The sequence below is a fragment of the Cygnus olor genome, chromosome 16 (genome assembly GCF_009769625.2).
Source record: "Cygnus olor isolate bCygOlo1 chromosome 16, bCygOlo1.pri.v2, whole genome shotgun sequence".
Classification (NCBI taxonomy): Eukaryota; Metazoa; Chordata; class Aves; order Anseriformes; family Anatidae; genus Cygnus; species Cygnus olor.
Window position 1 is genome coordinate 2,801,294 of NC_049184.1, and position 144,179 is coordinate 2,945,472.

At 42.5% G+C, this 144,179-nt stretch overlaps 1 protein-coding gene and 1 long non-coding RNA gene across 4 annotated transcripts; both read right to left on the minus strand.

The window, feature by feature from the left end:
* Positions 1-2,616: 2,616 nt before the first annotated feature.
* On the minus strand, positions 2,617-94,874 carry LOC121079101. 3 transcript variants are annotated; one of them, XM_040575974.1, is made up of 9 exons: positions 93,991-94,871; positions 14,537-14,653; positions 7,107-7,251; positions 6,352-6,515; positions 5,400-5,531; positions 4,834-4,941; positions 4,446-4,524; positions 3,697-3,809; positions 2,617-3,357 (listed from the first exon to the last, which is right to left on the minus strand). In XM_040575974.1, exons 2-9 carry the CDS (start codon positions 14,564-14,566, stop codon positions 2,830-2,832), a joined length of 1,299 nt encoding a protein of 432 aa, XP_040431908.1. In that variant the 5' UTR covers positions 14,567-14,653; positions 93,991-94,871; the 3' UTR covers positions 2,617-2,829. The 3 variants fall into 3 exon arrangements, with proteins under 3 accessions (XP_040431908.1, XP_040431909.1, XP_040431910.1); XM_040575975.1 differs by lacking the exon at positions 93,991-94,871 and adding an exon at positions 25,347-26,183; XM_040575976.1 differs by lacking the exon at positions 5,400-5,531 and having other exon boundaries at positions 93,991-94,874.
* A 456-nt stretch (positions 94,875-95,330) lies between these two features.
* On the minus strand, positions 95,331-120,342 carry LOC121079102. Its single transcript, XR_005824878.1, has 3 exons — positions 120,222-120,342; positions 116,646-116,737; positions 95,331-95,943 (listed from the first exon to the last, which is right to left on the minus strand). It is a non-coding gene; the product is annotated as an uncharacterized LOC121079102 (long non-coding RNA).
* Between the last annotated feature and the right edge of the window lie 23,837 nt (positions 120,343-144,179).

Here is a 144,179-nt window from a genome sequence, read left to right on the forward strand (position 1 = left end):
TTAACACCAGCATTATCTTTGTAAGATCTCTTACCAGACTAGAATGATTAAGATCCTTTCACTTAGTAATTAGGTTTCACTTAGTAATTAGGTTTTGAAACACAGAAACAAACTTCTTAGTCTCCCTACATTCATGACACCAGCAGAAATTCGCATCTCATGGGCTGGCCAGTGCTTCAATCAAGATTCCAAGAGAAGTGACCAAGCCTACTGCCTTAAAATCTGTGAGCGCTGACTTGTGGCATTTGATGAAGAAATGCAAATTTGGCTCTAGCTTGGAATACACTGGAGTACGTTTTCTTCAGCAGCAGCATCAATGTGAACCATTGTCTGGAAGGAAAGACAACTCTAGCTTTTATCCACCAGCTCATTGCATGAATCTAAGCTTATGTGCTGACTCCCAAGCAATGCAGCTCAGCACACATTAGCTGTAGCTACAGTCCTGCTGCAGTTTCTCCAACAAAGTAAATGACTGAGGGGAGCTTGCCAAGCCCCGATCTCTCAAGGTTCCGTTTCCCTAGGACTCTCATTCCCTTCTCGCTGGCTGTAATTTCAGAGAGAAAGTTTACTGTTACTGACATAGTATTGTGATTAGGTAAATCATCTGCAACACAGAGAACTGTTAACTGCTTTTCATTAGATTAAGCCCCAAACCGATCAAGATCTCTCATCTTCAGTGCATAACAAGGACATCCCATGGGCTGAAAAACTGATGACCGAATTTTTTAATTCCTCAGTCATTTGTAAGCAAGCTTTGATTTTGTTTCTCCAAATTCTCAGATAAATGCTTCACATGAACACATTTCAGCCAGCAGATTGCTTTCAAACTCTTCATATTGATTATTGACCAAAGTGCCAGTCATGATTCATGATCTGTGCTGTGCAACTGCTCACTGAAGTTGCACAGAGCTTTTTCAGTTCCTGGCTTGCAGAACCGATTGTATAGTGAAAAGGAGGGTTTCAGCAGTGCACAGGCAAATATTAGTTTTCTTTCCCCCAAAAGAAAACTAATGGTATATGAACAAACTGCAAAAAGGAATAAATGTAATTATAGAAGTTTTTATCCTTAACATCGTTAATATTTTCTAGTAGGAACACATTATTTTCACTGACACTCCTCATTAGTTAAAGTACAGTCCAGCATAAAAAAAGACAGCTGAAAGTACATTTCCATTTTTTTCCCAAATGTTTTTATTTATATTGTTTCCCCATTTAAAATTCTATTAAAAATAGAATTAAAATTCTAAATTAAAATTCTCTAAGTTGAATTAAAATTAAATTAAAATTAAATTAAAATTAAATTAAAATTTTCTAAATTAAAATTTTCTAAATTAAAATTCAGCTATTCTCTGACAAAGCTTTTATGCATCCTTACATTTACCTGACTATAAAGTACTGATAATGTCTTTGTCTTACAAATATTGCATTCATGAATGGGGTTGTATTCAGCTATATGAAAGACCTTAGATTTTAGATTTATAAATTGAATGCATTCCTATAACCGAATTTAGCCTGTTTAACAGAATGTTTACCCACATATTTTTCAGACCATTAACTAAACCTCCATGTATTAACCAATTAGTTAATGAGAAATGTTAATAGGAAACAAAGACATTTTTCCAGAAACCTGAGAAATTGTGAACAATGAAATAGCAAATCAAAATAAATCAACCAACTTCAACCCTGCTTTCCCAGTATTTGTTAATACACAGGACTGTAGACATTTTCTCCAGTATTTATCTTTCTCCCTTTGTCTCCAACTCAAAGGGATTTGTAGCTTGGGTGACTGTAATATACTGCACGCTAACACATTTGGCCTGAAATTTCCAGTAAGGCAGGCAGATCTTTTTGGCTTTCTACAGGCATCAACTACCAAGTCTTCTAGGCCTTTCTGTAAATCTCAGTCTTTAACACTGGCAGATATCAAAGCATGTATATAAATTTACTATTGTAGCTTTCTTTAACCAAGCAAAAATAAGCATGACAATACGACGTTGCCACTGCAGAATATGGGCTGCTACAAAGAAGACGTGTACTTGGCCTTGAAATTAATCACTGATTTCTTCCAAATTTTTCAAGTTCATAAGGACTTACCTAGAGAGGAAAAAGCCAAGGGGGATAGAAAGAAGGACGGTTTGTAAATGGAGACAGATCCTACTTCAGATGTCATTCAGGAGATATCTGGTTTCACATTGGTCAGGTACAGTTTGTCTAATCCGACTTCAAAATCGTTGTTTGCCCCTTAAAATAGCTTGGTTGCATGAGACAAGATATGAGTCTTTAGGAGGCTGGCAGAGTGAAGAGAGGAAGAGAAAGAGGAAGAGAGAAAGTCAACAGATCAATAAAAGCACTTTAGGATAATGGCTCTACCTTGAGCAGACCAGGTCTGGATTCCAGGCCAGCCCCGGCACTGCCAGGAAACGTGCATTTGCGTGAATGAAACGTTCAATCTGCTGCATCGCAGCAGAAGGCTGAGATACCGCTTGTGTCACCATCCTGCTCCAGAAGTGTGCTTCCCTTCCAGCTTGTCCTTGGGCACAGCTGGTGTCCTGACCACGGTCACCAACACCAGAAACAGAGGGTGCCTGCAGAGAGTGAAGATTGGGGTCTTCTAAATGTAAAGAAGGACAGTAAAGGAAAGCGTTCGGACAGCTTACAAAAAATGCTTTAAACCTCCACATCAGTATTTGTTAGGCACACATTTGGAGTATCACTTTAGCTACATGCCTTAGCCAAAGAAAGATGGTAGAAGACTGCTGAGACTCCTAGGAGGAGAGACAGGCAGCAAAAATTCAGACAAGTCTGTTAGTTTTAAGTCATTACAGGTTTTTATTGGAAACGTGTTGTGCATTGCTGCACAACACAGCCTGTGAGGGCTGCATCTTTGTTCTTTCCATTGCATTCTGTGGTTTCAAACCACTGCGCGTTGTCAGCCAGTAAAGCAGCTTCTTGCTGGTTTGGACGTCTTCGAGTATTTCTTTGATTCTTGTGGATTTCATTGATGATCTTAACCCTGGAAGCTGCGGAATTGATTTTCCTTTTAGGCTGGCGCAATGGCTCTCCCTTCCGTGGCTCCTGAGGCTTAGGGAGCACCTGGTCCGCAGAGAATTCACTTCTTCGACACTTCTGAATTGGTGCACCAGCTCCAAGGTGATGTGGACATCTTACAGCATGTTGCTGATTCTTGATGATTGCATTAATAGCTTTGATTCTGGAAGCGGCTGAAGGCATTGTATATTTTGGCTGGCATAGCACTTCCATCTTCTGTGCCCCTAGAAATGGCTGCTCCATACAGCCTTCAACTTTTTGACACTTATTTTCACTTCTCCAACGGACAGATTCTGTGCATCTGAGAAACTGATGACAGAAAATACACACATTTAGAGAATGAAAACAAGGAAAGAAGAGATTGTCTTCAGCAGAGAAGGAAAGGAAAAGCAGAAGTGCTTATCGACTTCTTCTTCAGTTGTGTTTGTCACATAGTAGAAGTACTTGCTGAATTACAGACTGTACTAAATACTACTTTATGTGCCCCTGATTGCTAAGCTCCGTTTATTCCCACCACTTTCATGGGTTACATTTTAAATTGCAACTCCATAGTGAAAATAGAAATTCAGACTGTATTAGACAAACCGATGTCTAATCTTACGCATTTCTAATTTACACAGGAAGATACCTCTAACTAAAAGCACAGACCTTTCCATCTTGCACAGATGTTGCAGCCTCCCTGTCATTGTGAAGAGCCTTTTCCATATTACAAATCTGCGTAGAAATCTTTGGGACCTCCCCATTCATAGTTGCATTGACAACTGTAAAGGAAAAAATACAAAAGAATACAAAAAAAAGAAAAGAAAAAGAACAGAATGAACAAAGTGAAGAGAAATCAGTTGTTGAGGGACATGGGACATGGTATTGCTTGCTGTTTTGCCGTACCTGCATTGCCCGGGCTCAGAGTTGACTGAGGTCTTTACCTAACTAACCTTTGCCTAGGTCTTCACCTAATTAACCTAATACGTGAATTCTAATACCAGGACTAAACTGCAGAAGCAGCGCCTCAACACCGTGCTCATGGTCTCCAGGCCTATTCTGCTGGGCTATAAATCGAGCCTTTATCATCCACAACTTTGTCTATACAGGGGCAAGCGTTTGCGTGCGTTTTCAGACAACTCTTAAAATGCCCAGTTCTTTCCAGCAGTTCCACACATATTTGAAGCCACCTTCTTATCCCAAACTCCTCTCTGTGTACCAACATATAAACCTGTTTCTTAAGTCCCATTGAGATCAATAAATGTGCTTAGCTGCAGAAGGAGGCAATGAATAACTTGGAGCAATGTCCCATATCTGTATCCTAAGAGCAGTCCCACATTTGTGGGAGTGAAGACAGTTGCCAAGGACTTGGTCCATCGTGCTCCTTTGTGAGCCTTTACTCTCAAGCCACTTTGTACCTGTTTCATCAGCGTGCTGCACCACTGTAGAAGCCTTGTCTCCGTTTGTCTCCGGAGTAACCTTTTCCTCGTGAGAAACCTGTGCACAAAACCTTCGCTTTACTGGGGGATTTAGTGCAACACGTAAGAATTTTCCATATTTCTGCCACCGTCTTTGAAACATTGCAGAGAAGCATGAATGGGAAACCCCATTCATTACCACATTCAAACAACACTGTATAGGACACCATTCTAAAACCATTGTTATGCACTGCCAAATGAGGACGGCTATCAGCAGAACATCATTATCTTGCTGTACCAAGTAGTGTTGGAGTACGACGCACAGCAGATAAAGATCGACATCTTGGTATACTTGCCAAATAATATAATTATTAATTGGTAAAGTTACCTCTTCTGTTTGAAAGGCTTCCACGGGGCTTTCTTTGGAAGCCATTCCATTGCACTCAGCTTCCCTGGTGCTGGTTGATACCAGGGGCTGAGTGGTAATTGAGGTCTCCTGAAGACAAAGAATTGCATAATTAACAGTAATCTGGATTTTTGTTTCTGCCTGTGAAGGGCTGTCACAAATCCATTCTACTTTAAGTGGTGTAACCCCAAACGGTTCTTTTATGGCAGTGTACCGTGATGATTTAGCAGGTTACAAGCACCACAAGGGGCCCTATGTACCAAGAAGTTTGAACTTGCAAAGTTAGGTGAGGCTCGAGGAGGGCAAGTCAGAGCGTGACGTACACGTGCAAGCTGTGTCTGCGTAACAGCTGAGAGAGCCACACAACACGAGGAGGTACAGAGTTAACACCCTAGCGAGTTGAAAACAGGGTGCAAATTTTTCCACGTCTTCTCTGTTTAATGAGGATATGTGTACTAGTTCTGGAATAAAGCAACTAATGGTATTTTTCCCTCAAGCTCTTTAGCATGGAAGACCTCATTTGTTAGTATTAAAAATGGCATTGTTACCTGTGCAGATTTCTGCTGGTGCTGGGAACGAGCAAAGGTGATCCTTGAAGAGGTGGTCTGCCCGTTCTCAAACTGTCTCCTGACTGCGGCCAGGCCACCAGGCGCAGTGCAGGACTTGATTTCCTCTGAAATCTAGAGTGATTAAATAAGGCCAGGTGTTTTCCATTTGTACTAAGAATGTACTGTCCATTTCAACAAGAAAGGGCAAGGTGTTCTAGAGTGTAAATGAAGCAGTTCATATGTTCTCAACACGGTTCAGTTAGGCCAGGCTTCCTACAGTTCTTCCTTTTGGGGAGAGAGAGCTAACTGCAGCATTGTTTGCAGTGTCAGGAGGAGGGAATTTCAACCTTCTCTGCCCATGGAACCGCAGGAATCTGCTCTGAATACGCAAAAGCAATTAGAAAATACGGAAGCCAGCGGGCAGGAATTGTGTGGTTTGAAAACACCTGGGCTCTTCCTGTACCTTATCTTAAACAGTCCCTATTTTATAATGCAGCAATTTCAAATTCTTCAGTTTGAGCAGCAAGAGCTCTAAACTCACTGTGCTTCTGAATATGATTTTATTATTTGTCGATAAAGAATATTTGTTGTGATAAAGAAATTGCCGTTTTTTGTTATCATGAGCAAATAGGACAACCGCACTGCTGATCTCTCTCACGCCTATGGCCCTCATAAATGAAGTTCAGGCAAAGGTGGACTAAAAAGAGTAATTCCATGAATTAAAGGGGATTGTCCAAAAGACCAAAGGCATATAGCATGAAAAATCTCATCTGGTAGACAGAGACTGAAGGATGACTATGTTCGCTATGTAAGTTTCCTAATTTTGGATTTAAATTTTGATCCACCCCGTGATCCATCTGATAGCTTGCTTGTAGAAATAACGACAGTTAGGATCTGACCCTGTGCAAAGGAAACGTAGAATTAAGAAGATAATGAGACATTGGTATCTTACATTAGCAAAGCAGTTGCTGTTCTCTGCCTTGGATGCTGCAGCCTGATAAAGAGCCAGTTTATCCTTTAAGGAGACATTCTCCTGGAAGACCAGCGGTGTGTTGCCAGTCTTGGGAGGGCTCTCTTCTGGTAGTCCTCCTAGAGGTTTGCGACCACCCACTGAAACTACAAACAGACGTCATGGTTGGGGAGAGGGAGATGGGTGCATGTGTTTCAAATCTTGAAAGAAAAGCAGTAGGCAAAATGAACAGTACTGCCAACTTTTTAGCAACTGTGTCGTACTTTTACTTTAGAACACATCAAGAACAGAGCATTCGATTTGTGGAAACCTGAAAGCCACAATCAAAAGTTAATGTGTTGTTACGGAAACAACACGTCACCAAATCCAAACTATCTTCACCAACTGAGAATAGGAAGTTACTGCTTTTTCATAATTGATGAATGCTGCCCATATTTTTGATATCGTATTTTTAGATTTGGGTTGTCTTCATCAAAGGTTATCTTCTCTAAACGTAGGACACCATTCTGTTGTGTTTTGTTCAAAAAGTATTTAATGGGCTTTGGGTACTCATCCGTAACACAAAGATAAAATGGAGAAAGCTGAAAAGATTGTTTTGCGTTCATAAGAACACCATGTTCTTTTCCTCAGCGGCCTGGGGACTGCCCTGATGACATGAGTGTGGTTGCCCCTCGTCACGACAAAGATCGAGTGCACTGAACTAAAGCGAGAAATCAGATCAAAGTGGTAAGACTAACCTTCAGCATTGCTGTTTTGTCTGTTTTCTGAGAACATCTCGAAGATTGCCCTCCTCCTTTTAACGCTGGACTCCGTTATGTCTGAATTGCTCCCAGGCTGACTAGTCCGAGTCGGTGACAGTGAGCTCACCTCACTTTCTGCTCCCTGTTAGAAGATGTCAAGGGGATGTGAGTTGGAAGCTACTGGTAGGAGACTGATAGGGTTCTCGGGGGTAGAAATGATATGAAGAAGCAGCAGATTGGAAGGGGGTGCTGTTCTGGCACTAGTGTTCTCCACGATGCTGTATGGTGAATTTCTGTGGCACTGCAGGTTGTGAATTGTGGATTCATGTGCTGCTTAGCTGATAGCTCATCGCACCATCATGCTTAGCAGTATCTTGCACTTTCCATTTGCCGTGGTCTCCTTGCAAAACAAGGTTATTTGGCATAGTTGCACATGCTTTCCTCATGTTGACAGAAGTGCTAGAATCACAAGTCCGCAGTGTTAGTGGGGGAATCATTCTCAACTGCAGAACCTTCTTGCACTCACCTTCGTGCCACCCAGGCTCTCAAAGTAGCTCTGAAGCTCCTTCATAGCAATGGGGAAGGTTTCAATCTTGCGAGGGCCGCCCAGGTGCTCCTCCTTGATCATGTCCACGCTCCCGCTGTCTGCCAGGACTTTTTCCGCAATGCTGACATGGCTGCTTTTCTCTCGTGCCAGGGACCGTGGGGCTGGTGGGTGCTGGAGCACCAAGTTGGGTCTTGGAGCACTGGCGGACTCCCATTTCTCCAGGAGAAGCTTGACAGAGCCCCTCTGTGGGGTCAAGTCAGGCGACTCCATCATGCCCTGCCAATGCAACAGGTACATCATGACATAGCTTGTATTTCAGACAGAGCTTCAGCCTGCATTGTTGGACTGATTGGACTTTTGTTTCTTTGCTTGCTTTGTTTTGAGACAAATACTTAAGGATTTGAGTGGTCTGCAGTATTTCACAGGGGAGGAAGAAGCATAGGAGAAGCGCTAGGTTTCTGCAAGCCAAGGGCACTCATGAAAGAAATTCCACTGTGACATCTGCGCTTCTCAGTAATGAATTTGAATTTAGGCCTCAACCTGACTTTAAGCCACTTTCCCCACCTGCTCACGGTCACTTAAATCACTACAGAATGCTGATGGCAATTCATTCTTAAGTAAAATTCTTGATGGCGACTGCACATCTGAAACCATCAGTAAATTGTAGTGTTTCCTCGGCTTTGTAGAGCCTTCTTAGCCTTTATGAAAATGCAGGAAGAAAACTGGCGGAATAAGAAAAACCAAAGAGATTTGGAGTTGGGCTTCAATGGCCTTTAGCATTTCATACCATCTTTGCTGACTGTAATTCCTAACTTTTACTGGCCACTTGTAAAGTTATCTTGTTTAAATGAAGGGGAGAGCAGACAAAGTACGTACGCTATGAGAGAAGGACCAACATGTTGCCCATGGGGGCTGTAACTCATTCAAGCCGATGCATTTTCCAAACCACTGCAGTCCAGCCCCCAGGACCCAGAGGAAGGGACAGAACAAAGAGCAGCCGAGCCCTTAGTTTATGGCCATGCTGGGAAAAGAGGCAGGGGGATGTGAGAGAGAGGAACGGAAGCTGCTTCTCCCTCTATCTGGTGACTAATATTCACTGGCCCTGTTACTAGAGGATCTCGTCTCCACTAAAGACTCCCTGAAAGTGCACGTGAGAGCTAGCTGCACGCTTTGGACACCATCACTTGAAGAGCTTGCAGTTTCTTCTGCAGGTAAGCAGAGCCTCAATTATCTGCAGCATTTCACTTTTTTTTTCTTTTGCCCCCTTTTTTCGCCTATTTATCACATTAACAGTATCAGGCTTTGCACTAGACAACCTATGTCCAAAAAAATGCATGAACTTGTGCATTTTTAAGGAGCTAATCTTACCGCTAGGGTCTTCTCAGTTGAGTTTTCATTCTGTGACATTGCTGCACTCATCTCGTGCCTGTTAAAAGGAAGGCAAATTTAAACATTCTCTTATTCACTGGTCACATTTGGCTAACAAACGTGAAGCTTGATCAACAGTTCACAGTATGCATTGGAGAAAAGCCTTGTCCTACCTTGTTCGTCACAACTGCACTTCCAAGAAGTGATGACTGCAGGAAGAGGCGCTGCCTTTTAACCTGCCTGTCTGCATTATGGGCACATAATCAGTCCACCGTTGCCAGGGTACTGTCTCCATCTATGGGCGTACGGAAACCAAGACAACCAAGCTGGCACCCCGGCTTTCCTTACCCCAAAAGACCGGCCAGAGACTCCCCGGGGCAGAATCATGCCCAGAAAGAACTTGGTGCATAACCATGCCCAGAAAGAACTTGGTGTCCTTAGAGACAAGTTCTTGGGCGGACCATTGTGGTAGATACTAAGAGCCCTCAGAGACAGCATCAGTTTTTCACTTTTATTCTCCACTACTTAGCTAACTTCAAATTCTCTCTTAGAGCTAACCAGCAGAAGTGTTTGACCAGCTCTGGCACGCCGTGCTTGGTTTTCTTTCACTTATGCATGTTGGCAGTTTTGTGTGTGTTTGGTTGGTTTTGATAAGTAAGAGAAATATCAAAATGTCAGGTAATTTACCCTTGGGGATGTTCTCTCTTCCTGTAGTATGATGCAGGCTTCTGACTTTCAGGCTACAGCTCTCTGGCCAACAAAACTATCGAAGGACTCTCTAATAGGCCAACCCATTCTTTCTGAATGGGGAATTAAGGGAGAAATCCGACACGGACATTTTTGGACCTAGAGAGAGAGAATCAGCAAGTGAACTTAGAAGTTTGTAGTTGCAATGCCCTACCTGGAATTCACAAAGCAACTCGGTGCTCAGGGTCGGGCTGAAAGGTGACGCAGAAGAATCTGCTGCCCGTCTGTGTTGGGGTACCCTCTGTTGTGCGTTTGCGTTCAGCTGACAGTTACTAAATGTCCTTGGAAATACACTGCAGGGGGAGAGAACAGAAAGAGCCTCCCAGATTGTTTCAACCAAAGCCCTGTTGCTTGAGTTTAAATAATTATTTCTGAGTTAGGCGCTGGAGTTCTGTAGATGTGCTAAGTTAGACATATTACATTCGTAACTGTTCCTTATTCAGCTGGTGGGTTTCAGAATGGATTTCTGAGCAAGTGAAACAGAGCCACGAGGAGGAGGTTTCATCGCCTTATGAGGAAGAACTTCTTTACAGTTCAGATGACGGAGCACTGCAACAGGCTGCTCAGAGAGGTTGTGGAGTCTCCTGCTTTGGAGATACTCAAAACCCATCTGGATGTGACCCCATGTAACATGCTGAAGGTGACCCTGCTTGAACAGGGGGGTTGGACCAGATGATCTCTGGAGGTCCCTTCCAACCTCTGACGCGTTCTGTGATTCTGTGACAGACTGGAGTGAAAGGAAGTGGGTACAGAGGTACATGTATTGCTTTCCTCGTTTTGTTTTTCTTTTTCATGCTGACCAGTTACACGGAAACAACAAAGTGCCTGAGTCAAGTCAGAGCTGATCTTCAGGAGGCAGCGCCAATATACTGCACCTGGGCGCCATCTCCCAAAGGCTTCCCAACTTCACAGAATTTTATTACAGTAAGGGCCCCATCTACTGCCAAAAATCGGCAGTGAAACAAACCACGTATTTAAATGTCATCTTTTGTTTCATTAAAACGCATTCATTGAGTAACTCCCAACCGTTCCATCCCACTTTCCATCTCTCCTCCTCATACCCACACAGAAGAAAACGCTGCTGAGTGAGAGCCAGCTTCACTAAGCACGCCCACGATGCACAAGTCAGAAAAAGCTTCCCCGCTTTTTATATCACTTCAGAGGGTCCACCATCATGGTGACCCACATTAAAAAGATCTGGTGCCTTCATGAGTTCAACCCATGCTGGAGACCTGCATTTAAAAAGGTCAGAGCCTGCTTCCAGATATCCCAAAGCTTTGGTCTTAACAAACGCTCCCGAGTAATCCACATTTGTAATCTAGACTCTTAGGGCTGTGACACAAAATGAAGCAATGGAGGCAGAACTGGTACCCGAGTACACAAAATAGTTCATTCAAAAGGAGAACCATTTATACTAAAATGAGGTGGTTAATTATGGGGCATGAGTTATTCTTAAGGTTTAACTTAAACATTTGAAGGTACTCTTGGGGGAGGTATTTTTGATGCTATCCATAGCTGTAAGGGGATTTGGTTTTTGCTCCCATTATCACAATAAAAATCGTCATACAAGTGGATGGTCCTACAGCATGATTGCTAGAAGCTCTAAGAGGTGCCAGCTGAGCTCCTCGCAAGGTGTGAGAGCCCTGCGGGAAGCAGTGAGGGATTCCTGCTACACCGCTGCCCCTGCGGCCGCCCCCGCGCTGCCCTCCCAAAAAGAAAGCAGGGGCTTTGTTTTTCAAGACAGAGTAAAGGGAACACAAGAAAATGAGGAGAAACGGTAATAAGACAAACATCAAAGATTGTTTCTCTTTAATTACCCTCTCTCAGGATCTTTGCTCATCAGCTGGAACTCCCTCTTGCTTTTTCAATGTAAACAAAACTGGGAGTTTTTAATACTGTCCCACCTCACTTCTTTGGTCTGACTAATTACTGAAACTGGCCATAAATTGTTCATTTTGTGACACCGTGAATAGCATCATTTATTCTGGACAGCACACATCTGTTTTCGCCCGCACACACGCGCACACGCTTACACAAACATGCCTCAGCTTGCCGCAGGGATGGCCGGTGCCGGACAGCGTACAATTTCAGCCCCATACTGAGTTTTGGCTGGTGCTGATGTCCCTGAGGCTGAGGAGAAATAAAGCTCTCAGAGGGGAAATGGCATGTAAACATGGCTCTTATGTTCTCCTGCGTGGAAAATGTTCCCTTCAGATGAAGCTGGTGAATGAATCATGTGAGAAAGGGTCTGCTGGCATACAGGTTGGAAGCAAGCTAGCTTGCAAGCAGGTAGAGGGAAATTTTGCAAATTGCATCCCTACTTTCTCCTCTCTGAGCAAACAGAGGCAGTGTCCCACCGCCCTAAGCAAGCAGCAAAGCGCAGCCAGCCAGGGAAGCACATGCTGCTGACCCACATGATCGCATCTCAGACCTTTAATCATGTCAACATGAAAGAAATCTCACTTCACACATATGACCTGGACATAAGGCTAAATTAAGGAAAGATCTAACCAGCCTATCTAACTTCTTTTCCTCCTCTCACAACTGGGTAACACGCAAGAAGTACTTGCCTCATGGTCACCATGCTTGCTTTAGGTGTAACATTCAATAAGTAGGCTATTTATCTCATATGTATAGCTCCCAACTGGTTGCTCATTTATATTAAATAAAATAGCATAGGTGTTATTTATTTTTAATCAAACTCTGCTATTTTTCCACCAACGCTTTGATGACATAGAGGGAAGAGGGGGAGTAATTCCACTCTTGCCTGCATAGCATGCACATTTCTGATGAATGCCAGGACGAACAGCACTTGTCTGAAGTGACAGCCTTCTCTCCCTGGCTTGGTCATTGTATTAGGAACCTAAACCCCCTTTCCAGCCAGCTGTGCCCACCCTAAACAAATTCAGAGCCTCTTCCTCACCTCCAGCCACCCACCTTTGCCCTGCCTTGCTCCTGCAGAAGGTGGCTGTGCAGACAAGACGGGCTCTCCCTGGGCAAGGGCAAAAATTCGCCCTGCTCATCTGGGAAGACATTCAGATGTGCAGTTCACACATGGTCATCCATCAACGCTAAACGGAGAATTTCTCAACAGCTCTGATAGCACAAATGTTCTGGGGGTTTATAAGGTTTTGTCTTCTGTTTTTAAGGCATTTTTTTCCTTCATTCCTGGTGGGAAAGCTTATGCCTTTAATTCTATAACTATAAACTAAATAATATATCAGCTTTTTTTCTGTCAGGCATGGCAATGGTACTGAACGTATGCAAAGTTTCCACTAAAGGTTTTTGTAACTTAATTTTCCTCTGGAGATTAGAGGCAGCCAGATATTCTGTTTCTTGCTAGAACTTGGCTGGTAGCCACCCTGCGCTCCTTTTCCCTGTCATCCCCCCTGGCCCCCCAGCCCAGGCACCGTTAATCAGATGGCTGTATCTTCCCTATATTTCTCCTGTCAAGCTATTAAAGGGATACGGAAGAGAGAAAGAAGAGAATCGGCTGAGATATAAACCAGCCCAGCTCCCAGAGTGCCTCTCCCCCTTACCAAGGTTGAGCTCTCTGTATTGCTGCACACCCTCCTGTCAGGGCTAAGCAGAAGCGTGCTTTCCCTTGCAGAGAGCAAACGGCTGACATAAATTTCCCCAAAGAAGAGGGACAGACGGAAATTCATCTGTGGGGAGACATCACCGACCTGTAAAAACAAAAAAACTGCAGCATGGAGAGGGGGAAAATCCCTGCTTGTGGGGGGAACACATGGCTCGGCTGGGGGCTCTGAGCAGGCCGATGGAGGGGGGCTATCATGGCTCCACAGGCTTTGGCAGCCTCGTTCATAGGGAGTTCCTGGCACACGCTCAGTGGTGAGTGGAGGTAGCTGGTTGGAAACAAAGCCATCTGTTTGTGAGGTGCACAAAGAACCCCCAGATCACGGTCAGTCTTGGGGCTGAAGACACCGATCTTATGTCTCCCCTTCCTCCGCTGGAGCACAACAGGAACTCCCAGTCCAGCACACCCAACGTCTACGGAGAGTTTCACCTCTCATGGAAGTATTCCTAGGGGACCCTTTCTTTACAAGGAGAAAAAATGAACTCCCAGCTCTGGATATCTCAGGACTTTGAAAATATTTAGATTCCAACATTTTTGGCTGGGCCTACCTCCCATTCTTGCACAAATACATAAATAAGAAAAAAAAAAAGAAAAAAACAGCCAACATGACTGCAACATCAGAAACAAGTAATGTTGCATGATTTGGGCTTAAACTTTGTAACAAACCAGGTAGCAAATTAATCAAGAACTCTTAAAAACCCTTCATTTTCTAGTAATTTGAGAGTTTCTGACCATACCAGAGACCAGGCCCCGCACTCCAGCACTACTCAGCACAAAGACCCACTTCAGTTCAGACAGATCTCCTTTGCTGTCTGGTGCTCCAGTTTTAAAAAGTACTTAGAGAGGTTTTTAAAAGACACTCAGGAAGCCGTGAGCTTCCAAGCACCTCAGTTGGTTTGGAAAAGGGAATTTAGCTATTAAAAAGACTTAGGTAATCCCCGAGTTCCTTTAAAAACAAAATGTTCACATACTAGGTAAACATCTGTGGATATGCACGATGGGTCACAGCACGGATTTTTTTTTTTTTTTTTTTCCAAATCTATGTTAAACAGAGAGAGCAAAAACAAATTTATTTACCAATACTCGAGTTCCTTATTCAGGCAAAACATTTGCTCACTTCAAAAAGAGCCTCAGATTAAGGCCGGAGTTGATGACTTTTGAATGTACCTCAATGAATGAAGTGTTTGCTCCAGCCATCCCCTCTCCTGGTAAGTTTGAGCTGGCTTCTTCATTTTAGACATAAATAAAACATCAGTCCTTTCTCTTTGGGATTTGCTTTTGTACCTACAAGGGGAAAACAAAGGATTTTTTTCTAAATAATATTGCTAGACAATGTTTAACGTATACAGCTTGTATTTTTAGATGAGATACAAGTTTGACTGCAAGAAGTAAGCGTGAAAGGAGAGAATGCAGGAGCGCGTGTGAGCCTGAACCAGCAAGCACACCTTCAGGCAGGGTGTGCGAGTAGGGGTAGAGCTGAGCTCTCATCCCACCCCCCTGTTCTACAGGGACACGGCTCTCCCGTGTTCAAACCCGCCTCCTTGAGAGCCCTCCCCAGCCAAGCAGCCACCCTGCCCTTGCTGCAACCTTTTCTCTTTCACTCGCCTTTCCTTCCTTTATCTATGTTCTATAACCATTATCTCCATCAGCATAACTCCTTAAGATACACCTAGACATCATTTCGCCAATGAATGCATTTCACACAACATTAGTCATATTGTGCTGTGGATAATTTTTATGATATTGCTCTGCCTCTCCTTGGTACGTTGTTACAGTTTAATTTGTACATATTCTGCTGCTGCTGTAGTGTCACTCAGCTGTAACCGGAGAGAGCATGATGGTTCTGCATTATTGCAACACATTTGCCTTTTATAAAAAGAGAGAGAAAGTGAGAGATACCGAGACTTTTTCTTAAGTCTGTTTGCTTTCTAGGATTAGTTAGCTGTAGACAGTCCTGCCTGCAGGGTAAGGGAAGAGCCAGATCCCAACTTTGCCCCATGGAAATAATTTAGATGCAGGGTTACATCTCCGGCCCATGCCATCCATAAGTACATGCTGCAAATTTGTATTTTTAAGCAACTTTCCATCACGTTCAGAGTAAGGGTTTCATAACTACAACAGTCCTTCAGACCCTTTCTATACTTGACTCCCCCAGACCAACTGATGCCAGCTACCTGCTTCCCTTCTGAACTGTGCTACCCATCCTGGGGTTAGAGCCTAATAGTACGGATCAGTTTTACACGTAGACATGCTGAGCAATGCTGCAAATGCTTGTCAACTGTTTTAGGTACTCAATGACCAACACTAGTATCTACACAAAGAACAGGCCGCACTGTTTTCAGTAATTCTGCTATGTGATCGAGCTTCCCATATGGAAATGTTTTGCAAAAATAAGGGATTACTCGGAAAGACACTGGGCTAACCCTGCTGAGTATCTGCTTTTCTTCTGAGTTCTACAGCCTGGAATATTACCTCTGGTATTTTGGACAGTGACCATAAGGTCATAAGACCGAGAGACTGTTTGAGACTCCCTCAGTTCTTTGTTTACCTCTGGAAGACAAAACAATTGATAATTTCATCTAATAAACAAGAGTTTTGTTTAATGCTTTAAAAATAGTAACTTATTTTTAAAGGATCGAAGGTTGTTACACTTATTTGAACTCTGCCCAACGGAACGTGTTCCCTTGAGTAATGGCATCTCACACAGTCAATCATAGAGGTAAACCCATTTTTTCCCCTATTGATCTTAATCAGAATTATAAAAATATTTCTTGCCCTACAGGGCACCTCCAAGGTGACTACATTAAGCAGACATGACTGGCTTGTTATATTGTAACATAAGTAGAATTATTTGGCTCTGAAGACAAAATAACCTGAATTACTAAAGAAGAGCTAATCTTTTGGGCTGAGATCCCTAAAAGCACTTTTGGTACCTGGAAGCACTTGGATGTTCCCCTCCCCAGGCTGTTATGAAACAGTCATGTTCTAGCAGGGGGTTCCTATACTGAAACACCAATTCAGCATCTTAATCCTCCACCATTTCCTTTAAGGAATTTGCATCAGAGCAATATTCACCTCAGACAGATTTGTCTAGATTTATTTGTATATTTTCTCACACGTAGACTTTGCAAAATACTCCATGCTTATGCTATTTTTATAATTAAAGGACATATTTAATGAACTGTAATATCAGCTGAGACCAGAAACGTTTTGGCATGAAAGAGCAGGTAAGCTAGAGCTAAAAGGCTGTCATACGAACTAACAGAATCTCATATGCTTAAAAATCATAGACACACCAATTCTGCAGACTACGTGGGTTTCAGGACTCAACTTGAAATATTACTGAATATAATGAGTAATTTCAGATTAGAAGTTTGATGCTATAAAGGAAGTGACTTGATTTTATCTAATTCTTACATTGTACCAAGAGAAAACCATATTGCAAGGTTAAAGAATCTCAACATCCATCTATAAGGAGATGATTGAAAGAAATACAATTTATGAAGATGTAAATAATCAATCCACTTCAGACTAGCAAGTAGATTCACGGTCATAATATACTTCTTCCTATCCTTTTAGGACCTGTAATGTTAGTATTTTCACACAACTAGAGTGCATATCCTTCACATGCTGATCCGCACTGCTGGCTTCTCTGTACCCTTGTACAAACTGGGAGACCAAGCCAGTGATCCTCCTGCTGCCTACACAGTCCTAGACGGATGCTCTGTTTCACTTCAGGTGGAACACATGAAAGGAGGCAGATATTAGAAGAGAAGAGGTTTCTCCCCAATCCCCAGGACATTCTTCCATGCAAGAACCAACCCAGGCTGTGCTGAAATGAAGGTGTTAAATTGTCCATAAGCAGTTGGTCCGTGTAGAAAGTTCTTATCATGCTTTGCTCCTGTGAATCAATCCTTTCAATTAAGGTAGCTGGGGGACATAATGATGTTTTTATTTGCAATTACAGCTTTAAATTAGGATCAATAGAGACAGCTACAACCCTACCATACCAACAGTCCTGAGAGGTTGGTAGGTTTTCATCAGAAAACACAGTTTGTAAGTAAGTCCATCCGTTTTCAATCAAAAATATAATAAAATATCATAGGAAAAAGACTTAGATCCTGACACGAGAAAAAAAAAAAAATCAAAAAAATCTTCCTATTTGTTTCTTGTTTTCTTTTTAGACATCAAGCCAGCAAGGCCCTTCTTCATTATGGTTGTGTCCCCTATAGGCTTTCTATGGTCTCACCTGGTATAAACTGGATGGGCACCAGGCCCGGTCAAAGCTGACTTTCTATCAGAAGCAGAAAGGAAAATACAGATCTTTTTAGTTACCATCCTGTATTTCTGACTTCACGTAGAGTGTAAAGTTTTGCTCAATATGAAGCTATAGACTAGGGATTTTTGTTTGTTTGTTTTTAATCTGCTCTTCTAAGAAAGGAAGCTTGTACGAAAATACACAATACTTTCAATTTGCACACATTGTGATTATAAAATTAAACAAAATAGTCATTACTAAATGGAAAGTTTAATATATTTTTCTAGGGAATTGGGACTGTTTATCCTATTTTTAAGCAAACCCTCAAAAAAAAATTCATGACCTCTTGTCAAATTACATATTTTCTGAGGATGAAATTGCAATGAAAGATCTTATTTCAAGAGTTTCACATTTCATAGCATATTTCACAGTTGTTGTATAAGTTGGGGTAATATCAGCTATGATTTATAGAGGAACAGTGCTGTAAGAAGCCTCCCTTCTAATTATAACTGGTTATGAGGTACATCACTCATATCAGACTGAAATTTACTTCAATCTCAAACATATTTTTTTTGCCTGTTTATTATCATAAACTGGCCACAGAAATGCTGATAAAGAGATTACTGAAAATGTTATTAAGTTAATCCCTTCCCAGCTGGAGTTCCTTTTTTTAATACAGACTTATTTTGAGTCTCTGTTTACATGTTGCAATGTGTCAGACAGTAAACACTATTTCTCTTATACAAAGTTGTGCAATGAAAGCCTTTCCTATTTCATGTGCAACGTTATGCAGAAAGGCTAACTTTAAGAGAATGTGCAGAATAACCTATAAATCCAATGATTCTCTCTGCTCTCACAGGCAGCGCGTGCAAGGGCTTCACCAATATACTAGATGTTTCATTTGAATGCAAAACATACTAAAATTTGTCCTGAAAAGCACTTACACTTTTAAAACACACCATAATTCTAAGAAGAAAAATATCTGCCATATATTTTGGCTGATTTCAAATTCATATATATTTTAAATGATCTATATACCTCAAGCTGTGCATTTTATACAACAGAATGATAACCATTACCATTCCACTCCATCTAATCCACCAATGGCCTTGATTTATTGGCTAGTCGAGTCTAGTGCATTGCCTCTTCTGAAATTCATGCTGTAATTTTAAGTTCTGTTGTTGCTGCTACTGCTACCTGCATGCAGCATTTGCCATGAAGATACCATGGTCTTACTCACCCTTTAAACATAATTGATACTATTGAAGATAATGATTTAGGATATCATCCATCTCCAGTACAGCTTACCATTACGTGACTTGTTCTCGCACGTATCTGATTTGTATCATAGACGAGTTGGCTTGATTGCTGTTTCACCATAGAATAATAGTTTCCTGGTTTCCACTGACATACTGAGTCTCCCTTGATCGCTCAGGTGATCAGTCAACACACAAGTTAATTATGGGTGAAGGGGTGTCTGAAGCCCAAAGATCAAAAGATACATGCAAGGTCTTCTCCGAGTCATTATTCACCTTTTTAAGCACCAGGCAGTCAGTTCAGATTCCTGACTCCAGTGCTGTCCCCAAGTGAAGTGATATAACAGTAGGAAGCCTGAATCAGAGCAGCAAAATGCAAAATGAAACTCCTGGTTTCTCCAAAAATAGGAAAAATAAAATAAAACAAAACAAAGAAAGAATCCACGTGAACATGTTTGCCCGCATGGAGGAAAGCAGGTGCACTCTCACTTTTGCTTTTTCTTTAAAATAAATAAGCCAGTAAATAAGAATTCAAGGGTAGCTACTAGGCTACTATTTGGAAGTGGCTTTTTTTTTTTTCTTTTTTTTTTTTTTTGCCAGAAGGCTCTCATATGTGTCCCTGGTAAAAATTTTTGGGTTTTACCTGGCACTAAAACGAAATGCTTTCAAATGGCCAGTTAATGTAATCTTTTTGGATTTCAGTAAAGCTTTTGATATTGTTTCTTACAGTATCCTTCTGGACAAATTGTCCACCACGCAGCTAGATAAATGCATAATATGATCACAGAATCATTCTGTGATCATGATGGGTATACAATTGGCTGATGGGCTCAAGGGTTATAGTAAACAGGGTTACATCAGGCTGGCAGCCAGCCACTAGCAGGGTTCCACAGGGCTCCATTTTAGGGTCCATTCTCTTTAATGTTTTCATAAATGACTTGGATGCAAATCTTGAAGGTATATTAAGTAATTTTATGGATGACACTAAATTGGGAGGTGCTGTTGACTCCGTTGAGGGTACACAGGCCTTAAAGAAAGATCTTGAAACACTAGAGGACTGGGCAATCACCAACAATACAAAGTTTACAAGAGCAAGTGCCAGATCCTGTAACTGGGTAACCCTGGCTGTACATACAGATGGGGACGAGAGGCTGAAGAGCAGCCCTGCAGAAAGGGATCTGGGGTTTCTGGTCAATGCCAAGCTGAATATGAATCAGCAGTGTGCACCAGCAGCCGAAAGGGACAACCCTGTCCAGGGGTGCCTCAGGCACGACATGGCTAGCCTGGCGAGGGAAGGGATTCTCCTGCTCTGCTCTGCGCCAGTGAGGCGTCACCTTGAGCACTGTGTGCAGTTTTGGTTGCCACAAAATACAAAGGACTTAAAATTATTAGAGAGCCTCCAAAGGAGGGCTACAAAGATGGTGAAGGGTCTGGAAGGCAAGTTGTATGAGGAGTGGCTGAGGTCCCTGGGTTTGTTCAGCCCAGAGCAGAGCAGGCTGAGCGGAGGCCTCATGGCGGCCTGCAGCTCCCTCATGAGGGGAGCGGAGGGGCAGGTGCTGAGCTCGGCTCTCTGGGAACAGCGACAGGACCCAAGGGGATGGCATAGAGCTGGGACAGAGGAGGGTCAAGCTGGGTGTTAGGGAAAGCTTCTTCACTGAAAGGGTCAGGCACTGGAACAGGCTCCCCAAGGAAACGGTCACTGCACCAGAGTTCAAGAAGTCTTTGGACAACACCCTCAGACATGTGGCCTTATTTTTGGGGGGTCCTGTGTGGAGCCAGGAGTTGGACTCAATGATCCTTGCGGGTCCCTTTCAACTCAGGATATTCTATACTATTCTATGAAATATTGCTGTGCATATTACCTCCAGGCACGAATAACAGAGTTTATTTACAGAAATTACGAGCTGCTGGACAAAAATATTAGATGCCCTGCCAAAATGAAGAGGAAGATCAGTTCTCCCCAGATCTTCTTTTTCATTTTTCAACTACTCTCACTAAAACGTGTGCATTAATATTACCAACAGTTATTACAATTACTGTTCTGATTCACCTGTACAAGACTCACTCCTTTGGGCCACGTCCCACACTCTGGAGAAGTGGCATCATAGCATTGCAGTCTTCCTCCTGCTCCAACACCCCGTGAGCTAAATACAACTTGTTGGACAGGTCTGTTTAACAGATGGGACCTACAGCAGTTGTGGTGCCGTGCTACAACCACAGTGTTATGCTTTTCATAGGTTGGAAGAATGATCTCTCTGGTGACAATGGGGTGAGCTCACTGGAGGCTTGGGTATCAGCTTGATACCTGCACCACTGAGCTACACCTGTATTCTTCCATCTAAACTGGTTTTTCTGTCTCTGTGGTTTTCATGTTACTAAATTAAAGGAGGCATAACTGGGTAATATGCCTCAAAGGTTTCTTTCCTAAAACATCATTATTACTCTACTCAGAGTCACTCTGCTTTCATTTTTAAGGCAAAAGGAACTGAATCACTGAATTGCAGATTTGAAAAAGGTACTATGTAAGGTCAAATGTCCAAAAGACTTTGCTGCTAGCATAACTCAGTACACACAATTCCACATATGCTTTCTTCCATATGCAGATAAATGCTACAGATGCACAACCCACTTGCACGTATCTGCACATGCCAAAGGGATTTACACATGTTAATACTTGGAAAGCAAAGTGAGAATGTATATAAAACGGCATGCACAAAGTACGTTCATCCATGTGCATATCCCTCTGGAGGCATCTCTACTTGGACTTATTTCTAAGCTAAAAAGCAGTTAAACTGATATGTCACCCTCTCTCCAAAAACTAATGATTACAGTCTGTTAATTACACCGCATCTGTTGGAACCTTTAGCAAATAATTTGTGGACCTGATCTATTATTTATAACATCAATAGAAATTACAAGTAATGTCCTAAAGTCACACTTGCGCAAAGTGGCAGCAGAGGGAATCCATGCTGTAATGTCCCTGTGCAAGCACTGTGTCTTGGGACAAAGCAGCTATACAAAAAAGATTAAATAAATAAAAATAAAAATCTGAATTTTACTTTCTGCAGATGGAGAGCAAGCAGTAAGAGAATATAAAGACTCGCATAGAAGAAGAAAAAGGATGTAAGAAGTGCTTAAAATGTCATTTACAGTCCCAAAGTACCTCTGAAATACTGTAGGCCATATACTGCTGTTGCTTTTAGTCAATTTTTCCACACACCTGGCATTCACAGAAACTTCTGAATGCTCAAAAAAATAGGTGTAAGGCATGGTCTGATAAGGAGAGAGCCATCTTAGCATAGTTATGCCTTGAATTTAGCTCTCTGCCTCTAACTGTGGTATCGCCACTCCTGGGGTGAAATCCATATGGATTTGCCAGATCACCATGCTTTTTAAGGCAGAGTTACTCTTTTAAAGCTAGAGCAAATTCAGTGGGAGTCATCTTCTGACAAAGGGCTGCTGATCTGCTCCCGTGTCACGAAGCAGTTCTCTGTTCTGTCCTGCACAGAGCTCTGACCCACAGCCCTGCTTTTTCCCCACCTGCCATACCCTACAAATACTACCTAGCATTAGCATTGCTTTTATGGTTTCTCCAGTAGGGCAATTCAATTTCCAAGCAAACAAAAACAACAACAGAATTTCCAACTGCTGGCCCAGCAAACAACGTGTGATCTGAAAATCAAATCCTTCTTCCTTGGGTTTCCTCAAACCAGTAACAACAGTTCCTTGGAGCAGATGGCACTGCACTGATGTAAACTGGAGCAGAAATGCCATCCTTCTCATTGTAACAGAAACAGTGCCTTTGCATCTCATTATTATTATTATGGGGCCTGAATATTACTTAGCTGTTCTTTTTGCACCGCTTTAGTGAGCCCACTTATTCACCAGAAAGCAAATAATCACTCAGGCTGAAGTTTATGAAACTTCTGGGATTCACAAACGTGTTTCATGAATTTCTGGCAGTTGTCCGAATGTTCACAAATAACGTGATGCCAGTAATCAGAACAAGTCAAAACTTGACACTTCTATTCATAAATCAGGAGATGTTTTATTTTTACTGCTTGAACAGTTCTGTTCCCAAGCACGACTGGATTTGAACCACCAACCTAGAGGTGAAAGGACCTTTATTTAATGTATTTGTTTAGGTTTATAAGAAATATAAAAAAGTGCCTATCCAGGACTCTAGCCACCTCTGCCATATACTAAAAAAACAGGCCAACTCACAGACAAAAATAAACTCAGCAACTTCCAAAAGCCAGAGAAGGCACAAAAAAGACTCTGGCCAGATACCTCAAATCTTTCTATGTAAACTGAAAACTTTTGCACACACTATTTCACTCTTCTCCAGAGCCTGGAACATGTCCCTCAGGTCAGCAGAACTGGACTCTCCCAGGCTGGAGGGAAAGAGAGCATTCAGTCATACTCCTGCTGAGGAGATCTATCCTGTATTCTCTCCTGCAAACCGAGAGGACTTCAGCCAAGATGCCTCTGTGGCTTGCAGCTGCAGGGGTATCACTAGGGAAACAGAGCACTCTATTAAGCAAAGAGGATCCAAGATCCAAGACCTTATGCCAAGAATCTATTTTAGCCTCCCCCTCAAGCCCACAGACGCAGCACAGGTCCTGGAGCACCAGTGTTAAGTGCTGATGGTGAAAACTTCCACTCATCACTCCACGCACATGGACGAGACTCTGCAAACCATTCCGTATGTCCCACCACTCCCTGATGTTCCCCTCCACACGCAGCACATGCGCCCTGGACGTCCCAAGTCCCAGGGAGTTTTCCCACTCTTGCACGTTACAGAGCATTTGAATCCAACCAGTTCCTCCTGTCACGGTCAGAAAATAGTTGTTTCACAAGTCCAAAAATGGGAGATGAAAGAGAAAAAAGCATTGACTTCAAAGCATAAAATGAAACAAACAAATCCCTATTAGGATTTTCTATCCCAAGCATTTGATAAGGCTCTGCAGACCAACTTCTGTCCTCCTCCTGCTGGTACTGTCCCTTCTGGTGCCAGCCAAGGGCACCATTCACTGTCCCACGCAGCCAGCTGCTGCCCTTTCACTCTGCTCTCGAAGTGTGGATAGATAAATGTGGGGAGACAAGGGCAGAAAACAGAAGCATATCTTTACAAAACTGGCTTTTTTCCTCATACAGAATACACTACACCTGTAATTACAGTTTGGGCTCCCAGAGACAAACCCAAAGCTGCTATAGGAAGATCCCTTCCGAAGTACACACAAAAGTACCAGAAGGATCAGCTCTTTGCTCTTTTGAATGTTGCAGAAATGAAGTGCCCATAAAGGATACAAGGGGTTGTCCACTCTTTGACACACTGTACATTTTATTTTCCAAACCCTCTATGCAAATACTCTTGTGCTCCTATCATGAAACACCATGCTCATTTCTTTCACTCAAGAAAAGGGTCCCAATTAAAAAAAAAAAAAAAAAAAAAAACCATGCTGAGGTTTCTCTCGGGCAAGAATTGCCAGTGGAAGACAGGCTGAGCAAAGCCCAGCAATCCCCACCCCATCCATCTGCCCTGCCTCTCAGCGAGGCACGCGTCGCATCGGCAGCTGCCAGACACGCTGCAATGGGCAGGGAGCCTGCACACAGGAAAATGAACTCTCCTCGAGTTCCTGCTCTAGCCAGAGAGGATCTGGATAAAGAGTGGGACCTCTCGCAACCAGGCAACAGCACACACGTCCTCCCCTTCAAGGGTCTAAAAAGCAACCTGTGCAGGTTATTTTTTCCTGGACAGCTCTGCTTTTAAGGAGGCTGATTAATCAAAAGCACCTCTCAATTGAAATTAAATCCCGGTTGCCTTCTGAAACCTACCACTTCAATAACATCATTTATAGCTCCTTTGTTGCAATATGAAGCCCTAAGGAGAACTGGCTCCTACAACATGTTGCCATTACATTTTAGCAAAGGATGAATGTAGCTGCAAATCTCTGCAAAATACAGCAGAGATCTATTACATGCATAACTTCCCTGGCACCAAAATGTTATTCTTTTAGCAGGTCTGCTTCTTCCCTAGGATTCTGATGAAGTGTGCTCTGCCATGTTATGAAATACACCATGTTTTGGTGTGATACACAGAAAATATCTTTGTTTAACGCAGCTTATTTTTTATCATGTCACTTTTGTATTGGATTTCTTTTCTGTGAACTGGAAGCGTATGATTGTGACAGATACGCTGCCTTACCAGGGGGCTTTGCTATGTGACCTGCAGCATCAGAGTGAGGATAAGGTCCTTCCTGAAACACAGGCTGGAAGACTTGATACAACATCAAGGAATATGGAGCAAATAAAGAACCAGGAAAAGCAATTCAGCCACACTCCCAGCTAAGTGGATTGCAGAGGCATTTTTCCAGCCTGAAACACAGGCCTTCTATAAAAAATTTAAAACTGAAATGTTATTTGTTGTACCATGTTCATTCTTACATTTATACACACTTACCAGACTCAACACAAGAGCTCAAGAACACTAGGGAATACCGCCAGCACATCCATTCTGCCAGGAAGAGGCAATGTGGTCACAGAGCACAAGCGAATCTTGCCAACCTGGAGCGTGTCCTCTCTCATAATGGCCGCTCTTCTCCTTTCTTCCAGATTCTTCAGAAAAAGTAAGCAGGAACATGAGATAAATAAAGCTGCTTGATAAAGAAGGTGCTAGCACAGTGCCCCAGATGCAAGGATTCATTTTTCTGCTTCATTGTGAACTTTGGCAAGCACCTGACAGGATGAAGTCCCGTGAGACGCCTGATCCGATAGCTCACCACCGCTGCAGCCACTGTGAGGAACTGGTTCAGCCAAGAGCTGGGCGGTGAGGAGACACTTCCCTCTGCTTGGCAGGAGCAAACTGTTAGATCAGCTCAGCCACCTTGTGCAACTTGCCCCTCAGGCGCCTGCACTGAAAGAGTTGATGTGCTTAATCCCAACCACTTTTAACATCTTTGTTTCCAGCAGTAGCGCTCCCTACGCACTTCGGCACCTGCACACGTCACCGCTCAAGCTGGGCCGCGCACCAAGGTCACACCTAGCCCTGCTGACATCCACAGACCAGCCTTTCCTCTTCCCAGCTCCCTTGAGGGACCCATGGGTGAGTGCCGAGCACACCTAGGCCAGGCATGCTTCTCCCAGAGCAGTCTGACTAGGCCTCCTCACAGGCCAAACCACCCCACGCAGATGCCACTGCTGCTTCACTGAATTACTCGACAGTTCCTGCACTCTGGCAGCAGCTCCACTGCTCAACCAGAGGGTCTCAAATAAACATCTGTCATATCCCAGAAGGGTACTGTAATTACCTGGCTACCCACTGTTCTTGGGGGTGCTTCCCACTCCTCTTGTCAAAGCCTTGATAATTCACAGAAAGACTTCAAGTTTTATTGAATGAATGGGCAGAGAGGAAATACCTTGACTTTAACTTTCATCTCATGACTACGATGCTCATTCAGGGATTTCTACTACTGTTTTATGAGCTGTTTCTCTGTAGTTTAAAATGAAAAGTATAAGCAATTCCTAAGGAAGACACCATAAGTTATGTACCTGTCTGCTTGAGCAAAGGCGGGTTACCTTGGATTTCTTTGCAACATGGCAAACCTCTGGCAGGAAGGATAGAAAAAAACCTCCATTTAGGATGACCTAGAAAAGTCAGAACATTTTTTTCTGGAAGAGACAAGATTTGAGGTCTAAGTCTCTTGTGCTCTGATCAGGCAACCTGGCTAGTTGACAGAGGCTCCAAACACTGGATGAAGGTAGGAGCTAAAGTGCCAAAGTCATCTCTCATCCACGACACATTTGGTATCTGTTCATGATTTTTGAGTTTACTGGCTTGAACCAATCATGTCCTTTCCCTGTAGGGACACTAAGCTGGGAACCATCACCTGACAAGCACGTTGGCTCATGCCAGGAGCCAAGCTGACACTTAGGAAGAAGTAGATTGGGTTCAAGTCCAGAGTCAGGGACTGACTTCACTCAAGCATGTAGAGCTCCCCTATAAGCCTCACTCCTTCATCTGCAAAGTATGCAGGAGCACTTACTTCCAGGATTACTTTAAGTAAAAGTTGTATTAAAGGTTATTCAGGTGCCTCGAGTGTAAAGACCACCATGCAAGTAGGTGAGGCAGAGAGACAAGTATGCCATGAGCCCCTGCAGCCCTGCTTCCTTCCTCCCCCCTCAGCAGAGGGGATTTGCTGCACACACTTCTGGGTCCTCAGATTCATTACAGCTAGGCAGGAAAAGATGGCTCATAAGCACACAGTGCTTATCCTGCAGATCAATAAACTTCCTTCCTGCCTGATAACCAAACCACTTATAATATTAACAGTGTTATTTAAGATCTGTGGAAGTTTTGTCCATTCCAAGCAAGCCAGAAATATCTTGACCTAGACAGTGAGAACAAAACAATGTTGAGTAAACTTCAGGACTGCCAGTTCATCTATCACTGCACTTGACATTTTATTGAAGAATTGGAGTAAAACTATTTTACCCAAAAGATTCTTAAACCAGCATATTTATTCAGGGAACGAGAGTGAAAATCATTCTGACACTTTTCCCACATCTCGCCTTAGATTGAAAAGGAGCGCATTTTATAGTCCATGAAGAAGGTACATGAGTTGTCCACGAGCTCTGTTCAATAACTGAAGGTAGCAAATGCAATTATATCAGAAAGCATAAGTGAATGGGAAACTCATCTACGCTTCCTCCTGAGGAAGAAAGGAGTGTGGTGAAAGAACAAAAAGAACACGAAGAGCATTTCTACTATGTCACAAGTGGGCAAGCTTGAGACAGTGACCTGCTCTGTAAAGGGCGATGACTGATGCAAAATGCCTCAGTAAATATTATCAAAAGTACTATCAAGCTGTTGCTCTCTTTGGCTTTAAGAAATGCTGGGAGTATGCAGCACCTTTGAAAAGTAAGGCCTAATTTCATTCCAGGTCTGTACCAAAATTTATAATTGCTTCTACAAAATGGTGTGCCTGCAAAATTTGTCTAACATATCCAGTTGCAAAGCTAAGAGAAAATTTGAGCCTCTTGCCCTCTGTCTGGGAACTGGAGCCCCACTGAATGTCACCGTCTAATCTATCAGATTTCTGGTTATTCCTCTTATCCATGCAATTTTTGGTGCTTACCTGAACATGTTTCAGTAGATGGAGTATTTCAAGTGTTTACCTACCTCGAAGACATACTGCTTAACAAAAGGTAGAAAAGGGAAAGAAGGACTTTCAAAAAAGATCAAATACATCATAAGCTTGGCAGACACTGTAGCCCTGAAACAGCAGTTTGAAACTTGCACCATAACAAATCTTCTCCTATACATTATCTCACAGGAAACAACACATGATAAATTCTTAGCACAATGTGATTCCCCTCCTTCCACCTCCCCACTTCAGAAAGATTTAACATCTAATTCAGCTTTTGACGAGCTGCTTCATCACTGCGGGAACGCTGTTGATCTCTGTCGGAACCCTGCGGCCTTGGACAGAACAAACTGAAAGGGAAAAAAAATTTTTGGCCGTCTGTAATGATAAATAAATACATTACAGGATACAACTCTGGGGAATGGAGGCTGACACTGACTGAGCACCGTGACCTCCACACAACTGCCAAGTCTCAGTCATCTAACAAAAGTCAACTTTTGTTTGCCTTCCCCCCCCCCCAACAATTTCTTAAAGTCCAAACGCAGGATGGAAAAAGGAAAAAAAAAATTCAAAACAATAAAAGATAGAAGAGAACTCCGAAACTCTCCTCATCTGCTGCCCAGAGGCGCTTACAGTTTTGACAGAACAATATTTTATTCCTTTGGTCTCATGGAAAGTGGGTGAAACAAGTCCATAGTACATCAAGAGCAGCAGGCCAGGGAAGCTGTGCCACAGGGATTCTCAGATCCCTTTCTTCAAAACCTCGTTTTAGGATGTGCCTGCCTTCAGGCTGATTCTTGGCACCGATTTGATTTTCTGTCCACTTTGTAAGTCCCACTCACAAAACCAAATACGTACGGCCAATGTTGGGTCTTTGCACTGAAGGCAACAAAAACAAATTAGGGAGGGAGAAATTAGTTACCCCATCAGCTAATCCAATCCCTTATCTCTGGGAGCCTCACACGCTTCTGTCAAATATCTCCTAGCCTCTCCATTTCAACATCTGATTCCCATTTCTCTCCAATCATAACAGAAAGGTGATACCTCCTGCCACTTCTCCTCATTTTACAGATGCACAAAGTGATAAAGAAAGTGTCACAACAAAGTCAGTCAAGTTGAAAGCCAGGTATGGGCTGCAAGTCTTAACTCTTGTGTCTGCATTCTGCTTGCCACGACATTTTGTTCCATTAACTCCACGTGCATCAGAGGAGCAACAGAGGATTCAGCTTGATCAAATAAGTTCATGGCAGCATCTCAGGGCTCATTAACACCTTACAGCAAAGCACAGCACAGAAAGCCTTGCACTAGCATGGATGAAGTTAATTCAAGTGCAGAAAGAACAGCTCGACCAGTGTGGTGCTAATCAGCCGCGCCAGCGCAGTGAGATGTTCGTCTCAGGCACAAAGCTAACGGAGCTACACGGCTCCTGCAGCCCACGTCAGTATTTCTTCCCAACTGCACAGCGCAGATTCGCCAGCTCGCTCGGAGCCATCTCAGGGCTACACAGCACAGCACATCTCATGTGTCTTCTGCTCCCCTTACTCCAACAAGAAATTTGTCCCACTCGCCACCAGTCTTGCTGCCAACACCAACCTCTATCTTTACCCTTCCTGACTTGTCAGTCATTTAACTCACCTATTCACCAAGGCACCTATTTAGTCCACTCTGCTCAAAGTAACTAGAATTATATTATTAGTAACTAGAAAATGCTTTTTATTCTCCAATGACTGGTGACTACTTATACTTCATACTGCCCTTGTTGTTGTCCCTCCCTCTCACCTCTGCTTATACACAGTATGAGAGATGATTCAACTCACCTAGAGATTGAAAAGCTCTCGATTCAATCCCTTTATTTTTTCTCACTTGTTTACATCTTTAATTTCTCAATCTATCTTCCTTTTTTTCTTTTTTTTTTTTTTTGAGGGGGGGGTATTTTGTTTATTTTTCTTCTATTTTGTTTAGGTTTAGAGGGCTTGAATGGTTCCCCCTCAGTTACAAACAGAATCTTTATGATCTGTCTTCTTACACATGAATTCTCAACTAAAGATTTACGATTGCTTCAAAACTACCCTCTGAGGGTAAGTGTAGAAAAACATTTTTCCTCAGCTTGGTCAATTCCCTTAGTCTGTTCTGTCACAAATACTTATTCCACGTTACTTATATCTTTGATTGTCCTGCAGTTGTTTCCTGCAAAATTAAGTCATATTACAGTCTCCATTAGCAAATGGCTGCTTCAAACACCACAAGGGAAGAGTTATAGATAGATTCTCATAAAATCCATCAGAATTTCTAGTGCTATACAAGCATTCCCCAAATCACCATCGAGCTCACATCCAGACCTGCCTATCAGAACAAGATTGAGACGTTCTAGGGGAAGGAGAAAAGAAAAAAATGTCGAGGCTGTAATTCCCAAGCCTTTCACCTGAATCAAATACAATGAAAAACAAAAGGTATGACAAAACAAAAATCAAACAGAGAAGCGCTAACACTGAACCAGCTACAACAGGACCACGGCCCTATATCCCAGTCAACATTTTAGAACACGAATTCCTCTTTTTAGAAACCAACGAGGCTTTCACTGTGCTCCACAACGCATCTAATGCAAGCAACAGCAAAGGGTATCTGCTGTCATCTAGGCTTCCAGCAGAACGGAAAGTTTCTATAGAAGTCAAAGGAAAAAAAATCAGACATGGACATCTGGGTGGACATTATCTACTAGTACCGTGCACTTTGCTGGCATGCCTTGTCTCTTGCTATAGCAGATATCCTACGTGTGCACGCTCTGCATGTATGTTTAAACAAAAAAGCTGATAAGGAGTACTTGTCTGTCAGCAGTATCTGAAGCCTACAGCTCTTTGAGAGCATTTGGGTTTACTTGGCGGGTCATGCTGACTCCTTGTGAACCATTTATCATTGCAAAAAAACTCCAGAGGTTGGCACTGTGCCAGTGTCTTGTCTTTTCTTCCCTCCCCCCAGCCCTCTCTCCCCTCCTGGGTATTGATGCTCCACCAAAACAAAGCCCCAGTTCACATGGCAACAGAACATTTTTATATAACCTCTGCATGGGAACGCTGCACAAACCATCGGACAATCACTTGGAGCACGTTAGGTAATTCCAGGGTATTTTGCTGGTTTCTATCAAAAACACCCCAGATTAAATGAACTATAAAGGGGAAGAGGATCTTTTGCACGTGGGCCAGACTTGGACTACATCTTGGCACCAAGGACATCGGGGGATTAGTGCACCTATTGGTTCCACGTTCTGAAGTTTGCCATTTTCTATCTCACTTGGAATCAGACTGGAGAGTCCAAAGCATTTAAGCCAGTTTGTGCATAATGTAATTGAAAGCAAAATGATGCTGAAGCAATGTGCTGAGTCAGGGCTTTAAGAAGACAAAGACTGAAATTTAGGTTTTGGTGGACACTGTAAACTCCCATCGCTATCTGAAACACAGATATCTGTACAGACTGTGTATTTAGACGGTTATAAAACAGCTAGGTCATCTTAACTTCATTTTCCCCCTTCCTGTCACAGATTGTTAATACTCTGAATAGGGACGTAATGTTATTTCAAACCCTTTCACAGTATGTCCACCTCGTGCTTGTATCGTGCTAATCCCATATTTCAGGACTTCCTCTAATTTGTTGCAAGGATGACAAAGACCTCTCTTCCCCTCTTTCTATGTACAAATAGACTGTGAGGATTTTTATTGCTTTCCCCATTCAAGATGGCTGTAGCTAGAAACAGGACGTGAGGAAGGGCACACCAGGGCCTACAGTGACATTCATCTCAGAATTAGCTGGGAGTTTCAGCAAATCACCTGCTGTTCCCAAACCTTAGGACACCACTGATGACTTTGATTTCTTCTGCTCTCTTCCTCTAGTGCATTATAGCCTTTTGGTCTTTTTCATTAGGTCTTAAATAAGTCATTGGAAGGTGTTTTGTGGCAAGTAGACGGTATGAGAAATGTATTCTTTGGACCTTTCCAGACTAAACATCTACGGTGTGATTGCTTGCAGTTGTGGTGTAATGCACCGCTCCAGTGCTCCTGCACCATTTAGGAAAGATAATAGTTAAGGTGTATCCATCTATCTCGGTTATTATACAGTACACATCTCTAAAGGATAATTTATGCGGCAGCTAGAATACAGTTAATATATGACAAAATTATGGACTAACTTCTGTAGCTCTGGAGAAACTCTTCTATGCACTTTTTTCATGATTGCAATGATGGAACATCTTAATTAAGACATCTTCTTTCCCATTTATCTCTTACTCCCTTTGGCTTGTTCTCTTCTTGTTGTTGACCCCTGAATTCCATGCAGCTAACTGGTACGGACTAAAACCAAACCCTTTCTGCAGGGTTATTTCCAACTCAACTATGTTAACTCATACTCGTCACAGTAATCCAGACATATCACCGAAACTCAAAGGGTCAGCACACTGGGAACCTACTCCCCCTTCCAGCAACAGAAAACACATCAGATCAGCCTCTCTTCACAAACTGCACCCTAAATCAATGACCCTCAAAGGAGAGTCTGTGGGACATTTAGGGGAAATGCAAAAGAGGTGCAGATCCTTTGCAGGATCAAGTCCTGTGAGGACAGGCTGCCATCCCAGCGACTCCAGGAGGCCTGAGCCTGCTGCAGGTGAGTACAAAATACTTAGGTGATAAATCACCGTGCCCATCCTCCCGTCCACACTAGGGGAGATGAGCAGGTCACTTGTGCAGCAGCCCAGAAGCTCTGCCCTCACCTAAACCCCCATATACAACATGCTGGGCACTCTCAGGGAAAACTGTTTAGGCAATATGCAGCTTCCCCCAGCCTCAAACTGGCTCAAAAAAAAATATCCCCTGAAAGCCTCGACTTTTGCTATCCTAGGAACACTCTTGACTTAATATGGGCTTCAGCTTTTCAGTCTTTATTCTAATGCCTTTCAGGTTCAGTGAATCTAAGCCATACAGGATTTTTACGAAGTGTTAATGGGCTGCAGTGACTCTATATAATCCAGCACTGGCTGGTGAGTTATCACACCCCATTGTCACTTCATTAGTTGGCAGCTTGGGAGAACACAGGTGCCTCCTCTGTGCTCAGCAGCACAAGGTCGGTCACACCAGCAGATGGCCCAGAAAAGCACCCACGGTCCAGTGGCTGCCCATCCCTAGGATCAGGACTGACAGTCCTCGATACACCGTGTCATCGCTGGATCTCAACAGGGGAATTCACCTGATTCTTCCCAGCAGCTTGTTCAGTAGTACACCCATCAACTGCTCTGACAAATCTGCCTCCACGTATGTCTTGTCTCAGGCTTTCAACAAACACCTAGACTTTTGGTTTCGGGAACAAACCTGGGAAGAGTTCTGAGAAATAGCCAGTTCCCTGTTTGGGAGAGATAAAGCAGAACACAGCCAGCATATCTGAAAGGTTGGACACATCATCTGTTTTAGGTACCACAAGAGCAATCCAGACAGAGAAACATCTAGAAGGAAATTCAAAGCCCTAAGAAGGGTTCTGAGGATCAGGAGGACTACCTCTTAACGATGTAAAATATAAGGGAAAACAAATGTATGCAGCCAACAAGGTGAAGCTCCATTGGCAACCAATTATGCCACGAGCCTTATTTTCAAAAGCGTGTGCATGTAATGGTGTGTGCAAAAGTGAACAATCAATAGTATCCTTCATTTATATGACTTCCCATGCTTGCATCTTGCAGCCATGGTAACTGTGCGCCCACCTGAAGGAGCGCGGGCAGGTGGCAGCTGGGTGAGTGCCCAGCCCAGCTGCTGAGAACCCCTGGTCCCAGGTAACTTCTAACAACAGCCATGTTCCACGGCACAGCCTCCATAGCAGCAATCGTGTTTCAGTGCTTTACATGTACATAAATACACACACGTATTCATTTGTAAACAAAACAAGATGTCTGATAATCTATTACATCAGTGTTGACAGTAAAGAAGCATTGAGAAAATACCTTGAACATGCTGCTACTGCATACGGGGTCAGAGGAAACACCGCTGTGCGCCCGTTCATCACAGGCGTAAATACAAGCAGATATGCAGCAGCGACAAAAGAGATATTTAAGCTCCAGATACACCAAAGGCAAGAGTAGAAGCAGTGCAGCGTACTTCTGAGTGATGGGCTAATTTCATCCAACGAACATCCATGCAAAGCTAGCATTAACAACAGCAAGGCCAAACGGGCTTGTAAAACACGAGAATTTGTTTGCACCCAGTTCTAGTTACAGGAATTACAGGGAGACTTTTAGAGAGTTAAGAAACCTCTTACTCCATCTTGTGTTAAAATAAATATGAAAACCATTCAGAAAACACATTTGCTTCCCCTGATTCTTGGCTTCAGAGTACCTCCAGTTTGCATTTCCAGTAAGGAGGAAACGGTGGCCGCTCCCAGCCACTGCAGTTTTTGGAATCCCAATTCACTACCAAAAGAAGCCTAAAGGTTTGATGGACAGTTCAGATTTGGCAATCAAAGTGATGTGGGCAAATGAGGAAGTCTGAAGATGGTAACTTCTTTGTTGGACCAACCCAGAACAAAAAGCAGGAAGGAGGAAAAGTATTTACCAAGTTTGCAAATACTCAGTCTCTTTACACAATCAAACCCCTTTATTTTATAATTAGCTATAAGAGTGAGACCTGCAGAGGTATTTCAAACCTTGCTGAAACTGAACATTACTGTTCTGATGCTGACAAGTTTTGAGCAGAAAGCCGCATACTGGAGTGGCAAACCAGGCCAGTCCAAAGAGGGATTCGGAGCACTGGGAGAGCATCAAAAGCATTAGAGACGTCTAAAGAGCATTAAAAAACTGCTGCTGTGTACCTCACAGTACCCCTTTTGCAGTCTGCTCTGCAGCACACAGCTTCTGTCCTGCATGCTGCAAATGCACACACTTGGCTGGCCTTGATGCTGTTGAGGGCAAGGAGTTCCTCCAGGGTTTAGTGTTTACTGCCTGGTATTTTTACCAACAGCGCGTGACATCTCCTGTTAAAGATGTCCTAACACAGAAAAGCAGGGCTCTCTTACCAGTTTAACCATTGCATAAAGCCTAAACACATCAGATACAGTGTTCTACAGCCTCTACATTCATTACCAATTAATTATTGAAAGGGTATGTATTGAGTTTTATTATGCATAAAAGTAAAGACAATTCTAGTTGCCATGCAACTGGCTGAGAATCATGTAAACATAAATGCAGTTGTTTCATTTTCATGAATAATCTTATGTATCTGTAGAGAAGGGCTCAGCAGAGCCACCGTGCATCAGAGCAGAGAAGCAGCATTAAAGGTGCAGGGGGATTAACTATTTAGTGGCTGGGAGCCTACATTTTAGGCGTTAATTTGATTATCAGTCTAGCAAAAAAGGCCAGGGACCTTCTATCTGTGGACTAAGCTATAGCCCTTTGGATCCTTGAGTTACATCCTACAGTTTGACACAGAATATTTATATAAGTTGCAATCAAGAAAGGTCTTACTGACAATCAGGCATAGCTCAGCACGCAGCCTGATAAGCCTTGCAAATTATACAGATGAAAAAAATGACAAAAGATGTATGTGATCATTCCAGCTGATCTCAACTGTTTCATACAGTCAATGCTGGTCTCCCTTCATCTTGCTTTAAAGCACAGATGGTCCTATTAAGCGTCAGAGATTCCAGCACATACCCGGAATAGGATTGCATACTTTCCGCCCCAAGAAATTTGCTAAAAGGTTGAAGTCTAGTAAAACAATATTTGTGAATTTAGACCAAATATGGAAATTGTTGTTGCAAATAAGAAAAGTGTTAAAAGGTTTCAAAACAAATAAACCAAAATCAAATGGAACATTTTGATTTCAGAAGAAATAAATTTGTGATTGACCCAAAAGGTTTTTTTAAAAAAACTTTTTTTTTCCCCAAGTTTTCCCTAGACTAAACGTAGTTTTTGATTCGGTTACAAAAATACAAATAAGAATGTTTGTGAAGCTCAAATATAGAACACTAAACCAGAAGCAACATCTCTATCCCTTTAGAAACAGCAAGTAAACACTTAGTTCCAACATTATTCTACCTCTTTCTCAAAAAAGAAAGCAAAAAGCCTTTCTCTTGTTGCGTAAACAACCTGATTTAGTTGTTAGCAAGGCTAAGTCCTGCCTTAATATCTAATTTACAAACTCCTGAGCTCCTTTACTTTTACTGCTGTACTCTTCCAAAGGCTGCAGTGCACCTTATTTGCTCTGAAGTCCTGCAAACTCCAGGTACAATCATTATTGTCTTCACCTGTTTCAAAGGTTTCTCTCCCACCTGCTTTTCTCCTTTGCTGCTAACAAACTGCCAGGGAGCAGACACTCTTCGGCTGCAATTCAAATCACAGGAGAGAGAACCTGAACCAAATTTGTGATTGATGGTTTCAGCTAATCTACACTTTTTTCTCGGGGTTGTGTTCTCACTGCTTGCGATTTATAAGACCTGCGTGCAATTTATAAGAGTAGGCAGTATGGTTTTAAACACAGCTAATATTATTCCTTAATCCACTCAAATGAAATGTTTGTCATTTAACTTTATAAAAAAAGGTATCAATTAGGAACTGTCAATGTTTTCAGTAGCGATATCTAATTACTGTAACTTGCTATAGGCTATCTTGTTAAATTCTAGTTGAATGACTAAGTATTCCTGACAAGTTTAATGCATTATTAAAGGTGTAATTACTCGGTTATTGCTCATGTAATTCTGAGTTAATTACATGACATCTAAATTCATCATTTTTATGTTTATTGAACTTTGGTAAATTCAGTTTTAGCTACTGCTTGATATTTACACCGTGACTCCCTCTTCTACTTATTTTGAATTTCAACGAGAATGGCACTGCATACGCTCAGCACAGCGGGTGAAGCCAGGAAAAGTAAAGGGAGTATAATCATAAAAAGTCTGATTTTCCTGTCCTATTTTTCCGTTTTCCTATGCTTTCCTTGTCTGCCGCCATTTAAACACATTATGGTTCAGCAGATTTGCTCTATTTTCAACAGGAAAAATGTAGGCAACAAGTTTCTAAAATAGCTGAAGTGAAATTGTGACACTACTGCAAATCAGTGGCAAAGCTCTCATTGCCTTGAAGAGAGCCAGAGCTTTACCTCTGGGAACCCTTGTTCTGGGAGCAGAGCATGAATTACCTGCCTAAGGGACTCCTGGATATCAAATTTTTATCAATGTTGGCATCGGTTGTCAGATGCCAAAGTGACGCCTCCACGAATCAGTCATTGGAATTTCCTCTCACAGCATTCACAACTAATGTATAAATAAACAGTGCATCTGAAATTCCCTTCTGCTACTTTGCTCCCTCCCATATAATGCTTTTTTTCCCCCCACCCTTGACCTGTAAATGTGGCTGGTACGCATCACAGCCCTTTGCTCCCCAGGGTCCAGGCTGTGTTCACCCAGGGCAGGCGGAGGAAGCAAACGTCCTTCGTCCCACAGTGACCAAATGCAAAGCTTGACAACCTCAAGTGCCATCATTATACAGGCAGTGAATCTCAGGTTATAAATCTTGCTTCCTTCCCATTTGGAAGAAGGATCTTCAATTAAGCAAAAATTGATTTTCTAATGATTTTTTTTTTCCGGCTCATGATTGGTAGATTGTTTGAAACTGTTCCAGCCCAACAACATACTGAGAGAACAATTAAACATGCATCGCAGCTGACAACAGGACTGATTTTAAGTCAGTGAATGCCAATACAGCCCTTGCAGTTTTGGCAAGAATTGCATCTTGCAACAATTACGAATGAAGAAAATACTATTCTAGCTAAATGCTGCAACTATCAAGCCAGTGACAAAGCAAGAAGCAAATACAACAGGGTGTTGGGAAGTTGTTTCCCATCTTCTGCAATCCCTCACCACTCTGCATTGCACGGAACACTGAAGTTAATGCACTTCTGACTTCCAGTTTAGTAACTGACTCGAGTAGTTAATAACGGCTGAGACAATGGTAGAGGTTTCAGTAAGTTATTTGGTAGACTAGATATCACATTGTTATTGTTGATAATGATTCTTAGGAAACTGGGGACCCACAATCAAAATTTTCAAAGCATGTTTAAGTTTTAGTGTGATGCAAATGACAAAAACCCAATTGATTGAAAGACCACTAAGCTTAGTTTGAGGATTTCCCCATTACATTCAAAGCCATGTGGACCAGACTTTAAGGCACAGGCCTTCTTTAAAATTATACTTTTTGATGTGCGCAGAGACAATCAGAATAGGATTAAAATCCTATTAGAGGAGAGCTACATTAATAATTCAAACCTTACTCTATAATGATACAGTGATCGGCACTGGTTTACCTTTTCAATTCTCTAGATGTAGTTATGATCCCACTAATTTTGTTAACAAATTATAACTAAAATTGAGGTCCTTACAGCTACAAGGACAATACTGAATACAATCCATGCTGTGTTAATGGTCGCTCACTGCTCAGAGCAGGACACAACTGGGGCAGGTGTGATACAAGCACAGGACGAAAACAAACTCTGCTCCCTGAAAAGGTACAATACTAATGGCCAAGCAACAGACAAAAGTAGATTCTTTGCTCTCTGAATTTTTCTGAAACTCTGAGACACCACTGTTTGTCAAGGAAGGCAGAGACAGTAGCATACCACCAATTTAACCCTTGTTGTAACTTTGTGGACAACATAGCCTCGAACAAGACTGTCAGAGCAGAGTCAGTGCTTCTGAGCCAGACAGTGCTACAGGTTTTTCACAGGTGTTTTTTAGAGCTGGACCATGGTATGGCTCCAGTTTAATCTTTTTCCTCTACAGACAGCATTGGCCAGGATGGTCTAAGCCTTGCTAGAACGAGTCAGTAGAAGTAGGTGCAATGTTTTCTTGAAGCAATCAAAGTAAATGCCATTTTCTATCAGTCTAATAAGGAAAGTTTGGAGATTTTCAGCTTGCATTTCCTAGTATGTTAATTTCATCATTGCCCACATATTATTCTGCTTGATCTGACCTGAATCTGACTTATTGCATTTCCCAAACTACTTTTCACTCAGCGGTTAATTAAAAGATTTGGTCCCTGACACACTGCTTACAGCCCTTATTGGCACCCATTAGCCCAGCCAGACTAATTCTCCTGAAAAGCAAACCTCCTTATATTCCCAGGGTCAGAAGTTCACAGCCAATTCCCTAAATCTTTAACACTCACTATTAGTTCATTATTTGAACCTACTCTGCTGTAAGAAATTGTATTCAAATGTAGGCAGAAAAAGTTGCTCAAGAAAGACAGCTTCTCACAAAAATTCATTGCTCGCCAGTCTCCTCCATCCCTGACTATGCTCTACTGGGACTGTACAGGGCAAGAAATACAAAACTGATTATTTTCCAACTTTTGAGTACTTTGTTTAAGATACATCCACAGGAAAAAAAAATGCTTATACTAATTTATGCTACCCAATTAGCATATGTATCGTGCCTCTAAACTACCTGCACATTTTATTTCTGTGCACACGTCTAGAGCATGGCATTGCCTTTCAGGCCCATATAGGACCATAATCCATACATAGGCACAGCATCTATCATAGTCTCATTTAAATAAATACACAAAAAAATCTGGACCAGAGCTTGGCAGAAGCTGTAAACAAGCCGGCACACTTGTTCAGACGCACACACAACCACATTACACTTACAGGTCCGTTTGGACTCAGCCCATTTTAGAGACTAGAGGTAAACCACAACGTTTAGATTTGCATCCAGGTGGCAGACCCCCCAAACCCCGATCTCCAAGAAATGTAGTTCCCAGGCTTTGGTTCAGCCCGTTTTCACTGCACTAACATGAAACCAGATACTAAGTCCACTTGGGTAGGTGTGTGGGAAGAGAAAAAGGCAAAGTTTAATTATTAAAACTACGTGGCCATGCAAGCGTCCTACTTAAGTTAAGAGGAGTTGTCATTAAACTCAACCTTTCCCCCTTGAACCTGGTGTCTGGAACAGCTCAGACACCAGCGATGACCTTCTGTATCTCTTTTAATTATTCTGAAGCAACCTCCTCCAGCTCACTACAAGCCCTCAGCTACTTCAAGCAAAGACATTCTAATGATTTCGATTAAATCTTGGCCTCTCCCCAGCAGAGCACAAATTAAAAGCATTACTAGGAGGATACAAGCTTCAGCGCTTGGAAGTGTTATATAAAGAAGGGGGAAAGCTGCCAAGAGCTTGTTGTCATTTCATCTGCAGTGGGGGATGATTAACCCCTTGGTGGCTTTACATACCCTGGGAAGACCACACATCAGACTCCGGGAAGGTCTCCTCCTCATGGCCATCCACCCATTGCACTTCAATCTCTTTTTAACTTGGTATTTGCAGAAAATGCCTCTTCCAATGATGCACTGCCATATATACTGGCACCATTTGGAGAGAAGTGGCCTAGTAGACTCTACAAATCCAGTTCCAGAGGGTCTCAGAGGGTCAAACACATGGCTACACTTCTACCCATAATTTTCACTTTCATGTGCGCTTGGCTTCAGTAGAAATCACCTTTGGAAGTTGAATGCCCAAAGTCCGAGCTCAGCTTTGCTGACGTCCATCACTTGGCTGAAGGACCAACTCCACCAGCTGCTGGCAGCAGTAAATTATCTTCTGGTCGCCAAGGCCCGAGCAGGGCTAACTGCACATGGTTCCTAAAGTAATACCCATCACGCTTTATTGGTCTCTGACAAAATTATAAATCTATGTCCCACCTGTAAGCAAATGCTGTTGGGTTTGTTGTTTTTTTTTTTTCATGAAATTGTAGGGATCAAAGTAAAATTGTTCTTTTGAAAAGCACATCTACGCATTATTTTTAAGAGCACATTCAACTGTTACTGATTTCAGAAAAACACAAGCTAGAGTAACCAAGAGGCAAAAACATGCAAAAATCTCATGTAAAACAATTGCCTCGAAGTAGCTGGGCCACCGTGGGCACTGGGCAAACTTGATTTAGATCCTGGTGTCATTACAAGCAACACAGAATTTCATTTTTACCCCCTCTCCAATTTCAGTTTTCTATATCATTAAAATAAAAATAGTGAGTTTAAACCATTTAAAAGTACTTTCAGATCTTTGTATATATATATATTATATATATATATATATATATATATATTATATATATATATATATATATATATATTAAAGGTAGATACAAGGCCAAGCTACCCCTAAAAAGGAACGACTATTGAACTGACAGTCATCAAAAGCTGCTTTACCCAGGCCCCTATCTGCAAAACCAGCATAAGCCCACAAATCCTCTTATCCCACCATCATATACTATCAATAAAAAGGTAAAATCAGTGATAAAAGAATTGCTACATTCAAGTCCCTTACTGGAAAAAAATGTAAAAAAGCCAACAACAGCAAAAACAATTGAGCAAAATCACCTCGACAGAACTTTAGAGGATCATTTTTGAAAACTAGTTTTGACACAACACTCGGACGGTGGTACGTGCAGGTGGCATGGGAGAGCTGATGCATCCTTGTGAAGCCTCGTTCTCCAGATTTATATGAACAAAATCAAGGAAGCACTAAACCAGCAGGGGATTATCATCTCTAGAGATAACTACAGACAGTTTCATTTTAAAAACAATCAGCGCCATCATGGCTATATTTTCTATTTCTCGAAACACAGGAACATGATGAAATACCCAGCTCCTTCCAGAAGTCACAGTAATTTTCTCCCTTAAGCAAAATCTCTGTAAAAATAACCAATTCATTTAATTTGTTGATTTTTTTTAAGATGTCGTTGTGCAGAGTCTATGCTTCCCCTCTGCCTGCATCTCAGCTCATTGATACCAGGATTTCTGCCATACAGAAACATACAGAGGCTGCGCCTTCACTTCAAGGCAAAGGGCGTCATCTCCTGAACATTTCCCCTGATGGCAATGCCAGCTCAAATACCACCAAAGTCTGGAAGCAAGAACACTGCAAGGAAGCAATGTTACAAAGAGCTACTGGTTTTAGCCAAGCTGTTTTTCACCCACCCGTGCATACAAACCAGCATGTTGGAAGGGGTGGCGTCAGGGTGGGCACTGCTGCCAAGAAGAGGCATGTGAATGCACACCATCACAGCCCATCAACCATAAGCCTTCCAGACTGCTTGTAGGCTGCCTGGACTTCTCACAGTTTGTAAGACAAGCTGATCTCAAGGACTGGGTAGATTACACGGAAGAGAATTTAGGCCTCTGGTAATGCTCCTAAATCAGATTTTGCTCAGCTGAGCAGGGTGAAATCTCTCTGCAAAGCATCTTTCCTTAGCTACAAAAGGAGTTCTCTAGTGTCCTTCCCCTCCTTTCCTTCTGTCCCCTATTGTTTACTACCCTATTTTATTTTTAATTTTTCACTGAAACGAGAGGGGAAAATTCAAAACTCTAAACGTTTCAGTTTTGTAGTGAAATACAGAGATGCTCAACTTTTTACATGAATATGCTCCATATATTTCAACCATCTCTTTTTGAAAAATCTTTAAAAAGAAGACACTTTCTTTAAAAATAAGCTCTGAAGCCACTGCATAGATGAGGCATAGGATTGGAAGTAATAAGAAGCAAGAGAAAAATTATTAGCCATGTCTAACGATTGCAGTGCTGAAAAGCATTCTTAACAGTTCTCCTTTTTTGATTCATGTTGACATCTTCATTTCTTATCCTCCTGTTGCAAGGAACCAACGTTGCGCTGCTGAGCAATTCAGGATAAAAATTCCTTAATATAATAAGAAATCCCCAATCAATTAGGATGTCAAATCAGGAACAAATTCCCTACACTACATCAAAAAGACCCTCTCCTATCTTTTGTCAGTCACTGGATTGAAATAAAGAGGGAGCTACACACAAAGAAAGCTGTCATGTCAAACAATACATCTTTCACTCATTTGAGATATAAACACATTAAAACATGGCAGGAGAAAGAGAGTCAATCGAACCTGTTTAATCAAATCAACTAATTGGATAAATTACACTTTGATAATAACAATAATCATTGTGGAGACACCCTGTCCTGTAGTTCTGCGATTCAGTACTCTTCCTAGCTACATACCCTTCTTGCTTGATTCCTTATGCTGGAAAGCACGGCATGGAACATCTAAGGGGCCAAGATCTGCTTGACTGAAGGTCGTAGCCATAAACCTGAACATAACCCAGGTTTCTGGAGTTGGGATATTAAAATCAATAAATAGAGATTTATGGGTACAATAAGCAAAACACAGCTTTTTGAACCAGGTTCCAAAAAACGATGGAAAACTGAAAAATTACTCACTGTGAATATAAAACATTATTCACACACACAAAAATCTTTCTACAAATTCATATTGCTAGAAAACATGTAGGCTGAAATAAATAATATTAACCGGCCTGCCTTTAGCATATGGCAGGCACATCCTTTGAGAAAACTTTAAACACTAAGCAAACATTTAATAATTAGTCTAACTACCCATTTATGGAATTGATGTGTTTGGTTCTAATATATGGTTCTATAATTTTAAAAATTAAAGGAGTTTTACCAAACGACTTCTCTTCCTGATATAAGCTTCGTAAAAGCTTAGCAAATATAAAAGAAAAAATAAATATCTGTTTCATCATTGTGTTAATTCATGTTCATTAACACTTTACAGAAATCAAGGCAGTAGGAATGGTGTTGACATCTGACTGAGAATTTTTTGAGCGTACATGTATGAAGAGAAGAAATATTTGGAGACAGGAAAGCTGCATTTCACACTCCATTCCTTGCAACCAGCCATCTTGTGTAGAACTCATCTCCCCTTCAGTGGTGCACTAGTGACCAGATACGGTCCCAGTCCAAGCTTAAAACAACATATTCGTACTTATTTATTTGCTTTTACTACAAAAGTCCAAGCTGTACAGCCATCAAAGTGAAACTGCAGCTTAGGGGCCAGATAGAAGTGAAAACGCTGACTTCACTGGAAATGGAGAAGTAACGTCAGCTTTCTGCCCATATTCTGCATGCCCCTGACCATCCTAAATGGCTTTCAATCACAGCTCCATTCAAAACCAGACATTTCCAAATTGTACACAGAGTAAAAACAAACAAAAAAAAAGAACAAAGTGAATCTTTTTATGGGTCATCGGGTATTTTGTTTTTGTTATTATTAAGATAAACCCAGAGATACAAAAGCTTAACAGTCCGAAGAAATAAAAATCCTTGTGCAAATTGATTTGAGATTAAAATTGATCAAACAGTTTTTGGAAGAAGGAAAAGAAAAATGGTGTTTTCCGTAAGTAGCAAAAGTTACACGCCTTCATTTCTTACATCCCCTTAAAAGGCTTGAGTAGCAGCCCAGCCAAGATCTCCCTACCACTGGCACCACCCAACAGAAGCAGGCTTCATTTGGGATTTGATTTGTACAACAGAGGGACATAGGTTAAACAAAGTTAGTGATTAGGCAAGTAATATTTTTGGAATCCCTGAGGGTGGATGGAGGAATTACGCAAGGTAGCAACGACAAGAGAAGTGGTTTCAACTCCTACTTACTCTGCTTAAAACCTCCTAAGATCTGACTCCTCTGGCACTCGATTTGCCAGCAATCAGACTGCAGCAACCAGCAGCGACTGAAATCCAGTTCCAACCTCCAGTCACAGACACAGAAGTGTCCACGTTGCATCATCTCTTGCCTGAAACTCTTACAAGAACCTATTTTGTCTTAGAAAAGATCAGCTTCCTTGTGCCATAGGAAGATCTGTTTCCAACTAGGTATGGCATGGGCAAACCATGCTTATCTCGTCTGCATCTCCTGAGCTTTTTGTTTGCTAAAACAGGGAATAGAAAAGCTTTGGATGTAGATCCCAAGTTCTTTCTCAGGTGGCTGGGTCTACACCTACTACACACACAGCCTTTGGGGGGAAATGGGTATCTGCAAGGACTGAAACAGTTTATGCGGGGATTAGTGGAAAGTAGAAGCCACAAAAGAAGCTGTTGGAAGTGCTCTCTGTGATTTTGCTTCTGCCGAAAGGACCATGCCCACAAAGGAGAGAAGATGCACCTCGTCTTCCCAGGACTTGCTACAGGAGCACGGTGGACAAGGAAGATTTCATGGGAAGAAAAATTGCACGACCGATTCCTCAGCCTCTCCCCCAAACCCTCCTGACAGGAGATGCTCGCGGGGTGCTTCAGAGAAAACACAAACACTGATCTAAAAACCAGTTGGGGAGTGGGAGTGGAAAATTCCTAAATTCCTAACAGTGCAGCATGCGGTGTTTCAACAGCTTTTGTGGAAGCTTTTCGAAAACATCAACAAGCCGTGAAGCTCCCAGCACTCTGAAAAATAAATGTACCCAAATATTAAGGCCACAGAGGTGACTTTGTCAACCAGCAGAAAACACGACAGCAGCAACGCAGGGAACGCGGGGGAAGTTGTTTGGAATTTTTATTATTGTCAACTACGGAGATAAAAATGCAGACAGAGCTCAGCATTTACTCCCACAGGAAAATCACATTCGGCCTGGAAGTCTACTTTAAAAGAAAAACAACAAATAACAGAAAGCGAGCAGGAAAAAATAAAGGCTTTTGAGCCAATTTCTCCGTTCCCTATTTGGCACAAGACCTCAAGAAGGAAGGGAAAAGCTAGGTTTAAGGCATCTTTTCACCTCCTATGCTCTAACCACCAGATTAGCTTGGACCAAACCAGAGACTCGAGCTATTTCTACCAGTGCATGGTTTAACTTTGACCCCAAAAAGGGAGGTCCCACTTCCCCCCAGGTTGCGTGACACCCTTTAACACCGTGCAGAACCCTGCAATTAGCAGTCCAGGGAGCAAAAACAATTAAAAAAACAAACAAACAACAAAAAAAAAACGAAAAAGAGAGCTTTCACAAAGTATTTTTCTGCTTGAATTAGCTTAGCTCAGGACTGCAATGGAGGAAGGGAGAGCGTTCAAGGGAGGGAGAGCAGAGCAGTGGAGGAAGGCCATTCCCATTCCTCTTGGTGCCACTACGCCATTAGGTCACCATGGCTGCAATGTCATCTGCACCCTGTTCTCTACCATGACGACACTCTCCCCCTGGATGCCAGGGGTCAGCAGCTTCCTCTCATACCTTGTCTCTCTCACAGCTTCCCCTCGGAAATGTTTACCCTCATACAGGGATACGCACGTTGCGTTCAACCAACGCCAACCCCCTCCTAAAACTCCTTCTCCTCACTGCTTAAACTGCAGGCTGGCACAAGGACAAACACAAGTGGAAATTGTTTGCACTCATACTGTTTTAAAGGGTGTGGTGGAAAACCTAAAAGGAATTTCAGTTCTTTGGGGCCATTAATGTTCAAAGAGCGCTTTTGGTATCAGGCCTTCATCTGGGCTGTACCCAGGATTCCCGTCTCAAAGTCGCTGAACCTTGCCACATCTTATCTTACAGTCCTCAAAGGCAGTAGCACATCAAGTATGATCCATTTTTTAAACACACAAAGCAAATGAATGTATTTTCCATACGTTTGTCATATGTTTAGTTCAAGTCCCATTGCCAACTCTTAGCACAGCTGATATGCAATGTATTTGAAGGGCCTGACCTTGGAAGAGTCTAATCTCGCCTGTGCATTTCTGCCTGCTTAACTTGTGCGTGGCCTCTACCAGCATTTGTACACACTGAGAAATTATGCTTGAAAACATCTATTTCTCAAACACTTACCTGATACCCTATCACAAAAGATATGCTGTACAACACATCTAGAAAGTATTGTAACTCTCCCCCCGCTCTTTTTTTTTTTAAATAAGCACATATACACAGAAAGGACTACAGAAACAATCGACAAATAAGAAATACCAAGACTGAAAAATGGTAGAACTAAAATGCACACACTACTTACGCATACAGTAACATGGATTTTATCACTGTAGTGTTTGAACTTTCTCCAGTCGAACAATTTATTCCTTCCTTTTCCAAGTATAAAAGAAATAAATATATTAGTTTACTTGGATTATAAATAGCATATGGAAACAAAAATTATATTACCGCTTCTGGATTGTTGAGTTTTGTTAAACTGTATTCTGACCACAAGTATCCTTTCTAGACCTAAAGTGTTTTTAGTATTTATTTTTAACAAAAAATACTTAACTGATTAATAGTGGCATGTCCCAGATATAAACAAACAAAAAACAGCTGCACAGTGCTCACCAGAAAATTATTCATTTTTCCCTAGAAATTTTCAAAAAAATATTTTCCTTTCTTCAACAAAAGTTGAAAAGTAAAGTCCAACAGATGTAGAAGAGAAATCAGGGACTCTTTCCAGCTAGTCCTAATGGTTACCTTCCCAATGGGCCACCAGAAGAAACTTCCACATGTATGCCATTTCCAAGTTGTCTATATTGCACAAGCGAAACAAAGCAAAAAACCTCAAACCACCAGAAATCCATGCTAGCTCTTTCCGCAAGAACAGAGCAAAATGAGTAGAAAAATTCAACTATGGTCTTGTAAGGAATACAGCAGGATAATCCACTGCAATGTCCACTGCACCAGACTCCAGAACAGAGATCTGGCTCTGCCACCAGTGCTGCGTGGTCTCAGGCAAGTCACATTACCTCACCTGTTTTTCCAAACCTTTTCCAGTTTGGGTTTGTTTGCATTTTGATTTTCCATTTAGGCTGGAGGCTTTTCAGGTCAGGAGCTGGATGCCATGACTTGCATGCCAGAGTTACTGCTACAAGGTCAGCTTCCACTACAGCCCCATACCTGAAATGATGGTTGGGGTGACACGACACAGGCAGCCCACATTGCTGCTGTCTGACTGCCAAGAGTCTGGGATCACTCCTACCCTTCATCTTCTCTGAACCATCATCATCAACACATGAATGGGTGCTGCCCAAATCACTTAACAGCTCTGAAGAGCTACAAGACCCATGGAGAGCCAAGTGTAAAACCACTGTGAGTTGCCAAAGGAGCAACTGGGCTTCTCTGCCTCTGTGAGTGCTGGGGAGCAGGATGCACGTTTCTGCCCACACACATTGGTACTTCTTCAGAATTAGATACGTTTCTGAGATACTTTGGGGAAAAATAACCTCTCTAAAGCACGAAGTCAATCCAAGAGATAAAACGTTCAGCTCAAGACAGCTCACTCTTACACAGATGAGCTAGTTACCTTGGGTAGCTGTGGTTACAAGTCATGAAGGAAGCTACTGCCTCGAGTGGGCGTTTTCAAACCAGTGTCCCACCACAACAGCCAAGAAGAAGTATCCTCCACAACTCCCTTAAGATTCCTTCCATTATGATCATCTTTCATGTTATTTCCTCTGGGCTCTCAGACTGGATGTTATTTCCCTACGTGCATAGGACAATTTGCAGCTCTTACCTCACTGCAGTTCCCTTACTGATGATGATGGATTGCTTCTGCCATGATACTCCAAGAACTACGGAGAGGAGTTGTTTCAGGTCCTGCTCCCAAAGGGCTAAGAAGTTTTAAAAGCCCTGTAGTCAGCTAAGTCACATCCCCTTTCTTGTGTTGCACTTGCGTCCAACACAGTTGGAGTATATTGTAGTGCCAGTTGTTAATCAGGTATTTTCTCTTGCCTTTCCATATGCTTGAAGCTGCTGTGGATGCCAACCTCAGAACTAGGATTGCATACACAATCTTCCACCACACCTTCGTACATTGCTTTTTGTGACAAACCATCCTTATCCAGCATAAAGCTGGACACACTACCTTGTACTACAAGCTCCCTGCGCAAGTTATTAATGATTAAAAGCCATTTCCTACCTTCATGTTCACATCTCCATTGCCCATGCACTTTGAAAAACAGTATCTAATACAAATGACATGGCTTTCAAAAGTTTCTGCTTTACCCCTGGGCAAAAACAATAAACACCTCGATGGAGCTTTTATCAATCAATTTTCATTTAGTTTCTTTCTATTAAAAAGTCTTAAGATGCTATACTTAACACCGGGAACAACTGCAATGTACTTCAAGGCAAAACAACAGTATTACTCAAAAGAATGTGATTGGTATGGTCTGCAATTTGTGGAGGAAGATCACATTGATCAACTTTATTGCAAATCACAGCGTAGCATGGGATTCATTTGGGTTTGGTTTTGTTTTGTTTTGTTTTCAAATATAAAGCAGAGAACATTACTCTCTGACTTGAAAGGATTTTATTTTGTATTAAATTGGTGAGGTACAAATACTACTTCATATACATTTACCAAATAAGAAAAGCCATATATATGGGACAAAATACAATGCCACATAATTTTGTTTTAATTTCCCTGAAGAGTAGCTATGAAGGCGCAAGTATCCCATTCCTAACCGAACCCTAATTACTATAGTAATAGTTGATGCAAATCTAAATTTTGATCCTGGATTGATTTAACAGTCTGACCCAGTCCAAGCAAGTGGTGTAAATCCAAAGCAGTTCCTACGAAGTCCCTCTGATTTTACACCAATATGTTTGAAATCAGAAAGTTGGCCTAAAATGCTAAAAAGCACGGAACAGCTGCCTATTGATGTGTGCAGATTTTAAAGCTTGATGCAACAGCATTAGCATATTGATTCCTCCCCTCCACCCCCCAGGAATTTGCAAGGAAAGAAATAGAAAATCAGTGTTTGATCCCTAATCTGACCATACTTCAGGGTTTGCTTACAATTCCGTACAGAAACAAAAAAGGTAGCTAAGAACATACAGATTTCAGTTTGAACCGGGCAATTACAAATGGACTGCAAGGACACAAAGAAGAAAAGAAGCTCTTTAAAGTTAAATAAATAACTCAATATGGGTTGGAAATTATTTTTGTAGTGTGAAACATCTTAAACTGAAATTACTCTTAAGAATATCCAATGACTATCACTGTGGGGAAAGGAGCCTCTACAAATTGGCTGTTTAAACACAGAAGCTATCTTATTAAATATTCTTAATCAAACCTAAGGTCTCATTGGAATTACAGATTGCTTAGGTACCAATGAGACAGGCATCTAACGTGGGTCTCGCCCAGCTTCTACACAAGTAAACTGAAGAAGTCCCACTAATGTCAAAAGGCATTGGATAAGGTCTGGGATCACCATGATCCTTCTTGTCAGTTTTGGTTAAATTTGGATTTACAATTAATGGAGATGCCAGTGTTACTAGTTAACTGATTGCACCTCATGCTGAAGTTGGAGTCAGAGCAATTCCAAGGTAAACCAGTTTGCACATTTCTTCTTCCTTTCTCTCTTTTTTTTTTTTTGAGCAAAAGTAGATTCTTTTATATACAAACTCCAGGGATTTTCAAAATGAAAAAGTGCTGAGTTAGCATGTTTAAAAGTTCACCTTGCCACTCAAAATCTTGACCATACTTTGGGCAAAGCATCTACTGCTAAGGGGGTTGAATTCCCAAATCCCAGAACTGTCAGCGGAGTTTCATTTATTATTTAATTATCTGGGGGTGCAAGAACAGTCTGGGATCCTAATATTTCCCTCATAGTACTTCAAGAAACAGAATAATTGTCCCCACCCTAAGTTTGATAGTTACACAGACAAAAGTTCAGGGGCTGAAAATTGCTGCTTTAAAATCCACTTATGAATACCCACTGTGTGTCCTGGTCTTTTCTGGCCTCAAAGCTCCAGCGAAATTTTCTTCAGTCTTGTCCTTTCCCCCTTCAGTCTAAAGTCAGAGGGAAGAACCTTCTCCTGGCTCTCAAGGAGGGCAGGGGCCAGAGAGAGTCAGGGAGTTGAGATGTTGAAGAGAAAGAGGGATTCATGAGTCAGGGGGCTCGAGAGCTGTTCTTACACTTCCCATCCTCACTTTTGGCTCCACGCCCTACCAATTCCTTCTCGGTGCCATTGCCCTCATCACAAAAGCCTCCCACACATTTTTATTTTTCTCCTTAAAAAGAATGCAGGGAAAGGATTGCATTTCAGAAAACTTAGCTTCTGCTTCTATGACCCTAGAGAAATCAATTCCACAAACATACAAGCCAACATCACTTGCCAGCCACTGATACCAACCGTGGAGGGGGACAGCATCCCTCCTGCCTCTCTTCTCCCAGCCCTCGATGGGTCCCACTCATTTATTTTCATCAGTCCCATGCATAACTGGGTGCAACTCCCTAACACAGTGAGAAACCTGTTTTTTGCCAATGCTCAACCACCAGAACAATTCAGCACTCTAGTAACTGCCTCAGCCTCCTTGTTATTCTTGCTCTGTTTTTCCTTCTCGTGGTCATTCATTATTAATAACGCAGTAGCATGTAGAAGCCCCATGTGTTAGGCACTGCAAAATGGACAGAACAAACAGAAAATCTGCTTCCCAAAGAGATCATACCTTCATGGTCCACCTTTGCATTTCAACACACATTGCCCTGTCCAGACAGGACTTTTATTTTTTATTTGCTTTAGCCATTTACTTCTCCATCCCCCCCCCCCTTTTTTTTTTTAATCACCCCTTTAAATTGCTGATAATCCTCTTGTTTGTATAGCAATTAAAAAACATAGAAAACACTTATTATCCCGCCCCTAGAAACAAATTGGCCTGCACTGTACCAGAATAAGTATGAAATTGGTACATAACCACATCATTCGCAAGCTTTCCTCTCATTACACGCCCCAACTCCACACTGGGAAAAGCACTCACACTCAGCCAATGCCCACGGGACACAGAGCAGCAGCTATCTGCTGACATGAACACAGACTGATGAAAACATTTTGCTGCTCAGTATTTAAATCTTGGCTTCTCCCTGAGCCTGCCCAATGCCACGAGGAGCACCAGCCCGGAGCATGACCTGCTCTTTCCAGGCAAAGCTCTGCAGCATCCCTGGAGGGCCGGGGCTCAAGCAGCTTGTTCTAGGAGCCCTTTATGCACAGGTACAGGCTGTGTTAAGGCCTGCTGGGAAGCTCAAGAGCAGGTTAAGCTGCATACATCCCTACACAGCATGATGAAATCCTCACCTTCAGCTGGGGAGGTAAGCATTTCCACAATGATCATAAGAAATAACAGTGATCATGTGCCAGCACCTCATTCCAGCACTGACACAGGTGTGAAACTGTGCTTGCACCTGAGTTTTCTGTGAACGAATTAGCAATTCCACTGCACTATTAATACGAAGAAAAAAAAAGTCAGACAACTCTTGTAGCGTAACTACCCTTTCCAGCATTTTCCACGCTGTACCTTACCTACAGTCTTCCATCTTCAAAAAGACAGAATTCACATTCTAATTAGATTGGTATCGTTTAAGGTACTTATGTACCCTATTTCAGATCCAAGGGGCTGAACTGGTAAAGAATGAGTCTTTTTGCAGAGGTCTTCCTCAGCCAGTTTAAATCCTCTCGTAAATGCCAGTGAGCACGAAAAAAGGCAAAGGAACGTGCAGTTGGAGGTAAACCGGATAACAGGACTGCTTTGTTTGATGGGAGCTGGGCATTAAAGCACCACACTCACATTTTGGGTTATTTCTCTTGTTGCAGTGAAATTCTGGATTAAGTGTTCCAACTTAACACCTGTGATTCACTGCTGTGGGACAAAGCAGCGTTAAGCAATGGATGCTCTGCAGGAAAACCATCCTGGCTTCTCCCAGGGACATCAAGAGATGCTCAGAGCTCCCTGCTGCACCATCGCCAGTTAAGAGACTTGACACCCTGAACTACCCCTGCTGCTCCCTTCCTGCTCCATGCCACAAGCTGCCATTTCTTCCCACCCGCCAGCAGAGCCGCCTGTCTGACTTCAGCGAAGGTAGAAGACGTTAGGTTAACTTTTTCTGCCAACAACCTCTTCTAACCTCCACTGCTGGTTGAAGTGCAGGGAAGGGTCGCACCGGGAAGCCTTATGGCAGCCCCAAGTGCAGCAGCCTTACCGTGGTTATCATTGCTCTCACAACAGCTAGAGCTGGCAGAAAGCACACACACGGCCTTGTGAGCAAAGGAAATGGGAAACTGGCTTCCTGCAAGGTGGAAGTGTTACATTTACTGCTTAACTTAATATTAGATGTAATCAGAAATTAACTTATTTTAGGAATTAAAAGTCCCTTCCTCTATTCTTACAGTATTAAGACTGGGAAAAAAATAGTTAAAACCCAGTTTACTTATCTTTTCTGCTGTTTGTTTACTCCTGTATGCCAGATGGCTTGGAACGTGAAAACAGATCCACAAGATGACACATAGTCCTGCAAATATTCAGTGCCTGGACCTCCAGTGGAGCTTGCTACAAGTCCCATGCACGTGGTGCCTGAACGACTCTTATTTCTGTTTATAATCAGCTTCACTTTCTCATTCTCCCACATGAAAAAAGCACTGCCACAAACAGGCTACAGACAAAGAACGTACATCCCACACATCACTGTTCTATACATCGCTCTTCTTCATAAACAGGATCAGAGAACAGCGTTGTCTACCTCTTCCCCATAACAAACTCTCTGTAAACCCACTGTGCCTGCCAAGCCTCTCGATTTCTTCCCTTTAAACATTCAGTATTTACCAAATTGTTTCTAAAGGTGACTTCCCCTTCCTGGTTCATCTGATCTTCTGCCGTGAGTTAGCAAGTGACATTGAGCCTTCAGCATCACCCTGATTTCCACAGCACCACACTGCAAAGTTACGAGCACAGGAAAGATCAGAGCCATGTGCAGGTGAGCAGCAAGTCCCCTTCATCCCCTTCACTTTCCCCGTGGACCTTTCCACCTTCTCCAGGAAGGATCTCACCAGGCTTTCCTGCAGCTCTTGAGGAAGCCGCACCCAGCTTCTGCCTGAGCTTGCTGCTGCGCTCCCCTCTGCCCCTTCTCCTCTCAGAGCAAGACGTGGGCAGTTTCCCATTCATGCCTGCCCTTGCTAGGGCTGTGAGCACGCCGCCTGCAGCAGAAGACCCACCCTGAGAAGAAGGAGCTGAGCTGGAACAGCATCTCCAGTCAAGCACAAATATGCCCGCGTGCCATATGAGCCACAAATTTTAGGGCAGCCTCGTACACGCATTCACCAGCTTCCTCCCCAGATGGGGCAAGACCCCCCTGACAAGTAGCTGCAGCAGCTCCCCACATTCCTGCTTGCCTGGATGTGTCTGCAGGAATCGACCAGAGTCTGAAGCAACTCCATGAACAAGCTAAACAGTTTGTAAACAAAGTCATGCTCCCTTGAAATGTTAAAATAAAGGGGGATTTTCAAAGGGATAAAGTACAATTATTTACCCAAAGCTCAGGGCTCTCTAATGCCACCGTGACGTTTTATTTCCTGTGGCAAATTAACAAATACCAAAGCCTTTCTAGAAGCTGCCTACCAGGATCTCTGCAGGGGAATCCCTTTCCTTGCCTGCCCACCTGTCACTGAACTAACACCAAGTGTCAAACAGCGTCGGGACTGCAGCGTGTTAGGTGTCAAACAGCCAGGGGGGCAGCATCTCTGCGCTTGGAACCGAGGAAATACGGCCTTACTCCTGTCCTGAACAGCTGAATTATCAGCTGAGGATGTGTGCTGACACCAAAGAGGAGTGCACGGGTATCTGTCATGGTGCAGGGTATGATCAGATTTCCTTGCAACTACTGAAGGTCTACAACTACCAAAAATCAAGAGAAAAAAAACAGGACAAAGGAAAAACAACAACAACAACAAAACAGAAGGCAAAAATAGAGAGTAACTCTATGCTATTTTGTAGGTGTAAATCTGTAAATCATATTTAATGACGTATCAGTTTTAAGCTCTGATGCCAGCTGCATCCATCCAAAGGTACCAAGGCCTAATGAAGTCAAGATGACTAGAGTAAGATACCACTATTTTGTAAGGTAAAACTTTTGCTTTCCATTACTTTATCTGCATTTAACCTCCTAAAGGCTGCAGCCCAGCACAAGCCCCCAGAATTAAATTCATTATTATTCATTATTCAAACACCATCCCTTTGTTTTCTGGAATAGCTTTGTAGCCTGGAGTCAAATGAGCTAAAGTAAAATTATGTGACTTGGCATTGAAAATATATTACCTCAGCTGCCAGAACGGATTTAGCAGAATATGTGCGCAGTTCGTCACTTCTTCCACAACTGCCTGCATGCACACAAAGGGGTATGACAGCCTCTGAGTTATGAGGGGCCATTCTCGGGGCTGTGATGGATTAGATTGTTTTATGCACTGACTTAAGATCTCATTTCCTGCAACATTCACAAGTGCTTTCTCCACGGCTGAATAGAAACCTGTTCTGTCCTATGTACGTTGCCCTCCCTTGTTAGCCAGCAGAACTATAGATGTGGGGAATTCACGCTAGAAAGAGCTCCCACTCGCTCAGGGATTCAGGCAGAGTCTCCAACCAGGCTGAGACATCTCAGAAGTGACAAGCAGGTTCTTCCCAAGCTTTTTATTTAGTCCTCATGTATTTACTCTAAAACGAGGGGAACAGTTGCTCAAGGTGAGAGCAGAGTGGGAAGGAAATTCTAATCACACCCCTGACAGGTCTCACTCTGCAAACCTTAAAACGCAGAGCTCCTGCTATTATCAGAGGGACAGCGGGACGAACGCTTCACCTGGGGCTCCCCGCACATTGCTAAGCTCCCCTCTTACCAGATGCTGCAGCCTTGGGAGGTGCTAAAACCAGCTGTAGGGTGGGTGCTACCAAGTCACAAGTGCCCCAGACACACAATACCAACCCAGCCGTGCTTCTGTTGGCTGCAACGCCAACTTGGGGCATTTTCATCCTGCAGGTTCTCGGCTGCTCTTCTTGCTCCACTGCAAGCTGCTTTCTACTCTGCCTGCTCTACACCAACTGCCTGCAGGGCCACACCGTGAGCTACATCCAGAATTACTAAGAACTATCCATTTTTGAACTAGGGCATGGCAAAACTTTTTTTTTTTTTTTTTAATTTGCCTTTGCCACCAAACCGCACTACCCACAGCACTGATGTGACTGTGCAGGTCCAAATTCAGTCACAGGCCTGGCACTACACAAAGTGCCAGACCAGGTCCAATCTATCCTCCTGGAGCCAGCAGGCTGGCAGAAAAAACAGAGAGCCAGCGTGGCTTCCACACTGCACCCTGGCAAGCACATCCACATCGGATCCAAGTCCAATTTGTACCATGGGCAAGCTGGTTGTGCACAAATCTGCTGCTGGCAATAGCTGAACCGCAGCCCAAATGGCCACACATGAAACAGGAGCAACTTCCCTCGCTCCTTTGCTGTGAAGATTAATTTCATCCATTAAAGCATCAACAATTTTAACTGTAATAACCTGACATAGTGCCACTAATATTTTTAAGTCCTAGAAACTCATCAACTACATTAAAATTAATAGAGATGGGAAAACACAAGCACATAGCAGTTCTTGCATCATGTACTGACAACCAATCAAATACCATAAGCGCATGCTAACACATAATCACAGGCTAATCAGCTAGATTTTCCCCGTTCTCTTTGCTTGAGCTGTATCATAATAGAATCTATGAACTGCAAGTTTCCTGGTAATTAATCTTTGAACTACTTGTTAACTTAAAGTGTGAGTTGAATATAAAGTCAAATGTGTTTGCAATCACTGTCTTCAACAAAGGTATGTGAAAAAAATAATTAACAAACAGAATGAAAAAAAGACCCGAAACAAAACATGTAGCATGATCCTGTCTCAACCTAAATAGGTGGTAAAATAGAAGAAATAAAGTTAGCACTAAAATAATCTCTTGACAAGTTCTGGCCCTAATGTACCCTAGTGCAACTCTAGCTAGAGGCTTCCTTCAGCTATACAAGGCAGCCACCGAAAGAGCTTCACTTTGGAGAAATCACTAGCTTTACACTGTAAACCTGACATGCATGATAAATAAATACAGAAATGTATTTATTTTTCAAGTGTTAGAATTGGGTTTGGGGGGAAATGTTATTTTTTGGCCTGGTCTCTGGCATAGTTGAGGAAAGGGAGAACACAAACACAGGCAGACACATGTTTCTTCTTCATGCATTTTTTAAATGTTAAGTTGGCAACAACAATATTAACAAAAATTAGCACAGGAAGGTATCTGGGAAAATCTAACGCACTTGCAAAGAGCTGCCCAAGGAAACCAGGCTGGTTTATATGTGGCAGCGTGAGCGAAGAGACCCTGATACCAATTTCCATGGAACGTGAAAAGTCTGAAAACTCCCCCCATATTTTTGAGCAATGCTGGAGACCAGAACACTGAGCTAATGTTTACTATCATTAGTATGTCTTTCATATGTTACTAGTCCATCATTTTTCTGTACATGTGCTATAAAACAGATTCTGAAACATGTTTGTAATTTGCATTAACAAGAGCTCCGTTCTATACATATTTAATAGCCCAAAAGATACCAAGGAATCCAAAGTCTAATTTTAACCCACCTGTTTCCCACCCCCTCTTTCTGCCTTTCCACCACACTTCTTAACTGCTTAGCTCAGGCCTCATTGGATTCGATGGAAATTTTTCTACAGTGTCCAATGAATACTAGGTCCAACCATAAGACAAAAGTTAATCAGCTTATTTCTAGTTAGCGTGCACTTAATACTGAACACATGGGCAACAGATTTGTTGAAAATATAGATTTAAGCATAGGCTTAAATGCCTCCTTGAACCAGGGCCTATATGAAAAAAATAATAAAAATCCCAAAAAAATCCTGCATGTCTACCAAAATATTCAATTGTTTCAATAGGCCATTCAACATACACTTGGTCATTCTGGAAAAAACATTATAGATATAAAACCAAGTAACAGATTCAACTGTCCATCAGCATGCACTTATGGAATGAGAACATAACCAAGGGATATAAACCAAATTGTCTGTACACGTCTTAAGAGCATAACAGAGCTCTGGAGGCAGGAGTATCAGACAAAATTGGTGGAACAAACAGATATTCGGTGGGCTGTGCTAATGAAATAGCTCATTTACTGCTGTGGTTACAATGGCAAACAAGAGACTCAGGTGTGGAACTGCCAAAGTAACACATTTACACGCAACTAGAAGCGAAGTGGCAGCATGGATCCACATGGAGTTCGCTGGCTTTTTTTCCGTTTTATTTTTCTTAATTCCCTTTTCTTCTATCGGGTCTGACAAAAATATCCCAACAGTACACACGATCAGAAACTTGCCTTTTTTGGGAAGAAACACAGAGACACTGGTTCTGCACCAGCACCGCTCTGGCCATGACTGGGAGCGGGTGGGTCATGGCGTGTGGCGACAACCTGCAGACACAGCACACACAACACAGGGTGCCCATGCAAATCCTTTCCTCTGTAAGAGGATAACACTTAGGGTTTTCTTCTGTTTTGTTGTTGTTCTCTCCCATCAGAGAAGTGATGAGCTGAGCTAGTCTCCTCATTTCTCACGTGATTTTAAATATATTATGTGCGTTATACAAACATTGGTGTATTGCCACAAATGTTATTTATAATATCCTATATTACTGTAATTATATTACTATAGTATCTTATTAAATGCAAAGAGATATGTCTAGTTGCAGTGTAGTTATTAGATGTTCAATTTCAATTGATTGTCAAGAACATAGTCATTAAGATTAAACATCTGTTTAATAGGTATATCTTATTACATAGTTGTACTTAAGTCCACAGGCAAAATCTGATTTAACATGAGACATAGTTTAAATAAACTAATTATGCAAGCATGATCTAAAACCAAGCTAAACATGGACCTTTGAAAATGACACATGAATTTAATCAAAGCCAGGGCCTCAAAGTGAGCAGAACTTAACCACCGGACTGAGTCATGCACATGTTTTGATTTCACAGCTGAAACCAGTAAAGCCAGCACCCTCTGGGGGCTTCCTGACTCAATGGTGCCTCCCCCACCCACAGATTACAAAGCAGCAAGTTGTCTCTTTGTTTCAAATTACAGGAAACATCGCTGTGCTTTGTTTGGGAAAGTGCAAGCCATCACCTCTCTAACAGTAGTGAAGTCTCTGGGGGCTTGATCTGGGATGCTCAGGCCCAGTTTGCTGGGATGAAGGCAGAAGGGGCTGACCCTACCCAAGCACAGCAGGTGCTTCCACAACGCCACCTCGCTCAGCCAGCCCCCTTCCATGTGTCCCAGCTGCACCTGAGCATGAGATACAAGACCCCTGGCAGACCCCATCCAGTGCAACCCATATACAGTTTTATTATGGGCACAGACCAACTCTAACGAGTGAAAACTTGGCTGTGTAAGAGGTGGGCGTATCTGGCGCCAAGTAAAGGTATGGCAAAAAGATGCACTCCTGCCGCTCAGAGAACTAAGCCATGTTCCTGCAGCCCATGATGGAAGGTACAAAGCAGATCCAGCAGCATCACATACTGAAATTCCTTGCTGGAGTGAGGAAAGCCCGGTCTTCTTTGTCTTCTGCTTTCTTTAGGAATTAAAGGGAATAAATCACATACTTGCATCCAGGAAGACCGAAAGGTGTTTCTACAAACTCAAAGCAGATCTCAGACAAGACTCACTAATATTATTCCCCCTTTTATTAACAGCCACACCATCAGCAGGCTCCGCACTGAGCCTCCAGGGAAATAATCCTACGTGCCTTATTGGCGGTGGGAGATCGGCTGAGCCTTTTGATACACCCGCTCCTTGGTTCCTTCAATACTCGATGATTTTCTCAAGAACTCCAGCTTATTGCTGCATGAGAAATAGAGCTGGTCAGGAAACCAGATATCAGCTCCATTAAATTATTTAAGTTTTGGAATTTTTTCCATCTGGAGTCAGAAATCAGCTCCATGTCACGGAATTGAAATTCAGCTTTAATATTGAAATATGTCATTTTCAGAATGAGTTACAGTCTCTCAGATATCTAAATACCTTCCTAGAGGACTGCAGTGAGCAAAGCAGCCTTGGTCACTACAGCTCAAGCCTGACAAAATTTTCATTGGCTTCAGCGTTGCCCATCACTGCCAAGCTGGGGTGAAATAGCTTCGCAGTAATTTTGCCATTACTAGTCAGTGCTGAAAAGAGCCACGTTCATTTTCGAATCTATCGCAGCCATTTGGCAATTAAAGACTTCAGAGATACAAAAGCTTATGAAACCCAAGGTTGATGGGCAATGTGTCAGGCTGCAGAGGAGCTGTGAGCCCAAAAAAAGCATTTTACCCCCAGTTCCAGCACCCTACCTCAGGGCGATGTTCCCTGACCCGCTCCTCTCACCTACAGCAGGCCAGCGACTTGGCCAACCACAGCAACTGGATGGGACCGACCCTTTGCCTCACCTTCAGAAATAACTGAAATACAAAACGCAATGCCCCCATCAGAAAGCGAGCCAATTCCTAACAAAACTTGTTTGTTTCCCACTGGAAGTTGTCAAAATGGAATAGTTTTTTTATAAAACGTTTAAATGTATCAAGTCAGCGAGTTCTAATGGATGAAAAAAAGTTTCCTGGAGATTTTTTTTTTTCAATTGACTTTAATTTTTCCAAACAGCTTCATCTTTTTAAAGAACATAAGTCTAGTACTACGGCAGTGCAGAAAACCTCAAGAAGAAAAATGCGAGTGTACCCTATTGATACACAGGCCAGAAAAACGTCAAATTTTTGTTCTCATGGTTTTTAATTGCTTAGAGATGGCAGTGCTGGCAATTGATGCTATGGAATGCTACTTCTTTTCCCACATCTCAGTAATTGTTCTAATGACCTCCTTGCAACATGTTGGTGGAAATGTCAGGAGATTTCATGACAGATATAAAATTCATGTGATTGCCAGTAAAACAGTATAAAGACTCCAAAAAATATCCCACAAATATTTCCCCACATTTTTTAATGTAGCCATGTCAGGACTACTTGCAAGCTTTTGTATTTGTTACAGAAATTGGGTGCCCACATCCCATCAGAAGACAGGGGTTTCCAGGGCTTCCAAAAATCAAGATATACTTTCCTATAGCTTTAGAAAACAAATATTAGGCTCAGATTCGCCAAAACTGTGCCTTTTAGACTGCGACATATAATAACCGCTAAAGGCAAACGTATTATCTGAACTATAATGGCTGTGTTTACAAAAAAAAGTTTCCAGTGATCTCTCTCCACCCATGACATTAAGCTCATTAAGGATCCCAATTTTACTGCATTCCAGCCTGCTACGCTAGCACGGTGAAGAGAAATAATGCAATAACATACACAAACTCCATCCTGTCATGAGCAGGTTCCCTCAGCTACACAAGAGGGAGTATCTATGTGTTTCTGAGCTGGAAGTGAAAGAAGCCGTTTACAATAGGTACATTACACAGATCAGTTCCCAAACAGCTGCTTATATGGTTACGTACACTATAAAGCTACCTCGGGCTCAAACTTGCCATTGTGGATTACTTACCATTTTCTAGCTGGTTGAGATTTTTTTCCCCTGTAGATTCTCTTTGTTCAGTACAAGGCCCTCAACCAGACAGCCTATCAGCATCCTCAAACTGGTTCAAGGTGTTTTGTGTGTTGTTTTTTTTTCTTCCCCAAGACCTCACATCAAACCTCCCCACTTCTTTTTAAGCTCTCTCTTCATTAAAAAATAAAAAATCCCTGTCCACATCGCAAAGCCACTGTTTCCTGTGCTCCCAGTACCTTTCCACATCAAGGCCAAGCGTGGCGATAAATCTCTTGCATATCCTTGCTGCAGCTCCAACTCCAAGGAGTTTTAAGCTAGCCGTACAAAACACCAATACTCAGTATGCCTCCTGGCTCATTCCAGGAGCAGTCAGTGAGTTTGGCGACACCTCTGTTAAATAAAGTTGCCCTACCCAAGGGTTTGAAGTCTAATCATTAACCTAAATGGGTACTTTTGCTGATCTCACTGGAAGCATTTGGAGGTGGCAGAGCCATGCGTGCTCTCCATGGGAGTAAACTAACACTAAACTCATGTCCAGGCAGACACTCAGAGGCAACTTTTATAGATTTAAGCCCCAATCCCTCAAAGAGACCCATTCAGGCAGCCACTTCTCCTGGGTATAGTATCACTGAAGTCAACTGCATTTATACAAAGCTGCAGAAACCTAATCTAACTAGAAAAACACTGTGACTGGCCCAACATTTCACAAACTGTTACTACACCTTATTTTTATTATTTTACCTTCTTTCCAGTATAAACAAAGTTATTAGGAAAATCTGTATATGAAAGTTTGAAATCTCATCCTAGTCATGGGTCATTTCAGATGTCTTTGTTTCGTGCTCTGGGCCAATCGCCATCACGTGCCAGCACTTTGTTTCCAAATGTGAAGAGCCTCTGACCTTCAGGAGAGCTTTCTGTACCTGCATCTGGATCTGATCGCTCAGGACCTGGCTCACCTCTGGCAAAGATGGGCTCAGGTCTTGGATTAACAACCGACATTCCTCTGCAGCCCAAAGAGCCTGCCACGATTAATGTGCTCCCAGTGAAAACCATAGGAACTGAAAATGATTTGCAACTGATTCATTAAAACAGCATTCATCATGATAATTGATTGGTTAATTAATTATGGCTATAATGCGGATGTCATCTGTATTTCCATAGGAATTCCTTGGTAGCTTTAGAATTCGCTCATGAAAGCCGGGCTGGCCCCCAATGCCAGCCATACTGCAGCTCCTGACAGCGGAGACTTACACCTCCAGCCGAGAAAGTGCATCTACGGAGCTCTACTCTGCGAGACAGATAATTATTTTCTAGTCCTATGGTAGAATGACTTCAGCAGCAGCACCACCTCAGCCTCCTGCAGTGCCCCTCATGACTAATCTGTTTATGCTACAGCCACGACACAGCCCCGTGCAGCGGGTCAGCACAAGAGCCACAGGTTCCTCTCAGCCCAACCCAGCCCATCCAAACCAAACAGGTTTCACTTGCACAGTAGCTATCTTTTGGGAGATGGACATTCATCAGGGTGCCAGCACCCGCAGCACAGCAAGACGCAGGAAGAAGTGTTACAGAGCAGGAAATACAGGGGAATATCTGATCTTATGAAAAATGCCCAGGGATCTTTCGTGTGATGTACACTGAACATGACGAGGTTTTTAAGGTTCTCATGTTCTGAAAGATGTTTGCATGGGCAAAATACATGACTTTTTGGGTTATGAAAGAAAAGAAACCTTTTGGGTTATGAAGTGCCCGCAGCCCAAATGTTCATTATACTGGCAGACGGCGCTGTCAGCTACTCGAAATCTCCACCATTAGCCCGGTTACACTCTAGTCCAGTAGGGTAGGTTTAGGAAGCTGAACTCAGCACAGAGCAGACACAATGCCCGAACCCACCTGAAAGTCTTACAGCTCCCGCAGCCATGCCTACAGCAGGGATGTTCTTCTAGCTATGATCTGACAGAGCAGTCTGAGTTACGTGGATTCACTTCCTAACTCCGCCACAGGCTTTTATGCATGGCCATGAGCAAAGCCTGCCTTCCTCTGTGCTCCAGTTTTCATCTCTGAGACAGAAACGATGGCAACTCTCTCCAAGGCTACGGAGAAGATGCACTCACAATATTAATAACTAGGAAGCGCTTAGATATTACGGCTTGGGGGGACACAGGCATACCCAGAGCAGCGATCTGCAAAGAGCAGCACAAAGCGAAGAACTTGCTGAGGCTACGTTCTCCTTAGGTCTTCCTGTTAACCACCCCCCCCTTCTACTTTTATTTATTTATTTTATTGCAATCGCCTGGTGCCATAAGCACTACTGGAGTATTCACACACAAGACAGGCGGATACCTTCAGCTGCATTCTGAGCTGCACAAAAGCAATGTCAGCCCACTGACTTCACATACAGCCACGGCAACCCTCGCCCCTTGAAGATCTGGCCCAACGCCTTCTGGTTCTCCCGCAGCCCTGAGGAGAGGCTCCTGCACAAGAGGAGCCTGGGTGGCAGGGTGGGGAAGGAGGGGGCCACAGCACAGACCCTCCCCGGCTCCTGGCAGTGGTCCCAGCACCGCAGCACTCGCTCTCAGCTGAGCAAAACCCTCCGAGGTGCAGCAGGTGTGCAGATCCATCCCACCACACTTTGTCATGAGGGCTTTTGTTCGAATTCAACTTTAAAAGGGGGGAGTAAGTAGAGATGAATAAATGCTGTCCCTTTTTCACCTCCCCCTACATCTCTTTGTGGGATAAAAACCACGCCAGAAGATGGAAAAGCTTTCTGAACTGGTAGCCGAAAAGCACGGGAGGACTATCAGAGCTCTCCGACGCCAGATGAGGGACGGGGAGGGGGGTGTCTCTGATTTACCATTCCCCGTCTCTTCCTTTGTTCTATCCTCACCTCAACTGTCAGCTGTTTTGAGAAGGGGCTGGCAGTCGGGGGGAGAGGAGGAGAGGCTGGTGTGTGCATATCCAGTTCAGGCTGGTTCCTGGCTCAGGGAAACATTTTATTGGATTTGCTCCTCTTTGATGCTGATTAAGCCCATGGGGTAGGAAAAAAGCAAAAGAGAGGGGGAGTTTGGGGGGAGGGGAGAGATGCAGTTTCCCCGTGGCTGTGATGTTTTTAATTTATTATTAACCATCTCTCATGTGTTATCTGACAACTCTGTTGAATTCTGGATGCACAGCCAGGCAGTGCCTGCATTTACAGTTTTCCAGGGTGTGTGTCCCCAGTCTCCCTGAATCAAAGTCCACGTTGTTCAAGGAGTCAACTTTGTAGATACTAATTTAAAACAAATAGTTTACCAGGGAATTAGTTCCCTAGGAGTATAGGCTGAACAGCTCCAAGGCCAGGATTGCACAAGGCAGACCTCGGTGATAGCCTGGGAGCACACGGCGAGACAAATCACGGGGTGGAGAGTGCAGAAGGAATCCTGCAGCGAAGCACACTCAGAATAGTCCAGCCTGTACATCCAGCTTCCTTCTCAGTCTTTTTTTTTTTTTCTACCTGGCCCCCAAAATGGCTGAGCATCCCCAATCTCTGTATTCTTACTTTACGCCTTCTCACCTTAGCAATATGCTTACCCTTCTGGATGACTGTCCAGGAGGAGGGCTGCAGAAGCTACGCATTTCCCCAGCTCAGTCATGTAACAGTCAGAACCAGCTCGGTTTGTTGCACAGAAAACAGAGACCAAGAGATTTGAGTCTTCTTCTCCATTGTCTTACACAGCCACGTACAAACGAAGATGAAAAAGCTCTCTGAGCACCCCAGCAAAGAAGCAGCACGCCGATTAGGTGGCATATCCCACACTTAGACATGACTGTGTAACCTACAGTGCCATAAACCCAGCCTGTAGCTCCACTTCTGCCAGCCACCAGTTGGTGAACCCAGCAGGTAATTTTGAACAATTATTTCTACACAGCCAATGAGCACCTGCAATTTGTTCCCGACGCCTCTTCGAAGAAACTGGGAAAGGCTACAAGTTAATTCGGTGGTTATCGAATGAGCAGATATGGGCACTGATGCTCATTATGTTTTGTGCTACGTTGGTTACCAGCTCTCTAAGACAAAGTCCTCTTAGAAATGAGCTTTCATTTTTTTTTCAGAAAACCTCATTTGAAGTGAAACAAGATGTAGCACGAGAGAATGCCAGTTCGAGCTAGTGCAGCGTACAAAGCTGCAAGGTCAACATCTCTGAACATCTTGTTACATGCTAGCCCCAAACAATAACTAATTCATACCAAAGACCACCACAGCTGATATAAAGAGGTCTGTTGTAATACAGCCCGCTCTCCATCCTTGGGTCAAGCCACATTTCTCCTTGCATTAGCCTGCTATCCTGATATTCGTGAATTACCGATTGTTGAGAACCAGGGTTGGTGCAAGGACATGAGGTTAATGACTTGCAAGACGCTCTGCTAATGCTCTTAAACACTGCCATCTCCTGGGAGAGAGGAGACAGCACAGTCCTTCCTCTTTCCTCAACGAGTTGTGTTACAAGCTAGGACTTGACATCATCTAGGTGGACACGGGCAGCTCCACCACTCAGCAGGGCTCCAGCCAGAAGGAGCCAGTCATTAAGGCAGGCAAAATCCAAAAATGACACTCTTATTGTATCTATCAACAAGATCTAACTACCAACATGTTCAGATAAAGGATATTTTTCAAGGCCATCCAGAACACGGTGCCATACAACGCCACGCAATTTTAGTGAGGTGCGCCTATTTAACGCACTATGTAAATGAGCACGAATGCAGTCTCCTTAAGGTCCACCTCAGGGGAAACCAGAAAAATAAATTTCACTTGACCCCAGGCTCCTCCACGAGTATTACTCCCGAACCGTCAGTATCTCTGTTGGCAAAACCCTTCACACCGTGTTCTATCTTATTGCTAAAAATAAATCACTTGTAAATTGTTTTATAAATTATGTATAAGAGACCTCATAGTCTAAGAAGAGCTACCAGTGTAGTCTACATGATAAAAAAAATTAAAAGGATCTCCAAGGGTGGGAGGGGGAAGGGAATGGAGCACTTTTATAAATAATATATTCAGTGGTCAAAGAAAGTTATCACCTTTTATGAAGTGTTTGGGATTCATTATGCATAAAAAGTGCAGCACCGCTTCTCGTGCACATGATAGCAGGATGTGATTATTAAGCATTACAGCCACCAACTAAGTGATTATTGGTGTCATCATTTGTTTATCTAACCAAAACCTAGTCTGCCACCTCTCATCAGTGGAAACAAACAGCTGATGTGTTTGACTAGTGCCAAAGGAACAGTGTCGGTTATTCACAGGAAGATGATGTCCCCATCATTGTGGGTTTCATTTGGTATTCATTGTAATAGCACTGATCCTAATGAATTCATTTGGTATTCATGTGGATGTCACATGTATTTCCAGAGATGTTCTGCTGTAATTTAGCATGGGTTAATGGACACCTCTATTAAAGTGTTATTGAAAGTTTGACATTCAAATAACCCAGTTTAAAATCAGACAAACCTAGATATTAAAGCTGAAGGGAGAATGGGGGGAGGGAATTTGACTAAGAGGAGACACTGAAATGCCATCTCAAGACAGTAACATTTATCTGCCTGCTAGGAAGGAAAAAACCTGTCCTGTCCATTCCTCCTTCCTTCCTCCCCCAACTCACCAAAGGCAGATCAGTGACTATTCGAAGAGACTTCATGATGGGGCCACTAGTTGCACCTGGCCCAGAACTCCCATCACAGTCCGCTTGCTGTGTTAGCCTGCAAAACAGTGTGCTGGGGGAGGGAAGAGTCTTTGAGAGCACAAAAAAATGCACCCAGTGCTTGACAGCTCTTCTACTGGCTTTGGCAGGGTAGGAAGGGAGGCATCCCACCTCATCTTTGACCTTACAACTCTGAATGCATCACTAGGACCCTGGCACTGAGGCTGAAATGAGCAGAAGCACTTCTACTTTTGAGGTTCTTCAACTCTGAAAGTACTTTTTTCTGGGGTACAAACTCAGTAAACAGATGACAAGGATGGCAGGATTAGTGCGGAAAGAGGTCTAGTATTTTGTGACCTAAATGTGCTACTGGACAGAGCAAATTCCCTGCTCACTTTCAAGAAGGTACAAACAAGTCACATCCGTATGGCCAAAAGATCTGGATACGGCCCAGAAAAACACCAAGCTAGTATTTCTATAGCCCGGTGTTTCTCTCATCAAGAACCTCTGGTTAGTCTTTCTCTATAAAGAAATTATCTTGGTTTTCTCAACAGTTTGTTCCACGGGACTTCTGACAATGCAGAAGTCAGCCCTTCCAGGTAGGATTCCCTGAATGCTTTTAAGGACTCGGCAAACACTAAACCTATAATGCACTACTCACGTGTGCCAGCTGTGGAATATATGACGACAGACTTGTGGCACATAGGTTTTGCTCACATTCATTCGGGATGACCTGCACAGATATTATGATTTTGACCGAAAGGAAAGTCTGAACGGGTGAGTAATGTGACCAGCCCAAACACGATACAAATCTCAGTGCCATACCACACAATCACATTATAACCACACGTGCAGCCCATATACAGCACTTGTTTATATTAGACACAGAGGCAGTACACCACATACTTGGTAACATAATCATCACATAAACTGATATTTCACCAACCATGAAATAAATTGTAAGCCACAGAATAAATTGATTTTTTTTCCCCTGCATTGTAGTAACAACGCTCAGCTCCACCCATGCTAATGCAGCCTCGTTGTTTCCATGATAATTAAAGCATTTGAAATACAAGAAACCTAAGAAAAATATCCATCCCGTAAAATCCGTGAGGCTGTGGTAAACCCAGAGGGTTGAAATGCCACTTGTTGCTCAGCCCGCTGGCTTTCCTGAGTACTTCCATTATACAACACTCGCAGCAGTGCAAACTTCATGCTATCGTGGATCTTATATGTTCGTGCCTGCAGATTAAATTGCTGGCTGTAACACAGCATGTGCTGGTTGTGGCCATTTTCCTAAATGCTACTTTGGGAACAAAATACACAGATGCCTAATGTAAACTAACCTCCTCCCATTTTCGTTGTGAAGGTTGAATTTCAACCCTGTGCAGAGGTTCTCCGCAAGCCTATTTCTTAAATCCCACTGAAATGCCCAAAATAGGAGTTAATTAGGATTTAAGTGGTACATAACTTTATGAAGGCCCATTAAACAGCTTTGACCTTTATTATCTCTGTGTTTTTATTTGCACATTCGTGCTTGTTTTTCTGATAAAATACCTTGTTGTGTTTTCCACCAAATATAATCAATATCTCTCCGAGAACATTAGGGCTGAAATCCAGACTCTGTAACAAGTCAGTGGCAAAATTCCCATTGACTGCAGCAAGAGGAGGCTTTCACCTGCTGGGATTAACTACCTGCCTGAGCTCCTGCACATCGAGGGGACAAGGACTGCCCAACAGAGACACCATGATCTGAACACAGGAGAACTAAAACACCATGCAGCAAAGCTGAAGTTTCCATGAATTGGAGATTACTTGCTCTGCGGCCACGCCCAGGCTGCCCAACACCCTGGGAAAAAAATAAGGACTGTCATAAACTTCATTATCTTGTACTCTTAATTGCAAAATATACATTTCACATTAAGTAAGGCCATAGTACTTGGGAACTAAATGCTGAATGCCTGGCCTTTACCCCATTTCTGCTATATCTTGCTTTATAAGAAGGAATTATACAGCTTGATGTAGCAATAAATAATTTTCATAAATTTTATTGCAGTGCTATGTGCCACTAATAGACAATTCTGTACTATTTTCAAGAGAGGGCGGCAGGCTGAATCCCAAAGCAGCTGTGACAGTTTCATTAAAAGCAAAAGTCCCTTCCTTCCCTACTCCACTTCAAACACCAGTCAGCATTCTCTGATCGTTTCTCATCTCCCACCAAATAATGGAGAGATCCAGCTCTTCCCACCCAATAGTAATGGTCTCGCAGTCTCCAGCCCTTACAAAGGATGGCGTAATTGGGTACTGCTCCGCTGAGGAGTTTTAATACAGCCACGGCTCCTGAACTTCAGCCAGAAGGAGGAAAGAAAAGACCTTTCCCAGACTCATCTGGAGAGGCTGCACACCAACTGAACTTCTCTCATCTGCATTTTTCCTTGAATTAATGAGAAACAGGGAAGGTCCCTAAACTTAAATGAGCCGGAATAGAATTTGGAAATAAGCCTTGCCTATTAGGTGGTGGTGGAAAGAGATATTCAGGGAAGGTTTTTTCTCCAGGAGCTCTCATGAGACCACTGTTTAGTCCCGTGGTTCAGAAACCCAGCTAAGATCCAGTGGAGGCTGGTTCCCCACCCATCTCTGCTTCCTGCCTTGCCTGCTTTGGAGCTGCCCTCCTTCATTCCTGTGCCTCCGTGCTATTGATCCTTAAAGGTATTGACTGCCCTGCAATACTTCAAAATGCAGAAGTCAGAAATCTGAACTTTTATGGAGCCTGAGGTAGCTGCGAAGACTTCAAGATGTTAATAACAACCAAAAAAAAAAGAGCCCATGTTTATTTGCCTTTGGATCATGGAGATCACCTTTTTTCAGTCTAAATCTGAGGTGAAATAATATTTCTGTAGTCACAGGTCTCAATTCAAAATGTCCAACCTACGTTCTCTTAAAGGATTTCTCACTCACGCAAACACTTGAACTGTCTGCTCCTGCTTTAGGATTATATTTTTTCTATGCAAAAAGCTGAAAGATCAACAGAAGAAATACCAGCATATTTTCTAAACAAACTGGATGTAATGCACCATGTTACCATCCAATATGAGATTGCAGAGTTAACTTGCGCTGGGCACCCAGAGAGTGCGCACGGGGAACAAGAGAAGACCTCTTGATACAAACACACCCCTAACACTGTCCTTTGCCCATGCTCTATTTTGCAAAGATGCAAAACCACCATAGGTGGAGAGCAGATGCAAACTGAGATCAGTCAAAGCATAGTGCCCAAGGAGGTGGCAGCCTGCAGTGAAATACAGCGGGTCCCGCTAAGCCACAGCGTGTGCCACCTTCCTGTGCGATTTCCATCTATTTTCATGCACACCGAGGATACCAGTCCGAAAGACCAATTTAAAAGGATGACACAAGATCACATAAATCAGCTCAGCTGGGCAGCCCTTCAGAACACACACACTCACCAGGAGGCAAAATATTTCGTCTAGGGAGAAAAGAAACCTGCCGTGGTCAAGTTTCATTCCCTCTCATCCTCTGCAAGACCACGGCAGCGCTTCTCTCCCTCCTCGCGTGGGGCCAACAGCCCCAGCACAGCCCTGACTTCGCCTCCTTTATGTGCGTCAGAGATTTCACACCTGCTGGAGGCTCTTCTACAGGGCAAAGTTGAAAACACCGTAGCCACCAATATTGATGAAAAACCCTCTCCCTCAACACTGCTCCAAGACAGTAGCATTGTTTTAAGTCCTGGTAAATGCACAGGCCCAGCTTTGCGATATAATAACCAAGCAACAGCACTAGGAACGTGGCCCAGTAACTGCGAAAGGCGCTTACTTATGTTACAGAAATTAAGTTTCCAAGATGCATCGTCGCGTGGGCTACCAGCGCTTTTGATTTGGGGATCTGCAGGGCTCTGTCCCACCGAAGCATTGGCGGAGGTGGCCTGAGAGCAACCACCCCGATCTGCTCCCACTGCCAGGAGGGCTGCAGCAGCTACCGTGGGCTTCGGGAACAGAGGGGCTGGCTTCGTTGGTAACCTGAAGGGATCTGATCTGTGCCTGCTTAAAAACAGATACTTGACCAAACTACTAGTCCACAAACGACATGAGACTTAGAACTACCCAGCTGCCACACTTCTCTATGTAGCTCGTTTATGCATAAATACAAGAAATAAAACATATAAATGAATACTCCAGCTGTTCATAAAGTTTGGAACAGTTTGGCCCTCAGCTTGTTTGATGCATGTCTTTAGCAGCACACCTTTTCCACCCTGTTCTTTGTGAATTTACACTACTGCACGTTCACCTTGTTTGATATCTGGGGAATAACAAAGAAAAAAAAATAGGAATGTCCGTTTTTTTCTGTCTCACATGCAAAAACATTCATTATTTTTGGTTCCCTTTGGGCCAGATCCAGAGGTCTTCAGATCAACAGGAGGTTTTCATTTGCATCCATGGGCTTTGGATCAAGCCTTTAATTATAATCGCATTGCCCCTTTAAGACGTAGGACCCTCTCGTTTCCCCTGCAGGTTTCTGCTAGCAACTCCAGGATCCGACACAAGGCTCTCTTAACACCCGATTAAATATTAATCCAGAGGTGGGGGCCTCACTCTTTTATGATCCTTTCCCTAGAAGCTCCTATTAGTAAATCACAGTCCAGCACAAGAGGAAACGTGGCCATTCCATTACCCTCAGTTCACAAACAGGGCATTAATTCTTAATAAACTGGCCTGATTATTATGATACTCAAAAGATGCAAAATAAGGGATAGACAGGTTTATATCCACATCTAAGATTAAACACACGTATGGTGCAGCGAGAGGAGGTGGGGAGGGAAGTGCAGAGGGAGGAGGGAGGGATGCAAAATGCGGCTCTGACTCTCAGCAAGCAGACTACAGCAACGATGTGGCGTTAAGTTTCTATGCCTCCTTCACGATTGGTTTGGTTCTAAAAGGAAAAATAAAGCTTTCTCTTTTTAACATAGAGCAGGGCGAGCTCTATTCTCAAGAAAAGACTACATCATAAACATTTTAGACTCCAAAGTAAACATTTTTTTAAAGATCTGCCATAAAATCCTGTATTATCACCCCAAAATGCTGGACAACACGTACATAACTGCGTTAACCTATAAGGACCCTCAAGTCCAAGTTCAAACAAAAAGATAGAGACACCACTTCAGTATCCCTACAGCAGTATTTGTGCACTTCTGCAGTTCTGCCTGCGGCGATGCTGAGCCAGTAACACGTTGCAGGCCACACGCTGGTTGACTCTCACTGTCAAGCTGGGCTGCTGGGGTAGCAACCTCTTTTAACTGTAATTTCCCCTGGCTCCAAGCAACACTGGAAGGTCTCTGGGGCAAACCAGATTTGCCAACAAGTTATGACACAGGAATTACTGCAACCTGTTCTGAAATCTTGCAAAAACATACCTAGCACACTAAGCGACGTGCATTTGTTTCAGCCGCACCGCATCCCACACGACCTGTCCCATCCCTGCCAAATTCACCAAAACAACCCGAAGGCTCCACAAGCACCTTTGTAACCTGCTGCTGAAATCCAGTGGCATAAAGCCCTGGTACAGCGCAGCCCTGGGCGCTGGCACAGGCTCCACACACATCCCCGTCCTCATCACTAGAGAGGGGATTAGGGCAGCTCAGCCGCCTGCAGCTGCCTTGCTGCTACCAACACCTCTTTTAAGAAAGGAAACTTGTTAACAAGTCTGCTCTGGTAGTGTGACACCACTGCATAGCACTGTGTAGCTGGTAGAAGGGACAGCTAAAGAAAACAGGCAAAGATACATAAAGAAAATGGCTTTATAACTCTGCCTGTAATACACACAGTGGCATGCTTGCATGCACAGAAATATGTAATGTGAATTCAAGCTTCTCTATCCAACACCAGATTCCTCCTCTCATGGTGGCCTTCCCTCCAAATTATTTCAATATGCAACAAGTTTGGACTTGAGCATGGTCTCATGCTTAGAAAATGATATATAGGCATGGCCATCGATGATAACAGCCTTCAGATGTTATCATATAGGAGGGCCATTCCTCTGACATGAGTGGTGGTGATGCTCCTTGCTGATTAGGGCAGTTAAAACTTTATAGTACCCCACAGAGAACGGCAGTTACAGCCTCCAAGGATGGACATGCAGCTTCTCACATGCAATTTCCACATTTAGCTTCTCTCAAGAGCATTATCATCTTTTTACGGTAGTGACCAAGCCATGCAATTCCTCAAACCCCTTCCAAATGTTAATGAAACAGAATAAACCATCATACACTTCAGGGAATTGTACAGAAATAGCACGCACTTAAGAGGAATCACAAACTGGCAAGGCTCTTTGGAATCAACTACTCAAATCTGCGAAAGGCAGAACCCACTTCTTGCATGGAGAAAACCTCAGGCTGATCCAAATTTTAAAAGAAATGTTGATAGGTATGTGAAAGGGAGCAGTTCTAAAGTAAAGGTAATGGAACCACCTGAGGGAGCTGGGGGTGTTCAGTCTGGAAAAGAGGAGGCTCAGGGGCGACCTTATCGCACTCTCTACAGGTACCTTAAAGGAGACTGTAGCAAGGTGGGGGTTGGTCTATTCTCCCACGTGCCTGGTGATAGGACGAGGGGGAATGGACTAAAGTCGCACCGGGGAGGTTTAGGTTGGATATTAGGAAGAACTTCTTTACTGAAAGGGTTGTTAGGCATTGGAATGGGCTGCCCAGGGAAGTGGTTGAGTCACCATCCCTGGAGGTCTTTAAGAGACATTTAGATGTTGAGCTTAGTGATATGGTTTAGTGGTTGACTTGTTAGTGTTAGGTCAGAGGTTGGACTCAGTGATCTTGGAGGTCTCTTTCAACCTAGACGATTCTGTGATTCCGTAATATATTTATTAATTTCAAGAGGTCTGGCATGCTGAACATGCCTACAACTTAAATAATGGCATTTCAAAATGACAACTTAAAAAGATGTGATTTTCTTTTTTCAATCACTTGTTCTTACAACTGGAATAACTAGTACATACAGTAAATATTGTTCCCTATTCTTGTTGAGTTACCCAGTGGCTATCTTTAGAAAATAAGTCAAAGCTTTAATGAAAGAACTGAAGAAACAGCTGCACTAGGGTATACTCGATATAAATGATGAGCTTCATTTAACAAGCATTTGAGCAGTGAGACTACCTGCGCTTCCACTGCTCAGTTTTTGGGATGTTCAGTTCACAACAGAGTTGAGATGTTTCAGGGCTTTAGTCTACATTTGGGGTAGCAATAACAGCATAACTGTAACACGTCCATTATTTATATGGGGACTGTAACATGTCCAAACCTTTATTTTATCTGTACTAAACTAGCCACCCGTGCTGCAATCACATTTTCTAGTGCTGTGCAAACTTACCCATTTGCTTTCCCAAGCGGAGATACACAAATACAAAGACAAAACGATCCATGAATAGGGAACAATCAGCAAGAAAAAATGTATAACTTTTTTTTTTTTTTTTAACTAATTATTCATAACTTCTCCAGACAGGGGCTTGTCACCATCTGTCAACTCTTCCTGACCGAAAGAAGTAAAATTCTGATGTAGTAAGACCTAGTGTTCTGCAGCACAGAAAAATATACCGTGAACTTCCTGAACAAGGACTGAAACCCAAGTCACCACCATTTACCTCTGAGGACACCTCAGCACTAATTTCAGTGAAGTCTGGTTAAAAAAAAAAAAAAAAAAGAGCCTTTGAAAGCAACAAGGAGGTTTCTGCAACCCCGACACGGCACAAACCCACACGCACTTGGTGCAGGAAAAGCAGCTCGATGACACATAGTGCCTCGGTCTGTGCAGTTGGGAATATCCCAAGTGACCTTTCAAAGGTCACAACGATTACACCACAGCAGCAGCAAGACTACGGCTGTCTTCAGTGCTTCTGGTGGGGAGGATTAAAATAGAGGCTACTGCTTTGCTGCAGCGAGCTTCTCTGCTTGTTATCTCAGAGTCTATTCAAGGTCTCATAAATAGCATTGGAAGGATTCCACTGAAATTGCAAATATGAGTAAACACAGATTTCACTCCACCCCAAAAAGATAATTGTCCCATTATCAGCGCTCCACACTTACAGAGAGGGAAGCTTATGAACATACCAACCCTGGGATCTGTGGACAACGGGTGCCCTCTTTTGTTGCCAGTTTTACCCAGTAGCCAACTGGGAGCTCATTTTATTGCTGTACCTGCAATGCATTCTTACTGCCCTGTGTGTTACACCTTGAATAAAAATAATTCCCATTTTAGTTCCTTTAAAAGACAAGATCTGGAAATCACTAACCATTTTAGAAAAAACACCACTAAAATATTTGTAAATCAGCTTCAGGGACAAAGGTATGGCTCCAAGCTGCAGCTCAAGCAGGTGCACAGCCTTCACAACTGCTGGGCTTCATCCAAAACCCAACAGCACGGGTGAAGTCACACAAGATCTCAAGCTAAGCCTTGACAACTTCCATCCACACTTTGGGTCATGTTTTTAAAAGCACCAAGTAACAGAGCTACACCGGAGCTAACTGCAGGCCTGTTCTTCATCTTCTGCCAGAAAAAAAAAAAAAAAGTAGAGCAGAGGTCCTTCCTGCTTCTGGTGATAACAAATCCCATGAAATTTTCTGGGAGATCAGGGACAACTAAATTTCATCTCCTGGATAAATTCTAATCCAGGTTGTTTTAAACAATTTTGTCTTCTCTCCCTGTCCTGTTTATAAAATGTCACCACGGGATCCTGAGTAACTCTTTCACTCCAAAGACGAGGGCATCCGGCACTACCATTCCCACACCTCAGTAACAAACACGCACTTTCTTGTGAATAAACCAAAGTTATGGAAAGAAACCACGCTTTTTTCAGGTCAGTATTTCAACAGTAATTTTGGCTTAAATTAATGGAATATTAGAGCAAAGATGATTGGAATAAAAGAGATGATTTAAAAAAACACTATGCGTTGCAAGAGGTGATGGTACCAGGACATGCCATTATCTCAGGGTTATTTGTAGCAGACCTAAACATCAGCTCAGAACATTTCTGGAAGCTGATTCATCAAACTACGGAAGTCCCTTCAATGACATGAAGAGTATTTGCAACTCCAAACACATTTTCAAGTGAATTTCTTTCACCATTTACCCTCCTCTCCAGAGATCACCTTCCCTAACATCTGAGCAACCGAGTGTGACTACATGAACACTATGGGATGTGAATGTTAATCTCGTACACTCAAACAGTGATCAAATCACATTCTTACAATTGAGACTCAAAAAAATAACTGCATACCAACACAGAAGAGTGTTGAATATATTTCAAATATGATGGGACATTATTTCACAGGTAAGTGCAGTGGTTTTTGTCGTCTGTAGATGCCACTTCTGGATCGAGAAGTCATTGAGATATAATACCAGAGAAGTCACTGATATACATGTAGAAAACTGTCAAGTAATCCAAAGATGCATGATCGCTTCCAAGAGAGGGAATTGCATTAGAAAGCTGACCTCAAAGCATTTTTTTTTCCACTGAAGAAGAATTCAAATTATTTTGAGATTGAAATTTACACTTTCTTTTGGCTTACTGTCATTTCAGTTTTAAAAGACAATGTTGACCAATACAACATTGGCCAAAATTAAATAAAAATTGCAGATATGAAATTTCAAGTTTTAGGTACATAAACATGACTTATGTAGATACATTGTCCTTCTCTTGGCCTTCTATATGGGAGGGTGCAGTGTATTATACTCAGTAGACTGCAGAATATTTGGTCCACATATCAAGCAAATACCCAATGACCACGTATTTGTTCAGTATTCCTAGTCATTTCTGTAAGCCTTCACAAGCAAACTTTATTCATCAACCTTTCCCTTCCAAAAATAAAACAACTTTAAAAAAAAAAGCATGTGAAGAGTTAAAGTGACAGCATTCTCCATTTTTCTTGATCACGTAGGGAGTGACCAAAAATAGACCGAGCATTAGCATTGCTCGTGTCTTCTTGCTAATTGGCCTGTTTTAGATGCAGATGTTCTTCACTTCCAGACACTGATATTTTTTTGAGGAGTACAAAATGTGCTGCTTTGGCATTTCTGAACCTAGTAAAACTTTGATTTGCTGTACTGAAGGAAGTATCAAATACCAGTAAGGAATAGCCTTTTTGTTTTCCATACCCAATTATCCCTAACTCTCCTAGACAAAAGTGCCTGTGATACCAGGCACTGAAAGAAAAAGCCGTTTTTGAAATTTGTCTGCTAATAACACACCAAATATTGTAATTTATAATACAAATTAATCAAGTCAAGAATAATGTTCTCCATGAAACCTAGTGCTTTAAAAATCAATAGCCAGAAATATCCAACATCCACAATGTTCCTCCATTGTGGCATATGGGACAACTGCAAAAGATCTGAAAAGATGAGGTTTGTTTTCACTGATCACCGCCATATTCATCCAGTTACCTAATCTCTCCGGAACCTTCATCTATGCAGTTGCAATGCTTTTAATTTCCAGCCAGAGCTGTCAGAAGAGTTTATAAAAGCCATTTTTTTTAAGCAAGCTATATACAAACCCCACAAAACAAAGTGGAAATCTACGAACAATAAAAAACTGAGATAAACTGAGAGCCAAATGATCTGTATTTTTGTTCAATTCAGTTTTCACATCACAGTGGATATCACAGACATCATCACTGCAATATAATAATGATGTAATTGAATCACACCCTTTCTTTTATGCTAGATATTTTCTGAACTAACATTTACATTCACAGTTATGTCTCAGTAATATGCTCAAAGGGATTTAAAACAGACCTTTAAAGTGTGGGCACAACTGCTTAAACTTGGAAACAAATGGGATTTGCACATCTAGGTAGGATCTGTACTTGTACGTCTATTAGTCTGACTACACATGTGCAAGGCAGACAAACAACCATTTGCAAATGAAAATGATTGTGAATCATTTTTTAAGTCTGGATCATGTAAAAGACTGAGAAACCAATTTCAGCTGCATCCTGTACACCTAAATTAGCATTTTTCAATTCAAAGAGAAACTTTATTCTCAAGCTGGGACACCCTTACCAAAGCAAAAGTGGAAGGATTTAAAAAAAATTAAAAAAAAAGTAGCACAGCAGAAGTACTACAGATTTGGTTAAGAAAAAAATCAAAGCAATAAGTGGTTAATATTTCTTTACAAAGCTAATACTAACATATACACATGTTGAAGTTAATAAGAGATGTTAAGTATAATTGCTAGTGACACCAAATCATTTGAAAACATGCTTATAGTTTATATAGAATACAAATACAGCTTTTAGTCTTAACACTGACATACTGGAAATACTTTAGTCTTATGGTTTTAAAGTACTCTCAGAATCAACTCATTTCTATGTTTTTACACCAAAAGAGATGGATGGATGCTTCGGTAACCAACTGCCTGCAGCAAATACTCAATATGCTTTTACAGCCACCAAATTAGACATGAAGATTATATCCAAATTACATAAAAAGCTGTAATCCAGATTCAGATCACCCCTTTAAAAATGCCAGCAAGAATTTCACTTTCCAAAGCATCTCGGTTCCCATTCAGTTCAATTGTAATCATTTGTGCTCAGGACTTTGGAAAAAAAAAAACATGATCACCACTGAAAATGCTCTCAAAACTGTGTCCTTTGTAGTACGTTTTTTCTATATGTTGAATTATATGCCATAAAGTGTCTGTGTCAGGCATTCAGAGCACAGCTGTTATGAGCAAGAGCCCATGATTAATTCTGTCCTTGCTCCTCAAACTATTTGCCTTGTCTAATTAGGAGAAAACACAATAGAAGTTACAAACATTTTCACCATTTCCAACTGGCCGTCAAAAACACAAGAGAAGCCAAGTTGCTTTTCACTATCTGCCATGAATAATGTATAGATAGACAAAATCTCAAAAGTTTACCCCATTTTGTATGGCATTGTTCACATTGTTTTTCCCCACTTTTTTTTTTTTTTCCAAAAACTGTCTGAAGCCCACTGCAGCACTGATGTGTGGACCTTTAGAAACTTAGAAATAACACTAAAAATGATTTCTCTAAGTTTTCAAGCTTTTTCCTTTGTTGCAAGCATCAGCTCAACATTCAAAGTCCAGTTGTGAAGAGTGTAGTGAAAAAAACAATATAAGCAAGTCATCTCCGAAACAGCACTCCCTTAATTCAAAAGGAACAATGCGCAAAGGCATCGATGCCTTTAAGAGGTGCAAGCAACCACCAGACCTCCGCACAGGGGTAACTTCATCACTTCTGCAATCACCACTGGTGTAGAGGAGCCAGGAGCAGTTCAGCATGGGGATGCAGCAAACTCTGGCTGGAAGAAAACCCTGTCACAGGGGAACTTCGTGTCTCACACTGTTGAAGGGCATTAGACCACCTCCAGCACACACAGGCTCTACAGCAAACCACTGAACTCCAGTAACTCGCCCCAGTATCCGCTGCCCAAGATAACGCGTCTATCGCCTCTGTGTGTCTTTATCACCAGCCAGAGTGATAAAACTGGAATAAAACAAACATTTCCAAAGATGTTCTGATACACGATTTGACAGATACTACCTAAGTTACAGGGAAAACACTGAATCTAGAAGTCCTAAGACAATATTCAGCTTTCCAAGTATTTCGTAATGTATTCAGAAGCCCAATCAGGCAAAATTTAGGCTACCGGTACAGCTCAGTGACTGTTACCTCCCAGTCAATTCCAAGAACTCAGGACAAGCCCTCAGGTGCTTCGGTTCGCTCCTTTAACAGCCCAGCTGAGACCTGACATCCTCTTAAACGTGAGCAACACACCACAAAACTTTATCACATTGCAGAAAGATTTTCAAAAGCTTGGAAGTAGACGTTATGTTTAATTATCCTTGCTTTAAATAAAGCTAAAACACCTAATCTGGTACAGTCCCTTGCCAACGTGAGATTTAGGGGATTGGATTTTTTTTTTTTTTTTTTACACAGTTAAGTACTGCAGATTATGGTATATATTTATTTAGTTTCGGTACAGAGACCAGCACACCCTGCGTGTTTCCCAGTGTCCCCCAAGAGCAGTGCTCGGTGCCACAGCCGTGTCCTTTTGCGAGGCTTCAGGCTGCAGATTTACAGCCAGGGCTGACAGCAGCTACCTCTGAGCGCAGGGTCCCCAGGGCTGGAAACAGCCCCTCTAACACTGGACTTGCCCCAAATCACTCTCAACAGGAGGGTTTCTCCCCTCCTCTCTCGCACTTCTCAGCACCCAAGCCTAGGAGTCCACAGCCCCCCGAGAAGTCCCCTCAAGCAGCTGCTGAGCCTGCACAGCCCTGACGGTGCTTGGAGGAGCAGGAGGGGCTGCTGCTGTCTTGGGGTGTGGGGGGACATGCTCCTGGTAGCAAAGAAAACACCGCAAAAACAAATTTACCAGGGCTTAATCAAAATCCCTTTCCATTTAGGTGAAGTTTTTTAGGTTTTAAGTATTTTTAGTGTTTTTTTTTCTTTCTTAAAAAAAAAGAAATCAAGATGGGATTCTTTGTTATTAGGCAGTCTGAATAAGGAAATCTTTAAATCTTTGTCTGCTATACAGAGGAGGCCGAAACATTCCCGAAGTTTCAGTAGGTTGTTTGGACCCAGGGCTCCTTGAGGAAGTCAGGACAAGCTGCCAAGTTTGGATCCTGACCTGCACTTTCAAAACAAACAAACAAACCCGCTCAGGATGTCTCAAATAATGTGCATCCTTTGTTAACAGAGAACTTTTTCAAGGCTGATTTCACTTTCACAGCTAAGGCAGCAGCTGGGGCTGGGGAGGCTCAGCCGATGCATTACAGGCACAGCAGCCCAGGTTTCTGCCTCTGAACCCTGAAGAGCTCTTCCAAGAGGACGGTGTCAGTCCTCAGGGCATTCAGATTGGAGGATTACACATTCAGAGGCAGGTCTCTCACGTATTAGGCAAACAGAGCGCTTTGCAGCGCCCTGCGACTTTCTGCGAGGCACGAGATCCACCTTGCAGCGAAGCCACTCGCTTCCACAGGAGAGTGGCAGCCATCTGCTGGCAGGTAGGGGGCAAGGAGAGACATCTCGCAGGGCTTCCCCAAAACTCGGGGTTCATTAGAGAGCCACCCATGCAGAAGAGGCATCCGTGCCCCAAAAGCATCCCGCTCCTCATCTTTACTTTCGATGATATCCTCAAAACAGACATCAAAAGATAAACGCCGCCAGGAAAACGCACGCTTAAAAAGTAGGAAAATATCATAGACCTTATCAAATCGTCCTGAAGAACTGGATGTAAAGTCACAAGTCATTTTCTGGAATTCTCAATCTTATCTACAGAAAGAAAGGTTGCCATTCCTTTAATCTACAGACGAAAAGGAGCCAGCTGTACATCTGAAAATCAGCTGCGTATTGATCCCGCTCCTGTTAATATTCATGAAGCTATATCGTAAGACTGGAGATTTTAACACAGTGCCCCCAGACTCTAAATCAATTCCCATTGATTTCAATTGGCTTCTCCCATCTAAGCATCGACCTCACCCCTCCCTTGGAAACATGCTCTCAAGGTCCTTTGAAACACACTTGCTGTATAATGAACTCGGAAGGATTGCATGTGCTTATTGTTATGTTCTTTTCTTCTCCACCCGTTGAGCTTTTGAGGGGGGTGGATACCATTATCTGATTTGATGTGAACATTTAAAAATTTGAACCTACACCCCACAGGGCTCCCATCAGGTTCTGGAAGCCAGAATAAATTCCTTCTCTTCATTCAGATTTGTCTGAAAAGTTCAAGGCTAAGGCGGTCATCTAACAAAACTGCATTTCTTGACACTGCCTGCTTCCAGGAGAAATATATACCGAAACATTTCTGGGTCCTGTTTGGCAGACTTCTGGGGGCTCCAGCTAAGCAAGTTTACAGGAGTGGCAGGTTCTCGGAGCAGGGGGTTGAAGGGTGAGCTTAATTTGCTCCACTCTTTTAAAGTGCTGGGCTCTTGGGTCTCACTCCACTGAACTTTCCAGCACCTGGCATTCAGGTCTTTTCTTGGTGAGTTACGAGGAGCTAAGGAAACTCAGCAAATAAGCAGATACATGCCAAATCCGATGCCTGAATTAGGAGTTTCTATCTAGATGTTCATGGTTTCACTTAAACACACCAAGCAGGAGATATCTGTGCTTCTATTTGTACCCCAAATGCAAAACGAAGTGCATTTTAAAAGTAGGCCTTTTCCCATTAAAACATTTAGTTTTCTAAGTGTCCGCTTCCCCAGCTGATAAAAAGCTGTACTAATACTGGCAGTACTTACCCAAACAAAAATACTGGGAGAGCTACTTAGCCCAAGTCTGTACAACAGGCCCCTGCATGACCACGGAGCAACAGTTTCATTCATAAGAGTGATTTGTGCTACTACACTGGGCAACATCACAATCAAGTTGACAACTTCCAATACCCAGTTTGTTCACAATTTTGCTGAATATGTGCAAGGCTTTCTCCCTGCATTCAACTATCCTTCCTCCTCTGACACTTTCTTCGCAGATTCAATAGCTGTGCCTACATCCGAGTTGCTTGCACATACACTATTTCAAAGTGCTGCATTTAGCAGCTATGAAAAACTTTAGGTTCAGAATACAATTATGATCAAACGGCTTTAAAAAGTTCTAAATATATGAATTTGGCTATATATGTTAAAGTCCAAATAACTAAACTTCATGTAACACTGGTTTCTAGCTGCCCTCAAAAGGCTTTCACATGTAACTGATTGAATTACACTTTGTCAGTTCCAATCAAACAGCAGGATTTTACTTGCATCTTTGAAAAAACTGAATTAATAATATATAGGTTTGGGGGAGAATCACATCCAAACTTCCCCAAACGTTACAGCTCTAACAGGGCAGCCATCCACACCCCAACCCAGCAAAACACCATCACCGTCATTCCAACCACACTGTACCTACAGCAAGGCTGACTTGCATGGGAATTTAGAATAATCAACATCAATAAGGGTTGTAAAAATAAATACAGAAAGGAAAAAAAACAAGCTTCTTTTTTTGTCCTCTGCATTTCATTTTCCTTTCTAGTCTTGCTACCACATGCTAAAGAAATGCAGAAGCTGGCTCTTTCATGCAGGTTTACTACCAACCTGACTCTCTGTAGCGATGCTCCTTTTATCATTATGCAAAGACTCCGTGTCCCTTGCAATAAGGGACCTCCAGCCGAGCCCTGCTCTCTGTGTAAGATCACAAAGGTGAACAAACAACTGCATGCCATCAGGGTAAGGGAGCAGCACATTTCAAAGCAGCAAGCCCTGTAACAGCAGAGGACTACCTGTGCCTGGGGAACGCGAGCCACAGCCGTTGGCTTTTTGTTTTCAACTCCACAAAGTTTTGGGAGTTTTGGGCTTGGATCACAGAGAATTTGGAGAAAAGGTCTGGATCAGTCCTGAGCGCACCAGCCTGCCCTGTCAGCTCTGATGTAAACCCCAACCCCAACATTTGGCAAAAGCGAGGTGGTAAGAACTTTTAGAGCTGCAACTGCTAGTGGTACAGCCCTGGCAACCTCCACGCAAACTGCAAACCCAGCCCTGCTGTTCCACATATCCCTTTCACAGCTTCCTGAGATCCCCTGCAAGATGCTGCTCGTGCTCCCCACTCCATTTCACTTTTCCTTATTCAAGCGCGCTCCCGCGTGCCTCCCGCCTGCCGTTTTCCCTTTCTGCTGGCTCCTTCCTGCCTCCGAGTGCCCTTCTCCTATCGCTTTCTCAATCAGAGGAGGCCGGACATCGCTTTGCTGAATGGGAGGAAGGCTCTGTAATTAACTGGATCCTTTGCTGTTTACACAAACACTTAAAATATACAGACAGCTGAAAGGTCAGCCTCAGCAGCACAGCACAAATTAAACCGAGGCCGAGGTGATTCCTGCAGAAAGCCATTTAACTAATGAGGTGCTGCTCTCTTCGAAAATATTTCGGGTTTTGTTTGAACACGATTGCTATTTATATTATCCCAAATTTAAAAAAAAACTAAATGAGCTTTAAATGTATTGAGCCAACTAGCATGTAAGCACCACATGAAACGCTAGAGCCCAGCTGATTTCCGAGCAGGACCAAGCTAGGCCAGGAGATGAGAAGTATCTGAACATTTTCAGTGTATTTCCTTCAGTTGTGAACTGTCTTGCTGGTGCCTCCAAACACTTGAAGAAGTGATTTCACTGACAGGATTATTTTCTGAAACAAATTATGCTTATAAAATAAAATTTTGATCTTATATGTCAACTACTAAAAAATGATTAAAAAATGATACATAGCCAACACAAAAAAAAAAAAAAAAAAAAACAACAGGAAAAGGGCACCCAGCACGCTTTGTGATCAAATTACCATAAGGCTCATTTCAACAAAGCCCAAATATTCATGACAGTTTTTCAAAAATCGTTGTTTCAGAATATTTACAAAAACACAAAATTAATTGAGATTTATTCTGAATAAAATAATGATAATTAAACTCTAATTTATTAACTGTAATCTGGAAAAACCACCTGTTCTTATTTATACATCAACCACAGTAAGCCACATTCATGTCATCCATCTTCAGAACACCACCAAGGCATACACTTAGCTTTAAGCACTTTTTTAAGCACCACTCATGACTACGGGATATAAGCACATGCTAAAAACTTTTTTCAAGTCACGTCCTCACCCAGCAACTGCTGCTGCTTCTGACCCAAGGAGCTACACAATATTATCGTGCCCAGCCTGTGCTCCTGTCTACAAAGGTATTCAGACTTGACCAACCTTAACTGAAGAGAGTATCTTGCTGCAACTGGCTGAGCCAGGCTTAACACAAAAAAAGGGGGTTAAAACCACAAATAAGAAAGAATAACAAAAAATGCATTCCTCAGAAATTAGTTCAACATTAATAAAGGAAACAAACTAAACACATCTTGAGTTCCTCTTGTACTGTGTTTTCTATTAATAGTTAAGCAGTCAAGCTTACCAATGGCAAACTTCATAGAAGAGAAAGTAAGTTTATTGAGTTGAATGTCATATAATATTTTAAAAGTTACTTTGAAATACTTCTAACAAGAAAGGCATCAGAAAACCTACACCTCGCTGTATTTGAATTTTGCCTACCTACCCACTTCATATGTTATAATTAGAGATGAGGAGGCAGCGTTAACATCTAAGCTAGGTTTGATGGAGGTTATTAATTTGAGCTCAGGACAAAGCACTACGTATGGAGAGAACTATGACTTACACATCTGAAACTGCCAAATGCAAAGTCTTCACTTATGGGATTTCCCTCAAATCAGACGTTCTGATGTCCCATTTCAGATAACATTTCAAAGAAATAGCTTTTGCAAAGCTGGGCTATACATAAAGTGACAGAAAACTTTCTGGTTTTTATTTGCATCTTCAGTGGACTCAACTGCAAGTCTAAGGACCACAGGCTGTAACTGTAACACCATCGCCCCGTTTTCTTCTGCCGGGAAACAGAAAAAGAGCCTTTCTGTTGGAGAGTTCTCCAGGTTTCTTTATCTGATGCAGGTGGGAAATGTAAAAGTAAGATGCTTGCCTCTGACAGTTGCTCATGGGTTTTGCATCTCTGCTGCTGTGCCATGACGGATTTTAAATTTTGATAACCCCTTTTTAGCCCTTTCAGACTAAGGCCATGAAATGCCACAGCTCAAACAAAACCAGTTCCTGTCGGCCCATGTTCATACAAATAGCCCAAACCAAGATGATTTATTTACAACAGTTAATACAATTGGTAGTAACGACTTTATAGGCAACCTCTAAGTGCAGGCAAGATGAAAAATTTACTAAATTGGAGTATAAAAATTCATAAGAAAATGTACAGAATCAATATTTCATGGGCCTTGCTTTACCTTGCCTTACACAAATCTACTCCAGAGCTCACATTAAAATTTAAACCAGCTTCCTGCGACAAGTTCAAATGCTGGGGCTGTTTCATATTAGTTTAACTTCGGAGGGTATTTTTGTTTGTTTGTTTCATAAACTGGAAAAAAGCACTTAGGGAGTGGCACAGTTTGAGTGCTTGTGTGCCGCTTTTTCTGTTTTCCTCCCTTCTTTTAAGAATAAACTAATTGCTGGCATAAATAAGGAGGACATTGCTTAAAAAAAAAGAGAATCCTAGAATACCTTTGCGTTCTCTTTAATACAGCATAGGAGGCACTGCTTAGAAATAATACCTGAAGAACACTCTCAACAGCCACTAGTCTGGGAACAAAGCTTGAAAAAAAACCCACAACTTTTGGCAATAGCACTCGTATGGGACCAAAAAGATGTAGGGATGCCACTGAGAACAAGTAGTGACTGGCCAACCTCCCATTGCCCCTGACAGCACAACCGAGGGAGTTGACCCAGCGAGGGAAGAGCTGGAGCTACTCTTCAGAAACCTGGTGCCAACTGCAGACACCTCACACTGCTGGAAAACCTGGGGCTGCTCTTTCATGGTAGAAATTGGGCGCCAAATAACTGTAGGAAGGACATCTCTGACTTCAGCGAGCACATGGTGAGGAGTAAACTTGTTCACGTTCGCTCCATCAGAGGGACCAAGTCCTGGGTTGGCCTCTGCAAAATGAAACACCTTTCATTGCAAAGATGCTCACTCACACGAGGTTCAAAATGCAACAGCATGCTGTGATGGAAGCTGGGAACTTGATGGTTTATTCCTTTTTTTTTTCTTTCCACAGGCACGTGCAAAGTCCATCCTTCACATCATCCTTCCTGACCCTGTTTGCACGATCTTGTTGAAGTTTTATGCACCACTTATCTTGACATAAACCAGTTTGTCCAGAACAAGGAAGATTTCTTTCTCTTTGAAGATAACAGAAAGGAATGATTAAAAATCACCTCCTTGATGTTTGCATATGGTTCACAAATAATAGAAGGAAAGGAGAGAGCCCAAATATAGAGATGGAGAAAAAAAAAATCACCTGCAAGTATTTTATTTGTGCCTGCATGCTCATATACATTCAGTTGTGGTTCACTACAAATGAAAAAAATCACAGATGTTTTTGGAGGACACCAAGTACACCTGGAAAAGGGTATCTCTACCACTGCACTCTTAAATTCCACAAGACTGTCTTCATCAGTTTGAACAAACGTGGTGTGCCAGATTTCCAGTTTAGCTGTGCAATTGTGTGTGAAAATAGCGTTAATTATATAAGTGACTAATAGGAAGAAACGGAAGCATTTGCACAATTTAGGAGCAAAAATGAGTTTAAAAACTTATTCAAATGTACGACCCTTAATGGTCGTATCCGGACTTTTACTTCTTGACAGCATCCTATGGCACAAAAAGGCTGTATTCAGCTAGCTATTATGTTACTTAAACATTATCTAATTATTAAAAATAATTATTTTACTGGCACAAACAAGTATGATAGAAAAAATGTTATGTTCACTTTCTTAAGTTAACAGAAGACTTCAGCATGTTAGCAAAAACTGGTGATCATTTATTACTTATTATACTGTAATTCATTAAGGTTGTAAGAAATATTTAAATACTTAATTGGCATTTAACAAGATAGCTATAGAGAGTAAATGAGACATTAAATCCTCTTCTAAAATGCCCATTAGGTTTGCTTTGGAAATTAATTGATCTAATTCACTTGCTGTAAACCAGTCTGGTCTGCACCAGTTTGGAACTTGAAGATATTTAATGACAGACAAAATCAAAGCTGGTGGATGTCCTCACACAGCGTTAGATCAAAGGCTAACATGGCGGTCACCTATATTTATGGTCCTAATGAACAGGCCAATAGGAAGCATTTGTCTTAAATGCTGCTGCTCATCCCCTGGATGTTGGTCAGGGACCTGGAAAGGCTGCAGAGTGCCGGGCTCAGCGGCAGAGCTGCATCCACCCTCCTGTCCCACAGTTCTGCTGAAGCCTGATCTCAGCCTGCAACCCAACTGAAACTTGTAAACTGAGTGCATTTCTACTTTTAGAAGCCCCCACCTGGCCTTCAGATGGCCTCAAATTTTTCTAAATGCAGTTTTTCATAAAGGCTTATTATTTTTGGAGTCCATTTCCTCCTCTTCGTTCTCGTAGATACAACTGGTGTCTCTTAAATGAGAATATAAAGTGGGGGAGAAAATGCGGCAGCCTTTGCAGCTTGCTGCTAACTTCTGCTTCTCACCGGCCTAAAGCACCGTGATACATTCCCAAGGGAGCCCTGACTCTTCCCCTGAAGCCTCCATTAGCATTTCATACCTGTACATGGAGACACTCGTATCAATCACAACAGTACGTGGGAACCACGTTCCTTAATTGTTAATAAAGTGCCTTGAGGTCCATCAGCTTCTAATAGTTGTTTTTTTTTTTAATTAATTTTCAGTGACTATTTCTAGGAAATTTATTGCTCATTTTTAGAAATAATAAAAAACCCTCAGTGTTTATCCACTATTAAGTATCTATTTTGATCCCTTATAAAATTTTGAACATACTGTAATTCCAAGGAAACAAGGAAAAGCATCAGGGCCCGTAATGTCCTTATAATCACTACCAGCAATGTAAAACTTGCACGCAGTTTGCATCTGTGTGCAAAGGGCTATTCTTACAGGGACCTATGAATATCATCAGATGAAACTCAGAATCTTTGCCTCAGTCTACATCTTTATCTGTTCTAAAAACACATTTAAAGGAGAGAAGTTAGCTATTTATGGCCAGAATGTAATTTTAAATTTTTTTTTTGCATGTCTCTAAAAATATTTCCATGCCTTGGGAATAAAAGCTAAATTCTCCAAGGCAGTCAATCTCCTTCCAATGGTGCTGTTACTACGTACCTTGTGTCCACACCACACAGCTTTGCTAAGAACACAGCCACTCGGAGATGCATTGGCCTGCAGCATCTAATCAATATAACCACACCAAAGACAAAGTCACAACAGCAAAATTCACAAAAACTCACAAAGCTGATAGGATGGCTCTTTGGTCTCTCACTGTGATGGAGAGGGTAGGAACAGGAGGCCAGGAAGGACTCAATTTTGCTGGCTTTGCTAGAGGAAGTTTGCCAATACACGTGCCAGTAGACCAACGCTGACAAAACCTTTGAGAGCTGACAAGGCCATAGGTACATATTCCTGTCAAGGACTGTTTACAGTTTATGAAGGTCAGCTCTTCCTCTGGTGTAAATAAACCTCGCTCCAGTGACCGCAGCACAGACCCACCAGTATAAGCCAGTGGAGGAACTGGCTCCTTCCATCCCAAGAGCTACATTACTGCCACCAGGGCAGCAGCAACTCGCACAGATTCAAACACAGCCAACTGCTCCCCCTTCGCTTTCAGGGTGATTGCCTTTCGTATTTATGTTTTCTCCTCCAGGGAAACACCAAGGGCCTGCTGCTGAATTTTTCAGGTGGTACATTAGTATCGAATGGCACCACAGCAGCACCAAGCACCTGCCATGAAGAATTTCTCCAGTTAGGGTGAGGAGCACTGACGCCCAGGCAAGAAGATGCTCAGGACCTCCCAAAATACTGCTGAGAAGTGGCACCACCTTCACCTTCTGTGCCGCGCTCCACAGAGGTTATTGACATAGCAAATACCTTTTAAAAAACATACCCCCACGAAGAAAAAACAAATACTGAAAGCCAACAGAACTAATTGCATCCTCTTTCCCAGTTTTAAAATGACCATTTGTGATAGAAGACTTGCATTTTGCTGAGCCCGGCAGCTTTTTCCCTCTGCCAAGTCATGTGTGTGCCCCTCTTTCCAAATGCCATGCCCTTTGCCTCCCATGCCATTTGAGGGTTAATCTTGTCATCTCCAGATCTTTCTAAGATACCAGCCAAGCTCATCAGCAGTTTGACTCGGATGTCTTTTGGGGAATCTGGGTTACCCTTTCTGGGAGCGCTGTCCATTTGACAGAGAGGAGGCTGTACTGCTGCAGCCCCATCAGAATCCCCGGCTATGTCTGCTCTTGAAATCTCCAAATTAAACATTTAGAGCCGCAATTAAATCCAGAAGAAAAGAAAAAAAAGCTGCAAACATTTTTACAGAACTTCATAGCTAATTTATAATATTTTTTTTTTAATTCAAGCTCCCGTTTTGTTTAACTACTTTAATTTGTAGAAGGAACACATCTCTGTGCAAGGCAATGGATCAGAATTTGCCCAGGGACAGGTAATGAAAAATGCAAAAGGCTGAGCTGACATCACCGGGGTAATTTTTGTCATGTATCTAGTTTTAAACAGCTGCTCAGAAAATTAGGAACATTTATTTTTTAGAAGTTTGTCACTGTGCGTGTCTGTCACAAGTGTGCTCTTCCACAAGTATTTATCATTTCTTGCAAGAAGAAATTCAGACTGAAAAGCAGGAGATGGGTATGTACGTATATTTCCTATTCATGCAGATAAACTGGTACAAACATTCCCCTCTCTGCATCCACGTTTAATTTTTTTCTTTTTTTTTTTTTGTGTGCTGGAATACAAGAAATACTTTTCAATACAGGTGGCCAAATAAATCCTCGCTAGACACCTTTGCAAGCAGATAGGCTCTCAGATGCTAAGAATAAACATCCACATCTACAATAGTTTTACAGCAAATGTTCTACCTCTGCTGGAGTCAGTGAAGTTCAGGGCTGAATAAAATCCAGTGTGAGTTTTGCTGAAAATAAGTGGCTTCAGTTCACTGTGGTTCATGGGAAGTCTGTTTTATTTTATGTGAGCTTGCAACCCTTGAATTTCAAGCCTGAAAAAACCTTAGGCAAAAACTAGCAAACAAATCATGTAGAGCCCGCGCACAGTCTGTGGTTTGCAACATAGGTTGACATAAAATTTTAGTGTGGGTTTTCCACCAAAAACTAAACTGAGGTTTGACTTCATACAAAAAAAAAAAAAAAGAGAAGCACAAGAATTAGCTGTGCTTCGCATGCCTTGGGGTTTCAGAATATAAGCCTCCACGTTTGCTGGCACACATGCACACACACTTTCAAAACAATGTTATTTACAATGCAAACTGCGATTCCAAGAAACATCAGCAGAGTTATCGGGGAATCTGGGATGCACAGTTGTACCACCACCACCAACTGTAACATCAGGAACAGATTTTCAGCAGGACTAGGATGACAGTGAACACAAACCACTAAAACCAACCTAGGAACATCCCTACAGTGCGTTTGTCTCCCTTCTCCTCCCGGCCTTGACCTACACAGCAGCACTCGCATAGCCTTGGCTCTGCATTGTTTCCCCATGCCAACAGCTCCTGACACCAGGAGAGTTTTGCTGCTGAGCATTTCAGCCAGGACCAACGCACCCGGCTCCTCACATGAGCTGCAGCCCACGGCTGGCACCGGCCAGGAACCCCGCAGAGAAAGGAAAGCTTCACCATTCCTTGGCAGGCAGAGCCAGAGAGACGTTGAACTTCTGCCCATATCCATGCCTGCCTGGACTTCAGAAAGCCGCCCCTGGTGCCCGGCCATTTCACAGCTCGCTGCCTGCTCCCCCCAGAGCCCTGCTGTTTAAATTTCTTTTTCAGGACCCTGCGGATTCAGAGCCTCTCCTGGCAACCCCACAAGCTCAGGCTGACGAGAAAACTTAAGTATTTTCCCAGCAGCTCTTATCAGGAAACAATGTGTCAAACAAGACAAAACTAGCTCTCCGCTCTTGGAAGATTTACTACAATTCCCCGTGCGCTCACAGAAGCCATGTTAACACTAACCAGCTACACAGCCACGGAGTGTAAATACGGGCTTCTCTCCCAAGCAAAAAGCCCTATAAACGCTGCCTGCGGTAAGCCTGCGCGGGTTTCTCCATCCTACCACTCGCCCTCTGATAAACATCTCCGCTGGGGTCTATGCACCGTGCTGTTGCAGACGCGGAGCTGCTGCCCGAGGAACAGGCCCACAGCCGGGGCCTACCCTGGGGAGCACCCGCGGTGCCTCCCGACAGCCGCCCCATAGCGCTGCCACTGCCCTCCCCAGGGCCCACGACTCTTCCAGAACAGCCGGGGACCAGAGGGGTGCCAGCTCCACCAGCAGCTGCCACATCTGAGGGGAGGATGGGACGAGTTTCCAGGGGTTCTGAAGGGAGGCAAATGGAAAAGTGATGTAGATGCTCGTCCGGCACCAACTGTTACACTATTTATGACCCTGTGTGAAGCACGGACGTGAGTGATTGTTGTCTCCTTTAAAAATAAAGGCCCTCTGCTAAATAAATAAAATAATTGCAATTTTTTTTTCTGTTCTATGAGATGTCTCCAGCTCCTTTTTTTTCTTTTTTTAAATCACATTTTTAGCTGTAAAGCACAAGGGAAAATGAAGATTAGGGGTTAAATGAAGGCTGATAAAGAAACAAAGCAGAAACTCCTAATCTTGTGTATATCTTAGTTTCAAATCCTTCTGAGATTTGTTTTTTGTTTGAGCACTGGGGTCTTTCTGAATCCAACATCCCTTGTTTACACCAGCCAGAACAACACTAAATCATGGTCACCCTCATTATGCCATTCAATAGGGCCTAGAACACAGAACCAGGACAGTTAGGATCCCGAGTCTCCAGGGCAAATTAACTAATGCTATAAATTAAGAAGAACTCCACTCATGCCAGCAGCTACATCTTCCAAAGCAAGCAGCAAACACAGCCCCTAAATACTTTGTTAAGTGCTTGTCTGTACTCGACCGGGGTTGAAGGAATTATGGGTTGATAACACTGGAATTTATTAGGGACTGGATGGTTTCTGGGCTTGTTAGGAAGCCAGAAACATGGAAGCAGAACACGCATCTGGCTGGGGGCATTGGCCATGGGTGAAGAAGCAGCAACGTGGAACCCACCAAACTGAAACACTCCCATACAGTTCCCCACAGTAAAAAAACATCAAGTTGTCACACGTGGCACCGTCACAGTCCTTAGGGCATGCGAGCAGGGTAAAATGACATCGGTGTCTATGAGAAGATGTCCCAGATTTTTGAGCCTAAGGAAGTGAGGGCAGAATTGGACCCAAGGTGCTGCCTGCAGACTCCTGCCCTCCCCCCAGTAACACTAGCACCTGCCCCGGCAGTGTCAGCTTTCTTCCCAGCACATCTGATGGGTTCTTCCACAGTTTGCAAAACAACACCTGCTGAAACTTACGCTATTAGTGCAGGTAACGAAGCCATCGCATGGAGAGCATTCACATTCTCCACCTTGTCAGAGCAAATTACTTTGCTGTTCAGGATAGGCGTTACCAAGCATCTGCGTGGATGTCAAATACTTCAGTTAGGAAGTACACCTGTAACTGGACTGGGCTTAATTGAATCTTTGTGCTAGCTAGACATTTCCAAGGCTTCAGTTGTGTCATATAAAAATATCTGAGTGGACCTCTATTAGTGTAAGTTTTCTTTAGGAAAAACTCTTCTGTTGTCATTACTTGGGCTATTCTGCTAAATGTAACAGCCACTGATAATGCAGGACTAGCCTCCTGCAGCTAGTGGAACCCGTAAAATACCTGGAGAAGGAGTAACAAGACAAAAAGATGGATAGTGAACAACCCTTTTTGCCCTGCTTATATATGCCTCACCTCTGCTTCAGGCAGTACTGCCCAAAGCACAGTGCAGCACAGCCTGACCCAGCCAGGTCAAGAAGCCAATTCAGTTACTGGAAATGTCACAGCACTCCACAAGAGCTAATTTTATTGACAAAGAGCTAAATTAGTGCAGGTGTGCTGTGCTGCAGAGGCCTCCAGCACTGTATTAAAGCTAGTGTGGGTATGACTGCCAACGGCCCCTGGTTTAGCTTGCTTGGGTCCTGCTGGAAGCAAAACTGAGTATCAAGACCAAATCAACACCAGCAGCTGCCAGCTGCTGGGGGTCCCATGCTTTCTCCTAAATTCCCAGTACAGAACTTCATGCTTTTTTCCTCCTCACTGCCCCTCTTCTGCCCTTTCACCCACCCTTTCTAACTGGACATTTCATCCCACATCCTTCCTTACAGCTCCTTGCATTCTTCCCTGATGCTGGAGCCATTGAGTCTGTATCTACAGACAAACCCGGGACCAGACCGCATCCCACCCCACAAAAGAAGGTCCTGGCAAACTGAAGTTATTTTAGGCACAGACAAGCACAGTCAGAAAAGAGATGGGAGGCAGGGGATGCTACTTCATACAGCAACAAACCGCAGCCCCATGACTGCCTGCAGAGAGTTTCTTACCTTGGAGCAGTCTCTAGATGCCAGTCTTCAAATGTCGTGAGCCACTGCGCTGTCACTGCTAGATGCTTTCCAGAGCACTGACAGCAAAGGTACCCAAGTGTCACAACTTCTCAAAAATGTTTTTAAACAAGATACCTCATAATAAATAGGCAAGGACCTGATATCCTTCCCTGAGATATGGGACAGACAGCATCTAGCTCCTGCTCTGTACCAGGCAGGGAAGAGATGTTAACCCCAGCCCCCATGTAGCAGGTGAATGCACTAAGCAATCTGTTACCAGCTCTATCCTTGCTTGGCCCAACCTGTTTCACACACACAGGTGCAGACCTCACAGACTGGGACTGACAAATGAGCATTCTTCACAGAAATAATCTATTGTTTCATTCCTAAGTGGCATCAATTTTTTGACTTCAACAGAATTTAAGATCATAAAAAATCATTACGACCTTCTAGGCAGATTCCTTGCTGGAGTACTGCTTGGTTGTACTTCCAAAACACAGAGAGCTGTCACAGTAGGTGTCTCAGAGGGGCTCTATTCAATTTCCAGGTTAGCCACAGACTTTTTACATGATCATGGGTGAATCCTATTCCATCTCTTTGCCTCATTTCCGTATTCTTTCCACAGGAGACCCTGTGAGGGTAAATTCACTGCTGCCTGCAAAACCTGGATGGGGTGCGATTGGGGTACTTCAAGAAGATCACTCAAATCATGATCAGAGGCTGCTTAAAAAAAAAAAAGTAAGATGATGGTGACGCAAGTAAAGCCTCAACAAGGCAGCACTGTGTGAGCCCTGTGTGCAATAAAACAACATAACTCTCAGAATGTCTACCCATCTCTGCAGATGACAAATTTTCGGATTTAGAAGAGTCATATATCAAAAATAAGATCCCTCCTCTAAAGTCCAACCTTGCAGGGCTGAGAAAATACAGCTCTGCTGGGGATTTTGCAAGGGCCAAGAAGTTAGAAAATTACTTCATTTTGTGATGGCTTTGTTTGGGACACCTAATCTCTGAAAATTGCATAAAACTGCATTAAACACGCTTTGCACACTGTACCGAATATCCATCAAATGATAACAGCTGTCATCATACTGCCCTGGTCTGAATTTGAACCTCAAAACTCTCAGTGAAATAGTGTTTTATCAGAGATATATCTACACAATACTCCAGACAGAGAAGCTATCAATGTGTAATCATGGTCTGTAAAACAGCTGATGACTTCAGTATGCTTTTGCTACTCTTTAAATAATCCCCAATTCCTCTCAGGAGCATTAAAATCTGTCCTTTGGAAAATAAAGCAAGATACAGTATTAATAAAAAGTTTGAGTGCTGTGCTCAGTTCAGTTGCATTTCTATTGACCGTCACGCTCTCAAAAAATATTAGAGAAGGTTGGTCCTCCAGAGACCTTGCCGCGATGGCAAAAGAAAGCCTGGGCAATTATGTAAAGGCACCGCGCTCCTGTTTTATTTAGCAGAGAGAGGGTTTTTTTTCTTCTTACAGCCCTTTTGTGCTCCCAGATGTTTTAATTACTGAGGAAAGGGAGCGGATGATTCTGGCCATATGTCTCCATTCCGCATAAATAAATATTGTCGCCAGCCCAGCTAAGTTTCGCAGAGCTGTCGATGATCCCGCTGACACTAAAGCTGTCGGGCCCGATAAGCATCTTCAATCCTTCAGTGAGCATGCTAATTCCAGAAACACTGAGACTGATATCCCATGAAAATATTCAATCTAGAAACAATTAGGCTCACATTGCTGCAAAATGGTACCTCTAGGAATTTGGGCGCTCGCTTGATTGGAGCCACGAGTCCAAGCTTTAAGTGAAGCCACCGCCAGGAACGAGCGAGGAGGAGAGAGCAGGTGAAACGGCCTCCTCGGAGCTGCAATCTCTGTGCCACGTGTTGAAGCTGCTGTGGGCCACGTTTTCCATTCTCTTGCCCATCCGCACAATCCTGGGGGACAGCTATGTAAGAAAGGGATTTAGCTCTGTGTTGCAACTTTTTTGATTAATGCATGCAACATCAACTGTTTTTATTGCAGTGCATTTGGAAATAAACAATGGTCAGGCTTTGTTTGTGCTAGACAGCAGGAAAACACAGTTGCAAACCTTCCCTTAGCAGCTTTCAGCCTAAACAAACAGTCTAATATATCCTTTAGAAAAGGATGTGTAACCACAGTGACTGTGGGGGGCTGCAAACAAGTTGTGAAAGCTGTTAAGCAGAAGGGAGCAATTTAAGAGGGAAGAAATTAGCTAAATTAACTGACAGTGAAGAGGAAGGGAGGCAGGACGGGACAGCCAGTGTCAGTGCAAGACTGTGACTTTTCTGCTATGTTCACCCAGCACCAAAACTCCCCGGCAATCCTGAAGCTGCAACCTGGGAGCCAGGAGCGGAGGGGTCTCGAGAAGCTACTTCAAAAAGCTGAAGATACAGGACAACAAATTAAGGTATCAGCAACATGAGACTCCACATACAATCCTAATTTCCACAGTCAAGCAAATAGGTCAAAATCTCAGCTCCCAACAGGCCTCCAGGCCCTCGTAGTTGCCTACTTTATAAACTGCCCAGTTGCAGGCAATGCTTTTTGCTTATTGCCTCCTGGTTTCACTCGGTGTTTGCTGATTCAAAGGGGGCTCCTGATTTTCATTGACAATACAGAACCAAAAAATCTATTTGATGCCACGTGCAAATAAAACCAGAGGACTGAAACATGAATGTAGAAATTAAGAAAAAACGAACAAAGAGAAGGGAAAAAAGATGCAGCTCATCCACTCAACAATCCTGTATTTGTTCTCTAGGTCATGACATTAAAGAAGAACCAGCTTTAAAGAGTACTTACATATGGTACACACTTCAGGAGCTGCACTGTCCAAAAACCAGACTTTATGGACAGAAGATAGGAAACATTCATTTGTTCTTTTATGTGAACCTTTTTCCACCAATTCTTAATTTCATTGCCAAGTCCCTCCGAGATGACACACCAGTAAAACAAGCTGAGATACTAGCACAAACCAGACCGTGCACAATTTCATGGAGCAAGCCAGGCTATCCAGCATCGCCTCTCGTTAGCAGAATACAGGAGGTTGTTCTCATAGCCAATTACATGTCAATGTAAATATCTGAGGATAAACCCAGACGCAAGAGGTCCTTGTTGAAGATGTAAAGTCTGAAAGCGCTTAAAATATTTAAATCCTTGGTGAAGTTTGCTTGCAAAAGCAACATTCTCATAGCTCCCACAAACTGAACCACAGCTGAGAGAGACAGACAAAATCTGAGCGCTGCCCTTACACAGGAGAGGAAGTGTTCTCAACAGCTTAAAGCCTATTCCCACCTATGATTAAAACCATAAAGTAACTAAGAATTCACAGTTAGGGGCAGCAGTTAATCAAATCTGTTTGAAAAGCAATGGTCTTATGAACAATTGGATAAAATGTGAAATCTGTACAAAACCGAACTTTTACCTTCTTGCAGTGTCACTACCAGTGTGTGCATATAAAAATAAAATGAGAAAGGAAAAATGGTTTTACGCATAATGCCCAACGGTGACTGCCAAATGTCTGAGAGTGAACTTAGAAGCAGCATCAGAAATAAATGAATAAAATCCTACTTTTGGCGTTAAGTGGTAAAAAAGAAAACATTAAAATCACTTGTGATCTTGTCTCCAGACTGTGCAGCACTACTCTAAAAATATGAAAGTGTTCAGACAACTGGTAAATGAATCAAATAGAATATTTTGCTTAAGTTTAAAACAACAAGATTTAAATTTTATTTTTCAGTTGGTGATATTGCGAATGGGAGCAAAATGAGCAGCACTGAAACACTGCAAAGGAAGCTGCTCCTGAGACATTTCTAGCACAAGCAGAATAGAAAACTCCAGCTGAGATTTCCAGTTCACTTTTGCCAAAAGAATACACTGAGATAAGCATTTAATTTTTATTTTTTTTAAAGGCTTATCCAAAAAATAGCATATGGAGAGAGAATTATTTTCTGCTGAGCTAAAGCGCAGGATGAAAAGTCTGGAGATCTGAATTTTTAATCTTAGTGACAGTAACATTGTATCAAAAGTAAATCTATTGACATTAATAGCTACAGAAGATTTAAGATTAGTTTAAGCAAGGTCAGAATCAGCATGTAGATTCTGGGCCCAGCATTACTACAGACTCCCATTGTGATCTTGGGCAAAATCCATGTAGTGATGGAGCGATTCCATGGAGTGATTTTAGGAGCCTTGAATTTTAGATGACTACATTAAGCAATCTCAAAGCAAACAACCACAAAAATGTACTTTAAGTGCTCTGAAAATCCCGAGCTTAGCTTTTCTATGATTTAGCTCTCCCACCTTTTAAAAAATTATCATCGTTACGAAGATGGCCATTTTCATAACAGTGGCATTCTTTAATTCTTTACTAAAAGCAAATTACTTCAGGATTCTCGGGAGGCACTGGAGAAGCTTAAAATTATATTTAATTTATCAGTACTTCTTCAGATGTATCAATTATCATTAATGTGGGCCAGAAAGATAGAAGAGAAACACTTCTCTCCAAGAAAAAGCAAGCACAACGTAAGAAAAATAAGTCATGTTCTTTTCCTATCTTGTTGAGTGTTTAGCAAGTCATGGCAAACTCCCCGCACCTCAACCATGACGCTTAGAATGCATTTTTACTCATTCGTAAAGCAAATATATAAGCATATATATGTATATGGTACATTTCTTGCTCTAAATTGCTGATACAGATTTGTCACGCTCAGATTATGTGAGCCACTATATTATTTTATACCTGCACAAGACACATAAATTTACATTTTAAAGCAGGTCATTACTACAACTAATTTCTAAAACTCTTCTTTTCTTTTTTTTTCTGTTTTTTTTTTTTTTCCAAATTGTGATTAAAAAAGAGAAAGTCCAAACTTCAGTTTGTCATTAGCAAAAAACTTGATAGCACTTGACATCTCTTGAAATTGTGAATGCTGAATTCCCAGCCTCAAAAAACAACGTCCTTGCAATTCAGATGTCACAACTCACAAGAGAGTATTCCTAGAAGGCCCCGGCAAGATTGAGTCAAAACAAATTGAGAACAGCAGTTAGGAGCCAGTGAAAGGAACCTCTGGTTGTGAGAACAAGCACACTACAGGTGAAGCATATTGGTGCTTCCAAAAACCCAGACTTAGTGGACCCATGCTGAGTCCATGGGACCAAGAAAGGTAAGGGACAGACATAGTTTTCCCATCTGAAGCTCAGCTCCGAAAGGCTGGAATTTATCTTTGCACAAAAGTGCAATGAGCCATGGGACTGATATAAATACATTTCAAATACCTTCAGTCATTAACACTTGTGTGTGTGTCCTGGAGCGTGTGAGGATGTTGTCATCATGAGGAACAGTACTTACCCCGTCCTACTATAATGCTTCCATAATGCCTCCCAATGCTCTACCTGTAATGTGTACTTCACCTTCACATACTGCCTAGGCTCAGAAATTGTGTATCTTCCAATCTAGAAGGATATGAAACCGTCTAAAAGCTGCCATCAAAAATTATGTCAGTAACTTCCGTCCTATGGGATGCAGGAGTGAATGATTGCTCCCACAGAGGAGTTTCTAATCCAACAACAATGGCAGTCAAAGATCATAACCGAAGAAGTAGCTACTGTCTTATCACCAGACCACTATCTCTGGGCCCAGCTTAACATCTCAAGAGATGTTGCATGCAACCTAACCCCAGAATACTTTAAAAAGTATCAGAGGGGTAACACCGGGGTGGGGAGTGAAGATTTTTCATATGAATTATGGAAACAGTACAAGCAAAATCCGTTAATAGTACGATAAGAAAGATACAATGGACTCTGAGGGCAATATTCTTTCTTTCTCAGCAGTGTACTTTTTACTTTTTTTTTTTAAAACTGCTTTCCTTCAGCAAGATTTTATACCATAAATTGAACTGCATCTCACGGGAGTATCAAGCATAAAACAAACAAAGTAACTGTGCTTTTGATGAGCAAACAACTTCAAAGAGCACTAGCATGTTTATCTTGAACACAGGGTTCCCACCAGAGCACAGATGAACGAAGTTCAGTTTCCAACAGGACATCTCTCTGCCAGAGCTCAGCCACAAGCATTTAAGAGGGGTGGGGGGAAGCTTTATCATCAACCCAATTTTAGAGTCATCATTTTTTCTGTGTTGCAAGTATGTTTCAGGATGCCACTGGGAGCAGAGTGGATATGGCTCTCTCTTAAACAAACAATAGCTGCCTTCAGGAGGAAGTCTCACAGGAAACAGCCCCAAGAGCTTGCAGTGCCTGTGCCCTAACACCTGCCAGTCCACGTGGGCCCCCACTTTGCCTAGACCTACGCAAAGTGCCCAAAACGAAACTTGAGGCATTAGCTTCAAAACCAAAGCTCACTAGTATGTTTGACTAAATGATGTTCTGTATTTCCATAAGCTTAAAATATTTTTATTTTAACAACAGTAACTGAAATCTCAATAGAACGCAGCAAAATATTACTCGAATGTCTCCAGAAAATGGAAATGTGAATTGTGAATTAAGAAAACGCTGTCCATCTAAGCAAAATACTGTCCTAGCCCTGTTCTACAACCTATCTTTTCTGAGGTACCAAAAAGTTTCTGGAAGTTCATACAGAAGAAAGTCATGAAATTATCTTCATATCTGTGAGTCTGCAGTCGAATCACCCTACTCATATTGTCAGCTATTTCTTTGCACAAAGAGGTAGAAGTAAGAGTAGAGACGGTTCTCATCCTGTGATTCCAGAACAAGGACATAGATGTGCAATGTTACTCTACTAGTGCAATGCAGGGAAAGGTAATAAGAGCTTAGCGTATGACATCAAGGACAGGATCTTCTCACAGGGCCACGAAACAACTCTCTAAAGAGGTAGACATAGTTATCTTACAACTCTTGTAGGAAAGAATTCATGAGGAAGCTGAGGTTTTGTAAGAAGCTAATGGCAAGGAGCTGTTTTAATTATTCTCCAACTCGCTGACTCCACCTTCATCAGAATATATTAAATAAAATGTATGGATGCTCGAGACTGGAATGCTGCAGTTCATAACTACAATTAACCACTATTAATTAATAGCTGAAAGATAAATGAGCCATGGGATCCATTTATTCCTGGGTTGGGAGTATTTAAATTCACAGTAGGATGCCAGCCCATTTTTCACAGCAGTGAATTAAAGGAAGTGTGAATCAAAGCTCAGTGCTGTAAGTTACTGGAGACATTTTCAGATCTGTTTGTTTCTTCTCATTTAAATGGTGAAAGAAGAGAAAATGACAGATGCACCGAAATTTCACTGGCAGAACAAAGAGAAAATGGTTGTATTTCCCATTCAGAGAGATGAGGTCTGGATCTCACACCTTCCCCTCTTCTTACCCAGTTCCATCTCTTTAGTGTGGACAAGGAAGATGATTTCCTGAAGCTGTGCGATGCAGGTGTTACTCTGCTCTCAGTTTACCTGGAGCGCCAAAGTACTCCTGGCTGATAAGACAGTTTGCTCAGCATGCAAGCAACATGTTCAAGAAAACACTCATGACCTTGCTTACTTCTCCTCTGTATCAAGGACGTATCCTGCCTGAGATGGATTCTTAAAATTCAGCCAAGACTGGTTTCGCCCTCTATTGTCTACTTGTGCTTGGAAAATCCCATCCAAGTCTTGCAGTAAAACAACACGGGTACTTTCCATTACTTCTCCAGGAGAGTTAAAATGTGAATTTTCTCAGAGTATGTTCCAAGATGATGACGTTCTTTCCAGAACTGCAAGGAAGATTGTCATTTAAGCCTCAGTGGAGCAATGATTAACATCACTACTAGCAACTGATTTGATAACAGCCTCAGGCTTGTACAGGCTAAGAAAGCAGAGCCTACCTGCCCAGGTTGGAAAAGCCAAGTTAGGCTGTCATGTTCCCTGGCTGCTTATGATGGAAAGGGACTGTCCAATGAATTACCTTGTAGCAATCTCAAAGAGCTGGTTTCTATTCTCCACCTGAGAAAAGTGTTACAAGGAATAAATGACAACCTCTGTTGATGTGATAGTGTGAGTTCTGAAGTAGAGACATGACTGAACCTTGGAAGATCTGAAATTCAGGTTCTTTCCTATATTTTCTGTTAAAAGGCTATCTTTCCAAACTAGAGTTCATTAAGCACTGGAATTCATGTGCTATGAAAACTCCAGTATTTTTCATTAGATTTCCCTTTCTAATTCAGACAAAAATATAATACTTGTCAAGGGGAAAGGGTAGAGCAGAAAGTTCCAAATTATTTTTTTTACTGGAGAGCATAGAAATACTTTGCTTTGTTAATAACATTATTTTAATATTCTTATATGATATGCATTTTCTTCCAACCTTGTAACACCTCACAAAAGATGGAGTTCAGTGCTGCATGGCCCCCATTCTCCTATAAGGGACTTTTACACATCCTTCTTAAAAATCTTTGATTTTGAAAAAAAAATATTTTCTACCAAAAGGCCTTCAGCAGGAAGCTCCTGAACAGTTTTCTTTCTAAAGCACCAGTCTGGAAAAGAATCTCCGAATTCTCAGAAAAGCAGGTTCTCCTGCAAGGTTTTTATATCCCGTGCTTCCTTTAAGATCAGAAACACCAGAATCCTTTGTAGTATTTTGACTCTTCCAGTTCTTCAAAAACAACATTCAGAGAAGTATGAAACTGAAAAATATTTATGGATAAATATGGCTAACTTTTTCTTATCTGAAAAACTTCTCAGCACCAGATTTAAATTAAGATTTGAGATGGTTCTTCTTGCAAGAAAGCCCTTGTCTTGTCCCTACTCCTTGACATTATAACATCTTCTCAACGTCTAAGAATTTTGTGGTGGTAAAACACGTCAATGATAAAACCTTTAAGAAGCCAGGACATAGTTTTTACTCTTACAAAGCTGTCATTGATTCCAAATAATCTTAATGTGAGTTACTACACAGTGATAAAGGACTTAAGTATTCCCCACTGATCCCCCAATAATACGCAGATGTTATCAATTCATGCAGGAAATACCCAATCTGCTCATTTGTTATTTGTATGCAATGAAAATTGAGGAATATGCATTTAATTACTGGTGTGAATCCTCAAAAGAGTATGGTTTCATTAACACTAGACCCATCACACGATGCATTCGTCCCACAGAAAGAAAAAAAAAACACCAAAAAAACAATACCCCCTGCCCTAGTATCACAAAACCAAAACAGGAGTTATTTTGTCAGAAGTTATTTTTCTATAAAGATAAAAATGTGGAAATAAAAAAAATCAGATTTCACTATTAATTAGAGTAGCATGTTCACAAGAAAACAAAAAGCATGTGGTTAAAATAATTGGGCCATAAAGCCTTTTGGCTGTGAGAAATGACTTTCTGTTTTCAGCTGTGGCCCTCCAGCAGGCAGCGTGAAACCAGGACTTCTCTCAGGCTGAAGAACCAAGTCCAAAAAGAAGAGCTCCGGTTTTGCATATTATGCTTTCGTTCTTTGCTGAATACTTACAATGCATACAAATACATTGTTTTAATGCTGGATTTTCTGCAGATGGCTATGGGCTGGACATGCCAGAAAGGGGTCTTGCTACTCCAGCTCTCTGCCATAGGGCTGCGTGAGGAACACGAGCAGCATCCCTGCCAGAGTGTGGGAGGAAGGAGCAGACCCTAAGGGAGTTAGGGTGAGGCTGGATCCTGCAGATGGCTGCAGGGGGCCAGGATATCACTGCTGTTGTGCTCCTTGTGGTATGGGCCAGGCCATTCCTCCCTGGCTGCAGTGACCCCTCTGGGCTCGGGCCTGCAGGGCAGAGGCTGGCCCTCAACAGCCCCGTTCGCACCCAGTTTAAGGAGCCACGTCTGTCACCACCACATAGCCTATGTGCCAGGAAGGGTTCAGCTAAAGAGACTGGGAAACACTGCCCTGTTGAAGGTAAAATGCTCCCACATTAGTAGAGAAGATAAACAGAGCGGCTGATAGCAGTTTTTTGTACCTACAGATCGTGGCTATCTTAGGCCACATTCTGCCATGTTGGTTGGAGACAGAGACCAGAGCTGCTTCCTGATTCTGTCTTTTTTCCAGTGAAATAAGAATACACCGATTTGTAGTCTCTAACCCCACAAGAAACAGTGAGCATCGCTTCATGTTTGTAGAACCTTATAGTTGGAGCTTGCCTCTCCTCTGACCTCGAGCCAATGAAACCCCACTTCTGAGCTGCAACACAGAGAAGAAATACAAACTAATAGCCTTAGAGACCATTAACCCAGAACACAATTCTCTTCACGAAACACACAGGACAAGACAATGTTAAAAGGACACAACTGAACACACTGGTGTTCATTTTTAACCTCATTGCCTTACCTCCAGTAGCACAACCAAATGTAATTACAGCCAGCAGCAAAAGGAAAAGCAAGATCAGAGACTCAATCCTGATTAAAATAAATAAATACTGAAAATATAGAAAGCATATGGGCACTGAAGAGCAGCATATGGATCACGTCCTGAAGTACAAGGCCTACCATATGCTTACAGAGCCTGGTTCAAAGGAAAACCTCGCTCCCTCCTCCCGATGTCTTTGGCTAGGTCACGAATCAGCTGCCTCCCAACATCTTGTGCCATTGGGCAAGTTTGCTTTTGAATAATAAAGCAAGTTTCAGCTCAGCATGGGGAGAATCCCAGGTAGAAAATGGACAGATGGCTGGTCCTAGTTAAGCAGGCAGAGACGGAGACGAAGCATTCCCCTTTGCCTTCTCTCAGACCAACCCATTCATTGTGTCTTACACCAGCTGTATGTATCTAACCCTCCTTACCTTCTGTTTCCTTAAGAAAATAGTTCTTAATTTTTTTGACCTCCTGTGTTGACCTGCCAGCCCTGCAGGGAATCCTAATGAGCTGTTAACATTGCTTGGGATATGGCATCCGACCAGTTTGCGGAGTTCTTCAGCCTCTTCCTACCAAAGCTCCCATTTTTTCATGCTTCACTGGCCCCAACCAACCCCATCTGCCTGTAGATGTCTAGCATATGTTACGTGCCTGGCACTGCCCTGCAGGAAACGATGCCTTGCAGCTCTTCCAGTGTCTGGCATATGATAAGGACAATTTAGATAGCAATCAAGGAACAGGATTGCTCAAGTGTGGGGCTAGAAGAGGAAGAAGGAGACAGCGATGACTGGGCCCAGAATAGAGGATTTCCTGCCATACTGCAACTGCGGTGACGAAGGGAAGAGATAGACCATCCTAGGCGAACGCAAAGCTCATTCTGAGAACTTAAAAAGAGTCAGGAAACACTAAGGTCTGCACCACCGTATGAATTCCACAGACATCATACATGAAATGTATTTGTAATTATCAGTTGTGTCAGTATGATCAAGGGGAGCAAAGACAAAAGCTCCCTGCTCAGAGAGGCTGACTGTCTTCAACAGATTGGGCCAGGGAACCACGCAGGGACTTGGCTTTTTCTGCACACAGGAGCAGTGTGTGCTCCAGGCTAGTAGTTGCTGCTGACAGCAGCACTGATGCTAGCCAGCTGCGGGGCTATCGCATCTCCTCACCCGCAGCCAGCAGCCCCCAGGGAGATGGGGGCGAGGGCTGAGGCATAAGCTGACCATATGGCCAAGCAGCTCGGGGGAAAGAAGGATTCCTGTCCCGGTGGCTGCGCAGAGAACACAGGCTGCCCAGGGAAGGTCTCTCTTCCTCTGGCTGTGGCACAGGGCAATATTAACTCCCATTTCACCTACTTAGCCAGCACACACTGCAGCAGAGCCCGGGTGTTGTTGGGTCAGTCTTCCCTACCAGGAACGGCTTTTCACTTCAGCTTACCCCAGGATTGTCAAATCTCAGCATTCAAAAAATCAGGACTCGGGACTTGAAGGATGAAGCTAATCTGAAAAACATTCCATTTTAAACTGACAGTCGTCTTTTTGAGTTCTAAATCATTATTTTTGATCAAGTTTCTAAATTTCTTCCTCCATCTGGAAGGACCAGATATTCACCTAGGTCTAGCATGCCAAGAACTCTGACTTTAGCAAAAATACTGACAAAAACCAGGTAAGACTGACACGTTTAGCCACATCACCAGCTGGTTATTAGGATAATGTTAATGTTGATGTGGGAAAACTTGCTTTTTCTGCAATATCCTGTGGATTCAAATGTCTTTAAGTGTGCATTAACTTGGGGGGAGAGGTATTATTATTTCATATCCTTGTTTATTTTGGAGTTGTTCTTGTAAGAGAAAAAAAGACAGAGATGGGCAAATAAGGACAGCAATGGAAAAGCTAGAAGCCTCAAGCTTAATCACTTCTATTAAAAAAAAAAAAAAAAAACTCTCAAAGCATGGAACAGCCATAGCTGAAACCAGGAAGAAATTCCATATTGGAGACTTTGGACCCTGGAGACATGTTTGGAGAGAACTAGCCTTCAAAACACAGCTCTGCACTCAAGCATCTTTCTACCTCTGAGCTCAGCGCTTCATTCTTTCCGGAGCAGAGTGTTTCCTTACCCTTGCTAAACATTTTGCTGTACAAGGTGCTACTAAGCATGCAGAACAATGCCCGTTCCTCTTTACAGAGGGATTTGCCTTCCTCACATTCTCAGGCACAGCTAACCAGATTGCCTTCACATACCCACGAAAGTTTGCAGAAGGAAAACCTCCAAGAGAGCCAACAAAAACAAAGCATGGTGAGGGGAAGGTAACTTACAGCTTCAGTGCTATGGAAATTAATCCCTTAGGAAAGGTAAAGCGGGAGCACAGTTAAAAATTTTGACACAGAAAGTTCACTACTTTATCACATTCCTCCTTTGGGATTACATTTTCCACACATTTGAGGCTGTTTCACAAAGTGTATTGTTCTCCTTTTTAGGAAACTAGCATAGTATAAAATAGTACAAATCTGACCAATTGCTACTAATTAGAAATAGCAGCTTGGAGAATTCTGCTTTAATACACTGGTATATGGAATATAACAATCTGATCTCCACTTCCTGCCCAGATCAAAACTCTAGACAAATCCTCATTTCCAATCACATACGATCAATTGGAAACAAAGTCAGAAGCTCAGACAATTATGCAGAATATGCAAATTTTAAAGGGCTTATCCTAATTCCATTCTTAATAACTAACAAAATTATACCAAAAGCATAGCTAATGTTGCCACATCTAACCAGTGCTAGGTGTTCAAAACAGACTAACACGCAAGTCTCCCACTGCTGTGCTCACCTTCTGTCAGTAAATAAAAAAAACACCATTTATTAAACCAAGTGCTTCAGTTTAATTTTGCATCAGATGTTAGATCTATACTCAAAAAGTAAATGTTTATTGTGAAAAAAGTGTATAAAACCTTAATTGTAACCAACTAGTTCACATTTTCTTGCCTACTTTTGACTACTATAAATTTTCACAGATTATCTCACCTGTCAAGGATAAAACACATCATTTACTTAAAGTTATTGAGTAACTTAGTCTGAATGTAAAATATGTGATAGGATGATGTAGCTTTATCTGCTTCTAGTCCCCTTTGTCAAATGTAAAGAGAAGAGGTATATAGTACTAGGGAGAGCATTTAACTGTGCATTTGGAGTTCTGGCTATTACTTTCAGTTTTGTTGAAAACTTGTCCTTTAACCTTGTAGGAACAAAACATTAATCTTGTCATCAAATCCAAATCCTAACTAAGCTACCAAACAGGATATTGCAGCAGCCGATTACGTTGACTTTTAGACTGTCAGAAGGAAGAGGGTGCAGAAATGCATTAGTGTTCATGAATTACGGATTATATTTTCACAGATTGACTTCCCGTGTTTAGATCCCCCTGCACTCTGGAGGTGTGAACATCTGCATATACCTAATACAGCAAAGAACAGACGTTCACATTTCAGTTTGAATCCCAAGGGGTAAAGCTACATAAAAATATGTGCTTGTCAAGTAGAGGCATAAGGCATAAGAAAAATAAGCATGTAATTTAGAAGCTGCAGCAACAGAGGTTGGAACATGTCCACATGAAAACTTAGTTCAAGTGGAGGATCACTTCATAACTATACCTATTTATGAAATAAAGTTGTTTTGTCAGTGAATCCACATTTTCCTGTTGCCTAGATAACCAGATAAAACATAGTTACAGCAGTCCTACAGACTGTGCTCTGATGTGAACTTCAAAAATCTGAGGTTTGCATCAAGAACCAGATTCAATCAAGTAACAGCAAAAAAACTGCACAAACAGGAGAACCCAAGCTTTTCTCAAACAAAGAAAAGATCGCATTGATAGAGGAAGAAATATCCATTGTTAACGATTTTCTCTTGGAAAGCTGAAGATTTGCAAAAGATGCCAACTCCCTGAAGTTAATTTGTGGTTCAAGAGGGAGCGCGCGTTCCCGCGTGTGGGGAGCACAGAGCGTCCCGCGTAATTCTGGTTAGGCGTGGCTGGGCAGGAGCCAGGCCTGGATTATCTCAAACTGATAGAGAGAGCACACGTGTTTAGAAAGAAGAACAAGTGCCAAATATGCAGTTCCTCGCTTCCATAAAACATAAGGTGTTTTATTTCTGCATCAGATGTTTCAAACACAATTGCCTTCTATTAAGTTTCAATGTAAACCACTTTGCTTTCCTAATGTAGCATGAACTTTAACTGTGGCCATTTCAGAGACATTACGTGGATACCATATCACCAAACAAAAAGATACACATTTGCTGTCTCTCTGAAAAATATTTGTTCCCTTTGTGCCTCACCCTGTCTGAAACCTGGAGGTTTTTCAGCTTTTTAGCTCTTCTATATCTGTACATATGTTAGAGCAATTTTCCTAAATATTTATCATAAATATTATGTTCTTATTAGTAGATAGCCAAAAAAAAAAAAGAGTGTTGGCATTGTTTTGTTTTATAGGACTCAAATAGGAAAGAGCTGGAATAACGTGCTAACCAGCAGGCAGTTACCAACTCATGGTAAGCGTCGCATGGACTCCGGTTTCCCTTCCTTGCGAAGCTCAGCTCATCGAGCACTGCTGGCAGCAGGCAGGGCACTTGTGTTAAAATACTTGGGGCAGAAGACTCATTGTTCTGCAGTCATGACAATCACTGGAATATGCATCGTATTGCATTACTGATCGAAAAGAGGGACAGTTTAAAGGATTTCTTTTAATCAGGCAATGAGAAAGGCTGCTGATTAGTTGGCTGCTTCTGGCTCACAGACTAAAACCTGATCACAGGTTTCTAACAGCAAATTATAGGTAAAGCCAAGGAAAAGTCAGTAATTTCAGCTGGCAAGGGTTCACGGGACTCCTTTCTTCAGTTTTGATTCATAAGCAACTTTGTGCAGCCCAAGTTCCAGGTTTGCAATTCAAAACCTTACAAGTGAAATCTGAATGCCCTGTTTCTTGTCAAGGAAAAAAAGCACTGCACATTCCTCCTGAGGGCTTTGGTGACAGTCACTTCAGGCTTGGGTCTATAGTTCCCGCTAAACTCTGGCCCACGTTTTGCAGGTTGTGTTTTGCCTGCTCTTTTTCATACAACTAATCCCATTCCTTCCTCAAGGAACCAAAGAGGAACTGATCTATAATAACCTCCTACAAGGGCCCTGTTTCAGGAAAGTAAACAGAAGAAGGGAAAACAAAACAAAACAAAACAAAAACAAAAATAAAAAAAAACCAACCTTATCCTGAAACTGTTCTTCCCCCTTCCACCAAATGTCTCATCCTTCCCACTAGAGCAGAGCTCCTGGGATCACCACCAGCCCGGCTGAGGGTGCCCGTGGGACACTCGGGTTTCCCCAGGCTGAGCCTCTGCATCCTGCCCGCTCCAGGCTCGGTTGCCCAGAGGACATGGGTGCAGATGCAACAAGCCTGCAATGCAAGTATTTCTCGGCCTCAGTGTCCAGAGCCTTTTCAGGGATCTCCAAATCAGCCAGGTGACCCAGAACTGACCAAAAGTGGCCTGAAGGTATTCAGGAGCAAACAAGACCTCTAAAACAGTATTTATAGCCTCTTAAGAGGAAGCAAGACCTGCCGATAGGATATACCTGAAGTGTTCTTGACCTCTGAACTAGGCTCTTCCAACGCAGCCCCTATCAAAGAGCAGAGGGAAACAACGTCCCATCTTCGGTGTCCGCACCAGCTGCAAGAGCACACAACAAGTGAGCCCACTGCGCGCAATGGATGAGGTGTGAAATTAGTTCTGTCATCTCCGCACACACCATGGTGAATCAGTTCTTCCTGAGGGCTTCAGCAGATCAACATTTCCACTTGTTTAATTTGAGATTGAGGCAAGAGCACGCAGGACCCTGCCTCACCCTTCTCCATCGCGCCAAATGGCCAAAATTACCCCAGGGCTGAACAAACCCCCCGGGAGAAGAGATGGAGATGCGGGGAGTGGGAAGAAATGACCACTTCACCTTTTGCTGCTTTTAGTGGATTCTAATTAGGAATCTGGCAGTGCCACCCCCTCAGCGGGAAGCCCACATTATTAACGCTGGCATCAAAAGCAAGCCGACTGCAAGCTGCAGGAGCGGCTGCCGAACTGGCACAGCCTTCCCTCCCGCTCTTGGCCGAAACACCACAGCAGATGTCTGAAGAGTTGGTGTTTCTTTCCCCATCGCCACCCCCCCTCCCCCCGCACGACCTTATGCCAGAGATTACATGTACAAGTGCCAAGGTAAAGGTTCCTAATGGGTCAAAGAAACATCCTTAAGAAGGGCTTGCTTCGAAACGTCTCCGCTTCCAAACGGTACAGCGGGGCTGCAGAGGAGCGCGCAGTCTGGTGGGGGGCACAGAGAAACATATAAGCATTCAGCTGTAATTATAGTAATCTGGTATAGTCAGTGCAAAAAAACAATGGCCTTTCCTCTCTTGTTATTCTGAATCATTTGTAGATGTTCATGTTTTAATCATATTTTTCCACATGAATCAATATGAGAGAGAGAACGACAGAGAGATAATTACGTGCACCGAACAAATATTCCACCTAACGGAGGTTGTGCTGGGAAGGGCTGCTTGTAATTAATGAAGTACTGCCACACACTTGTCAAGTGCAACCAGCTCTTTAAGGGCAAGCCATCATTTCAAATTCTGAGCTCACTGAAATTTAACGAAATTGGAAAGAAAATAATAAAGTTGTGCAGCATCTCTCACAGCACCAGGCTCTGAGGAGCGAGCAAAGGAGCTCTGCACCTGGAATGCAAAGCTGCCTGGTGCCCAGTTGCGCTGGGAATGCAAAGCACAGCCTCAGCTCTCTCAAAGCGTGATCACGGGGGCATAACCTTCCCAAAGAGATGTGGAATTACAGGACAGTGTTAGGATACCATGGCTGAAATGCAAAAGGTTTATTTCAGCTCAATTCTCTCTGTCAGAAAGTCTCTCTTCCCTCATGCCGAGGAAAATAAAGTGAAATCTCCAAAGTGCTGAGTGGGATTTTTGAGGATCCCCATTTTAAAAATACCTGACCAAGACTTTTCTGGATCCAGACCTGAGCAGAAAAACAAAACAACCAACCAAACCAACACTACCAAAACCAGCATTCCTTTTGCATACAGGTCCTACAGCGAAACAGATAAGTGACACCCTGATCTCCCAAAAGTCTGAACCAGCACCCCAAACCCGGGGCTTTCCGATCCCTTCCTGTTGGATTTAACTCCCAGCATTCAAATGAATGTTTTAATCGCAACGGCACAGCAGCAAGCTTCTAGCTTGAATTATAATATTCCACCAGCTCAATGTGCCAAAAACACTTCCCTCCTCTCCCTTTCCATACTAGTTCTCCTGTTTCTCAGCTTTTAAATACCCCCTTGTTCTTTCTAGGCATTCATTGTGCAACACAATTTATTTCTGCAACACATCATTACAGCAATAGAAGTGTGAGAGTAGGTGGGGACAGTAGACAAGCAGAGGTGTGAAAGGGTGGTAACATACTAAGTGCCGCAGTGAGCCACCAGTCAACACTTTAAGGTTTCAAAAGAAGGGGGGAAAGGAGGGAAAGGGAAAGAAATGTATCTTCGTGGGCTTTGCAAAGTTTCAGGAATATTAGGGAGCTCTTGTGCAAGGCGTACACTGCCTTACAAAGCCAGACACACAATGCACTTCAGTTAGCTACAAATAAAAGACAGACCTCTACATACGCCAATATCAGCACTCCATCATCTACCCCTTACAGGGATGTAGCCCTCTATCTCCTTTCTTTTTGCAAAGCTTCTTTCTTGACAAGGAGATATTGTTTACAAGGGGAAAAAAATAGCCATTTCACACATATATCCAAAATAGCATTCCCAGGCGCAAGATAAAGACACTAAAAAGTGTAGGGAAACACTCTTACATTTTACATCCATTGTTTTTCACTGCAAATTTCGTTAGCATTATTTTTCCTTCCAAACCATTCAATAACATCATTAATTTTATTGGGGGGTGGGAGTGAGATTTGAAGGGCCTGAAATCCTCTCTTGCCAAGCAGTTCTAAGCCATTCAGGGAGAAAATGCAGCTTGATACAATGGCTATGGATTCAGTGAAAGATTTGTACAGAAACAGTACACCACCAACCTTAATTTCTGTGGGTGTGATGAAACCCTACTCTTACTAACTTCACCGAGACTACAAATTCGTCCATAAAACCCAAAGAAACAGGAAAGGAAAACCTGTAAGAGATGAGGAAAGTAGAAAGCATGGCAAAATAACAGCTTAAAATTATGCCTTATATCAAACAAATGCCATCCAAGCAGGCGATGAAGCCTAATATTCTGCACCCTCACCTTTCATCGCTCTGCAGACCAGGGGAAATGCTGCCACTGATGAGGCAGAACCTCACTTACAGCACTCACGTTGCTCTGAAGCAAGAGGCGAAATGGGTGGCAGCCCAGGAACAAACTGGGAGAAGAATCCAGAAGCAGAACTGTACTGCAATGGAGCATTGCAGGGAAGAGGCTGAGCCCTTTAAAATATCCTACAACTTTCCATCTCAGCACAAGCACTTGCACCCCATATTCCTTGCCAGGAGCTGCTGTAGCAGGTGCAAAAATGTCATTGTGGTAATCAGCCAGCTAACAATAAAATCTATTGTGCATGAGATACCTTAAGAAATTAGTTGCATTGCACACAACGAGAAGGTGAGGAATAAACCGACTGGCAGCCTTTTTGTAAAGGCTAACATGCTGCTTCTGCTCTCCCACTCTCTAAATGAATGGTCTCATTCTTTACAAGGGGGACTTGGTGAGCCTTAGGGGGTTGTAACTCATCTCTAAGTATTTGAATTAGAAAGAAACTTTGTATTTAGTACAAGGTCATAGCCCCAGAAGCAAATATTTTCCCCACTTCTAAATTAAGGCAGAAAAATCCCATGCCTGTTTTGAAACTAGGAAAGTGCAAAGTAATTGGAGTTAACAGAGTAAAGCAGTCTCTGCACTAACAGCTGGTTTGTGAATCACCCGCTCCTAAGCAATGAATCTATAAGGAGCTTCAGTGACAATCTGAGCCTTAACTTAGCAATGCTGCCATTTTCTTCCTTGGGCCCAGAATTTCACCTTACGTCCTTCTTATGGATACCAGCCAAATTAATACCCTATCAGCTGTGTGTAAACCTGGACAGAGACCAGGGGCCATCATGCAGTAAGCTGTTTCATGCTGACCAGCACATGGAAACCCAATATAAGAACTAAGATCTTTTTTCTTTTTCAATGTGAAAAAATCTAGAAATACTTATATATTGCTTGCCACATAATTCAAGCAAGGCTATCCCTTGCCACCTGATTCTTACAAGGACTTTAAAACCATGGTTTCTGTGCATACAGCCAATCGTTGTATCAGTCACGACTGTCCCGTAAAGTCCAGCCATGAGGAAGGAGATGCCAGAGCTATGAAAGCCTTGAACACAAAGAGCCCAGAGAACAGATTTCATCCCATATCAGGAGAATAAAAGCCGTCTTGGAAAATACAACAGAAACAACTTCTTTACATGTGAAGGATGAGAGAGAAACAAAGGAGAATGGATTAAAAGAAGCATAATTCTTATACTCAATTGACAAAAAAACATCTCCAGTAAGATCAAGAGAAATTGCATCCAGTGTTAACCGAAAACAAAGCCTGGGTTCCATAACTGACTTATTTCCTGGGAGATTCCCTTTATGGAAATGTCTACAGCTGTGTCTACTTAGTTTTAGCCTCACTGAAATCCACTGTCATCATTCAACTGCTTTATAAGTGGGTCACCCTCAAGAGACAGCACGAAATGCATTTTGCATTTCCAGAAACACAGAGGGAACCACTTTCTTCTGTTTTGCACATTAACGGTTTACTGTAATCACTACACAACTTTTTAATTTCTTGTGTACATCTCTCCCTTCCTGCTTTATAGGCCTTCTTCCCAGCCCTGTTACTCAGCTGTTCTGCAGAGCCACATACTTCTTCACTTGCTGCTGTGCCTTCAACAGGTATTTTTTTGCTCAAATGTGGGAATTCTTCCTTTCCAATTGGGCCATCATCCAATCTTTACAGAACATACCTTACAAGAGCAGGTGCTTCATATTGAGCACAGATGCCCAGAAATTCATAAGTTGATACATTTGGGCAAGAAACTTTGCCAGCTCAAGCTTCCTCATTACAATTTACATCCATTCTAACTAATGCCACAGAATGAAGAACACAGATTTTCTGAAAGAGCCTCAGCATTTCTGCAGTGCTGAAAGAGACGCACATGAACAAAAAATAAGCAAATCTAGTACGTAAATAAATGACAGCCATGCCCTGTTTTTGAAGAAGGATCTCCCAACAACAGGTCATGGATGCCTTCCTTAACTAGCATTCAGTGACAGTCTTACAGGAGTAGCATGTGTATTTGATATGTACTTGCAATGTAACACATTTTCAATGCCTTATCATTAGAAATGTATCTGTGCAAAGGACAAAACACATGTATGTTGCCTTTATTTGTACCTGCAAGCTGAGCAACAAATCCATTACAGTTCAGCCATCTATGGCTCGGGTACAAGTGCACATCTCTGAGTGCCAAAGATGGATTAGACAACTCTGGCCAAGTACAACTGGAAGCAGTGTTGAGACTCATGTACGTATCCACTCCAATACGCTGGCATGTTCGTCTCTGAGTGAGCCAATACCACATCACCCATTTTGCAATACAACCATTATTTGTACTTGCAAAGGACACAGTGCTGAATTTGTGTAGCTTCAGGGCTCCAAGGGAACCGTTCCTGCGCTTTATGTGTAATTTCTCTTTGAGCAAGCAATGCTGCAGGAATCGCAGCCCTCAGTGTTGCTATGGATCATAGCAGAAACAGGAAGAGAGACCAGGTGGATTTGTGGATGACTTAGTAACTTTAAAAAAAAAAAATCTTTCCACTGGCCCTGCCTCAGCACTGCTGGAATGTCTTATTTACTCACGTAAAGAGGAGGTTGTGGGGACACAGCTTCTCTCAGTCAGTCTTTTATTCAGCTGGAACGGAGCTGAAGAACTGAATCACATTTAAGTTTGTAGAGTGGCTGTTTGGTCCCCCCCCACACACACACACACATTTTTTCCTTCTTCTCTTCATCCAAGATTCAGACAGGAAAGCAGCACCACTTTTCACTGAAGCCAGGGTGCTTTGGGAAACATCTCAACTGGCTTTTGAAATCTTATTTCCAGGATCTGGGAGAGCTTTCCAAAAAGCGCCACGGCCCACCCACATTCAAACAACACAGATTCTAGAGGAGTCCTCGCCAGCCCCAGCCTACTGCAGGACACGTGGGTGGGCCTTCAACTTCTGGACACTTGCTAAAAATAAATAAATAATGGGACTTCAAAGCGAACTAGCTGAAGCACTTCAGAAAATTAATCATGCCTGGTGGAAAAGATGATTAGTGGCTTCTTGTGCTCCTTTTTAAAGCTATTGATCTTGGACACAGGAAGGAGCTTTCATATTCTCCACAAGCCACAGATGGTCAAAAGGGTCCTGAGAGGAAGAGACAAAAGGCAACCACAAGAGAACTCCAGAGGGTAGCAGAACTCAAGGTGTGTCCCAGGACCCAGTCATACCACTGCGAAGGATGCACTAGAAGAACAGCAGCAGCTTCTTTTGTAATTTTTCCTTTCCTTCAGCTTTCTTAAGTCGTTGTCTATATTTTCTACCTTCAAAGCAGGTATGCTCTGCAAGTCATTTCCCAGCACACCAGACACACTACACACTCCAGAAACACCAAACCAAATGATTTGCCAAGCCTTTGGCACTGTAAGAAGGCAGAGGCAGGAATCACAAGACAAAGACAACAAGGTCTTGCAAGTAAGCCAACTGTTTGATGATTGAAATAGTGGAATCTCTCTCTCTGGATGATTCTGTGGACTTTCTGTAAACTGAATTTTCCACATAACAGATAATTGTTTTAGAAAACACAAACTATAATCCCTAAATTACCTTCAAGCTAGTCTGGTGCAGGGTCAAGCTTTCTTCTGGGAAGCACTGTCCATTTTCATCTCCAATCAAAATACAATTAAACGTAAGAAATAACCACAGTTTCTCTATAGCTAAGATGATACATACGCTATTTTTATTAGAGCAAAACACGTATTTTTAAATGAACTTTCCTAGGAAGCTTAAAATTATATTCAGTCATAAACTTACGACAGCAAGTAAACAGGTCTAAAATTTCTCCCCCAGAATGCGGTGGTGGTTACTCACAGCAAGTCTCTCTACGCTGAAGTAGGACTTACTGAGCTCAGCATGATGGGTAGGTGCCACCTGGCTCTTCAGAAGACCTGCTCTTCCCAATATTTGGAAATCCATGCACTGGCCATTCCTTACCCTGAAATATATGAAGGCTTTTTTTTTTTTTTTGAGTACATATGTAGTAGCATACTGACCAAAATTAAAATTCAAACAATTACATTTGTCTGTTTGCCATTTCCCTTAAATTATCTTGGCTTCGTGCACCTAGTTCCCTTGTGGCAATGAGCAAGAAATGCAATGGCACAATTACAAGTATGGAGCAGCAGAGAAACAAATAGCAGGTGCATGAGAGTGGAGGGAAAAGGGGGGTTGTTTAAGTTGGCAAATGTTCCCCCAACTACGTCTTTAGGAAGGAAGGTACAGGTTCCAAAATGCCTTCACGGAAAATAAAGCACATTTAAACTCCAAGCAAGGAACTGCTCTTGTGATCAGAACTCTCTTTCTGAAAGAGGTTTAAGGCAGCATGGGAGCCCTTGATGACTATATTAACATTTCGACATTTCTTTGCAGAGTCACTACATTATTAGCAAGGATCTCACAGCCTTAAATTCCACTGTGGAATACTGTATTGGAACAGTGGAAAGACAAAAAAATCTCAGTAATTTTTTTCCCATTCTTCTCACAATAGTTGCCTTCCTCCCACAAGAAATAAACTACTGCTTATGCTGTCCCATCAGAGCACGCTCCCTCAGAAGGAACCATTCCCAGGAAAACCAAAGTTCAGGCAGCTGTTGAATTTTATTTTTAATATAAATCACCTAATTTGAAAAAGGCATTTGCATTTCACCCCACTGATTGTTTCAGAAGATCTTGCTATAATTCCAGAAGATGAGCAGAAGAAATCAACAGTCGGAACACATTACCTGCAATAGTTTTTCAGTTTTGTTGGGGACCAGAAAGAAAGGCAAAAGGGAGAAAAGGGAACTAGAAAGCAAGAGTTCCAGTCATCGTGCAGTATAAAATCAGTGCATGAGATTCAGGGTAGCACAATGCAGGACGGCCTAGAACCCCACCTGTGAGGCAGAGTGAAATTTTTCTGCGCTGCATCCTAGCTGGTCAGAGAAACTGGGCTGCAGCAAGCATAAAACAAGTCCCTAATCACAACACACTTGATTGAAAAAGCATCCAGCATCTAATTCTACTACCAAGCAGAGCTGTGAAAAATGTTTCTCATCATAAAATAAAGTGAGTAAGTTTTGGCTACTTTACTGACTCTGTGAAAATATGATAGGATAGGTATTAGGAAAAAAAAAAAAAAAAGCCAAAGGAATTTTTCATGCAGAGCAGTGTTGTCTAGATGTAAGAGCATGGGAGCTGGGAGATCAGCAGTCTACTCCCGGTGCTGTCGTCAGCTTGCAGTGAGGCACTGACCAAGTGGCTTCACAACCGTAAGGCTGAGGTTCCTCGGGTGTCACACGGGTACCACCATCACCCCCAGCCGCGTCACCGGTACACTGCACGACTGCGACTCAAGTAATGAACAGGGTGCTTTGGAGACCTTTTGATAGACGTGCTACAGTGGTTGTAATAAGTGTTATTTATTATCATTCAAGGGCAGATTCTAGATAGACATATAAGCTAAAGACCTTCTCAAGGTATTTATTACCCTTCCCATGGTATTAAACTGTTTGTTTGTTTTCCTTAAGATTGGTAATATCTTAGGGTTAAAAATCCCTTTTTATTAAGAAACTCTTCTACTAACATGAAGATGATGTCTAAATTTTCTTTCAAATAGCAGAAAGACTCCCAATATCAGTGTCCAAAATTTTACACAATACTTTTGATGTCGTAGAATTATCTTGTACCGAGCAATTATTACATTGTGTACTATTTTCTACATGCATTCCCCAATACTCAGGGGGGTGCCTGTTTCTCTGCTTCCCAAAACAATTTATCATCATGGCATCTTTTGTTATTCTATACTTCTACAAGACAGCAAAGAATAGCAAATCATCTCACAGTATTTTCAACACAAAATGAATTGGCCATTCAAGAAAACACCTTCCCCTAACTAGGGGATAAAATGGTAGCATCCCCACCAGATCAAAGACCACACTAGTCCTTACTGGTATACCTGACATTTCTTTTCCCTCCTGTTTGATGCTGTAGCATCTGCCTGGACCAATATTCAGTAATTCCTGTTCAATGCACTCTTTACAGCATCTCAGTTTTACTCTGTGTGCATTTATGTAAATTGCTATTATTTACACATTAGTTACATAGTTGACTTTTTATTATTATTTATAAGCCTGCTGATGCTACCTTCTGCATTTATTCTAGTCCGGAGTTAATGAGAGCCCCAATCCTGCTAACAGACCGCTGGGGTTAATTTGTTATTTCAAGTCAATGTGGTTTCAAAGGAACTCAAGCAGTTCCCATTGCCGGATCAGGAACAAAGTGCTCATACGCTGGTATGGGACCAACTCTCAGGAGAGTAGCAGAACCAAATGAGTACTCCAGCCTCTTAATTTTCCTTCATCATAGCACTTTTAGTAAAGTATCTCTCAGTGAAGGCTTGAGACAATTAATTAGGAAACACCCTGGAGTATGATCAACAGACTATTACTGTCATTTGAAGCCAATATTTATTAATATTCAAAATTTCTGTAAGGAAAGGTTACACAAACAGGGTTATTTTATATTATACACATTTGCTTTAGGTCTTTATTCTGCCTAGGAATAAAACTTAAATGCAGCAGGGATGACCCTTTTGCAATATTTTAAATATAGCTGTTAAACATTGCTTTACTAATAATTTGTCCCACTTTTCCAACTGCATGATCACTTCAAAAAGATGAGATAGACTGTGGTGTAGAAATCAAAGAAGAAACATTGGGTCATTTTCCACAAAATACTCATTTTACTTTGAAGCCTAGTAGGCAGTACCAACCTGAAGGCAACAGACATTATAAAGGAGTTTGATGCTGAAAGCATCTGGGCTGAAAAAGGCAGAATAAGAAAGAGACCTTTAGCCTGGATGTCTCAGCTTTTCATATGGGTGGCTGACAAGCTGGGCTATAGGGTAAACCATAACGTGCCAAGCACCACGGAGACTGGAGCCAAGAAAGGGATAATTTCAGGCAAGACCCAGTCTCTAGAGCCAAAACCACTGGCCTGAAAGCTTTTCTCAGAAGGTTTGCTGTTCCCATCACTGCTGGGATGAATTTTAACTCATTATTGATCAAGGGAATTTTAAAATCAATTTTAATTAAATGAAAGATTTCTATCATGGCTTGTTCTGTGTGGAAGTCACACAGACGACATATAAATATATGGAGGCAAATCAAGCAGAGCAGATTTGTAGCACTTAGGCCCTAAACAGGTGAGAAAGAAGCCAAAGTTACATCTCAAAGCAAATTTGTTCTAATAAATTACCTACAAGACATGCCTCTTCCCCCCCATTTTTGCCTTTGCCACTGGGATTTAGTCAGACTTGCTTTTTCTTGCCGAAGCAACGATTTTTATTAGGTTCTCCGTCATATCTCAAAACAACTGGAAAAGCGCTAAAGGAGACTACTACATGGCAATGCCTGGCAGCGGTGGATTGCTCAGCTTACCACCAACAGCGAGGTTCAGCATGGTGAAGAGGAGCAGCAGTCCCTCAGCTGAGGCTCCATCTGTACAGACAACAGCTCGTTCAAATCTCATGCCTTTCTGGTTTCCAGGGCAGGCAGGTACTGGGATCTGCTGCGCAAGACATAACAGAAAAAATGGAAGTAATAAAAAAAAATTGTCTAATGAAAAGATTAATCGACAACTTCAGGTAGGCACACAAATCCACTTACTCACTGGAAGGAGCTTGGTGAGATGGTTTATGCCTTCATCCCACAAGGAGCGAGGAGCAAGCCTTCGCTCTCTCTCTTCGTTAGCTAGACCAGGGACTGTTCTTGAGATGCCTGAGTTTCCTTTGGTAGCACCAGGCAGGAGAACAAGGGTTTCATCTCATTTCAGGTGCAACTGGCTGTCTGATAGTGCCACTTCCCAGGTCCTGGCCATATATGGGTTTGTAAAGCAGTTTATAGAGAGGCTCCGAGGGAGCTCCACCGAAATCAATGGACACCAGGCACTTATGCCATTGCAGAAAGCTCAGAAAGAGCCCAAGCGTATCCTTCCACACCTGCATACTCCAGTTCACAGCATTCTGCCTCAGGCAAAAGGTCATCCCAGTGCCAGTGCCACGGGTCACAAGTTCAATCCCCAAGATCAAACGTGCATTCAACTGAGGCTCCAAAGCAGATCAATGGAAGATGACTTAGTCATGCACAGACAGTGCTGCACAGACTCATGAGCCTCCTGTATCACTTACCACAAACATAAGGCTGTCTGTGTACAATTTAGGTTTTACAATTATTAGTTCATTAACATTAATTCATTAGTCATCACAGCAAGTTCTCTAAGTAGAGCAGCCTTACGCTGGTTCTTTGGGTAAGAAATCAAAGGGCCAAGGGGTTAAGTGACTTGCCAGAGGTCACAGAAAAAAATCAATGGGAAAACTGGAATTAGAACTAAAAAAATGCCCAATTCCTTGCTTTGCATTTAATCCACTTTGCGTCACTTAATCAAAGGCAACAAATAAAATAAGCACAGTTCCACATGGCTCCTCACAGACAGAAAAGGTTTTTTTCAGCCATAAGGTCCCTACCAAGCCCAGTTAGAATCTACAAGGCTTCCCTGTGTTTTCAGATACAATGCATACTGCAGTAAATAGGTTATTTTACAACCCTGGCCCAGTTTTCAAAGTGGCCTCAATCAGAGTTGTGCAAAACATTCATGTCCAACCACAAAATTACAATCAGTCTTTGTTTGAATTCAGCCTGTGTCCCCGGCCAGCAGTGGTTAGGCCGAACTCTTTGGGCCTGTGCACTGTTAGTCCAAGGTTTTTGCAATGTTTCTGCCCTGCTTGGATTTCTCTGAATATTTATAGGCTGCTGCTCTGCAGTGACTTTCATGTTCAAACAGTGTTGGCTGGTGGGGGTGGAAGGGGATGTAAATAACAGACAGAGTCACATGTTTTCCACTACCCCGCTTGTTTTGTTTCCAGTAAAAAACCGAGCGCTATGAGACACGTGTTGCAAGAAAACAACTGCAAGGCCTGACTGCGGGGCATTTAAATTAGTGTTAACAGCATTTCTACACACTTGAATGTTTTCAAACATCCAGCTATTGTGAAATCAGAGTCAACAGTTCGGAGATTCAAGCAGACCTGTGGAATTAAAATTTGTAGCATTGCTTAACATTTTAGGGGTGGGGATGAAAAATGTCCCTTTCAAAAAGTTTTGACTGTGAAGTACCAAGGGAAGGAATTCACCTGTGAAGTCCATACCATGTTATGCCCAGCGATCAATGCACTCCAAAGAGAGATCCGCAAAGTTTAGTCAACACTGTGCTGAAACTTGCGCCGCGTTGAGGAGATCAATGGAGAACATTAAGCGCATCGTGGTTACTGCTGTTGGCACTTACATCATACCCAACAGCATGAAGAAATCAGAAAAGCACGCAAATTTCCAAATAACCTCGTCTGCTGTGCGGAAGTGTAAACAAGACCTTACATCACATCCATCACCTTGTGCTTCGGCTGGTTTAACTACAGCATACTCAGAGTATAATGGGATGGCTTACTTATTTCCTAAATGGGTATTTGTAGTTCTGAGACACAACGTGGAGGTGTTTCAACTCCAATGAATCCCAGCTCTGCACAAATGCAGATTCGCTGTCTCTATAAATGTGTTCACACCTCCTGGATTGTGCACGCAGCCTTGGCCATCAGGTGGCTTGCTGCTTAAAACACCAGCAGAAAGCCAGTTCCGTATGGGAGAGAAATATGCTGATGGCACAGTCTAGAGTTGTTTGCAGAAATCAGGCCTTTGAGGACTGTGTGTCCAAAAAATTCCCAACAAGGGCTAAACAAAGGAAATATCCATTCTTGTGTTGACGGCAGAGTGTTCCAAAAATCTGAGAAAACAGCAGTCTGTACATGTGGTTGACAAGTCACCCTGACTGGAGATATCTGCAAAGTTCAAGTGAAACCGTAACAAATGACTGTTGAAAAGACACAGCTAAGAAGCAAAACAGAAGAGAGAAAACAAGCTACAAACACCTAAAGCAAACTGCTTGCATTGTCCGTGCACAAACACAGTTAAAGCTGATCCACAGCAGTAACAGAAAGTTTAGGCTGCCCCAAGCCCTTTGTAAAATACCCAAGTCTCTGAGGACTGCAGGGAGCATTGCTTCTTCTGAGCGCAGGTTTCTTCCAAGAGATTTCCAGTCATTCTTCTCTCCCACTAGGACAAAAATACTTGAAGGATTCTCTGTTTCATGGCATTATTGTACTTTTACATAAGTCTCTTCCAAAATCTGGGTCATAAGAGGGCAAAGAGTATGAAAGAGGTAATAGAGCTTGCATTGTTTTACTTTTTCTTTCCCCAAATTCTAGTTACTTGTAATGTAGCTGTTATGCAGAAAGGAGATATATTTCCAAGTCGTCCACTGAATACTCTGCTGCTCATAAAACTAGCTGGATAATTGCATTAGAGGTTCACAGAAATGTTCTATTAATGTAAAATAGATATTTCTCCCCTGGCAATTTTGAACATAGTGTTTGTCCCCACAGATTTTCAGCTTTGACTAAACAATGAAGTACTTTTGCTTTGTAGCTATGATGAAAAGACATTATTTTCTATGATTTTTTTTTTAAGATAGCTGTTTTAGCTAAAAATTAATTTTTCCATGAAACAAATCTCAGTAGATAAAAAGTCTTCCATTGTTTCTAGCTGTTCGCTAATTCACTTGTAGGTATATGAAGGAGGGGAGAGTCTTTCCAGTTTTTATTGTCTTGTTCTGTTTATCCTTCCTATATTTGAACGTAAGAAGATTTCAGCATTCACTAAAGCTGTAATACAGACTGGTTGAAACATGAGCAGTGCAGCACAGAGAGCACTACACAGGCACTACAATGACCTTTCCTGATTATCTTGTATTCTGTCATGAGTTAAATGAGGTCATTACTGATGTTACTTGCATTCCTCTTCCTTGGCCCATGACTTCAAAGACTAATGGGCCCCTTTTGTCACTGAATTCTTGTCAAAATGTTCAGTCCAATCAGGCCCCTAATAACTGCATGTAGGGTAACATTCACAGATGAAAAGAACATGCAGACACATGCCTTATACATAATTAATCTTTCCAATGAACTTCATGAATTTCAAAATTACACAAAATGGAACAAATCCAACAGATAGTCTCCCGTGGGCATATGAGGTCACGTATCCTGCTAGGAGGGCGAGAAAGTGCTATTTAACATGGATACCCAGCAATGACTCACACAGTGTCAGTAACTGATTTATTTGCTCTTCCTGCTGCCATCTCCACAGCTAACCTGAGGTCTGACAACATTATCAAGACTCCAAGAAGCCTGCCTATCATTCCAGGAACCGAGCACCCAAAACTCTCACTGGGGTCCCAAGAAGTCCAAGTCTCGCCATCACTGCTGCTGTCATCGAGGTGGAAAATTCTTTCAAATGCATCTTGCCAGTTCTAGTTATTCACATGATCAAGAAAACATTCAGATTTCTATCCAGAAAGCTCTGCTCCCACCAAATAACACTATTGGGAGTGGGGGTAGGGTGGAGAGAAGGATTTGTTCTTGGAATCATGTAAAAGTAGTGGTTGACAATTTTCTCTCTAACGAAATGTTTGCCTAATTCGGTCCTGGCAAGGCTGTGCACATGTGGCAGCCACATCAAAAAGCCTGGGCACTGGCACGAAGAGCAACATGGCCTGAAGTGGTTTTCTGTGCTGCTACATGCCAACTGCATGCTCAAACCCCAGCTCTCACACTTAGGTCTTCTGTCCGAGACATGATTAGTGTTGCATTGACTAGCGGTTTTGTCGTATTTGTTCAGAATTGGTGACATGAACCCAGACTTCTAAAAAATAACACTTGTATTTTCCTCCTCCCTCTTAATTCCACATTAATCTCTCCCTGTGTTATTACTGATAGGTATCAAAACATGTCAGACATACCAAAATGAATATTTTACAATGACCTTTCCCAAATTTTATGGAATGCGTTTGACACAAATAGTTTTCTTTCTTCGAAGTAGATGTTCTAGTAGTAGAAGAAATGTTCTAGAAATCTTATTATTTTCAATATATGAAAATATCTTTCTCCATCAAGCTTTGTGCATGTGTTAAAGCCTACATGCATCCACAAGCATGAGACAAAAATCAAACAAAACATGTAAACAAAAAAATATGAAAAAGGTCATAAAAACAGCTTTATGCATATGAGAATTTTAAACGTTGAATTTCTTGTAGGTAAAATAGCAGGAATTGATTTTTTGAGACAGATTATCATAGAAAAGGATGACTCAAAAGGTCAGCAAGTTCTTCCCATTGCACAAGTTGGATAAATATTTCAACACAATTCCTGGATGATTTCAATCTAATTTGTTGCTAAAAATGTACAGTGAAAGAAATTCTAAGCCACCTTGGATACATCTTTCAGTGCTTCGTAACTTTCACCATTTATTTTTTCCTAATATATTACATAAATCAACGTGCAATTTTGCAGTAATTGAGTCCAAGTACGTTTTGACTTATTCTATCTGACACGGAGAATAAAATCCATGTTTTCTTTCTATCAACTTCTTACATACAGCAAAGGTAACCACCTCCTATGCTCTGCATATGGTACTCTTAAAAACATGTACCAGAAGGTACATCTTTTTTGTTACCACCCAACATACTTGACTCATTTTCAGTCTCAGAACTTTTACAAATTCCACATCCTTTTCTCCCCTCCCATTGACTTGCCAGGTCTCAGCATGACACTTTGAATTTGGCTTTCCTGAAATTCAGCCTCTTCGTTTTAAATATCTCTTCTACTTATCAGAAAGTTTTGAATTCCAGCATCATGCTAAAGAACATCTGCAGCCCTTCCCAGCTCACTCTTATTTGCAAATCTCGTACTTCATCTTTTTGGTGCGCAGTCCAAGATACTAGTAACAATGTTGACCATATGTGAGCCCAGGACAGTCAGCTACAAAACCATCCCTTTGATATGCCCTCCAAGTCTGACATCACACCTTATTTAACCATTAATAACGTCTGCAACCCCTCCACCGCCCCAAATACTTATCTATTTTTTGGTCTCTTAATCTTGACCACTTTTTCCTACTTTGTTAATAAGATACACTGTCAAAAGCCTCACTAAAATTAGGGCCTATCACATCATTTCTTTTTCTCCTAATCTAATGGACTGGTTATCCAAGAAAGAAAGAAAAGTTGGAGAGTCTTTACTTACTTTCACTCGCACTAGAATGTAGGCATCTAGCTGAAAAAGCAGGCCATGCAACTTACATCTATGCACTTGCATTTTGCTACTTACTCACCTTACACAAATAGTTCAGGACCCACTGCCAGGCACTGCTGGCCCAAAGCACCAGAAGCAGCCCTACACAGTAACTGCTCCTCGAGTGTTCTTAGGTAGCAATAATAACAGGTACCAATAACACTGGGGTTAGCACAAACAATCAACTACAGCTCTGAAAACATGGCATGGGGAGGAGGTGCTCATGACAATAGCATGCTTTTGTGTAACAGTCTATACTCAGAAGGGTTACCCATGAGTTAGGAGACATGGGCTGAAGCCCTTTTTCACTCAGAAGCAATTCAAGCCCACATCACCAAATGGTCATAGACTCAAAGGCCAAGGACAAGCCATTTAAGATCATCACCTGCCAGTGAAAAACAGTGGAATGTGCAGGCAAACTGTCAAAGCAAACAAGGGAAGTTGCATTTCAGAAGTCAGAGAGCTTGGAAGGACAGTCAAAAAAAAAAAAAAAACAGCAACTCTCGGAAAGAAAGAAGCCATGTTACAGAGAGATCGTGTCCCATCCCACTACCAGAATGTCTGAGAAGCTGTAATAAAACTTAAGGACCCTTCCTGCACGAGAGATGCTTGAAGCTCAGCATGGGAAGAGGCTGAGATAAATAAAAGCATTCTGCCAGAAAGCTTATTTGCAGAGAGACTGCATTAGCAGATAACTTTCTCCAAAAAGAATATAGCTTCCACTACTAATAGAAGTCATAGGCATTGGGTTTGGTATTCACAAACCAGTGAAAATAATACATTTTGCCCTCAACAGTTAAAGGGACAGAACTATAATCTGAAGGAACCACACATGCATTTGCCCTGCAGCAATGTTACATCAGCACAAGAGACTGGAAAACAGTAGTTTATAGTAGTCTGCACTTAAACTTGAGGTTTTCAGTTTCACAGTGGCTATATCTGATTCAGACAAATAAATTCAGAAAACAAACAGCACAATACACAACACTGCAGCAGCAGAGAGCTTAATGCGCTCCATAGTTAGCAGATTGGTCACCGTTATAAATTACACAAAAGTCTGCCGGTACGTTTTGAGAAGTAAGGTTCACAAAATTGACTCCAACTGACTATGAAAGTCCTCTAGAAGAGGATGTTTTCAAAACAAAATCCACCCTCCATGAAAAGGAGCTAGAAGGTCATCATCCTCCCCAAGGAGACATAAACTGCACGAGATAAGGACAGGGAATTTGCTGCAAACGTGCGCTCATCCTCAGCCCAGACAGACAGTCCTGCTTGTTGTCCTCACCCGCAGCTGTAACCTTGAAGGACACAGTCATGTGCTGCTGACTCACAGTGATGCTTATGAAAAACAAGAACGGGTTTTTTTTTTTTCCCTTCTTCATCTTGTACTTTATCACTCATCTGCTTTAATTCATACAGAAACTCCCCATCAGTTACTGCAAGCATAGAGAAAAAACAAGGCCAAATCCAGGCTCCCTTGGGATATGCTATGGGTGCCTGACCGCACTTGCTGAAGCGTTTTCCTGAATTTACCGGGAGATACTTGCCCTCTACAACAGGAGATTAGCATTGTCCATGGGCATCTGCTACAATGTCTTAACCAAAGGCCTCAGCTTGGTGGTAATACACAGGCTCCATTCCAGACACGAATCTGAAACGTTAAGATTGCCAACCTGCGGTAAGGAGGGTGGGAGAGCAGACGAGAAGAACAAATCGCTGCAAATCAAAATTCCGAAGTGAATGAGATCAGACAGCCCCTCAACCTTTAGATAACCCAGCTACTCCCAAACTGCTGTCCCCAAGCAAAGCACCCCTCGTGCCTTTGACACCTCAGAGCCTTCACCAGTTCCTACCAGGTTTTAGAGGAGACCTGCTTCTATACCCTTCAGTAACCTGATAAAGCATTTCACTCCAGTATTCCAGAAATGAAGTGCCAGTCTCTCCACAAATTATCACAGAATCATTAAGGTTGGAAAAGAGCTCCAAGATCATCTGGTGCAACCACCCCCCTACCACCACTATCACCCACTAAGCCATGTCTCTAAGTACCACGTCCAAATTATATTTGTTATCGGGGTTCTGTCAATAAACTTGATTTTGCCCTATCTCAGTATCTTCTATCAAGGAATATTAGCCTCAGCACTGGACTGCCAGGTCTGACAACAAGTTAACATTTTCTAGCTATGCTGACATGATTTAGAGAAAAAAAAGCATCTTCTAACAGTTTGATTATAGAGACCCAGGCTTCAGTAGCTGTTATTAAGGCAATAATGATACTCCACGTAAAAATCTTAGCTTTCAGAGATTTAAAAAGGTGAAATAAGGCCAAGACCAAGGACTAAATGATTACGTTCTATTTTAAAAGTGGATTTTGAACAGCAATACCAGCAGGGCATTTTTCTTAGGCGCTGCAAATACACCATAGATCATATTACCTCCAGAGATGGAGTTTTTCCTTTCTACAGTCCCTCTTTTCTTAATCTTTAAATAAAGAAGAGGATCAGCCCCTAGGTTTCTCCAGAGACCCTTACAAGCTGCCTACTGGGGGACCTCAGGAGACTTAAAGTGAATGCTGAGATCCAATTCAGAAATATAGTATTTTCAAAGGACTTTTCATGGGGTCATAGACAAAGCATGCCACTGTGCATGGAGAACTACCAGCACTATTCTTGTGCCCATTTTCCACCCACAGATTCACATGAAAATCTCAGGAGCCTCTATAGGAGACAGTGGCTATTAGGCAACTATTTAGCTTTTTACACTGTGTTTATTTTGGGTGGAAAAGGCCATGTCATATAAGCAGTGACAAAACTGCAGTCTGGAAGTTTTGTCAGTGTAACTACTCTTACAGTAGTGACTCTTGCTGGAATAGCTAAGTTGGCCAAAAATAATGAAAGAGCCCATCTCTGTCCATCGGGACCCTGTTTGCAGATGGCAGGACAGTAACACAGGCTCTGTTTGCTGAACTATAAGCAGAGTTTTTCTGTTACAGAATGCAGCCCTGAAACAAACCTGCAATCAACTCTAGAGGCAGAAACTGTAGAATGAAAAGAAAATTAAGAACAAAAAACAAAGTGACTAGCTCTTTGTTTCTTCTCATTTTTCTAATGGTAGCAGATCAGCTTTGGAACCAACCGCAGGGAAAAAGGTAGAGAACGAAAGCTTCCCAGTTTAAATTGTCAACATCTTGATACCTCCGGCAGGGATAAACATTTGCAGAGCCCAAGAACTGGAGGCCTTTCAGTTGGAAACTTTTGTATGTGAGACTAAATTCCTGACCACTTGTATCTGGGAAAAAAAAATCATGAGAGCATTTATTTATTTATTTAAGAGGTGGGCTTGGTTTTATCTTCCAGGCCAAGTGCCAACGCTTCTCATTAAGCTCTGCCTCTTAAAGTTTCTCCTGCAATTAAAGTTAAATCAAATCCCGTTCCCTCCCCATCCCTCATGCTGAAAGCAACTCTCAGTTGAACAGTTTCAATGCTCTGCTCCAGCGCTCCTTCTATTTCTGCAATGGGAAGACAGGCTGCCTTATCCATCTGTCCGTGAATAAAGAATTCATCTGTTAAGATTCTGACAATTTTCCATAAAGTTGGAGATTCGGTGCAAGGGGGACCAAAAGAAAAAAGAAACACACACAACCAAGCATTAACCAGGTTTAGTAAAATGCAGATAAGTGGTTTAAACATTTGCCACCAGAGAAAAGAGGGTGAGACACCTATCACCTACGTGGATTCATCGAATACAGACTACCTTAATTTAACACAATGCTCTACAAACAAGCATAGCTAGGTGTGTTGTCTTTTATTCCTCGTTCCCTATTTTGAAGACTAAAGTGATTACTGTGCACTGGATCAGAGGAAAAAGCCACAGGCATTACAATATTAAGCATACACGGTATTCTCTTAAGTGTCAGGTAAATCAAAGGGAGCTCTCAGCCAACTTCTCTGTGCTGCCAGTTACTCATCAGCCCTCGCCTTTCCAAGTTTCTGCAGATTTCAAAGAGGAAAACACACACACATATATATATATATATTTGGAAGCCATCTTTTCCAGGACAAGGAGGGCACCAAAAAGGTATGGGAGAGGATAATACACAGAGCTCCACCTCAAGTGCTTGAGGTCCCTTCCAACCCCTACAATTCTGTGAATCTGTGATAAACCAAGATTTCACAGAAGTCACTAAATCTAGCGTACATACAGCTGATCTTGCTACACCTCTTTCTGTGCACGCTAGCCCCAGACCTTAAGAAAGACCTAACTATCAGAAAGCATTAGGATCGGGGCTCTGGGCAGGATTTGGGTTAGCTCAGCACAGCCACAGGACACGGCAGGCAGAGTTTTAAGTGCTCTCAGCAAGACAGAGGAAGTGGGAGAGTCAAAAGAGAAAAATCCCTCTTCCTTGCAAGCAAGCAGAAGTGCCTGTCCTAGTTCACTGCTAAGCAGCAACAGGGCAATCCAGTAACCTCATTTACTGTGACAGAACATTTGCAGGTAGTGCATTTATCCCAAACAGATCAGCATAACTTGAAAGAAAGCTGACCATTCTGTTTAAGGTAAAAGTGATGAAAATTCATTATGCCAGATATCACCAGAACAAAGGACCCTCAGTAGAGAGATCTCAGGGAAACCTATGATCTTAGAGGTCTTCTGATGATGGCTTTTTGCTTTTACTTCCTGTAAAAGGATAACGACAAGGATATAACTAGCCTTCTAATTCAGATGAGTTACTTTGTGCCTAAAGATGAAGTTCTGCAAAAGCTAAAATCCTCCTCCCTCCATGCATTGTGTTTATCACCCTTCCCTCACGCTTCTCAGAATTTGCAGTGAACCACGTCAGGGAGCTACAACAAAAGAAAATGAATTATACAAAAAACCAACAGTTTGCCGCCAGAGCAGCTCCCCGAAGCAACTCACTGAGCATTTGACCCGCCACAAGGGAGGAAGGATGCAGGCACCCACAGCTGCACGTGTGTCTGCAAGGAGGGAGGAGCGGGACAGCAGCAGCACAGGTTCACGTTGATTTACACCACTGGGGAGCCAGAGCCCAAATCAGGTGGGACAAATCCAGGCCATGTGGTTCTTCCAGAGATTAGCTTAACATCCAATCGACTTTACAAAGTAAAGCGAACGCTCTATAGGTACACATAAACACTTCGGCAATTTTGGTTGTGGTTGGTACACAGGGCTTTATATGCTCGTCTGTGTACCACAACATGCATGTAGCTCCCTGGTTTATATATACAACGTATACCATATTTACCAAAGAGTTTTTGGATTGCTGAGTTTAGGTCAAATTTATTCCATGCTTCAGGTTTTCCTAAAAGCAAAACAAAAGCTTTTTTCCTTAAAATAAGCTGGTTTTCTTTGTACAGGCTGTAACCAAAGGAAATTCCTATTCCTATGTTCTTGATAATATTGTGATTTAAGCAGCATTTCCTTTAAAATATTCTTTTCCAGCATTTCAAAAACACCAGTTCTGGATCACTGGATCCCGATAGGATATCTAGGACTGAAAGCTTACAGGAAACTGGCTAATAAAAAAGAAATTAAGCTTACATTGCCAAAATGAGTAAAAAAGTAAGTTAAAGGAGATATAAAAAGAGAGAAAACATCTGTGGAGGGAAGAATATTGAAAACATGAAAGGGTTAAACAAGTATCTTCAGTCACTGAATGCAGGAAGAAATAGGCTTGAACTAAACAAGAACATTTCAAAGATGAAATAGAGAACCATGGAAAACCTTATAAACAAAAGGAAAGCAATGGAACATTTCAGGGGGTAGTTTAGTTCACCTACAGGTAGAAACCTGCTCTAGAGAAGTTCACCTGTCCCTGCTAATGGTACAGAGAGGGTAGATCCCCGCACACCTTAAAAACAAAACAAAACAAGACAAGACACAAAAAAAAAGGTCAGTTACAAGCCATCAGTAGGTGTTTGAATTCAGGCCCTAATTATCACTTCTCTAAAACTTCTTTTAAAGATTCTTATTCCGAGCTGAATTTATAACACTTGTACAGTCGACAAACACCTTTCGTACTTTATTCCAGTACCTCTAAATCAACCCCCCAGCCTGTTGCAAGAAGCAACCTGAAACCCAAAGCAGTAAAACAGCTGAGGAGTTGCAATTTGCAGGGGCAAGCCATGAATAGCTGCCAGCCCAAAAATAACGTTCCAGTTAGGGCCTCTACTGGGCAAACAGGCACAGGGAGAAGTCTGTGGGCTACTGAATTCAAATACAGTGAACTTCAGCTTTCAAATGCTTGCGTAGCTCCTGTATATTTGAAGTATGATATCTGATAATGGCAGCTCTGAAGTGCTCTCAGATACAGATCACCCTCCCTCTCGCAGCCCAAACAGGAAGATGTTTAGTATCCCCTCTCATCTCCCATTCAGCTGGGTTTTTAACACACACAAACCTCGTCCCGTTGCCAGGAAGGCAAAGAAAAGGTCAACAAACTCCTTTGCTGCAAGTTAGTTTGTCAAACTCCATTCTCGGCAGCATGACTTTACATGTTAATGCGAGTGTTTGCCGCTGTGTCAATAGCCCCTATTGTGTGCATTTGTAACACAAGATTTATGGTAAAGCTTGCAACATTTTTCAGGCATAATAAGCATTTATTCAGCATCCCAGGACTATAAGCAGAGGCCTGACAAGTAATTATTGACACATTGTGCAGAAATAAAAGCGGTGGGCGAGCTGCTGTTGCGAATGGCAGCGTGGGTAGGGGGAAGGAGGGGCTGTGTCAAAGGAGTGACAGCCTTGGTGCCCAACATTGTCAAAGCCGACGTTGACTTGCACTGTTCTGTGTGCCTGACTGTATTTGTGCTCCCTGTCACTTGGGTGTGACATGCCAAAACATGAGGAGTGCTCCTTTTCTCATGCTAATGCTTTGTAATGACAGCTTTGTGATCCCCGGGCTGTGTTAGCGCTCAACAAGTCAAGGTGTGACAGGCAGCAGACCCCTCTGTCAGCGAGTGCTGTGCTGCCCTCATCAAACACCATGTTCTCAGACTAAAATGGACCTAATGCCCGAGGGAATAATAGCACCCCATTACCGCTGCTGAGCAAACATCCGAGGGTACTGACTACACCTGCACCTGTACGTGCAGCCCCACGCAATGTGCTCCCCGGCTGCTGCCACGCCGGCCTCACCTCAGCAAGGAGCCCTGGGCCACCATGAGAGGGGAAGAGGAAGAATTGGAAAATCTACTCCCAGGTCATCTTTTGTGAGCTGCTTCTCTCTTTGGGGTTCAAGTCTTCTTTCTCTGTTGCACAGGGAACATCTTGCTAGCTTCAAACCAAGCATCGTGCCACCACGCGGTGGGTTTGTGGTGGTTTCATGTAACTGGTAAACTCTGCGCAGGATTAATTCAGTCTCCGAACAGCCCAAGGTATCACCAGACAGGATTAGGGGGTATTAGCAAAGCCGTGTGAAGGAAGGTTGCATGACGCCTACATGTTATACTTGGCTGTAAGACTCTCAGTCACATTAGCACCAAGTTCATCCAAAAAAACAAAGCAGCCCTAAGACCGTGCTTTATGCGTGAAAGAAAGCGGGGCAGGAAAGGGCAGAGTTCAGGCTGCCTAGACTAAGCAACGAGTTGGCTTCATAGGATTTGGAGATTGCAAATGGATTGGAGAAGCACATGAGCTTGGCTACTTACATGAAGTTTATCCAAATGATCCAAAACTCAATGATCAGCAAAACTGGGCTAGGAAGCTTGCCAGAACAGGCTTTTTCACAAGATTTATGGTGCTTCCTGCTTCTTGTTCCCAGGCAGAACCAGGAAGTGAGCTGAGTATAAATGGAAAATATTTTTTAGAACAGTTATGAATCTCTTTTTCAAAGGTCAAAGAGGTTCATGGTAAAAGTTGTGTGAGAACTTTAAGGTCTTTTTTTTTTTTTTTATCAAAATTTTAGCCAACAGATTATTAATCTGAAATGCTAGGGGTATTGATGAGAAAGACAAAAAACAAGTTAACTGCTATCCAAAATCAAAGCCATTGTCTCAGAAAGCTCTGGTTACTTCCTGTAATTATTTCTGATCCCGAGTGACACCAGTGGGGTCTGAGAACCCACGACGCTAGGCAGTCCATAGACAGAAGGACAAGCTGCTCCATACAGCCTGGTCCAAAATTTCAGCACACTAAGCATGGGTGGGGGGAAGAGAGAGACTTGAAAAGCATCTTATGATCCAAATTCTGGCATCTTGGAGGTTGAGATTTTCAAAGCTGCCTGTCACATCTGGACACCATCGCTGTCTGCAGAGGTACCACCAGCTCATGAATGCACGGAGCTGCATTATGATCTTCTTCCTGATCTATCGCCCCACATGTCAGATGCAGCTGAACTACGATCTGCTGAGCAGCTGAGCCGGGGAGGGAAGCGCCATGGTACCGCACAGCAGGAGTGGTGATGCTCAAAGGACGCTGCTTGAAGGTACTTGCCCAGCTGCAACCCAGAGCTGAAGCCCAAGCCTAGCACAAAGCCCAGGGAAGCAGATAGCCCTTCCTGCTGCGTGATTTAACCCAGCACACAGTCCTGCACGTCCGAACTTGCAGGAAGTTCAGGTGCCTGCACTCACAGCAAGCCTGAGGAACAGCCTTAGAAGCCCCAAATATACGGCCTTGGGCTTTAATTGTGAAGAAAAAGAACAGCTCTGCCGGCACCCTTCAATGTGCACACATGATTACATCAGCAAGGCTACTCAAGAGAACCTGCAGCTTTTCATTCCCAAACTTTGCTTTACCCAACATCTTAAGATTTCTGTACAACTTGTTCAGTTGTGTTCTAGCACCGTATCACTTACCCAGTCTCCTTGAAACGGGCAGGGTATATGTGTTTCAAAGTGTTTTTTTGCTGTCAAAGAGTTGATAAAGTCTGATTTTTTTTTCCTGTGTTACATCAGATGATTCATTAGCTCCTAGGGAATTAACATACCTGTAAAAACTTTGATTTAGTCTGAGACTGGATTCAACCGGTTTGCACAAGAAGAGCTTTATAAAGCTTCAGCCAGATTCACTGTATGAACAGTTCAAATAAAGAAATGATATTTAGAGATCAACACAGGCTATAAACAAGCACTCCATGTACTGGGGAGCCCGATTCCCCTCCTGGTGTCTGAGGGCTGACTTGCATTTTCTTCTGTTCTTTCAGTTCTCAGTCCTGACTAGAACTAGCTTAGGCACAATAGCCTTTCCCCGCAGATCTTATTATTCTTCTGACTTATCGTTTCCACCAATATGCCCTGATCTTTGAAAATAACAACTTGTGCTGAACTATTAACTTTACCTACCATTTCCACTCCAGTACTTCCCTGCACTGAGAAATTCATTTAAGGGCTCCAGAAGGTCTGCACTGGCATTTGCACTTTCTATCTCTAGTTACTCTCTATTTTTAGGCTTAACCTGGTAGCCTTCATCGTCGGGGAACCTGGCTTCACAACCAAAGCCTAAACAGGTAAGTGCCACTTCCCTCTCTCACCACTGCTTGAGTTATTCTTTTCTTTGTCCTTCTTAAGTCTGAATTACCTAGATACCTCTCAAATGCTGGAGATTTCAGGTGGGCCAGGGCTGCAGGCCCCAGACTCTCAATACCTCTAGATTTTCTTGGAGAGGAAATGAGAGTAATAAAGAGAAATTTGTGTAAAACTCAACAGGAGTAATATCATCAAATAGAGCTCATCTGGCCAGAGCCCATCAAGATTCTGCAAGTCTCCAGCAACTAATCAATGCGCTGATATAAATCTGCTTCAGCCATTTGGAATTGCTCTACTAAATTGCCCTGTTATTTGATATTCATTTTACATTTCCAATAAGACTCAACTCCACAGCTAGACCTGCCTCGGCAATGCCTAGGGGAAAGCAGGTGCAGGAGGGGCTGGGGCAGCACAGGACAGTGCTGTCATGGGGAGAGCTCGGTCTGGTTTCAAGAGTTCTAGCACAGCCTCTGGCTGCAGTTGGTTCGTGGGGATTCAGGAGCCAACATTTTCTGTAAGCAGATGGAGGATATTTGCCACACAAACTGTGGTTTAATCAACAAAAGAAGACCTTTGATTTTGCCTGATCTATTTTCATTTAATTAACGCAAAGGTTCCAGGACAGGAGGGTGCTTTTACTGTAAGCGTTGCTTGAAGAAATATTTTTGGCAAGGCTTGCATCGACACTAAAGCAGGCTGGAAACTGAATGACAGGCTTCTGCGCTCGTGCTGTCACAAGCAGTCATTTCACCAAGCTGCCTTGGGGCCAGCAGGAGACTCACAATTGCCAATTTTAATCAAAGGCATGACGTCCCAGAGGCAACTCCTCCTGCCCATCCGCGGGGAGAGGTGCTGCCCAGCATGGGGACTTCCAGTGCGCGGTGCCAAACACAAAGTCTGCCGCTTCCTTCTAGTGTGAAACCATTTGGAACACGTCTCTGCTGCTTTCCCCCCTCCTTAAGTGATGATATTGATGGATGGGTAAGGTCCTGTATGTGGCAGCCACGAGATACACAACCGTACTGCTCGGTGAGGGTAAGCCTGTGATGTCTGTACAGTAGCGCTAACGCTTTAGCCCATTGTTAAGGGAGATTGCCTTTCAACAGGCTGACAGGGCGCAGCTGCTGAGCTATTGGAAGCAGCTCTGCCTCCTCTTGGCTATAGCGCCCGTGGGGAACAGCAGCAGGGTGAGCCGACATGGAAAGCCATGCAGAACCAAGGGCCAGAAACATACACATCCATTAAGAGAGATTTGCACAGAATTATGACAAACGTGTCCATCCATTGTCTGAGGCATCAACAGAGCTGACGCGGTGAGAAGCGGGCAGACAGTTGCCTGCCACTGTTAGGGTGGGTGACGGATAGAGGTGCCTGCAGGGCTGCCCTACGGGACTGGGGTGGAGAGAAGGGGAAGCAGAAGGGTGCGATTCCCAAGGTCTGGGCAGTTTTGGTCAGTAGCGTGTATCACCGTTCGTCTTCAGGAACCAGCATTTTGCAGCCAATGGTTAAACTGCAGAAGAGATGGCCAAATACAAGGCCTAGGGAACACTACACTAGGAGTGTATTTAGTCCTCTCAAGCTTAGATGTCAGTTTAAGCCAATACGGATGTCCTTTTTAACTCCAGCACACACAAATAGTGTTGCTTGCTAACTATTAACGTAAGCCCGCAGCTGAATGCTCCCCTCTTGGTTTTGGTAGTGCCAAAAGTCACTATCTCCATCAACAAGCTCCCCTGCTATACACTGTAAAAAACAAAGCAAGCCTTTCCCTAAAAGCTATTGCCTTTACAAGCAAGAGGAAAGTGCAAGAGGGCATGTGGAAGGTAAGAACATTTGTAAAGCCACGCAACAGGAGGAGAATCAAGAACAACCACCAGGTCTCCCAAATCTGAGGTCACAGATGCACGTAGGTGTGCGCGCACACAACTACAGAAGCACGAATGCACATATGCTACAGGTATATATGTATATTCTTAGAAAAAAGGCAAACCAAAATGAAATCAGAGTTAAATTGGGTAATCATTAACATATTGAAATCATTTGAAAATCAATCTTAAGAAAATTCAACAGCTAGGTTAAACTAAAAAGAAATCCAGACAAATTATGATTAGGGATACATTTAAAGTATCCTGACTTCATCTCTGTCCTGGAGTGACGCAAAATGCTTTGGTTAAGGCATTTTAGTGTTTTGGCCTCAGATTTAGTTATGTTTAGTCCTTTATTTCCCCCCCCTTTTTTTTTCCACTTCCTAATTTGAGTGGGTTTGGTTCCAAACTTCTTTGGATTAGGTTCACATTTGCCACTACCTCTTAGATTCTTTTGGCAATGTTCACAAAAAGACTAAAGCCAGTTGATGGTTCACATTTCACATTTGAGAATGACAGGATCACCAAGGAAAATAACAATTTTACACATGCCAATTTACTGGCCTGAAAACCTTCCGGTCTAATCCAACGTGTCCTACCAGAGTTTTTTGTTTTGGGCACGAGCTGTCACGTTGATTGCTGAAGGCATTGGGAGCCCCAGGAACACACGTTACATAGCACTGAACATCATCCAGCTTACAGGTAGGGACATTTGAGCCTCCACGCAGATCTCCACGAGCCCAAGATCAGCCTCAGCCAGCTGCAGGCAGAGGTCTATAACCCAACACAAACGGAGCCAGCACAGCCTGGCTGGCCTCACCTTTTCTGAGGGTGCCTGCAGAATAAGTTAGGGATGTAATCAGTTGGTCCTAAGCCCTGTCTCACATTAGTGTATGATCATGATTTGAGCAATCATGGTATATGTAAGGAGAAGCAACTATTTGTGTCAAAAGGAGGAAGATCAAGTGTCCAACCACAAATATCTAGTGAAGAAAGTGATATTCCAATTTCTTTACTAACGCATTGATTTCCCGAGTAGAGAAATCTCTTTTGTCAGCCCCATAAGCAATTTTTGAAGCCCTACACTGTTGGCAGGCCTCATTTCCCCCTTCCTCTTAATTACACCATACTGCAATTTAACAGTAATCAGCAAAAGCCCTCGCAGAAGGCAGCCATGTTCAGGGTAACTGAGGGGTTATAAACTTGCAAAGACCAATGTTATCAACACCAAACATAATACATCTCAAGCTAGGAGCCTTCCAAGTCCCGCTGAGATACGCTATTTTCCAGAAAAGCATGCAATTTTGAAGTGATCTCTTCATCTGAAACACTTATCTGTCATCTATTTACAAATAAAAATAGTGCAAATAAAATAAAGTGGTATTTGCAGTTAAAGACAAGATCAAACTAACCCCACTGTCACAGAATTGGTTTCCTCTTTGCAGTTGGTATTTTTGTTTTCTTTAAATAAAATTATTCTAAAAATATTTCAGCATGTAACAGATCCCTGTTAAACAGGCCAGTCCAGTGAGTCTTGGACAGTGAAGGAGTACCAGACAAACCACTTTGGCTAATGCAATCTGGACAGATGACTGGGTGGTCCATCTTTGGGTTGATCCAATTTCCATCGAGTTCAAAATGAGGGAAGGCAAACCAAGGACATCCCCCCGCATCATTATACATTTACTTTATTCATCACAGTCCTCCCCCCTCATGCCTCTGTGGAAATATATATTAAATAGCCTAAGTTTTCCAACCATAATAATTCACTTGTAAACTTCTAGGAAATTCCATTAGTACAAGCTATCCTTTAATTTAGCTTCACAACATCTGGTGAACACAACAACAGTATCGCTTGCAAGAAAACTTTCAAGTTGAACTTCCAGCAGGTTTGTAGGGAAGATGGAGGGACGTTGTGGGAGAGCCAAACACTGATCAGCACAGAGCACAAGTTGCAGTCCACCCCAGGAATGCCAGGATGATTAAAACCACTTTATAGCATTTTGTCTCTAATTTATGACAGCTGATCTAATTGGTAGCATGAGGAGGCAGCCTGAGTGGTCAAAAGGAGTACAAAGCCCTGTGTACAAAGGGCCAGTTTTGCTCCCATTGAGATCATTGACAAAACTCTCCTTGTCTTCAGCAAAGCATAATTTAGATTCTAAGTCTTGCAGATCACATGGTTTGAAGGTTGCCATAATGCCTTCCTTTACATCCTTGGGCTCTTGAAAACACCCCCACACAGATAATACATGGTGGGACTGGGCCGACTTCCCCTCCACCCTTAAGGAGTATTGCACAATTGTCCCAGTCCTGTCCTGCTGAGAACTGACAACCTCTGTGTTAAATGCTTTTTCATAACAGCAATAATTTATTCATTAATGCTAACTTAACCCATACCAGCCTGAGGAATTCCCGAGTGCTGTTCAGGTTTACATCTGATCCAGCCTCCCAGCTGCAAACAGAAAGCAGTTCTGAGCTCCGCAGAGTTTCTTTAAAAAAGCACACTAAAATGATATAGAAATATGAATTAATGTTTCTCTGCTTATCTGTTCCTTCAGTGGTTGTTCGGTCTTCCTGGCTAGGACAGTTCTGTATACACTTAAAATATCAATCTAATCTCCCCAAAGAGCTATTGATTTATCAGCTCCATCTCTGTGTTGCTATTGAATGTCTTCAGAAATCTGCCAAATATGTCTATCCTTTCCACTACTTCTCTCAGTCCTCTAGCCTCAATGTCAGCTCATCTATTGATCTGAAAGCAGTTCTGGTCTTCCAGTCTACTAGCTCTCTCTCCTCTTCATATTGCAGATGTGCTCATAATTGGCACAGAAAATTTAAGGGCAGTGCTAGCAGTCCCTCCCCAGCAGCATTCATCTTATCTGCTGAGTTCCTCTTGAATAAAACGTATACAATGAAGCTGAAGTGGGGAGAATGGAAAGAGAAGTTAAATAAATAACCAAAATTAGGGGAATGAAGATGGAGAAAGTATGTTTTTCTCCTCTGCATATTCTTATTATTGATTTCAGTGACTATTTTAAAGAGAATGCTGTATTTCCTGGGAATTTAGACTCTCCTAATATTCAAAAGAAGTTCAGAGCTTCATTCAGGCCACCCTGCACAATTCCAGCTCTGTGTGCTACAGCTGCTCCCACCCGTTCTCCATTAGCCTGACCGAAGGCCCTTTGCCTAGAAATCTATTGAGACATATTAATATTCATCCTTCTGTCTGCACACCACATTTGTAGATCAATTCTGAAAAGATGTTTCTGCCACAGTCCATGGAAAATACACAAAAAAAGGGCACTAAATAAATCAAGGAATAAAGAGTTACCCATTCCACTACCAGTCAGCTGCTCTTTGTGAGTGCAATTAATCTATAATTAATGACTATTCCCTGCTTGTCAACATGTTTCAGTCACCTACTGCTTATCTAACAAACTTCTGCAAGAGCACAAGGCAGAAAGGGGAACTGTCATTTGCTTCCATTTGTACCACATGGTGAAGTCGGTGACATCTGGGAACTTCACAGGGTGGTACCACACACCAATCCCCAGCAGAGATGAGCTGCTCCCATTTACAGGACACTTTCCATACATTTTTCCGTTGATAATCGATAAGTGACGCGAGGAACTGGCTGACAGGCAAAAAAAAGCTTAGCTCAAAATGGAATTTGGAAAGAGAGGTTAGTGTTCAGTACTTGGGTTCGTTAACGATACCCAGTGTTTTGAAACTTGAGTTCAGTGGACCAGATTTTTCAGTGATGCGATTTCCTACAGGCAAAAGCCATATGAAAGCAGACTTCACTTCAAGGAAGTGTTTCATAAGCCTACTAATCATTCTTCATGCAAATATGCAGAGTAACAACAATCACTTGAATCATCTCAACAGCCATTTTACTAGAAAACATGCACTTTGGGGAATGCCACCAGGTTAGGCAGGCCAAGTGTTGGTGCAACCACTGTGGTTACTTAAGAATGGCAAAGACTTTGCCCCATCGTGTCTGTTTGGGGGACTAAATAAAACAAAAAGTACCTGGAGCTGTTGAAAAAATGTTTACAACAAAACAATAAATTTAATTAAATTACAGAACAAACACTTAGAAAAAAAATAGTCAACGTCTGTTTCTAAATCCCATTGAACAACTGCTTTTACTACACTGAAGTGTAAGACACTTGGGAATTAGATGTGAAATGCACTGTTGGTATTCAGTCTCATCTATGTATATTTAGGTTTTACTGATAAAAACATTGGCTAAGGATACTGTTCAGTTCTCTGTTTTTTCTTTTTCTTCTTTTTTCAAACCAATGAAATTATACCGATACAAATTTTAATGAAGACAGTAATACTTGTATAAAGACTACCTTCTCCAGTGTAATTATGCCAGTATGAATGCAGAATTGAACACATCTTTAGAACGCAACCTTATATAACTGTACTTGTTGAGAACTCAGGACTTAAAATATAACTATGTTTAAAGCAATATGGTTTTCAGGCAAGGCTGTAAGCTGTATTTATATTATGAGCTCTGCCCTCTGCAGAACTCCGGTGTTTCATTGGCTTATACACAGAGCTCTTTGCAGGATCGAGGTCTCCATAATTAGTTTATATACATAAACAGAAAGATGTTTGCACAGAATCTTGCACTCAGCTTCTTTACGCAAAAGGAAGCCACAGAGGTTTGACTGGTCCTAAATCATGTCTTAGCTCTGCTTTTCTTCAAATAATAATATATAAAAAAAAAAAGGTGGGGGATGTGGTTGAAAAGGGAAGGAATTATAACAATATCAGCAAAAGTGAGCTTTGGATTAAAAGTAAAAGGTTTGATAATTTTAACACACACACAACCCTCAAGACACTATGGGAAAATAACAAAGCAGAAGCTATTCCTCAGGGTTCGCTGTTCAACAAAGCAGGTTCTTATTAAATACAGAGTTATAGGCAAGAGTATTTTGGTATCCAGGGAGGGTCTGATCTGGAAGGGAACCTCTCAGGGAGAACGGGAGGCATCTAGTTATTTCAGTGACCAGCTACTCCTCTCTTCCTCCAGCAAGAAGCATAGTGCTAAAGTGGATCAGATTCAGGCTTGTTCTACCTGCTGACTGTCCAGTAAATAATCCAGCAACTAAATCAACCAAATAGCCATGGTTTGATATCTACCTGATGCTGACATACTGTACTGTGTGACCATATAAATCTGTGTGAAGCAACAAGAAAGCAAGTTGTATCACAGGACTCAAATATTTGATGTACCCACATGCAACTCCTCTAGATCTCCAAATCTATTACTGCTCTGAAGCTACACACCATCATCTGGGAAGAGATATAGATCTCTCCACAGATCAAACTGTTCCACCATCACCATCTCTCCACCAAAATCCAGAGGGCTGACCCCTAGGGTCCATCATGTAACTTGCATACAACGAAACCTAGAAGTAGGAAAATCTGAATGACGTTATGAAAAAAGAGATGTCTAGGAGATCAATATTTACATCACACAATGCAAGGAAAACAAGTGGTTAATGACTGAACTGCTCTGTCTTCTTTGATTATAAGTTATGGAAAGTGGAGGAGGAGTTCAGAAAACAAAAACTTCTGTACATAAGCAAAACAAGAAAGAAAAACAAGCAATAGTAATCAAGGATTTCAGGCCCAGGGCCCAGGCAAGAGTCTGGAGCAAAAGGATGTGTTGTGCTAAGCTTGTTAGAATCACTCCTGCACAAATTTCCCTTTCATGATTTATTTGCAAACCAGAATTATAGTCATACATGTTCTATCCTTCTAAAACCACTTCCTTCAAAGGAGGACACATACAAGGCTCTGGAAAGTGACTTCTTAGGCAGAACAAAGGATGCTCAGCACCGATTTCAGAAATTTCCTGCCCCTGCCTCACTTCCAGCTGCTCACAGTACATAACAAACCTGCTCTCCTGTTCCTGCTGCGTGACAGAGAGGTGGGACACACAAACTGGTGCCCATGGGGAGAGAGAAGTGCTGGGTATGCTCAACTACATACAAGTCCAGGCCAAAACTCCACGTCTGTGAAAAGGTTTCATTGAAGATGTTTCAATATTTGCTTTTTTAGTGCAAGTGGTTTACGACACCCAGTTAGAAAATGGAAAATAACATTCTTTCCCCCTTTTCAGAGCATGCCTACCACCAGGCTGGCAGACACGGGGAGCAAGGCTGCCCACAGGAACCTCAGTCCTATTCCTGGTTCCCCTCTGGCTGACTACAACTGTCCAGAGGCAGTCAAAGGTAGGAGTGACAGCAGCGCAGCGATGCAGGAGGGCACACCTCTGCCCAGGCTGCCTGCCCAAGCCCTCCTCCAGGGTGCCAAGACAGCATATTGCTGCCTGCAGTGAGTCTGCACACCAGCATCACATCCCATGAGGAAAGGCTGCCTGAAGCCCATATGACAGATGACAGACAGACTCAGAAGGCGATACAGAAGCTTGTGAGAGGACTGAAATGTGAAGCCAGGTTTCCCAAGCCCAAAGTTTATATATGTTGCTGCATCATCTTTCCATTGCATTAGCTCAACTTTCACAAGTCAATTCTCATTTCTGTCTTGAGCCTGGCAACTGCAAAAAGGGAACGTGGTTCCTTGAGTCATACAACTAGCAACAGGGGCACCTGCCCCTGTAAATGCTGAAGGCATCTTTGCATGGAACGTGCCTTTTGTTTATCTTCATGTGGATTCTAGTGCTTGGTAAGAACATGCCCCAAGTGAGTTACCCTGTTATTGTAAGGTAATGCAGCTAATGCTGCAAACCTGATTGGACATGAGTACAATCAATAGAGATAAGCAGAAGCAGCA

Bases quoted from the DNA above. Each gene is read 5' to 3' on its own strand.
- LOC121079101 (XM_040575974.1), bottom strand. From the start codon at position 14,566: ATGGCTGGAGCAAACACTTCATTCATTGAG. The intron at 4,525-4,833 runs GTAACTTTACCA...TTTTGTGCACAG, and splicing joins AAGCCTTTCAAACAGAAGAG to GTTTCTCACGAGGAAAAGGT. The intron at 3,358-3,696 runs GTCTGTGCTTTT...TTCTGTCATCAG, and splicing joins CATCTGTGCAAGATGGAAAG to TTTCTCAGATGCACAGAATC.